The sequence below is a fragment of the Microcebus murinus genome, chromosome 13, assembly GCF_040939455.1.
Source record: "Microcebus murinus isolate Inina chromosome 13, M.murinus_Inina_mat1.0, whole genome shotgun sequence".
Classification (NCBI taxonomy): Eukaryota; Metazoa; Chordata; class Mammalia; order Primates; family Cheirogaleidae; genus Microcebus; species Microcebus murinus.
In genome coordinates, this window is record NC_134116.1 from 76,300,182 (window position 1) to 76,444,360 (window position 144,179).

Sequence of the window (144,179 nt, forward strand, 5' to 3'; positions counted from 1 at the left end):
CAGGCGTGAGCCACCGCGCCCGGCTTCAATCTATATCTTTTAAGTGGAGCATTTAATCCATTTACATCAGGTTAACATTGATATGTGAGTCTTTGTTCTTGTCATATTGTTAATTGATTTGTAGTTGTTTTATAAAGTCTTTGTTTCTTTCTTTTTCTCTTTTTGTCTTTGTGGTATGTTCAACTTCTGTCATGTTGCCATTTATCTCCTTTCTTTTTTTTTTTTTTTGAGACAGAGTCTCACTCTGTCACTCTAGCTAGAGTACAGTGGTATCATCACAGCTCACTACAACCTCAAACTCCCGGGTTCAAGGGATCCTCCTGTCTCAGCCTCCCAAGTAACTGGCGCTACAGGCATGTGCCACCATGCCCAGCTAATTTTTCTATTTTTTGTAAAGACAGGGTCTTCCTCTTGCTCAGGCTGCTCTTGAATTCCTGAGCTCAAGCAATCCTCCTGCCTCAGGCTCCCAGAGTGCTAGGATTACGGGAGTGAGTCACTGCACCTGGTCTTTAATTCCTTTCTTTTCCACCTTCATGTGATTGTTTTATTAAATCATTGAGTTCTATTCCCATGTATCTTTGTGATGATAAATGTTGATCTTTCATTTCCATGTTTAAGACACTTTTGAGTATTTCCTCTTAAATTCTCTCAGCATTTGCTTGTCTGGTGCTTTATTTCTCCTTCATTTATGAAACTTTTTCTGGCAAGATATAAAATTCTTGACTGATAGCTTTTTCTTTCAGCACTTTGAAAATGCCATCCCGTTCTCTTCTGGCCCAGTTTCTGCTGAGAAGTTTGCTGTTAGTCATATGGGGTTTCCTTTATAGGTGGCTAATCATTTTTCTGTTGCTAATTTTTTTTATTTTTATTTTTTTTTAGTTTTTTAAGGCTGGTCAAGTGGAGCAGTGGGAGTGGAGAAGGAACAAAGGAATCTGTAACTGGTTGTGATCAATTAGTTGTAAACACCACTGCACTGGGACCAGCCTTTCTCTTGCTAATTTTAAAATTCTGGGCGCTGTGGCTCATGCCTGTAATCCTAGCTCTTGGGAGGTGAGGCGGGCGGATTGCTCAAGGTCAGGAGTTCAAAACCAGCCTGAGCAAGAGCGAGACCCCGTCTCTACTATAAATAGAAAGAAATTAATTGGCCAACTGATATATATATAAAAAATTAGCTGGGCATGGTGGCGCATGCCTGTAGTCCCAGCTACCCGGGAGGCTGAGGCAGAAGGATCACTCGAGCCCAGGAGTTTGAGGTTGCTGTGAGCTAGGCTGACGCCACGGCACTCACTCTAGCCTGGGCAACAAAGCGAGACTCTGTCTCAAAAAAAATAAATAAAATAAAAAAATAAATAAATAAAAAATAAATAAATAAAATTCTCTCTTTCACTTCACTTCAGTCATTCTGATTACATATGCTGTGGTGAAGTTCTTTGTGCAATGTTTTTGCCTGGGGATCATTGAACCTTTTATATCTGAATGTCTAACTCTATTGCTAGTCCTGGGAAGTTTTCATCAACTATTCCCTTAAATAGGTTTTCCAAACTTTTTGATCTCTCTTCCCCCTCTGTTATTTGCTTGCAAATAGTGTGTGTCTTGGTGACCAATTCTTGGGACTTCAGGTGGCTTGGTCAAAAGCTGGTAGTTGGAGCAGAGGGCCAGGTCTGTGGGTGGGTTCCCAGGCCCCTGAGCAACTGGTGTGATGTGAGAGGTGGTAGCAGCAGTGGTGGAGACCCACTAGGAACCAAGTGTGGTCCGTGTTGGTGTTACTAGTTGTTGCAAGGGATTTGGCGGACTAGTCCCTGATCCCACAGCTGCCTATAACATGTTGGTGGGTATTGTCCTAAGTATGTTTAGGAGAGCTTGATCTCCTTTGCTCCTTCTTGGTCAGGTGGCTGCTGCAGCACCAGGATTTTAAAAAATATATATAACTTTTATTTTTTTATTAGAAAATTTTTCATGCAGATAACATCCAAGAGGAGCACCCATCAGCCAGTAGCTGGGTGATGACTTACTTTGCTTTAGTTTTTTCCCTGATAACATTTTTATAATGGTGTATTCAGGTATAATTGTTAAATAATAAATTTCATAGATTTTAAATATATATATATTTGTGTATATATAATATGTACATATATATACCCATGTATACACCTGTGAAATCATGACCACAACCAAGATAATCAACATGTTCATCACCTCTAGCATTTCCTCATTTCCTGTTGTTCATGTCTGCCTGTCCCTGACTTCAACCCCTACTATAGGCAACCATGGATCTGCTATCACTATAGGTTTTTTTTGTTTGTATGTTTGTTTTTTTTGAGACAGAGCCTTGCTTTGTTGCCCAGGCTAGAGTGAGTGCCATGGCGTCAGCCTAGCTCACAGCAACCTCAAACTCCTGGGCTCAAGCAATCCTACTGCCTCAGCCACCTGAGTAGCTGGGACTACAGGCATGCGCCACCATGCCCGGCTAATTTTTTCTATATATATTAGTTGGCCAATTAATTTCTTTCCATTTATAGTGGAGTCGGGGTCTCGATCTTGCTCAGGCTGGTTTCGAACTCCTGACCTTGAGCAATCCGCCCGCCTCAGCCTCCCAGAGTGCTAGGCTTACAGGCGTGAGCCACCTCGCCCGGCTACTATAGGTTTTTATTTTCTAGAATTTTATATAAATGAAAGCAAGAACTATATATTCTCTTTGTCTAACTTCTTTCTCTCAGCATAATTACTTTGAAATTTATCCACATTCATCTGTGTGATTCATGTTATTACATAAATCAATACTAAATTATTTTTATTGATGAGTAGTATTCCATTGGATAAACACACCACAATTTGATCATCTATTCCCTTCTTGATGGGCATTTGAGTTATTTCCAGTTTTTGAGTATTACAATAGAACAGCTAGGAATGTTTATGAACAAGTCTTTGTATGGACATAGGATTTCCTTTCTCTTGGGTAAAATACCTAAGAGTGGAATAGCTGGATCATATAATAAGTACATGTTTATCTTGTTAACAATATGCCAAACTGTTTTACATAGTAATTATACAATTTTATATTTCTATCATCAGTGTATGAGAGCTGCAGTGGTCACTGTCTCTAATTTTAGACATTCTAATTGGTGTGAACAGGTATCTTATTTGAATTTGCAAATAAATCCTTTTTCTCTCTCCTCTACTTCTGATACTCCCATAAAATGTATATTGGTGTGCTTAATGACATCCTACATTTCTCTGAGGCTCTGTTCATTTTTCTTCATTCATTTTTCTGTGTTCTTTGGATTGTATAATCTCTATCAATCTACCTTCAAGTTTGTTAATTCTTTCTTCTACAAGAAGTTGAGCTCTTCTAGTGAATTTTTCATTTTAATTATCATACATTTCAACTCCAGAATTTCTACTTCTTTTTAGTAATTTGTATCTTTTTATTAGCACTGTCTATTTGACAGTCCAGTCCAGAAGTATTCTATGCCTATGCAAGGATGTTCCATTTTATTTTCTTACACAAATGGTAATGTGTTACATATACTATTCTGTATCTTGCTGTTTTTCTTAAAATATCTAGGAGCTTCCTTTTTTTCCCCTTTAATCCCTGCATAGTTATAGTAGCTAAGGTTCTTTGGCTACAAACAGTAGAAATGTACATAATGAATTTAACCACAAAGCGAATTATTGGAAGGATGCTGGTGAACAGCTTCACAACCAAGCTTTGGGCAGGACAGGAGCAGGATTCTCTGGGGAGCTTAGCAGAAGGAACACAAGATCATCTCTTTCAGACACTTATATCTGATGACTTCAGCTTCAACTGTCTCCTCTCTCTGTAGGTTCAGGTTCCAAACTCCTGAGAGAGTCTATCGGCCTAATCTCCATTCCTGTATGAAACATTTTTGGCTTCAGGGGTGAAGCAGTCTGTGTGATTGGCCTAGCCTTGTTCACGTGCCCACCCTTATGGCTGGGGCAGGCTCTGCTACAAAATGAAGGCTAGGAAGAAGTACTGGGCAGAGAAGGACACACACACGATTTCCCAAATATCTCAGTCTAACCCAAGTAACTGTCCTAATCTACATACACACGTCCTAATACATACACACTCACTTTTTCACCAATGGGAGAACCAGCCTCGCACCCAACTACTGCTTCTAGAAGTGACATGATGGGACCACTAGGCTCCAGCAGATTCACTTTACTTCTAGCTCTATCTCAATGTCTACTCACTTCTGCAGACCAAAGGACAAGCCAAACCACAGCCAACACATTGAATATTCAGTAGTAAGGAAAAGGAGGAAGAAAGGGCAGGAAAAATCATTTAAATTATGAAAAGTTATAGTCCTTGTTTATTCAACTGGTCACAATAGTACAACTGGTATTTCTGAAATCCCTCCTCCACTGCTCATTCCACTATCCAGTTGCCTTCAGCACCTTACCTAGTCAGGGCTTTTTGTCTAGTGAGGTAACCTAAACCTTCGCTCATGAAGCCCATGGCAGGGCTCCTGCTTAGAACCCTAAGTGATGTAACCTGCACAAGGGCCCCCAGAGGTGGCTAAGTTTGGAGGCAAAAATCCAGCTTGCACTTGGCTTGCCAACACATGAAGCCACCAGACTTCAGCTACCCAAAGAGAGCACCTTGCTTTCATTCACATAATGGTGTGGTATGGGCAAGGCATGCCCGTGGTCACGTGGCAGGGCTATTGCACGCTTTGGTCTTCTACTAACCTTTACCCCAAACATGATCACTCATGGAGCTGTACCAGGATTCATCTTAAACTTCCTCCAGTTCCCAAGATGGAGTGCCAACCCTATTTTCTTTTAATATTCAGGGTCAATTCCCCATTCAACAGTGTGTTCCTAAAGAGGAAGCAGAAGTTGCCACGTGGTAGTCTTAACTTCCAATTCAGTGGCACTGCTATTAGGATCCCCAGTAGGACCGTGTCAACACTGGGTCCTAAAATAGGCCTGCAGAGCTCGGAGATTTAGGGATTTACTTTTGAGAGTAAGTCATTAATTTTAATTTTGAGCTTTGCCACATCCTCCTCTTGGTTTCTAGACTAGTTGTACCCTGACTTTGGGAGGAAACAATTTATTGGTTACTAATTCAGAGCATATACTGCATTCTGTAAAAGAGCATCCTAACCTCATAATGTGTTGGGATATGGGGAAATGAACATAGCTAACATGAAAGAGACTTGTGATTTAGATTTTTACATTGATATTATTATTGCTATGTTTGCTCATTTAGTTCTAAAGCAGAATAATTAAAACAAGAACAGAAAGCTAAGTAATCACATAAGAAACAGTTTTAGCAAGCATCTAGATAAAGATACTGTTTATGTATTTATTGTCTGTGTGGGCTGCCATAACAAAGTAGCACAGCCTGAGTGGCTTAAATAACAGGAACTTATTTTGACACCGATCTGCACGCTGGAAGTCCAAGATCAAGGTGTTTTCAGGGTTGGTTTCTCCTGAGGCCTCCCACCTGGGCTCGCAGATGGCAGCCTTGTCTTTGTGTCCTCACACGGCCTTTCCTCTGTGTGCATGAGGCCCTGGTGTCTCTCTGTGCATCCTCACCTCTTTTTTTAAAAGGACACCATTCACATTGGATCAAGGCCCACCCTAACAGTCTCATTTTACCTTAATCACCTCTTTACAGACCCAGTCTCCAAATACAGTCCTATTCTGAGGTACGGGAGGTTAGGGCACAGTTCAGCCCATACCAGATACATACTGAAACCAAACACGAAACCGAACCGTGAAACTCTTGGATGCAGGATTACTTTGTTGACAAAAGAGAACATTTTAAAGATTCCCGGAAATATCGGACCATTTTACCATCTCACAGATTGTTTTTTGAGAGTACCTGGATTACCATACCCTTGTCAGCAGAATTACTTAATATGAAAACAACAAAACCCTCAAGACCTTTGCTAATTTGAAAGGTGAAAAAAAAATCATTTTAATTTGCATTTTTTGTTCACTGTTGACTCAAACATTTTTTTCATGTTTACTTGATGTTTGTGTTTCCTCTTCCATGAAAATTTCATCTTTACCAATTTTTCATTGTGTTCCCAGTATATTTCTAGTAGTTTTACATGAGCTGGTTATATAAGTTGTCTACTGTGTCTATTAATATTTTTTGAGATTTGCATACATATTTTTAGGATTCATCAGATATATATTTTTAGAATTCATCAAAATCAAAATTTTTACTCTTTAACAAAATAAAAGACTCTGTACTGCTTTTGTGCTGATGAACAACCACCAACTGCTTCACCAGTATAGAAGATTGGGCCAAAAAAGAAATTATAGGAAGCAAATATTGTGCTGAACAAATACTCCATACCTTCCAATATGGAAGACACAAACATGGCCAAGAAGATTCTGCGGACAGGGCTTAAATCGTCCAGGTCTGGGCCCAGCACGTGCTTGTCTCTAAGTGTTCACTGAATGAGAGAGTGAGAGAATGAATGGGTGTACGAATGGTTTCTTCTTCATGCAGGATATAGGATTAAAAACGAGTCTTGTGACTTTTCCTTTGTAAACTGGCATTGAGCGTTGAAAGACTACCCAGCAGACTGATAGGTCTGTAGTTCAGAGTAAACAGAGGCTTGTAATTGGACAGTATACATTGGTTCATCTCCAGAGAGCTACCCCTGAGGAATTAATGAGAAAAAACAATTTATGAAGGACAGGAGACCACCACTGAGGGCAAGCTATACATTTATCTGGAGGAGAAATATCTCCCTCAGACATTTCATAAGATGTGTTATATCTGGAATTTGTTTCATGTAGGGAGATTTTATGTTATTAAAACCAAAGGTGAAAATTAGAGAGCTATATAGATGGGAGAAATAGTTCATCTTATCAATTATTAATGATGCTCCCAAATCTATGTTTTTTATTGGTCTTTTCATGCTCATGTTCATTAAGATTTATAATATGGCAAGCTAAATAAATGTATTTATAAACTGCCTTTGAATTCTGCTTACAATGTTAACTTGCCAGTTTAATGGAGATTAATTAATTTACTTACTTCTTTTGGGAGGGCGAGCTTCCTGACAATCTTTTCCTAATTTAGAACAAGGGTTTCCCTCAGACAAAATACCCTTCTCAGTAATCAGACTCAGAGGAGCTAAGGGGTGGGGCTTGACCTATGATCTGGCTACTTCTGAAAAGGTAGAGGTAGTTTCTCTAATTCCTTGGATCACAGAATGTTTTTTACGGTACCAGAAAGTGCCTCTGAGACCTCTTCACTCCTAAGTCTCACTATTCTTATGGATGAAAAGTCAGATGAAGCAAATGATTCCTCTTGTGTGTATGAATGTGTGTGGTTAGAGTCACAGGATGAGTCCCTGGGGTGGGAGAAGGAGGGGTGGATGGGTGAGAAGTTTTGGGTTTGTCACTCCTGAGCAGACTGAGGGAGTGGCACGGCAGCTTGGTGGTGGTGGTGGTGGGGAGTGGTCTATTCTAGTTTCTAATACCCCAAAGCTGATTTTCTGATGTATTTCCTTCTAACATGTAGAAAGGGCTCCTCTTGGCTGCCAGGGAGCAGGGAGCAGGGAGCAGGGAGCAGGGAGCAGGGCTGTGGCATAGTGGTTATCTAGGGGCAGCCAGGCACCCACTGGGATGCTTTGGAAAACTGGGGAGTGGGGAGCTTGGTGACATTCTGAGTATGAAGCAGGAATACAGGTTTGAAGGGTTTGTAATATGTTAAAACAGATACTGAAAACTCATACTGGGGTGGGCATTGGGGGGAAAGCATTGTAAAATGCTTTTATTTAAAATGAAAATTTCTGGAACAACTATATTAATTATGGTATCATAAGTTTTTAGTTAAATAAGATCTAGCACTAAAATAATTATGTTTATTTTAACTTGTCAGGGTTCTTTTTAAAGCACCACTTAAAACCTATATATTCCAAAAATATTAAATATAGAAAAATCATTCTATCTAAGGAATGAGTCAGAATTCACAGAAACAACCAGGCCGATTTTTTAACCTCTGGTGGTTGATTCGGAGCACTAAATTCAAAGCCATTTGGAGAATTCCCTTCATTGTTCACTTAAAGGAAAACAAAGGCAGAGCCATCAAAGAGTTTCTTGGTAAATTCCCAGCCCTCAGGGGGCTACAAATTTTTATAATTATGGTCACTGATCAGATGATTTCTAAATTTTAAAATTGAAATCCCAAAAAAGTAAAGTATAAGATTTAGAAGTATTTTATTTTTTGAGAAATTTTGAGAAATGACACACAAAAAAATTGGAACTAGTTTTAACAATCTCTGAACATTTTAAATTCTAGATTTGCTTATTTTGAAACTCGCTTCCAAACAAGATGGAATAAAAATAATACACATGTATTCTAACACTGCTGAAGTAGCTTAAACTTGCCAAGACATCTTCTTTTGTACTGGTTTCCTTGAAGAGTCGCCAGGTCATTTTTTTTTTTTTTTTTTTGCCTGTTGCCAGCAGCCTCTTTAAAAACAAAAACAAAGGACCTACTGCAGAAATGGCTCTCAGGTGTGCCCTGCCAGCCAACGCCTGTCCCCGCCGCTGGCGCCCGGGCCTCACCGCCGGCTGGGCCGCGGCTCGCGCTTGTCCCGGGCGCTGCGCTTCCGCGGCGGCGAGTAGCTGACCGCGCCCCGGGCACGGAAGCTGTGCTTGTAAGGGTGGCTTCGGTGCTGCTTCGGGTGCTCTTCTTTCTGGGCCTGGCTCTTCGCAGGTTCCTTACTGCCCTCTTTTTGTTCATGCTCTTGCTCTTTGTGGGAGGGCAATGTGTTCTTAATTGTGTTAATTAGAAATCTTTTATTTGTACCAGCGAGGGGACACTTCATCCTGGGGGCAGGGGAGAAAAGAAAAGCCATCACAAACACAGCAGCGAACCAGAGCCGAACCCACGATCACGGTGAGTACCAAAGAACCCAGCTTGCACAGAATCGCGTTTCTGACTGTGTTCAGCTTTCCTTGCATGCCACCTAGTGTAAACTCTGAGTACCAGGGGGGAAATCAAGACAATGCCTGAGATAGGCTGACTGCCTGGACACTGTAAGCCTTTCTTCCTTCCCAGGACTAAATTTCCTGCCCTGTGTGTACAGCTATCGCCCACAATGTGAATTAATAGATTCATTAAATATTTTCTTCTGAAATAATACAAGTCTGATTTGACTGTAGTCTATTTTGAGTTAAATATATTGTGCCATGCTTTTTATTGTTGAAGAATGAAAATAAGTCTCTTTCAGAGGAAGAAAAAAAAGTATATCCTCTATATCTTGAACATGAAAGCTAAATGATCTACTCTAGAAATAGATTGTGTAAAAGAATCCATAAATATGCAAAAATCTCCTTTGGCTTTTAAGAACATTCCCACCCTTTGTATTTCAGGCTTCTGGTCTGTGCCCTGTTGGGGACACATTACTCAGGCTGAGCCTCGGTGAACGCTGTGCAGTGTATATTGAAGTTGCTTCATGATTCATGTTCACCCAGGAGAGGCTGTAGCTAATTAAATTGCTAATGTACATGCTTAGTTATATACTACAGTGTTTATTTTATTTTTCAGGTGTAGTAAATCTTTCATTTTGGAAAAGAAAACCCTACACAAATGAAAACTGTGTATTTCTTTTGGCCTTGAGCCATCTGCCATACAATGGGCTATCTTAGGAATATGTTGATTCCCAAAATCATGTTACTCAGGGTGGCTGGCATTAAACAAAAATGAATGTAAAATATCCATCTTTCTATAAAATTCTGATTTACAGTGAACCCTACAAAGTACTTCAACATCAACCCAGCAGTACTCTACTGTGGTAACTGTGTAGTCTAGTATGGTATAAATGAAATACAAGCACTTATATTGAGACCAGACTACCTCTGGCAACCAGAATGGCATTGTATCTGGCAGTAAAAAAGGAAGGAAAAAAGGAAAAAAGAAAAGAAAAGACCTCCCGCTGCAGGAAAGTAGCTCTTGAGCTTACAAGGACAGAGAAAATATCTGAGAAGAATCAAAGGTTACTCCCAGTGTGCTGTGCCTGGTTAATGCTCAGGTCAGGAAAAGTGACAAGGGAATGAGCTAGAACTAGGAGAAAAGAAACTTAGAGAGCAAAGGACAGTGGAGTGCAGTAGAAGCAGTGGGAACACTCAGAGGTGGTGACAGCACTGGAGTTTCGCAGCAGGGAACGAGATGAGGAGCGAGGAAGACAGGCAAGAATGAGGAACAGTTCTGCAAGCGGCGGGGGTGCAAATAGCTGCACTCTGTAGCCTCATAGGGCTTCCCTGAGCCTCCAGAAAAGGACACCGGCATTCTGCTACCTCAGTAGTTTCCAGTAAAGCCATTTATACCCCCTGGGGAAACGTCCACATAGGACAGTCCTGTGCTTCAGGAGGGCACATGACGAGGGGTAAGCCGAGTTCTTCCTGAGGTGGCCTGACAGGGTATTACTGAATGCAGCCACTGCTTTGGCGGTGACACTCGAGCCACTGCAGCTGCACACTCAGCAATGATTCACTGGCATGTTCCAGAACAGCACAACCCTGAGAGCCTACAGGAAAAACTACCCATCATCAAGGAAAGTGAAAAGCTTAGAGTGCCCCTTCTTTGTCAACAGTGCTGGTGTTTTATTGCAGGAGCAAAATCATTTTCACAAGAAAATGGACCACATGTACCTCTTGACTATATGAGGCTAGGGACAGTTAGTGAAAAATGGCCAGCTAGAATAATTCTGGGGTATCTTCACTGGAGTGGGCCATCCTAGTGCTGGTAAATCTGGATTAAACAATAAGGAAAGGGGACTATTCCCAGATGGGACAATAATCTAGGATCTGAACAAAACCTTTGGTAATTGATGGTGAATTCTACTCTATTTTGCTATCTTCAGTGTCAGGTCATCTTTAAAAAAACCATATGCTTCCCTGGAGTGAGCAAAGCTCTGCTACAGAACTGCAGCATTTTGCTGAGGGAGGCAGAAGAGGCCTCTCCCACCTCCCACTTGCTAGTGTAACCCACCGGCTCAATATAGTGACCCAAAGAGTTACTCAAAGAATGAGATGGTTTTCTAGAATAATTCCACAAGAAAATTGGCATTCACATCTCTTTTAACATCAAAGATGAAATTTTTCATGTTGATTGTGCCTGGGATTCTATTCAAGGGGAAAGCCCAGGATGGCTTGGTGAGACCTTGGTCTACTGGGGTGGGGTGGGGATGGGGTGTGAAAATCAGACCTCCCTCAAACGTGCCCGTACACATTACAGAAGTGATGACATGTACTCATTCATACTCTATGAATAAATAAGGCAGGGCGATGAGACAGGGGAATAGTTGCAAGCAGATGTAAAGGTACACATAGAAAATTATTTCATGTAAGGAAATTATAAAATCTGCACTGAATAGATCCAAGTATAAGGGCAACAACATCGAAATGAGTATCTGAGGAAATCAGTGGGGAGAGCTGCCCTATCCTTTAATGTAGTAATTAATTTTGCTCAATCTCACAGCCAGTTGTTTCATTGTTAAGAAATCATACTACATGGCACAGTAGCTGAGCACACATACTCTGGAATCATACTAGCTATCAGACTGAACCTTGGGCACATATTATAATCTCCTATTGCCTCTTAGCTATTAAGTGGGGATAGTAATAGTGACTATCTTGGAGGTTGCATGCAGATCAAATGAGTCAGAACATGTATCGCTTGGGACGATGCCTGCCTTACACAAGCCCTTAGTAAATCTGAGCTTTGGCTCATAGCCTAGCTCTACTATGTAATTAGCTGTGTGACCAGGGGCAAGTTACTTTACTCCTCTTTGTATTGATTTCCCCCACTTGTAAAATGGGACTAACAGAAGCATCTACCTTCTAATGCTATTGTGAAGATTTAATGCGATAATGCATAAAGCATTTAGCATGGTGTCTGTCTGGCATGTCAGTGTTACCTATGGATCCATAATTTCTTATCCCCAATTCCACAATTTAAAAAACGATTAAAACTAAGTTCTTTTTATAACACCAAAATTTGTCTGGCAGGAAAACTTGACCTGACCTTATATTGGGCTATTTATATATAGTCTTTATCCTATTTAGTGTAAACATTCACATGTTTTGCTGAAGAAAAGACACTATGTTGAATGAGTATCCCAGGGGAGGGGGAGTTATAGCACATGCTCTATGTGCTACAGTAGTGCTTTCCTGAAATGTGAAAACATCTCAACTTAGAAACTTGTCTGGATCCAAGGGTTTTAAACAAGGGAGTGTGGAGCTTTATTATTATAATTCACTCTCTTCATGAGAAAGAGTAGTATAGCACTCAAATAAGTTACTACATCAGGGATTTTTCTAAGATGGCAACTCAAGATATCATCCCATAGTCTCAAATCACCTGTAATAATAAGTTTATCAAGAATAGAACACAGCAAGACCCCATCTAAAAAAAGAGAAAAGAATGTATTTCCAAATGTTCTGTAAACTCTCTAGGACTTGGTGTCCTCAGATGTGAAACTACAGGTTGAAGGAGGTAGGTGATCTCTGAAGGCCCTTCCAGTGTTAGGATTCCCTGCTCACGTTCTGAGCAGTAACCTTCTAGCAGGAGTCCCCAACCTGTGGTGAGTTCTATAATTACTTCATCATACATTATAATGTAATAACAATAGAAATAAAGTATACAATAAATGTAATGCACTTGAATCATCCAGAAACTATTCCCCTCCCCCTCCGGTCTGTGGAAAAATTATCTTCCATGACAACAGTCCCTGGTGCCAAAAAGGTTGGGGACCACTGCTTTAGAAAAGTACTCTCCTTTCATTCACCACATTAGGAATAAATTCATTTCCTTATTTGTCTTATTTCTCAGCTCTTCCTTACTGCCATTTTTTCCCGTGTTTGAGATGGCATGATAAATTGGTATTAGATTCTCAACCATTCCACAGCCTTTGTTCCTGTCAGCTTTGAAGTGACGAGGGGAGCCCTGCAGCAGAGGGCAGGCCCTGGGTGCCTGCTGTGTTTGCACGTCTGTCACTGTGGCCAAAGGTGTGCTGAGGGGAGGGCCTGGAGGAGGCCGCAGGACAGGGCAGCTGCTTTCCTGTCTGTGCCCTGACCTACAGAATGTCAACTTTTCCACCCTGGCTAGTTATTTTAATTTTTGGTTTATTTTTGGCTCTGGAAAGTTATGCTAGCTCACATGAAAAGGGCCAGACTTAAGGTGCTATCAGCATAAATGGATATAAACCCTAAATATCCCAAGACTGGTAAAAACTGCTTCAGAAAGTACCCGTGACACAACTGTCAGATTTAAGATCAGGCATTCTAGCTATCCATGTTAAACTTTAAAAGGGAAGTGATTCCTTTCAATTTCAAATCTGTGAGCCCAGAAGCTGTGATGAAGGGGCCCAGCTGCCACGGGAGAGGCCGAGTGCTAGAGAATCTGCCATTAGACACGCTAAGGTTGACTGGAGCTAGGATTGTAAGCTTCTTGTCTTTTCTTTTTTGAGTAGGCACACTACATAAGGTAATTTGCAAAAACAAGGTATCTTGTCTCATACTTGACTTATGAAAAACAGTAAAGTATAAAACAAACCTAGAAAACAGAGGAAGATAAATGTAATGAGGTTTTTCTGATTTTAATATTTTTGTCTCCCTTGTTAAAGGACAGAGGCAGTAGTATCTAACTTTGCACAGATTTACACCTGCCACTTTTGTCTTCTTATTGAAAGAGTTTCATGAATAGGACCCATCAAAGAGTGAGATAATAAGCTCACTAGCCACTAGGGTACAGTTGTGAAGCTATGCCACTACGTTTCTAGTGTTCCCTCATTTCATCTCTACAACCATCACCCATTTTATGGATGAACGAAAGAAGAGGTAAAGCAGCTTATCCACAACCCCAAGCTGGTTAAGACATGGAGTGGATGAGAACCAGGGAGCGGGACTCCAGAACCCGCTCTCGCACACGATCTTGAATGGCGCAGAGGGAGCAGAACAGAGAGAGACTCCTGCATGCTAGCCAGATGGCCAATTAACAGAGCAGTCAGGGAAGAAACTGCAGGCAAAAAAACAACTCCTCAGCACTCTTGGAGCTGAGGCTTCTCCATCCAGATCAGGGACGAGGCAGCAGATCTATACAGTGACAGGTCTGCTAAGAATAGCCGGCCACTCGGAGCCCAGGACAGTCACCCACATGGACGAGGACAAAGGTAGGGAATCACTCAAACACACTTGAATTTGTGATGTGTGGCATGTAACAGTCATTGGGAAATTGTGATTCATAAAAATTATTTTTATGGTTAGGGACACAGACACCTTGGAGACATGAAAGCAAGTTTCCATGCAATGCACTTCAATTCATTCCTTTATCCTGTGGCCAAATCCATTCCCATGCTGGAAAACAGCATTGTATCTTCCACACACATTTCTTTGCACTATCATGGATGCAAATCTAATGCCTCTAGAAAGACAGAAGCAGAAGCATAACTACATTCCCAACTCTCCATGAAATAGGGGTAATATTTTTTATTTTGATGCTATGGTTGATTACAACTCATTTTGCTGTTTAATTCTACCACAAACTACCGTAACCACCCATGGTGCCACAGTTTATAATTTGGCAATCAAATGCCTCAGTGTGTGGCCACCTGAAAATTGCTTTTTATAGTGTTATAATCCCCATTACTAAACTGTTAACCCTTAATTACTCTGCATACAATAGTCCTAAGATTCACAGTGGGTGTTCAATGACTGTCTCCAACATTGTACCTAAAAGTAAAGAAAAATAGTTAGCAAGTGTGTGTGTGTGTGTGTATTTTAAAGATCTGAGAATCTTTCATATGCAAGCATTATGCTAGGCCTTGTAGCAAAAATACAGAGCAGGCTGGCCATGTATCTCTGCTCTTTAGGCTACTGAGAGGAGCAGAAGGTAGGGGAAGTGGAAGTCCAGAGGCAGCTATGTAAATAGCAGTATCCTGGGACAGACCACAAGGCTCTAATCCCTGGCCTCCTCCCTCAGCAACACACATCATTTACATAGATATGTGATCTAACAGTGACACATTCAGGGCCCTCTGAACTTTCATAACTGGATATGAAAGGAATGCAGGAAGCAGGGGGAGTGAGCACTGGCATTTCAGCAAGTTGTCAGACAATAATCCACTTAAGAGAGGTGATGTATTTGTAGCACAAGGAGTGTTAAGCTATAGACAGGAAAGCAAAGTTACAGTCCCATTAGCAATTAGCTAGCTGGGGGCCTTCGGAAACCTCTTTGGGCCTCATATTCTTTTATTTTCTTTTGAGACAGAGTCTCATTTTGTTGCCCAGGCTAGAGTGAGTGCCGTGGCATCAGCCTAGCTCACAGCAACCTCAATCTCCTGAGCTCAAGCGATCCTCCTGCTTCAGCCTCATGAATACCTGGGACTACGGGCATGCACCACCATGCCCGGCTAATTTTTTGTATATATATTTTTAGTTGGTCAATTAATTTCTTTCTATTTATAGTAGAGACGGGGTCTCACTCTTGCTCAGGCTGGTTTCGAACTCCTGACCTCAAGCGATCTGCCTGCCTTGGCCTCCCAGAGTGCTAGGATTACAGGCATGAGCCACCACGCCCGGCGGGCTTCACGTTCTTTATGTAGAAAGGCTTTGGATCTCCGTGGCCCTCAAACACTGCCAAGAGTGTCATCCCTGAATCATCTGAGATGCCAGCCCTTCCCGCCACCCCTGTGGGTTCTGACACAGTAAGCATGGCGCACTGCACATGGTCACCTGCTCATGTGTCTGTACTCACCAGTGGATTCAAAACTTTAAGGCCAGGAAAGTGTCTCGTCTCTACTGCTGCTCAAGACTGGCCTCTAAGCATATCTCCTGGTGCTCAGTAGATATTTATTTATTTATTTATTTTTTTCTTATTTCAAAAGGTTGCACAGTTCTAGATAGATATTTAAATAAATAAACAAACACATGTCTGGATAAAGATTGGAGAAATTATTTGTTTTCCAATATAAAAAATTGATGACACAAAAAACAATGTAGGTGATTTTCCTCCTCGTCTCCAGACTGACTCCAAACCCAAACAGAACAGCATCCAAAAATGTCATTCCCCTTAAAACAACTGGGCTAAGAGAACTGAAGAATTATATCACCCAATTCAACCTTTGGAACATTTTGTGCCAAAATATAAGCTTTCCTCAGTACGAGGCTGTGGAAACAGACACTCGACTCAGGAGTTACATTGGGCTAGAGATAAGCTGAAGTGAATGTGACCAGAATAAAAACAGCTTTGTAGACAATGAAGCTGGTCAAATTTCTCAAATTTATGCTTATAAATTCCTTTATGTTGACTAAAAGGAAGTCATATGAGCCAATATTTCAGCTTCCCCAAGGCCTCTGACAACAACAGCTTCCAAAGAGATTCTTTTGCTGAAATCTAGCCAAGAAAGTATATAGCACCAAATGGTCTCTTTCTTATAAAATAAAAAATGGCATACCATTTGTATTTTCTTTGGTTCAGCAATCTCTTTCTGGCACCTGCTCAACTATCTCACTAAGATATTTCTTATGGAATATCCATAATGAGAAAACAATGTCACTTGCTCTAGTTCTGTTTTAAATTTTAACGCAAATATAAAGGTCTTCTAGATGTTTAGAAAAACATACCATAGCTCACTGGTAAGCAACAGACTGTCTACTCCTTTAAGATCTGTCCAAGAAGGTCCACTCCACAGGGATGGGTCTTGGGACTCTGGTAGCTGGGACATCTTACCAGGCTACCTAAGTGCTACCTCGGTGCAGAGGAGCTGTCTGTCCCTGGCTGAGGTGTGGGATGGTTGTAGATTCTGCAGAGCAGGTTGGCATCATTCTTTTTAATAAGCAGGGAATAGTAAAGTGTTTTCCAAACATGTATGCACTTTAGCTCTCCAGGTGATTCCAAATGTGCAGATAAATTTGAGAACCAATGACTAGTGGTTAAAAGTTTCTATCTGCACACACACACTTATTTAAACAGAGAATGAGTAAGATATAGGGCAGATGCTTCTTTGTCCCAGCACCAGGGAGCAGAAGTAAGCCATGCTGTCCTGGGTCCAGACCTCCTTTCACAGCCCGTGTCTGTCTGGGTGTGCTGGACCAACAGCTGGCTAGGCAAAAGTCAGGAGACCCTGAAGTTCCCAAGTACCCAGAGATCCCTGCTTCCAGATCAACACAGACGAAAAGTAATGTAAAAACTTGAGAGAGAGAGAGAGAAAGAGAGAGAGAGAGAGAGAGAGAGAGAGAGAGAGAGAGAGAAAAGCAGATAGATTCCATTTTTATTTTTAATGCAGTAGTCTTCCACATGATTGATTTGCCCAAGTGTTCAGAGCAGTGCTTCCCAAACTTGGTTGATAAGCAATTTTGGGAAGCTTTAAAAAAAATATGTAGGACCCATCTTAGACTTCTCTACCAGAATATCCTAGGGTGAAGTAGGGAAGGAGATCTGCATTTTTAAAAACCTCTCCAGATTTTTCTCTCATTTAAAAATCTCTATTAAAAAGTTACAAATAGCATATATATTTGTTGCATATCCTCAGGAGAGGAGCACAGGTGAAAGCACCCCTGCCTCGTGCTCTCCTCAGAGCTCCCTGTTGGGAGGACTGTCTTCCCTCGCACCCTTATGCCGTATGAGGTCCCAGACGCTCCCCAACCCAGCCCAGGGAGGATCGTGCACATGGGTCCACAACTCAGGTTTTCACATACTAGATGTTTTCCCACAAGGATTCATATAGCACTGACCGATTCTTAGCGAATGTGTAATACTCCACAATAGGATACACTACAGTTTATTTAACCATAACTATTATTATGGCATAGTCAAATCTACCAAGTTTTTCATTTATAGCTTCAAGGTTTTGTGCCTAGCTAAGGAAGGTTTTTACCCTATCCTGGCCAATATTATAAAATATTATCCTACATTTTCTTCTACAAGATTCATAGTTTGCTTTGTATGTTCAGCTTTTTAGTCTTCATGAAATTAACTTTTAGTATTATAGATGAATAGTCAATTGTATTATCACCACTTACTGAATAATCCATCCTTTCTCCACTAATATGAATCATGACCTTTTACCATACAGCAAGTTCCTATGCATATGTGGGTCTCTATTCTCAATTCTCTATTCTTTCTCACTAATTGTTTACTCTTACACTAACCTCATACTAATTTAATTACTATAAATGTACAGACTGTTATTAAATCTGAGCATGCAATACCTTCATCTCATTCCCACGCCCCTAAAATATCTCAGCTGAAAAAGAGGTACCTTTATAATGGAGAGATCTGGTGGTCACCTAAACTTAAGTAAGAGCAACCTGACATTAAGTCCTCCTGACCTGGTGTAATTAGATGTGGATGGTAATTATTGCTAGGACTTTTCCGTGAACAGAACTAGAAAAAGCTTTTTTCTCTCTTCTTTTTTTTTAAAAGAGAAAATCTAACAGAACTTCATACCAATATTTCCAATTCAAATTTAGGACTATAAGTAGGTTTTACGTCTTTGATTTTATATTTCTATCTCTTTTACACTAAAAATCTTGGTATTTATATACAGAGAATATTTACTTATTTGTTTTATCCTACTATATAATATTTTTGGAATAGCAATACCAATATTATTACTAATAATATGATGACTGTCTTTTGGAAATATAGTCAAATTTCAGATCACTTGAAATAGTTCCTTTCTATGTGGCTGAGAGTTTGAAGTTTGAAGTAGCTGAGACTACAGGCATGTGCCACCATGCCTGGCTACTTTTTTCTATTTTTTAGTAGAGATGGGAGTCTTGCTCTTGCTCAGGCTGGTCTCGAACTCCTGAGCTCAAACGATCTACCCACCTTGGCCTCCCAGAGTGCTAGGATTACAGGCGTGAGCCACTGCGCCTGGCCAATGAGCTCTATCTTGTATAGAAACCACAAAGGTAAACTTTAGTTCTACATGGCTAAATTGTCACATAATCAAAATATTTATAGTTATTTTCATTTTCTAAAATTAATTTACTAAGGACTATAATGAAAACAGAATTCTTTTTTTTTGGAGACAGGGTCTTGCTCTGTCACCCCAACTAGAGTGCAGTGGTGTCATCATAGCTCACGGCAACCTCAAATTCTTGGGTTCGACAGATCCTTCTGCCTTAGCCTCCCAAGTAGCTGGGACTTCAGGCACGCTGCCACATCCAGCTAATTTTTATGTTTTTTGTACAGATGGGGGTCTTGTTATTGCCCAAGCTGACCTTGAATTCCTGGTCTTCCTACTACGACCTCCCAAAGTGCTAGGATTACAAGCAGGAGTCACCTCGCCAGACCCCAAACAGAAATTCTTAACTGATGAACACTGAGATAATATTACTCTAGCATAGGTGCCTTTGGACACTGTAGTATCTGTATATCTCTTGGGGACTTGTGAACCAAAGGGATGATAAAACCATAATGATATCCTCCATATACACCCCACAGCCCACTTCTTCATGTTATTAGAGTCCCCCGGCATTTGGCTCTCAGTGGTTTTCTTACTCTACACTTGCCTCTGGGTGATTTTCTTTACATCTATGGCTTAACATTTCCTCTATATGCTAAAGATTTACCTATTTCTATCTCAGCCCAAACTTTTCTCTTTAATATATTTTTAAGTTTTAATGAAGATTACTCAAGAACTTACCAACCCATAGGTCCCATTGTTTCTGCTCTTGTCTTCCCACGTTTTGCCTCCTTAAGCAGTTCTTCTATTGCTTTCCTGGTGAGAAAACAGAAATTTGAGAAGTAGTCACCCCACTAAGTTGTGAAAATCAAGTCATTCTAGGCATATCATCTTGGGAAAGGAAGGGACTTTTAAAGCATGGTCTCTGTGGCAAACATTTTTTTAAATGGTTGACAGTTTTGAATACAAAAATTAAAAAGAAACTTTTTATATAAAGGGAAGAAACACTGAAAAGAAAATGAAAGAGAAAAAATATTTGCAATATGAGACAGTTAAATCATATATCCCTTAATATAAAAATTCCATTTATTTCTTACTAAATTTTGAATAATAACCAAAAGACATGATTGGCTGAATATGTGTATCTATATTTTAAATGTTCAAACTCACTATTATTCAAAGAAATACCAATTAACCCAACAAGGATAAATGTTTCTGCCCACATGGAAACTCTCCATAGTGAAATGGATATTCTCTTCTCTACTAACGGGGACTCTAGCTGACAAAATATGTCTGGAGGGCAATGTGGCAACATGATAAAGATCTTTAAGAACAGTATGGCCTAGGTGACCTAAAAATCCTGCTTTATCCTAAGAAAATATTTGAGTAAGTTTGCAAAATTATATGTACAAGGATCCTCATTAAATATCTTGTTAGCAATTAAAGAAAAAGAATGAAACTTAAATATTTGGTAATAAAGGATTGATTAAATAAATCACGGCATATCCATGGACTTGAAAGATTAGCAGTCATTAAAACTGAACACCTGACACAGAAAGACATTCATAACACATTTGGTATATAAAGCTGGTTATATGTGTGTATAGGATAATCTTAAATGTATTTATATGTACATACTGCATAGAAAAACATTTGTAATAATATTATAAAAATGGTAAAATGAGTTTTGAGGTGATTTTTTTTATTTGCTTCTCTGCATTTTCTATTTTTTCTACAGTGAACATGTATTACTTGTGCCATTTTTTAAAAAAGGTAAAAAAACCCAGAAAACTTATCTATCCACCATATATTTTCAGAGTTCACTATGTGTAAGATACTGTGCAAGGTGTTCTGGATAGCAACATAGGACAATGATCATCCTTGGCTTGAATATTACTTATGCTACACCAATAAAGTTAAGAAAAAGAGGTATAAAGCTGGAAACAAATATAACCCAAAGACAGAACTATAAATCTAATCACAAAATTTTAAAACTGGATAATTATATAGATTCTATATTAAAACAATTAATTACACTATTATGGTAGTACTGTATACTATTTACATAATTTTCAAATGATATTAACATTGTTAGTTTATAAGAATATTTTATTTTATATTGATTTTTATTTTATAAAAGTAAAACATGTACATAGCTTAAAAAGACAAATATTTAAAAGACTTACAATAAAAGATAGCAGTCTTCTCCATCATCATTCCCTACCCACTAAAGAAAAATAATTTCAATTCTTTTTTTAAAAATCTGTTTCTCCTGGTATTTACCTCCATATTCCTAATACTATACTTTCAAAGTATTTTACCACCCTTTTAACCTTCAACAAATGCATCTGCTTATTTTTGTATAATACTTAGTTTCATAAACTCTTATTAATACTGAGATCTTCAAAAAATGTCTTTTCAGTTAACTCAGCAGCTTAGCACTTTCTGATCCTGGGAGGGACCACTTCATTGACTAGGTCAATGAAGTGAAGCACTTGCCGGTCACTGACGTGTGCACCTTCTTAGCCCCTGGACTCGCTCAATCAGATAATGTTTCACAGCCCACCCTTATGGTACCACAGAGTTATGATAAGTCCATCTGATGACCACAGATCCTCCTCCTTCCAGCTCTTTAAAATAATAATACACCTATTGAAATGATCTGGGGACTCTGTCTCATACAGTAGTTCATGAAAAATTTATCTTATCTAGCTCTGAAACAGAGATCCTTTTTCACCCTTATTGATGTAAGTAAAAAAATGAAAGGGTGCAAATATTCCAGATACAATTCTCACCCTCCTATAAATTAGTGTGGTAGTTTCTAAATAAAAACATAATCATGCTTAGATCCACCTAGGTGATCACCTACTGACAAAAGAAACAGTTAAAAATCATCAGGGAGAAAACTTGTTTGGGTAGTTCTCTAATTATGAGCAAAATATATACAGTTACAAATAAACAAGAATGCATTTTCCCTTACATGTGTTAAAATGTTTGCCTAGCTTTCTAGACCAGACAACAAAAACCTATTTGAGTAAGAATATGGTTGAAAAGCTGTACATCTGCAGAGAACAATCCTCAGTGAGGATTCTTGCAGAGACCCTGAAGGCATTATTCTTGGTACTTTCAAGAACTATGAAGTTTGATACTGATTCTTCTTTAGTTTCAATTTCACTCAAAACTATCTCCAGCACTGTTATTAATTTTACTTGGCACGAATGAGGATGCCTTCTGGTTTACAAGAATAACTAAAGAGAAAAGAAGGTATTAATATATATATGAAGACTACCTGAGGTGAAATGATTTCACCAGAGATGAAAGATCACAAAAGGAGGAGCAGAGCCTGGGTGGGGCAGGCACTTTCCCGCTGGGCTGAGCTGCTGTCTACAGCAAACATGGTGTGTAGTGTCCCATTCCTATGGTTGAGATGTCCAACTTAGGGATATGTAATTGGTTTAACAACTAATGCTGGTATAGAGCTATAAGTTTACTAAGTATTATCCTATCTGAACATGATAACATAATTATTATCACCAGTTTGCAGAGGAAGAAAGTGAGATTCAGAGACCTTGACTAAGCTACCAAGGTAACACTGCTAACCATCAAGAAGGGAAAGGAAAAAAGCAAACAAAACTCAATGTTGCCCTGTCCACACACGTGTGTACAGCAAATCCTGAAGAAATCATTTTATCTTTATCATTAACAGGTAAAAAAAAAAAAAAAAAAAAAAGGCCTAACTAGGAGCACCACTGCTTCTGCATTAGTTCACAGATAACTAGGGCATAGGCTGACACTGGAGAGGCAGAAGGAATGGAGGAGGACTGATGACTATTTTGTCCTAAGAATGTTAAGAATTCGCTACTTCTCACCCCAAATTCTCCTGCATAAGCTCCTTCTGCGTGGCTTTACTTAATTCCTAGCAATCATGCATGCTAACCTTGAAGCAGTATCGCCACCTTCAAAATTAAGGGGAAAAAGTCAGGCAGTTTTCCCACTACTGTAGCCTCTGCTGTTTCCTCTCAAACTCTTGCTAATGACTTCCTGGGTAAGAAAATAATAAATCTAGTTTCTATTGCACATTATCACAGAAGCTAAATACCTAAATTATCAAAGATTATGAAACATCAGTGTGTATGAAATAAGATACTTTTTTAATGAGATGATTAAAGAGAAGCATAAACTGCAAACAGAAGTGTAAACTGCAAAGAAAAGCAAACAGTAGGAGAATATACAAGAACATATAGAACTTGAACAATTAAGAAATTATTCAGATATAAATTTAGTTCTTGGTAGACTAATTTTTATACTTGGTTCCTTTAAATATCTTAATAGTTTCTTTATAAAACAAACTCATTATATTAGAATATAAAGTTCCATGGAAAGAAGAACAAGAGAGCTGGGTCATTGAGCAGTTTTCTGGGCACAGGAACAAACCACAATCAATTTCAATGGTCCATGTGTGTATTATCTACAGCCAGTTTTCCATTCTAGCTCATCTTCCTTCGACCTGCCTATTCATTCCATTAGCCAGCTGGTACATGCTTAAGAAGTGTCAACTGATCATAATAGCAGCTCAAATAAAACCCAAGTGGGAATGCAAACCTGGTACAAAATCATCTTAAAATCCAAAGTCAAACAAATTAGTTTTGAGTTATCTGGGTCTGTGTTTCTTTTCATTCACATAAATCAACAGAGAGTTATAACTATGCTAATAGATATTATAGAAGAGGTAGCAAGAAATGTAAGCAACTGAAAAGATGCACCAGAAATTTAAAGGCAAATTAAATAGCATAGAACACAGGAAAATGGGAATTTTACTGGAATACAATTAGAAAGCTAAATCTCAAGTAACTGCTCAAAAATGACAGAGAGAGAGAGAGATGGAGCTACACACACCTTGAGACAGTGAAGGCAAGCTAGGGACAGAGGCTGAACTCATTTGTGCCTCCCTCAGTCTTTAAAAAATCACCTTTGATCAACTAACTGTAAAGTACAGTATCTGTCACAAGATAGATGGAAGAATAGGTTAAAAAAAAGCAGTAAGTTGTTTAAAACTACTTTCTTCTTGATGTGCTCAAACAAGCATGCCTTGGGGACACAGAAAACTGGCAGAAGAAATGAGTGCAGCACCGTTTGCTGCTGTTGACCAGGAAGCCGCTGAAAAGTCCCAGCGCGGTATCAGCGGTGCAGACAACCAGCTTACAACCGAGTCTCCCGCATATGTGTACGCGAGGCTTTACTGTAGCAATCTAAACTTCTTCCTATGAGGGAGTGATAAGGAGAGAAAAATGGAACGATCTACTTGATCTTGATGTAACATTCTGATTTTATGAACACACACACACACACACACACACACAAAGGACAGATGATTGCATCACTGCTGGACTGTCCACAAACAGCTGCCTATTGGCTCATAACCAGCCAGTAGTAACTAGTGGTTTAGTAATCATGTAGATCTGTAGAAACCACAGGACAAAGTTTGGGTTCTGGTATGACTCAGTATTTTGATTACAGACATAAAGAAATTTAAGATATCCTTATTGAATTTCAGTAAAATATCAAATTGTCTGGGCTCATCTATCAGCTGCAAAGAAAAGTAAGAAAATTCAAATTGTCAGAAGGAATTTTGAATACAAGGTAAAATTCAACAGAACACTGAGGTCATTTAGGAAATTAAAAGAATTATTCATAGACATAAGATGGAGGCACAAGAAATTAATTCTGTAAATTATATTAAATTTAGCTAATCTATAATCAAGCACTTGTTTGATATAATGTATTACGAGTCCCTTCCCTGAAGAGGCTTACAATTAGGGGCTGTATACCAAATAAAGACCCACATATACTTTAAAACAAATATTGGATTACCTAGGAGAATGGGGGAAAGAAGCTCCAGTATTTCTTTATTTATATTATAACACATACAGAGAGTTATGAGAAAAGGTGTTTAAGTTTTAAAAATAACATGCCAGTAAAAGATTGGAGGGTGATGGAGGAACACGAGTCTGAGAACACGATTAATGAGACCTCTTGATTTCATGCCAACATGGACCAAGGAGCAAGGGGGAAGTGGTATTTTGAGCAATGGTGGGAAAATCAGACAAAGACATTGCAGGTTGCTTTTTATAATGATGGTAATAATTATCCTAGCTACTACACTGGGTTGTCACGAGGACTGATTATCTTATTCCGATCCAAGTGTTCTGTGTTTTATAAGCAGCACAAGAAATATGAAGGCTGTTTTTCACTTGACTACATTCCCAGAAGTCTGGGAACTTGTCTTTTTCATCTTAGTTTTCCGTGTGCCTGGCCCATGATAGGTACAAAGTTAAGATTTAGGGAATAAATGGGTTCTGGGTGTGTGTAGGACATGCTAAAAATGCAAGGATTTAAAGATAAAAATACTGCATCTGTAGCCAGAATAGGAGATGATGGGTGAGGTAGAAGAGGAAGAAAGACAAAGAAGGTGAGAAGAAGACAAGAGGGGAAAAGTACAATAACGTGTCCCTGGGTGAATGAGTGTAATGGGAGGAATGGATGCTTCGGGCTCCTGAGTGAGCAACCTCCTGCCGTGGCCACAGGCACAAGAGCACAACAGCGCCGCATGTCCTTAGTGCCAACAAACATCATGTTGTCCTCTAAACTCCATTTCTTAGTGGAGATGCCAACTGGTCTTTGAAATGAAAGCGCTTAGTGTTGGAGTGGGAGGGGACTAACACGGAGATGGGAGATGTCAGAGTAGGGCTCTGCATGGCCTCGCCATGTGGGATGCTTCCCGGGATCACCACTTTCTAGGGCCTTGGCTCCGACAGTTCAGAAGCTTATCATGTCCCAGATACCCGACCAACTGCAGCAGCACATCTGCCGTCCCACACATGGTGGAGCTAAGCTTAGGCCATGCCCTGTGTCCAAATCAGTCTCCACTCAACCTAGCATCAGACGCTTAGTCCAATGTTACCTTCTCTGACAAACCTTTCCAGATCTCCCTGTTTCTTCCAATGTCAATAGATGTAACCACTCCTTTCTTTCAAGCCTACAGAGGGCCAAATGAAGTCCTATACACCATATTTCTAAATATTTAAAAGCTATATAAAATAAGCTAAAAATAGTAAATAAAATGTATTCCTTCCTCATATCTTAACAAAAATTCCTTGATTACAACAAAACTAAAAGCATGTAAGGCTATTTTTTTATCAGCTGAAAGTCAGCTAAATACCAAAGATGACAGAATTAACTTATTGCATACATTGATTATTCTGTTAATGAGTAATATTTGGATGAATACAGAAAGGCACACACAACTCATATATATTTACTCCATAAAATTTATTTCTGTGTATTGATTTTAGCAAAATACCCAATTATATTGTTAAAATCAAGATTTCACATAAATTGAAAAATTTTTTTTTCCTTGCAAATTACAGTAAAGAGATTTAGGGCTTATCTGGAAACAAAGGGTATGTAGCAATTAATATAAAAGTTTAATATAGGGCCAAATTTCTATCAAGAAAATGCTAAGAGAATTATGAATTTATGGGTCCAATATTTCAGATGAGTTGTGAAAGTATGGTCCCAAGCATTTGTATAGAAAATGCAGGGCCCCTTTTTTTGTAAGTATATCAGTGTACAGTCAGCATTCTCTACCTGTGAATTCAACTAACCATGGATCAAAAATATTTTTAAAAAATAAAAAAGCCCAATAAATAATACAAATAAAAAACAATACAGTATAACAACTATTTACATAGCATTTAAATTGTATTAGGTTTTATAAGTAACCTAGAGATGATTTAAAGTATACGGGAGGATGTGTGTAGGTTATATGCAAATACTATATCATTTTATATGAGGGACTTAATATTTTCTTATAGTAGAATCTTGGCACTCATGCCAAGAGGGTTTGACAAGTTAACATGTCTTTTCTCTTCTAAACATTTCTGTGGTTCAAATCCTTCCTGTACTTTAAAGCAGTGTCCACATGAAAGTCAACAGTGGTACAATCTTCATGTATTCAAACAGTCTCCCTTCATTCAAGGATGCAGGTCAAACATGAGGAGGTGTGTCCTGGGCTATGAATTGCACTGACAGAGGCATCTACACATTTGTGATATATGGGGCTGCATTCCTTGCCAGGGTTCCAGGCAATTCTCCTTCGAATACCAATATAATAAGCATTTAATATGCACCACTGGGGATATGATAAAAGGCATTATGATAACAGGACCCATATGCCACATACCTTAACAGCTAATCCTCACAATTCCTCTATGTAACTATCATCTCATGGATAATGAGATGAGGAGAAAAAAAAAAAGTCACGAAACTTACCAAGGCCACAATAGCCAGTAAGTGATGGGGCTGGGGTGTGAACCCAGGTGGTCTGACTCTAGGGCCCGGGATCTTAACACTCACACTACAACTCTATGGCAAGGCATGATCCCACTCTCGAGAAGCTCAGGCTAGTGGGAGAGGCAAAAGAAGGGATGGCAGCAATACTTTGTTGTACTTATCACGACGAGACCTGCTTTAGCAAAGATAAAACTCTAGTCCCTTCGCCTGGACTTCAACATTCTCAAATCTCTGCAGCTACCCATTTATAGGTAAGCCTCTGAGGCGAGGTTATTCTTACAGAGCGATGACTTCTTCAATTAATAGTTAATATGTGTGGGTTTCTTCTTAATACTTTAGCTCCTAGAGGGAAAACTTATTTCCAAGTTCCTAAGACATCTACCTCACTGTAGGTATATTGACTACATTTTCAAAGCAACAAGTATTTTTACAAATATTTATTCTTAAATCCTGATACAGAAAATATAGATTCATTTTCAGTTCATTAGTATATGACCTGAATAAATGTGCCATGCTAAATTTTATATAAATTATGAAGAAAAGCATCTCTTACTATTAATAAAAATAAATTTGTGGGGGTAGTGGTGGGGATAGGGTTATACAGGAAATGTTAAACTCAGAATAGGAAAGCCCATGCATTATACGTTACCAGGAATAGCAGATCTGTTTGATAGGTCAACTGTTAGGTTTAAAAATATTATAGTGTTTGTTCTTCTGAAATATTAGTTGGGGGGAATAAATCCAGACAGAAAATATAAGGTCAAATAATACTTGAGCTCTTTTACTTAATGAAAAGCATTTTGTTCTCTTTTTAACAGAACAGATGCTTTGGAGAACAAAACTGATGAAAAGAAAACTGCAAAAGAAAAAGGGGTTTAAAGTCCAGAAAGATGGGTGTGGACGGGAGCCAATATCCAAGCACAGAAAAGCTAATATGGCAGCTGCTTGAATTTAGTAAGCAATAGGAAAAATGGCAGATGACCAAAAAGCAGAAATATAAAATAAAATTCAAACTCTCCCCAAACAGCTGTTCAAAATACAAACATAAAAAAAAAAAAGACTCACAAAAATTGTACAAAAGAAAACATTACAATATAAAGCCTCTGAAGTTTGCCTCTACAGCTTTCTTTAATGAGGGTAGCAGTTTGGCATACTGTACTTTGATAAACACACCACATACCAGAAAAACCACCTCACCAAAAGCTTGGTCTGTAAATCACTCTCTTAATCCTAAAAGAGCTTTATTTCACACAAATCATCTGCAGTTCTCTGTGGACTGTCCTAAACAATACTTCAGAGTTCTTGGACCTCAGCCCTGAGGATGGCCTATTCAGCAGGAAGTCTGGTCAGCCTGCTGAAGCTGTTTGCCTCAGTTGTGTCAGGCCTGCAGTAATCTGCTAGAAAACAAGCTGTCCACCCCTTGTAGATCTCAGTGTCTGATCCATCAAATGATTATGGATTATACTCAGAGCTAAGAGCCAAGGAATAGGGAAAAAAATGAAGATAAAAGAAAATTCCAGGATGCGTAGGATTTTGGCATCTCATCATGCTATGCTCTTTAAAAAGTGTTTTCATTTTAAAACATGTAGAAAGTAGAAACTAGTTTCTTGAAGGTGCTATTTCAAGATAATTTGTTGCCATCTGAATTAAGTAGTCTTTAACCCAGGAAAAAGACATATTTATGCTTTTAATTCTTAGAGGTCCAGCAATACACAACAGATGGGAAGAAGAGACCACCCACACTCCACAGCTCCCAGCTCAGGTTCAGTGTCTGCCCTGGGTGTTCTCAGTGGAGGAAGAAAGAGTTTGGCCTTAGGAAGCAACAGATGAGGAAGAGCCAGCGAAACAGGGCATGTAGAGAAAGTGTGCTTCCTTCCGGCCCTGAGGACCGCCAGACCAGGCCTCATCTTGACCACCAGGCATTTTCTGTCTCGCATACTCCAGGCAGCAGCTTTGAGGGATGTGATAATTTCCTCTACAAAACTGGTGGGATGAGATTTTGAAAAAATAGTACGCATACACATAGACATTCTACATCAATAATTAAGTATAAAAATATACTGTATAAAAATAATTTATGCCAGCATGTGGCATGCACCTGTATTTCCAGCTACCCAGGAGGCTGAGGCGGGAGGATTGCTTGATCCTAGGAGTTCAAGGCCAGTCTAGGTAAGATAGTGAGACCTAGTCTCTAAAAAATAACTTTAAAAAATTAATTTAGGCCGAGCGCGGTGGCTTACACCTGTAATCCTAGCTCTCTGGGAGGCTGAGGTGGGCGGACTGCTCAAGGTCAGGAGTTCAAAACCAGCCTGAGCAAGAGCAAGACCCCATCTCTACTATAAATAGAAAGAAATTAATTGGCCAACTAATATATATAGAAAAAATTAGCCGGGCATGGTGGCGCATGCCTGTAGTCCCAGCTACTTGGGAGGCTGAGGCAGCAGGATTGCTTGAGCCCACAGCACTCACTCTAGCCTGGGCAACAAAGTGAGACTCTGTCTCAAAAAAAAAAAAAAAGAAAAAAAAATTAATTTAAACCAATCAGTAAATTCTTGATGTTTTAAACCCTGCAATGTCAAATTTTAAGTTGTTTTTCAGGTGCTAATTTATATAGCAATGAAATTAAGTAGGACGAGCAATTTTAAATCGAATTTTACAATTAAAAAAAAATCTTAGTTAATATACCCACAAGTGTTTTGGAAAAAAACTATACATTTCTACAATGTAGTAGTTAATAAAATTAAACAGTTAAACACACACACCCCTAACTTTGGGAGCAGTGTCTCTTTGAGGAAAATGTTTATAAAAGTTCAAAGTACTGAACTTAAATGACCCTCTGAACACATTAGCCAAAACTGCAAAACTGTGCACGTAAGGTTTTGCATTTACTTTCAAAGACCCCAGAAATGGTTCATTCTTAGCTGAAGTTATAGAGTTCTGGTGCAATGCAAACACATTCTTATAGATGCTAAATTCAACAGCACAGGAGGAATCACTGGAGAGGCTGGAGAGATAACTGACAGAAGGAATAAGCTCATGGTGACTAACCTCTAAAGAAGAAAAGCATGGAAAATTCCATTACTGATTAATCCAGCCTTTACATTTACATCATACTGTATATCATACCAACAAACACATCAGCTGCTAAAAGAAACCACAGAATGTAATACAACTGGTGATTTTGGCATCAGAAACCAGCCGTGAGACAACCAAGAAGTACCAAACTCTAACACACAACTTTATCATTCAGAGACTTATGAATTACTTACATGTGATAATATAACCAAGAAGGGAAATATGAAATCGTGGTCTAGAGCCAACGTTTAACTGTGCATTGTTTCACAAAATACTGAAAAACTTAAACATAGCCGTCTCCTGTTCCTCTGTTAATGCTATGCTTTAAGTAGCTGTACATATTAGAGTCACCTCATTTACTGCTGAAACACAAACCACCCTTAGAGATGAACAGCAGCTGCAGTTTAACCAGATGAAGCAATTCTGACAAAGAGTTTAGAACTAAGTTAAAAATAGAATAGGTGCCCAATTGAGACTGCAGGGGAAAATTCTGAGAGACAGATCATGCTGATTATCCAAATAGCATAATTTGGCTTCCTCCCAAAGTCTAATATACTCTTATGCTTACAAAAAAGAGGGCACTGCATTTTTCAATACAAATGCTTGGGACCATACTTTCACTTCTCATCTGAAATATCAGACCCCTACATTCACAATTCTCTTTTAGCATTTACTTAACAGAAATTGGGCCATCTACTAAACTTCTGTATTAATTCTTACACACTCACTGTTTGTAGAGAGGCTCCAAACCAAGTGATTACAAGGCCCTTTTTACTATAATTTGCAAGGAAAAAAAGCCAAAAAGAATTAAAATGCTCGGGTAAAGAGCCATTAAATACAAATACTATGTTATAAAAAAATTTAAGGTAAAAAGTTTCTCAAATGGTAGGGATTATCTAATTTAACTCTGTCATATATAGCCAAGGAAATTATGGTTTAGAGAAGTTAACAACACTAAATAGTTATCTGTTTTTGGGGGGAAATTTAACTCAAAATTATCAGTATTTCTTCCTCACCCCTCCCCGAACCTAGAGCCATGTATGATCACCCTAGGGTGAAATTATGAGGGGACAAACTATAACATTTTAGCCTAAGGTCATTACCTTTAGAGGACACTATAAGCACCAACACTAACACTGTACCAGTGCTATGCGATGTGTCCATGACAATTATGTTTTGAAACACAAGCTGCAGAGCAGAATTTCCTACCTGAAAAATCCAAACTGAATAGAATTACTCAATAATTGTTCTATCTTTATATAGTCCCTAACATATCTCTAGATGGTTTTAGTAGAGAAGATTATGCAGTTCCCAGTTTATAGTTTTGGAACCAGGACATAATCAAGTCACATTTTGAAAATGAGAAAGAAGCCACGATATAGTGGCAAGAAAATGAGTCCCAGTTCTGCTACTTACTAGCTCTGCGATCTTGTGATAGTCAAGATCATAATATTTCTATTACCCTTTCAGAGTTTTTATGGAGATTAAATACAATTATAGTTACTTTGTAACTATAATATAAAGCACCAAACAAATTTAAGTTATTATTTCAAGAATTTTAAAAAAATAACCATTTTTATACTTACAGTTTTGGTAGTTATAGTACAGTATTGATACTTTTGTATCTGTGCAAACTAAAACACAAATATATAATATCCATCATGTGCATAGCGATTTATAGCATAATAATATACACTACCTTATTGACTCTCAGAACCCTTGAAGTTTCTGTTCCCCTTATGTTGGTTAGGCAACTAAGACTTAGAAAGGCTGACTTATCCAAGATCAACCAGTAAAAGGAACAGTGGACTCTAACCAGAGCTTGTTTTTCTTTTTTTTTGAGACAGACTCCCTCTGTGGCCCTGGGTAGAGTGCAGTGGCATCATCGTAGCTCACTGCAACCTCAAACTCCTGGGCGTAAGCAATTCTCCTGTCTCAGCTTCCTGAATTGCTGGAACTACAGGCACTCACCATGACACCCCGGCTAATTTTTTCCATTTTTAGTAGAGAAAGGGGCTTGCCCTTGCTCAGGCTGGTCTTGAACTCCTGAGCTAAAGCGATCCTCCCATCTTGGCCTCCCAGAGTGTTAGGATTACAGGCGTGAGCCACCACGCCCAGCCTAACCCAGAGCTTCCTGACTTCATATCCAGAGTCCTCTCAAGTAATACATAGCCTTACTTTAGTCAATCCACAAAGATATTTTCTGTATTTTGAGGATAATCAAGTACTGCTTTGGTACAATATAGATGAAAAAATTAAAATGAACATGCTTAAAGATAATGTTAGTGAAGATTAATAATGTGGGAAATGATAGTTTTACGAACCAAATATTATCAGTAAACCTATCTGGCCTTCCAAATCTAGAGCCCTACATTCTTATGTGTGTATAAACAATATACTCAACTCTTCTTGCCTCAGGTGGCCCCTCTGGACTGATCTACCTGGCAATATCTGTAAGATCTGCCTGGTTTCTACTTTGTAGGCTACTCCTCTAGGTTCTTCACCAGATACTCTCTCTTTTCGTGGTTAAGATTTACAAAAAGCAGCCCCATTTCCAACATGTTGCAGGTTGGTCAACAATTTTGTCTCAAACTGAACGCTTTGGAGCATGTGCTCTGGCAAAGCCTCATCATCTTTGTATGTGTCTGAGGCAGGTAACATAGGCCATATCACGTCCCAAGGAGTTGGGCAGTCCTGGGTCCATATTCACCTACTAGTCATATACCTTAGGCCAGTTACTTAACTTCCCCAGGCCTCGGTTTCCTTTTCTATAAATGGCAAAAAACACCATCTACCTTGGAGGAGTAAACTGGTTTTCCCACCTGGCAAGACAAATCAGTCTCCTTACTCTACAGTCACAGTTACGTGTCTGTTAGGCCGTCTGTTTTTGACTAGGAATAAACCTAGTTGGTTTCCTCATGTCCTGGCTTGTTCTGATACTTCATTGCTTTCAGATGGGGACCAACTTATTAAAGCAAACAAATAGTAAGGGAACCCTCTGCTTGCGTGCTACAAGTCTGGGCAGCAGACAGTGACACACCTATAAGGTGACACTTCTAAAGACAGATATTTTCAGCAGAACAGTTTCTATTCATAAGCTCCTAGAATCCCTAATTTTTTCCCATCCATTTAAGGACAAAGTGCAATGTAAACAAATAAACAAAAAGCAGATGTCAAACTGTAGAACCATGCCTGGAAGGCTTAGATTACAAGGTCTGATGCAGAACATAAATCCAGCTCATTTAGTTTAACTGACAAAGAACATGATGACTGTACTCTTTATTTTTCATTTTCAGGGAATGAGGTGATAATTGAAGCTTATGTCCCCAATTTTATATTAATCACTTTTGAAGAAAAACCCTGTTAAGTACTCCATGCATCAGGATTTAGGTTTAAGTACGCAGAACAGAGTAAGCAAGCAAACTAGGCTCTAGAATAACTGTAGATGAGGTATCTCAATGATGTGTAATCCTTGACATCTGAGTTCCAACTAAAATTTATTCTGGGATTCCATGTGATTTACCAAATTTGGGGGTGAGAAATTAATAGCTGTGAGCAAATGCTCATTAGGATCCAAAGGAAAACTGCAAGAGTCTGTTCATCTTACTGTAGAGCTAACATGATAAAAATGGCACAACAGACATCAAATCATAGAATGCTCCATTTAGTGCTTTGTTTTTTCCTTCATGTGCTTCAGAGGACCACAGAAAGACTAGGATTTCCAGTAGTTTCCCACCAAAGTAAGCAAAAAGCCATTTCACAAAGCGATGGCAAAATAAAACTTAAGCAACTCTACATAGGTTCATCCCATTAGATCTTATTTTTTGAAATATTATTGGTCTATGAATTCTCCAAATCTGAGCCCATATAGTAGATATACAAAGTAGAGCAGGTACTCACAAAACTAATGCTGCCTCCCTTGGGGGTCAGTTCTCACTAATGTGAGATGCATTTATTTGCAGCCAAATTTGGCAACCAAATCTGAAGCCCTGCCTTCTTATGTGTGCGTAAACAACATACCCAATTCTTAGCTCAGGTGACCCCTCTGGACATACCTACCTGGCAGTATCTCTAAGATCTGCTTGGTTCCTACTGTGTACACTGCTCCTCTGACACTCTATCTTTGCTGCTCTGGTCATGACCACCTTTTGCCCAAATGAACTCCTAGGTCTGACTCCTCCAGGACAGGACCAGTTTCTTGTCATCTACATGTGACAGACTATGGAGCTAATGACACACAATCATAAATTTGTGGTTTTCAACTCAAAAGATTATAGCATAGTTATTCCAGTGTTTCAAATTCAAGTTCATTGATTGGGGTATTTAATGAAAAAATACAGAGTTGATCTTCTAATCATCTATTTGATAAATATTTTTTGAGCATGTATTATGGGCCAGACTTTATTCCAGGGGGTATGGTTACATTAGTGAACATCTAGACAAAAATCTCTGCCCTTGGGGAGCTTACATTATAGTGTGTGTTGGGGGTGGGTGGGATAGACAATATATGATAAATACAAGAAAGAGGTTAATTATATATGTATGCCAGAAGATAAGTGCTAAATGATAAGGGGCTGCAATTTTAATGAGGTGGAAGAGTTGGAGAAAATGACACCTATATCCTTCAGGAATTTAATACTACACAGTTCTCTGGTCCAACCAGATTGCAAACTCTGGACGCAGGAGGCAAATGAGAATCATCTTTGCCTCCCTAGTACCTGGAACATAGCAGAACCTTAAATAGCTGCTAAAAAGAAAAAAAAAAGGGCATGCATTCTAAATTTTTCCAAAGCAATGCTATCTGTAATAAATGGCACAGATTTACGACACAGCTGGTTATGGAACAGATGTAGTATCTGGCATTGAAAAAACAGCATACCTTGAAATCAATCCATTGAATTCCACTTCATAGTACCTAAAATAATAATCCTACAACTTTTGCTCCACTAAGTTCTGTGGGGACAAGATCCCAAGGAAAATCCATGTCTCTTTCCTACATTGCTGCTACAAAATAAAAAAGTCCTTTGATCAAGTGGGAGATACTCACCTTTTATTTTATACCAATAGGAGAAAAGATAACACATGAAGCATGGGATAAAGGTCAAAGGCTCTTGGAGACAGAGGAGACATAAACAAAACAGAATACAAAGTATGACCACCTTTATTGAGGCTCTCTATGATGCTTATCACCCCAGCTCTTCTCTCACGGAAGCCACAAGATAAGCATGGTTCCTTGCCTCACAATTTTTTATTTTCCTGAAGCTTTTTACTATGATGGCTCTTTGAATATTCAAGTGTCAGCTGATGAGTGTGCAAAATAAAGTCATTACCAATCATCAGTCCTTCTGTGCAGTTTTTCCTCCTGGTTGTGGCAGTCATATTCAAACAATGATACCTGATCATGCATAATTCATTCATTCACTGAATATACATTAATGAAAGCCTACTGTGTCCTCACTCGGTTTTAAGTGCTAGGGATAAAGAGGCAAACAAGGACAAAGCCTTGCCCTCAGGGGGCTTCTATTCAAGTGGAGTTAGACAATAAACAGATAAATATGTAATGCTATGCCAGCTGACAATGAGTGCTATGAAGGAACATAGCGAGGTAAGGGGATAGAAAGGGATGGAGGTTTGTATGTGGGTGCACATGCTATTCTAGAGAAGGCGGTTGTGGTATGCAACCTCTAAGATGGTGCCAAGGATCCCCACCTCCTGGTATTCAGACCCCTATTACTCCCCTCCCCTCAAGTGTGGGCTATACTTGCTGACTCATGTCTAATAAATAGAACAGGGCAGAAGTGATGGAGTGTTACTCCCAAGAGGAGGCTACAAAAGACTGGCATATCAATAGTGATAACTAACGTTTACGTATTTAAGTGTGCTAGGAATTGTACTAAGTGCTTTATTTCATTTATTCTTCACAACAGCCTTATGCAGTAGGTGCTATTATTTATTTATTTATTTATTTTTTGAGACAGAGTCTCGCTTTGTTGCCTAGGCTAGAGTGAGTGCCGTGGCATCAGCCTAGCTCACAGCAACCTCAAACTCCTGGGCTCCAGCAATCCTTCTGCCTCAGCCTCCTGATTAGCTGGGATTACAGGCATGCACCACCATGCCCGGCTAATTTTTTCTATATATATATTAGTTGGCCAATTAATTTCTTTCTATTTATAGTAGAGACAGGGTCTCGCTCTTGCTCAGGCTGGTTTCGAACTCCTGACCTCGAGCAATCCCCCCGCCTCGGCCTCCCAGAGAGCTAGGATTACAGGCGTGAGCCACAGCGCCTGGTAGGTGCTATTATTGGTCCAATTTTTTTAGGTAAGGAAACTGAGGCTCTGGAAGGTAAGTCACTTGCCCACAGTCACAAGGTAGGAAGTCTCTCCACCTTGGAAGAAAAATGTAACCCCAAACTGTTGTTTAAGCCACCTAGTTCAGTCTGCCTGATCAGATGCTCCAGGCTGTTTGATTTTCTCTCCGAGTCCTTGTAACAGAACTGATTTGGGCATTATCTACAACTTTTTTTGAGGTTTGACTCACGTCAGGAAAGTAAAACTTAGAAAAGCAGCCAAGTAGCTTTTCTTTTTGACATATGCTAAGTGCCCTGCATAACAAACAGGGAATGTACTGAGGTACAGTATTATATTAGATAAAATATCAATACAGTCTATTTTATGCAGTTTTATGATCAGCTGACCTAGATTGAGCCCTGGCTTCCTACCAACATTCTAGATACCTGGCACCAAACCAGGTACCATCTGCTGTAGAACTTGCTTTTCCTTCCTGCTTAACCTTTATTTCAAAGCTTGGGAAGATTATCAATGTTCCATCAGAATCTTAATTTCTCTTTGAAGAGAAACACAATTCATTTATCTTTGATTTTTATCCACATTCTATTAATAAAAATGCCATTTTAAAGCATTTTTCTTAAAAGCAATGGCTTCAACAGACTGATAACCTTTTATACATGGGTCCTCAAATTCATATAACAGCATTGTCTTGGGCTAAAGAAAACAAAAAGTAATAGACCTATTAAGGTCTTGTGTTTTGAAATTTTCACCTAGAAGAAATATGATCCAAACCAGCTGGTTCAACACCATCAATGATATTACAATAACATTAATAATTGATTGAGAATAGCATCCTGTAAGGGCCAGGTACTGTCCTAAGTGCTCTGAATATATTATCTAAATTAACAGTTAAACAACTCAGGCACAAGGAAGTCAAACAGCTTGTCCAAAGTCATATGGCTAAACTACAGTCTACAGTCTACAGTCTATAGCTGGGATCAAAACCCAGGCAGTGAGATTCCAACAGTTCTTAACTCCTATGCCATACTGCATCAGTTTACGATGCCTATGCTTACTGAAGAGACATCTAGGATTCCCCTCCTAAGAAAGGTATGCTTCTCAAAAACAAAAAAACTCCCCTCAATACACACACAGATATAAGCCAATCTTAAAACACCTATAATTTCCTATCTCTCTTCCTGTTCCACAGAATAACTCCATATTACTTACTATAATTATGGTTAAATACATATACAGATTAAAGATAGGTGATATAGGGCCAGGTGTGGTGGCTCATGTCTGCAATCGCAGCACTTTGGGAGGTCAAGGGGGGAGGACTGCTTAAGCCCAGGACTTCCAGGCTGCAGTAAGCTAAGATGGTCCCACTGCATTCCAGCCTGGGCGACAGAGCAAGACCCCACCTCCTAAAAAAAAAAATAGGTGATATAAATTTAGGAACTAATAAAAACCACACACACACACACACACAAGCTGAAATACAAAATGTATTCTTCTAGAAAAGTTCATAATTTCGCTTTTTCATTGCTGAATAACCTAAGCTCATCTTTTTAAAAAAATTCTGGGCTTATTCTCAGTTCTCCTTGGTCTCTCTCTTATATTTCTCTGCTCAAATATCATTTCCTCAAAAAAAGCCTTCCTTAACTACTCAGTTTCTCAGTGCCTTCTCATGGTCATCATTCTTTTACTTCTTATTTATATTACTATCTGAAAATTGATTTTATGTTTGCAATTGTTTATTTTCGATCTTTGCCATTAGAAAATAAACGACATGTGGGCCAACCTGTTCCCTGCTGTGCCCTTGGTCCTTAAACTGTGCCTGCATATGGTATGTGCTCAGTGATATTTATGGAACGAATGAATGAAACATTCCCTGTGAAAAGAGCAACTAGGTGAGAGCAGACAGCCACAAGAATCAGGTTGGCTCACTGTCCTTCCCTCCTCTCCCACTCCTAATTTTCACATCTTTAGCCTTGGAGTCACATCCTTGTAAAAGATGTGAATTCTGATATGGGTGGGGGAAGGAGGTTAAGGGTGGTTGCACCCACTGATTCCTATTAGTAAGGACAGGCTGGGGAGGAGAGGAGATGGTAAATCCTGCCTTACTGGTTTTTGGTTGAGGGAGTGGCAGGAAAACAAAAGGATAAATGAACATAGATTTGGGGAACTCAAAGAATTTTGGGGTCATTTTCAACTATTCTCTCACCTTTACTCCTATGTAGAATCTGTCCCCAAGTTACTGTCTTTTTTAGCCAATTTTTAAAATATCCATCCTTTTATTTCCATTCCTACAACCATGTTCTCTTTACATTATACCTGGTCTATTGTAATACAAATGTCCCCTAATTCACTGCTGTCTTCCAGTTTCCTCCACTCATCCATTCTGCACACAGGCTTGGGATGAAGAAACTAAGTCTATGGCATTTCTTAGCTCAAGAATATCTAATGGCTCCTTTAAACTGGGAAAGAGGAAACCATTTATCCTGGCTATTTTACAAGTCACCAACTTCAATACTCCTTGAGTTACCAGAAGGCAGATTATATCTGTCTTGTTTTTGATCTTCAGTGGCAGAGTGGGTGCTCATGAAACAACCAGTACTTCAGTAATGTCCCCTGCCTGTTCCATTCCGTGTGCAGCACATAACACTCCACACTGCACATTAGGGCACTTTGTTGTAAATACAATTTGTTTTCTTTTTCATGTGTATAACTCTTGTCTGCCTTCTCCAAAACCACATTTGGGTTTTTAGGACACACTCATTCTCTTATTTCTACCATTTCTCAGGACTGTGCTGCTAGTAGGAACACACTTGCTGTACAGAGTTAAACATGAGAGAGCTAAAAAATCCAGGTTTGAGAAAAATTTCATTATAAAAAAAAAAAATTACAGGACCACACGGTAACCGTACCGGGGCAGTTTTATAAAGTATCAAAATAAATAAATAAATAAAAACCCAAAGCCAACATTAACAATTTGAATAGAAAACGGCTGGATTTAGGGTCTTTATAGGTACTTGAAACAGATTGGTAGACTTGGGTAAACTTCCTATGAGCCAAGTTTGAAAGGTGCTACAAAGACTGTTTCTGACTCTAAATCATGCTAACAAAAGAGATGGCTGTTGTCTAGCGATCTGGAAATCATTCATAACCTCAACATGTTTAAGGGAACAAAAAGAAGGGTGGGGAATGGTGGGCCATGGAATGTGATATGCTTTCATATTTCTTGAAATGCAAGATACTTCGGGTCTATACTGAAGGGGCCACTTTTTATGTGAACACCTTTCCATCCCTACAGAGATTCCGTATGAACTTGTACATTATGCCAACTAATTAGAGCACTTAGATGTTATAGCTATATGTAATTTATAAATAATTAGTATGCAAAGTGCTTTGAAAATAAAAGTGCCAGGCAGGTACTCAGAATTACTATACATTAAAAGCTTTTGGTATGTAATCATATTATTTAATAACTAGCTGTTTAAAAGGCATAGTACTTTACACATGAACAGAATTTCTGATTTTGAATTAGCATGAGAGTAAAATGCTGTTAAAGAATAAATCAGAGATACTGATAGTTTTTTCACAGTAATATATAAATATGTATGGTTTATATTCATCTCCCTCACCCTTTTTTAGACCAGTTCAGCCTTCCCTCAGGTCTCTACATACTTTATGCAATGATTCCTTCCATGTATATAGGATTCTCAGTTAACTTGCCTGCCCTGCCCTCAGTTTCTTCCCTGCACCCATCTGCCTTCTGAAGGTGTTTTGTATGAACCTGTGAGTTTATGGCCACCCTAAAGAGATTCCGGACTGCAAGCCACATGTTCAATGACAATCAATCCTTTTAGGTGCAACAAAGTCATGAGATGTGGTGGGCAGTCACTACTGGGTGCCTTTCCCATGTGAAGTGTTATTAATCCTATTTACTATCCCCACGGTCTATCCATAGGTAAAACCTTGGAAGATGCAAGTAAGTTTTTGATCCTTTTCCACATCCCTTTTGGGCTCCTTTATATCTTCAGGGCTAATTCCCTTACATTGACAATGGCTTTCCAGAATCTCTATCACCCTGGGAAAATCTTTTCCACCTTTGCCCCATGACATCACTGCTCCCACCTGAACTCACCTCTCCAATGTCCTTCATACATTTCCTTTATTGGAAAACCAAACTAAGACCTCTATAGAAAGAGTGTTAATGTTTCTTCCTAGGCAATCAACTAATGCTGCCACTGCCCAGGGACCTTCATGTTAACTCCAGATGACATTTTTCTGTGCTCATCTGACTCATTCAACATCACTTTCAGGAAGCCAAGGCTACCTGAAAGCCTTGGCTTCAAATACTTTTTGCAGACTTTCCTATTATTCCACTGGTTGCCATTCTTCGACCCAACCTTTAAATGCTGAGGTTGTCTAGGGCCCACTTCTTTGTTCCTGTTTTTTGTTTTATGGATTTACACCTTTAAAGAAAGGACTAAAAGTTTATCTCTAGCTTAGATCTTTTCCATAACCTCTGACTCACATATCCACTGCTTACAATGTTCAAAATGGAACTTTTGACTCTTGTCATCTTTTCTACCTCCCAACTTATTTTCCCCCTTAAAATTCCCCATTTAAATTATCAGCCCAAGACCCAGGCAGTAATAATCTTTCTGTTACTTCACCTTCCATGTTCATTTCCTGAGGTGTACCAATTCTGTGCCACTTCAATTCTAAAATCTACCTTCTCAAATCTACCTTCTCTTCTCCATCATTAGCTTCCAAACCTTTCCAGGCCACTTCAACCCTTATTTATGGTTTATCTCTCTGCTTCTTCTCTGGACTCCCTCCCTATAATTCATTCCCCCAAACTGCAATCAAAGTAATCAAGATGTCATTCCCATTATACTTAAAATCCAAACTCCCTACCACCTCAGCTCTTTTTTCCATCAACTCCAAAGGAGAGGCCCTTCCCTCTCTTGTCTACTATGCTGCAAACATCCAAATCTTTCAATATCTTCAATTCCTCAAACCACCAATTTTCTGCTTCAGGACCTTTGCACATGCTATTCTCTCAGAATGCATTTTCTCTTCTCTTTGCACTGCCAGCTCCTCTTCTTATAACCTCAGGAAGATCTTCCCTGATTTCTGTGTGCATAAAGCAGATTCCTTTCTCATGTTTTCTACCCTGATCCTATATTTATTTCACAGAATTACAACTTAAAAAAAAAATGTTGCCCCTGTTATAACACATGCTCTATGAGAACAGGTATATACCAGGTGCTCAATAAATATAGAAATATCTTTAAAGAATTTGACTGAGTGTAGAAAATGCAGGCTCTATGGCAATATAGCAGGTCAGATTTGAGTGACTGCAGGGCTACATGCCACAACTACCTACATGAAATTTACTTTATGAATGTCCTGTCAGGTGTTGTGCTAGCTACCAAGATCATGTTGATCAGCAAGTTGGTATGGTAGATGGATAACATTAAGTACTAACAACAGTAGGGCCAAGACCAGGAAACACAGGGTGTAATGAAAGCACACAGAAGTACCCAAACTAGGCTAGGGAGTCTGACACATAAGTTTTGACTTAGAGTATGGCAGGAAAAAGACTGCACCAGGAAGGGGGAATAGCATAAATAAAGCCTCCAATGCACAGAACACTAGGGGGTGGGGTGCTTGGGTACAAGGATGAATTAAGAGTCAATTTGTGGTAGGAAATAAGTATGAGAGACAAGTTTGAAGAAGTAGATAGCATGGCTCTTAGATGTGATTCACTAATATTTTAAGTTTTCCAAAAAGTTATTTTCCCCACATGGAAATTTCCTTCTTGACATCACTTTCACTCAAATAGTGCTGCTTCTATGAAATCCTAGACTATACTTAAGATACTTACTTAAGGCCTGAAAAATGTTATCTAGTCATCCCAGTTTTCTCCTCCTACAATATAATCAAACTGTCTTGCCCTTCTTGGGTCACGACTAAATATTTTATTAGTATTCTGAAATCCAAGCAGTAAACTGGTATCTTTTATATAAATGTTACAAAGATGGACCCTGATACTACCTAAACTCTCACGAAAAAACAGAATTCTCACAAGTCTTTCAAATTATTCCCCATCCTTGACCAGTCAACCAATCATAGCAAATGATGCAATTAAAAATGTAGGAATAAGCCAAGTCCCCACCCCAACCTTCTTTTTGTAAACCAACCATTCTACCTGGGTCATGGTCTATTGCATCTACCCTTTCCTCCACCACCCTAAGCACACACACGAATGTATACTCTCTTTAATTCCCACGATAACATTTCTTGTCTAGGTCCCTTATTTTCTCACAGCATCTTCATTTTCAATGTTGGCTCAATAAAGGGAAAAAAAAGTCATCCTTAAGGACCATTTGGTTGCATGCAACAGAAACCACTCAAACTAGTTCAAATGAAAGAGGGAATTTATTAGAAGAACACAAAGTTTCTTGCGGGGATTCCAACAGCTATAATGGATCAGTAACTAAAACCACACCTTTCAAAGGACAGGGCATGCTGTAATCACAAACTTCTAATTCTGGGTCTGCATGATCACGAAGAGAACACCCTAGAGGACAGTCCTCCTTGTACACTGCGTAAAGAACTACAACGTAGATTCACTTCTGCTTGCTTTTTGATCCTTATAGTCCTTTATGCTGGCCTCAAACTTGTCAAGCACATGTTGGCAGACATTCATGAGCTCAGTCAGGCCCCTCTGAAATGGCTCGACAGCCGGAAGAGCACCTCGAGTCTGAATGCGTAAATTAATTTTGCTCTCTGAAGGATGGGTCGTAGTGTAACCACAAAATTCCACTTCTGGGTTCTTCATGATCATGTAACGCAGAGAATTTCCTAGGGTATGGTCCTCCTCGTGCAATACAAATGTCACACAGTGTCTATCTGTTCCAGCTGCCTGGACCATTTCCAGGGCTGTCTTCCTCTCGCCTTCGGCCATTGAGGTCTTCAATCCAGATATTTTTCTACACACATATATTTTATAAAAGTGAGATCATACTGAATATTGTTTTGTAACTACCTTTCTTTCATTTACCATATCACAATTACAACACATTATGACTCTAAGCTACTTCAGTTACATAGAACGATTGGCCTCTCTCACTTTTCCTGCAACCACAAATTCTATCAATAAATAATTTACTGCCTCCAGTTTTTCTCTGCTCCATTTGACCATCCACACTGGCCACAAGGGGAGTCTTCTTAGAATAACACAAACTTAAAATGTTTGCGAAAATATTCTTTTGGTAGAGTCACAAGAAAGAGATAGGATTAAAATAGGGTGGGTCCTCCTGGAGGATGAAAATAAGTTGAAAGGCTTAGAAAAGCAGATTGCTCTAGGACAAAAACAGAGGCTCTAGATTACCAATGTGCAGGCCCAGCGATGGCTTCCATTTGAAACTAGGAGAATGGAAGGTCCAAAAGACAAGCAAGAGGGAGAAGATGGGCTCAGCGAATGGAGAGGCGGCTGCACGAGCAGTATGTACAGGGAAGGAAAGTGAGTGGTAGTTACAGGGACGAAGACCTCACTGAACACACTAGTACGGGTCACTCCGGAAACTGTGGCGTGATTTCACACACTGCTGTTCTAATGGGGCTGGGCAGTTTGGGGACTTAACTCTGGTCTCTCAACTTGACTTCCCTCCTAGATAGCTCGTGGACCTCTGAGCGCCTCCATCCAAACACAACCATGTCTCCTCCCTCCTTTCCCAACTGGGCCCCCCCCTTCCCTACCTCCTCCCTTCTCTCAGCGCCCCGAGTCAGGCCCTTGCCGCTGGGCCAGGCCGCGGAGGCCCGGCCCGGCGGGGCCGCGTGCCCCTCGGCTACCCGCTCCCCTTGGGCGCGGCCCGCTCCGCCCGCCCGCCCGCCGCCTCCTCGGCCGTTACCTCTCCAGCTCCTGGTCCTCTTCCATCGCGGGGCGGTTTCGGGATCTCAGGAGGTGCTGGCCGGCCCGAGGCTCTGCCCCATCTCGCGAAGCGTGCAGGAGAAGCAGGAAGGAAGGAGCGACCGACGGAAGGAGCGGGGAACGGAAGGGAGGAGGAGGAGCCGCAGCGGCGCGGCGGGCCCGGTCGCCGGGCGGGGCGTGGAGGCTCCGCCCCCGAGGCCCCGCCCCCGGCGCGGGGCGGGCGGCGGCGCGAGGCCCGGCTGCTCACCTGGCGCTCCCCGCGCGAGCCGGCCCGCGGGGTGGGGGTGGGGGTGGGGGTGGGGGTGGGGGTGGGGGCGGGAGGAGGGAGGCAGGGCCGGCGCCCATTTCACCCCCAGGCCTAGACAGGTCTGCAGGCGCCCGAGTTCGGCCTTGGGTACCTTCCCCCAGGTGGTGGCGAAGGGGACGGGGTCTTACCTGCCGCCCCCAATTCACCTTCCTTCTAAGGGCCGAGTCGGGCCTTTCAGGTTTACAGCTAGACTGACGGGAGGACGGCGTCACTCCCAGGGTGGCCCTTCATGGGACGACAGGATTAGGCTATAGTTGGCCAATACACCTTTGAAAAGGAAAAGGGTAATGTGTGAAGAGGTGAATTTCACAACAGAATGCGAAGGCTTAACACGGTTTGTCTCACCGGGGAGCTTGCAGCTGCACTTCTCAACTGGGTCAAAGGACAAGAGTTTGTTTTTCTCTTTTGGGGCATGAGTGAGAGTTTGGGAGGAAACTGTCCCCCAGCCCGCCCTTTCTGTCCTGGGATCCTTTCCACCCGGGAGCAGTCCTCCCCTGCTATGCACTTCCTTATCCCTTTACCCTTTTGGATCCTTAAACGTCCTCACCTGCGGAACCTTTCTCTCACCTTTGTTCCCAGGTGCCCCGGCCCCCGCCTGGGCAAGCTTCAACCACGCGGACCCGCTCTCCGCCCTCCTCCCTGTGTACCGCCCCTCTCTCCGCTCCCCCAGGTGCTCTCGCTCGCCAGGCGCCCCTTCCTTCCTCCGGCCGGCCGGGGTGCCTGCCCTACCCGTGTCCTTTCGCCCAACACACCTACGTCGCTCTTCCCTGCGCCACCTGTTCTCCTTGATCCCCCCGCCCCGCAGTGCCCCTAGACGTGCACTCCCACTCCCGCTGTTCCGCTGTCCCCGCGGTGGCGGGGTGCGCGCAGACACTTCTGGAGCGCGTCTTCTGCAGGGGGATCAGGCGAGCAGCGGGGACAGCCCGGGGCGGGTGGGGGAGGGCGGGCGGCGAGGGGCGGAGCGGGCTCACTCTAACCCGGGAGTGACGGCCCATTCTGGCCCGCCCCCTGAGCTCTCGGATAGGCGGAGCTGCCCTCTGGCCCGCCCCTCTCCCGCCCTGTGCTGCCGCCGATTGGCCCGGCTGCGTGTCGGGTTGGGCCGCTCGGTCCTGGCGCTCGCCCCCGGGAAGGCAGCAGGGGCGGTTGAGAAGTGAAGTCTTGGCCAGAGTTTGCTTCTTGCCAGGAAATCCGCGGCGGCGGCGGAGATTCCCGGCGGAGCGGAGCCCGGCTGGCTCCCGGCTCCCTCAGCGGGCCGCGGAGAGCGGAAGCTGCCGCTGGGCTGCGGCGGCGCCGGGAGTCCGAGCGCGCCCCGGGCAGCCGCGCTTTCCCAGTGAGTAACTTTGCGGTGCCCGCCTCGCCCCGCGCCCTCTCGCCGGCTCCGGGCGGCCGCCTCAGGTGCGGGCGTCGGCGGGGTGTGGGGCGGCGCCGCGCCCCGGGAGCCGGCCAGAGAGGCGCCGCCGTCCTCCGCGGCTCTCCTCGCTCGCCTGGGCTACGGGGCCAGCGCGGACCCGGGTGTGGGGCTGGCCGCGCTCGTCCGGGGAGGAAGACGGCTGCCCTGCGCCCTGTGCCCGCCGCTGGGCAGGCGCAGGGAAGGCGGGCGGCCCCGGCTGGTCGCATTTGGTGGTTCCGGCCACCGTGGTGCAGATCCTGGCGTCGTTTGCTTTTTAAGGGAAGGGAGAGGTGGGGATGAGTTTTTAAATTTTCTGTGTGTGTGTGTGTTGTCGGCAATGAGAGTGGCACCAGCTGCCTCCACGTCGGATTTTGATCCCCTGGAAAGGGAATGGGGAGAGAGCATTCCCTCCGCCCCAGCCTGTTGCCTATCAATTCTCACCTTTCCTTTTAGGCTGGAGAGGGTGAGAGGGGTTTTTGTATCTTCCAGGGGGTAATTTCAAAATATGGATCTTGATTTGGACAGCAGTTGCACACAAAGCACCATTCAAGAAATACTTCATTCGCTTTTCAAAGCTTTATGCCACGTTTTAGACAAGGACTTTTGACTTATATATAGTATTTCTTCCAGTATTTCAGTTTACGTTTAAGGTTATGGCTCCAGACGTTCGTATCTGTCAGGAGCTAAAGTAAACTCATGCATGGGCTTCACTGTATAGATTTATCTTCTGAAATCACAGAAATCAGAACTGAAGTTGAGTGAGAAGCAGTGGCGGTGCAGGGGGAGAAAACAGTTGTGAGCTCCGGTTTATTGGACTGCCTTCACTTTACGAATTTCACATTCTTGCAGCAATAGTACTTACTTGGAAATTGGCCTTCTTCCCAGGACAGAATTTGATTTTTCTTTTGCAAGTACTGTGATGCAGCACCGATGAAGTTGGAGCTCAGTGGCTCAATGTTATTTACTTTGATAGATTTGATTACCACCCCCACACTCCTTTGGAAAATGGACTTTGGCAGGTAAAGAAGGAAGTAGCAATCTACTGTCTATCCTTTTTGGCCTGTCAAAGCATTGTTGAGCCATGAATAACAAAGTTTTGCCTTTTTAGCTTGTCCAAGTCCCACATGTGAGTTTTCCCATGGGATAAAATGTAGGCCAGATCAGAAACAAAGTAGAATAACACTAATTTTAATTTGGCCCACTTGTGTGTTAACATTCTTAATTTATATCTCGTTTCTCTCTCATCAACTTTGAAATTTTTCATTATTTATTATTAATTTAGCCACTGGTAAAGCGCCTGCTGCATGCCAGCCATTGATGGCAGGGGTTGGTTCTTGCCCAGAAATTGCTCATAGTCTCTTTTGGAAACTGATCTATACCTCTGTTCCACTAGTTACCAAAAGTAATTTGAACAGAGTGCTGTGGAATTTTAAAAGAGAGCATTTCTGCCTGGAGTTTGTTAGAGAAGGCCTAACATAGGCACTTTTCAAACTGATGTGAGATTTTGCCAGGTGCATTGTAGGCCACTTGCAAATACATGCATATGTGTTTAGGATATTGCTTTATGAGATGTGCATGTAGCCAGTCTGGCTGAAGGACACAGTGTCTGGTATTGAAGTAGTAGTCAGGGGCTGGTATATTACTCATTTCAGAGCACTTAGCACCTTGCCTTGCTTATAAGTGGGCACTCAAATATTTACTGAACTGACTTGAATAAGAAAATGAAGGATTTTGTATACCAAATTAAGAAATTTGGACTTTATCCAGTCAGTGATAAGGAGCTGCTAATTTTAAGCAGGAGAATGTCATGATAACATTTGCATTCCAGAGAGATAATCTGCAGCAGTCTGGAAGATGGTGGGGGTCCAGATGGAAGTTAGAGAGACAAAGTTGGAGGCTCTCACAATGTACAGGTTAAGTGTTCAGGGGTTCTCCATTAAGATTATCTGAGTTGGAATCAGGCTGTGTCACTCCCTGGGTAACCTTTGTTCCTTAGGTTCTTCATCTTATAGAATTTGGGGGATAAAACTTGAAAAAAAGTGTGTATTAGAATAGTGCTTGCTACATTAAGGACTTAGTAAATGCTAGTTTTTATTGTGTATGAAGGCAGTGGAAGGAGAGACGATGAGGCATTTAGGAGGTACGACTAGGAGGCAGGCCTGGGTAAGTGACTAGATAGTATTAATGAAACAAGGAAGATTCCTAGGTTTTTTGAGGCATTGGTGTGTGCTGATTAAGTTTGCTATGGAGTTAGACCAGGAGTTGAATTCTAATTCTATCACTTACCTTTAGAATTGCTATTTCTAGTGAGCTTTGATTTCCTAACATTTAGGAAATGATTGTCCTACCTGTTTAGTTGGGTTTGAGGATCAAGTGAAATTACGCATGTAATGCCCTTGGCAGAGTACGTAGCACATTCCAAGTGCTCAATAAATATTAGTTGTTCCTTTAGATGGTGACATTAATGAGCTAGTGGAATGTTGGAGGATATGAGAAGGAGCAGTTAAAAACAATTGATGGTACAGGTGGGGAAGGGAAGTTCAATTTGGAACCAACTCAATGAGGTGCTAAATGGATGGTTGAGTTATCTGTGATGCAGTTGTAGGATTGATGAGTCCCACAGGAGCTAGGAAAGAATAGAAAAGAGAGAGTGTTCACATAAAGCCTTTGTGGGTATTGTAAGCTTTATGGAAGTTTTGGGGAAACGGGAAGAGGAGGGATTTACAGTGTAGCAATGCCAGAAGCTTGACTTTGAATATTAGGCATCTGTATCTTAAAATGCATTTTGGCCACCATCAAAGAAAGGAGAACTCCAGGCTCATATAATCTGGTTGGCTGTATGCCCTTCTCCCCCTCCTCTTTCTGATGCCACTCTAAAATCTAAATACTTTTAAATTTTGTTATGCAGAACCATTTAACTTTTCCCCCCTGCTCACAGGGCCACAGTTTACTCCAGGCCCACCTTCCTGTATCCAAATGCAACAAGGTTTTGGAAAAAATCGGAAGTCTCATTTCATAGGTCCCACTCTATTTAGTTCCACTCTATTTAGTAGTGTTGGTTGAAAAGTTACGTGTACACACACACACACACACATATATATGTACTTACATATTTTGCATGTAGAATTGTAGTTGTAGGAGAAGATGGGGACTGGCCTAAATTGACCCTTGGGAGTTTTACAAAACAAATCCCCTTTAGCTTTCCTGTCATGTGTTTCTTTTCCTCAGAAAATACAAAAATAGTAGAAAAATCCGTAGTTATATAAGTTTTTTTGTTTGGTTGGTTTCAGAATAAAGTGGTTATTTTGTGTGTTAGCCTAACAAGAAGTTATTAAGAGGAATTTTTAAAAAAGCAAGTGCTCATGATGTACATTACAGTAATAAATTGTCCTCTAGTTAGTATGCTTTTAAAGAAGCAGGTGTTGTAGGTTCTATCTTTAGAATGTATGCTTCTTACAGCAGGGATCCTGTTTTGCTCACTGCAGAATCCCCAAGTACTTAGAACAATAAATATTAATATATGTATAAATGAATAAATTGGATCAATTGGCTTTGATCTGCCTTGGCCTGCAGACTTCTCCTAATCTTTAGAACAATCACCGGTCTGAGGGAAAACAAAAGAGAGAATTGATCCGTCGAGGAATCTTAAAGTGCTTCATGTACTCACTGGAAGATACTGGAACTATGACAGAATTGATGGCTATTATGATTCAACTGTTTTAGTGCCAGCTGCTGTAATATTTGCATAATTCCCTCTTTTCCTCCCCCCACATTTTACTGCCATACTTGTGCAGTGTGGTAAGGAGGAACAGACTGATACAGGGGTATAGCTTTGGTCAGAGGTAAACTGACAACAGCTGTGTCATAAATTTGTGCTCTCTTAGCAAAACTCCAGGGCAGAGTCTCTGAAGTCTTGATAAGGATAGCTAGAAGGCTAGGAGCAGAAGTGTTGTAGGCTATAGGATTTAAACATGGTTTATGCCTTTATCTTTCCAGCCTGGAGATTTAGGACTCTTACTTCTGGCAGTCCCTTTTCCTCAGTGGAGAAATTATGTGCGGGAAAAATTATTTTTTCTCAAAATTAGGCTGAGTAGGAGAAATGAGAAATAGAAGCAAATGCAGAAAATAAGCAATAGGCAAGAAACATACTATAAAACAATCATTGTATGTCCATTTTAAAAATACACCACCTTCATATGTAAAACAAGTAGGGTTTAATTTTTTACTTTATTAAGAGTAATCTTAAAGTTTTTTTTTTTTTTTTTTTTTTGAGACAGAGTCTCGCTTTGTTGCCCAGGCTAGAGTGAGTGCCGTGGCGTCAGCCTAGCTCACAGCAACCTCAAACTCCTGGGCTCAAGCGATCCTCCTGCCTCAGCCTCCCGAGTAGCTGGGACTACAGGCACGAGCCACCATGCCTGGCTGATTTTTATATTATATATATTAGTTGGCCAATTAATTTCTTTCTATTTTTATGGTAGAGACGGGGTCTCACTCAGGCTGGTTTTGAACTCCTGACCTTGAGCAATCCGCCCGCCTCTGCCTCCCAGAGTGCTAGGATTACAGGCGTGAGCCACCGCGCCTGGCCTATCTTAAAGTTTTTTAAAATAACTGTCAATGGAAAAAAGCCAAACTCCGTAAAATAATTTTAAAGAGATTTATTCTGAGCCATATTTGAGGACCATGACCCGAAGGCACTGCCAAGAGGCCTTGGGCAAGTGGACTCGATGTGACTGGGTTACAGTTTGATTTTTTTTTTTTTTTTTTTTTTGAGACAGAGTCTCACTTTGTTGCCCAGGCTAGAGTGAGTGCCGTGGCGTTAGCCTAGCTCACAGCAACCTCAAACTCCTGGGCTCGAGCGATCCTTCTGCCTCAGCCTCCCGAGTAGCTGGGACTACAGGCATGCGCCACCATGCCCGGCTAATTTTTTTTATATATATATATCAGTTGGCCAATTAATTTCTTTCTATTTATAGTAGAGACGGGGTCTTGCTCTTGCTCAGGCTGGTTTTGAACTCCTGACCTTGAGCAATCCGCCCGCCTCGGCCTCCCAAGAGCTAGGATTACAGGCGTGAGCCACCGCGCCCGGCCTACAGTTTGATTTTTATACATTTCAGGGCGACGGGGGTTACAGGTAAAGTCATCAATCAATATGTGGGAGGCATACATTGGTTTGGTCCAAAAAGGTAGGACATCTCGAAGGGGGGGCTTACAAGTTATAGGTGGTTTAAAGATTTTTTGGCTTGTAATTGGTTAAAGACATGAAGCTTTGTCTAAAGACTTGGAATGTTTTAACATGAGCTGTTACCAGAGATAAGTCACAGGACATAGATTCATTGTGTAAATTGAAGACCCGAAGGTTTGTTTTGCATACTCTTAGGCCTGTTAATGGGTTACAAAGGAAGTCCCCAAGAAGGGAGGGGAGCATGATGAGGGCTGCCTGACCTTCCTCCTCCTGGCAGACAATTTAGCCTCAGGATATTCCCTTGGCCTCAAGGGGGTCCGTTCAGTCAGCTAGTGTGTGTGGGGGGGTGAGCCTCAAAATTTTATTTTACTTCACATAACAAATTGCCCTACATTGTGTAATAGAGCCAACACAAAATGTGTTTACAACTAGGTTTTGAAGGCCTATATCTTATGTAAAATAAGATGTGCTCAGCTATAATAAAGTATATGTGATATTGTGAAAAATATATTAATATTTGCTCTTCATCCTTATTTTCCTGGCATACAACTCCTAAAATCCTTGGAATCTTCAAACTCCTAAGTGTCTTTTTGTATGCTAATGATTGACTCTTGGCTGGCAGGATGGTGCTGGTCTTCAAAAGACCAGCGGAGTTAGAGGGTGGGGATTTTTACCCCCCAGTCCAACCTCTAGAGAAAAGAGAGGGGCTGAAGGTTAAGTTGATCACTAATGGCCAGTGCTTTAATCAGTCATGCCTACTTAATCAAGCTTCCTTAAGACTCAAAAGGACAGAGTTTGTGTTGCAGAAACCACAAGAGGGTTTCATACTAGGTCCGGTTGCTCTTTGCGCAAAGATCCTATTATTGACATGAGAAGTATTGCCAAGGAAGAAGGGAATTTTTAATATTACTGACATCTTGTTGGGAGAACAGGAGAAGCTGCTTCAAATCTGCAGGGAGATCCTGTGCTTTTAAAGGAGGGGGCCACCTGCCTTGGTCGGGTCTTGGTGTATCTCACAGGGAGCCACAAGCATTGGGGGTAGGTTATGGGGGGCTGGGGGGTCGGGGTGGGGTGTGTGTGTGTGTGAATCTATACATTAGGAAGGCTGCCCAGGGCCTTCAGAATCTTACAGAAAATCCACAAAGTCTAGGAAGCAATTCAAAAGGTCAAGTAGTTAGTTAAGGGAAAAGATTATATTGGAGGATCATTGAAATTTTGGGAGGAGACAGTTACATTTGGAGAGCTTCCAAATGCTGAGTGTGTGGAGGTTCCTGGAAGGTGGCATGAAGGCATAGAAGCTCCTGCTCTCCCTTCGAATCTCTCCATCTGTATCCTTTTTAATATCCTTTACAATAAACTGGTAGAGAAGAGTGTTTCCTTGAGCTCTGTGAGCCGCTCTAGCACATTAACCAAACCCAAAGAGGGGGTCATGGGATCCCCACCTCATGGTCTGAACTCCCAACTCAAAGCTTCAGACCAAACTACTTGGTCTGAAGTAGTTCCAGAGGCCTAGACTTGTGACTGGTGTCCAGGGGTGGGGGAAGGCAATCTTGAGGACTGAGCCCTCACTTTTAAGATTTGAAGCTACCACCAGGTAAACAGTGTCAGAATTGAGTTGAATTGGAGTACACCCACCTTGTGTCACTGCTTGGTATGTGAGGAAAACCCCCTACACATTTAGTCACATAAACATTCTGTGTTGATGATTGCTGTATCAAGTGAGAGACTAGAAAAAACACTTTTAAGTGTGGTTTTTCCCCCTTTCAGAGCTTCTAAGGCTCTGTTGGCTCTTACTTTGTTTTATGGATAAAAGTAAAGTAAGTCTGGGAACTATTTACACCTGCCTCCCTTCCCCCCCAAAAGTAGGATTTGGGCTGCCAATCTTAATTTAAATTTTAGATTTAATTGTTTATCAGAACCCTTATCGGTTAAATCACATAATTATTGAACAAATAAATTGGAGCCATTGACTTAAAGCTTATTTCAATATTGTGACCATTGCCACTTTTCTTCTATATGATTTTAACATTTGAACTTTGACTTTTAATTTAATTGTATTCAGTAAGTACCTAAGCATATATCATGTGATCAAGACTAGGCTGTGTGGAGCACAAAACATTGTCCTGCCCTTGTAAAATTTACAATCTTAAGAGACATACATCTGGTCAAGGAGTTAACTTTTGCAGTAAGGTGGATGCCCTTGATTTCTAGTTCCTTGGATCCTCAACTCTTGTGACCTTTACTTCCACTGTATTTTAACATTCATTAGGCACCTTGTCATTTTCCCAGATTTTCTACATTGGAGATCTTAAACTTTTGTATCATGTTGTCTGACCCCAACTTCTGTCCTATCCTTCCAGGTGTCCCAGCACCCAGTCTTTTCATTAGAGTGCCCTTCCCCGCCACAGAGACAGTGTGCCTATCCCTCTTTCCCACCCCTCTCCCCTTCCCTGCTGCATGGACATCTGTTGACCTTACTGTCTTCCCTGTCCAGTTTAGAAGCCATGGTTAAACACCTGAACTATCCTTCCACTGGCACCTTTGCTTCTCTTGCACTTGTCTTTATGCTGAACCTGCCAGATAATGTCCATATTCAGGTTAAGCTTGCTTCTGTCTCTATATTGTTTTGGTAATACTATTATATGGCCAACCTCAGTGCAGGGAATTGTCTCTACCTTATCCCCTCCATTCCCTTCAATTTGTAAATCTTTATTTGGCACCTATTGAGTGCTCTGACACCAAGCTAAGAATACTGTGGTATTGCAGTATTCTTGCAGTTTACAATTTAGAGGAGATAGACATTCATCAAATGATAGATACATTACACAGTTACTTTGAAGAAATAGTATGATATGATAAGTCCTTTGAAGAAATAATACAGGGTTATGCTCTCTATTACTATAGTCACTAGCTCCTTGTGGCTATTGAGCTTTTAAAATGTGGCTAGTTAGAATTGAGATGTCTTGTTAAGTCTAATATACATTCCAGATTTGTAAGACTTAGTACCAAAAAACCCATAAAAGATCTCAATAATTTTATATATTGATTACATCTTGACATGTTAATATTCTGGATGTCTCCAGTTAAATAAAATATTTAATTCATTCATGTGTTTCTTTTTATTTTTTTAAAGTGGCTACTAGAACATTTAAAATGACACATGGGGCTCACATATTTCTGTTGGACTGTGCTGGTGAAGGGTGTTATCTGAGGATATGACAAGGGGAACTTCCCTGGGGGGGGGGGAGGATCACTGAAGTCTTCCCTGAGGACATTGTCCTTGAACGGGTATCTAGCCAAATAAACCTTCCTCAGAGGAAGGAATCTTAGGAGGATAGCACCTCCTGTGTTGGGGGTTGTGGGGGGAAGAAAGTGGATGAAGAGAGCTGGGACAGTGGCATGGGATGAGACCAGGAAGGTAGGCAGAAAAAACTGAAGCAACATAAAATAGCTTTCTGTTAAATATTCACTATTTTGGTACGATTTCTTTCACGTCAACCACTGAAAATCGAGCATCCAAATTGAGATGTGTTGTAAGTGCAAAATACTTCACCAGATTTCAAGTACTTCATATGGAAAAAAATGTCCAATCTCAAAATTTTTTGAAGGAAAAAGGGAAAAAAATTTATATTGATAACACATTAATACATTTTGAGCATATCATTTTAAATATTAAATTTTAAAAAAATGTTATGCTTCAAAAACAGTAACTAGAAGGGAATGCAGGGTCAGTGGAGCTGTGTTTGTTTTATAAAGTTAAGACTGGGGCATATTTATAGGATGGTATGAAAAAGAAAGCAGGGAGGAGATTAAATATAGAAAAGAGGGGAGTTGATGAAGCCTCTTCTGAAAGAGACTTTGAAGGATGGTATCGCAGGAACACATGGAAGTTAGCCTTCAAAAGATCTGACTTAGGAGGGTAAATTGGGAAGAGGACAGACAGAAAATGTAAGAAAACTCACTGCAGATCATTTGATTTTCTCCATGAAGTGACCAGATTATTTGCAGATTATAGAAGATGTAGGAGTTAGACAAAAGGGTTGGTAGTCTGGAATAATCCATGAGTGATGAAGAACAAAACCCTCATTAGGGCCAACCAGGCCTGCATGATAGTTCTATTTTTAATTTTTTGAGGACTCAACATACTGTTTTCCATTGCAATTTCACTGTTTTACAATCCCACCAACTGCAGAAGGATTCCAGTTTCTCCCCATTCTTGCCACTGCTTTTTTTTTTTTTATAGTAACCATCCCAGTGGGTGTGAGGTAATATCTCATTGTGGTTTTGATTTGCATTTCTCTGATGATTAGTGATGTTGAGCTGCTTATCATGTGCTTGTTGGTATCATCTTTGGAGAAATGTCTATTTTAGTCCTTGACTCATATTTTAATCTGATTATTTGTTTTGTTGAGTTATAGGAGTTCTTTGTGTATTCTGGATATTAACCTCTTACCAGGCATGATTTGTAAATATTTTCATCCATTCTTTTTACTCTGTTGATGTGTCCTTTGAAGTGCAGAAGTTTTTAAGTTTGATGTAGTCCCATTTGTCTATTTTTATGTGCTTTTGGTGTCATATCCGAGAAATCCTTGCCCAAACCAACGTCATGAAGCTTTTCCCCTATGTTTTCTCCTCAGAATTTTATAATTTCAGGTCTTACATTTAGGTTTTTAATTCATTTTGGGTCAATTTTACATGGTGTAGGAGTTCAAAGAAAATATATTGAATATATTTCTGAGACCTTGCTTATGGCAGAGAGAGGGAGGGAAAGGTCAGATATATCTGAAATAATTTTTTCATTTTTTATTATAGATACATAATATTAATAAAATGTCTTTATAGGGCATATGTGATGTTTTGATGCAGGGGTACAATGTGAATTGATCAAATCAGGCTAATTGGGTATCCATCATATCAGGCATTTAACATTCCTTTGTGTTAGGAACATTCCAATTCCATTCTTAGTTATTTTCAAGTATACCCTAACTTACTGTCGATTATAGTCACTTTGTTGTGCTATTAAATAGTGTTTATAACAATAACTGACTATATTTTTGTACCCATTAACCACCCCCACTTTATAAAAAATGTGGAACGCTTCACGAATTTGGATGTCATCCTTGCACAGGGGCCATGCTAATCTTCTCTGTTTCATTCCAGTTTTAGTATATGTGCTGTGAAGAGAGCACTGAAATAGTATTCATTTGTGGGTATTGATGTCAGTGATTGGGCTAGGACACAGTTCTCAACTGACTCTTCATAGTATATTCTAGTGTGAATTTCTCTGTCCTTTTTATTTCTTATAGTTGCGAGATACCAATATGGAAACAGTAGTCTAGGTTTAGCTGAAGCTAAAATATAAAGTCAGTGGGGAGAGGCCAGGTGTCAGCGTACATGTAGTTGCATCCTGTGCTTCTGCTACTAAATATGCCATGCATTTGATCAGTAGTAGCTGTGCATGCCTTTAGGATCATCTGTAAGGCTTTTTAATAGATTTCAAAGGTGTCCACAGCAATTCCCTTATGAAATATGTATTAACCTCATTAATTTCTCTAATTTTAGACTTCATGGTTTCATTATAGATGAGATACATTAATTGATACTTCAGTTGACTAATTTCAGATTTTGTTAAGAGTAGACATCATTCTTCTGGAACACTGACCTATTCTTTTTCCAGGTATATGGAATACATTTGGTAGCACATTCGAATGACCTTTCTACCTATGAAGGAGTAGAATAACATTGAGAAACCTTGTGAGTCTGGATTTTTTAATGGTATGGCACCTATTTATAGAAGGGATTAAAATTTTTTAAATTCATTTTGCAGAATGTAGAAGGATGGTAAAATCTGAGTACTCTTATTAAACATCAAAGTCCGATTTCAACTAAAATATGTTATATTAACTTTTTTCCTTATAAAATGATAACTGTTAAAAGTGCTCAGTATGAGCCTAGTCTTTCTAAATGTGTCTGAATTTTCTCTTTCTACAGTTTGGGTGCTAGCGGAAAGCAAAATTGACCATTAAGTAGTTCTTAAATTATTTATTCATAATATAACATTTTTTATGTCTCATAAAGAATTACTCTTTTGTTGCTTGAACCATTTGAAAATTGTTCTGTTAATATAAAATAAAGAAATTGCTCTCTAAGTGTATAGAATTTATGGAAAGATATCTTTCTGGAAGATAAAGCTTAATATTCTTAAAATTAACACTTTAAATTCAATTTGAAAATAGTAGTATCTCCGTTTTAAGGAATATTTTTCTGTTTGATAAATCCTGGGATGTAATACATCTGTTTGATTTGCCTCATTGCACATATTATGAACTATATGAGGGTACAAAGATAAGTGGTTTTCTTAATCACTGTACATTTCTTAGTTATAGAAGTAATACATGCTTAATACAGAAAACTTAGGATATCTTTATGCAAAGAAAATAAAAATTACTAATAATCCCACAGTTATAATTCTTTTAGAAGAATTCATTTATCAAACAAATATTTGAATGTCTACTCTGTGCTCTGTACCATTCTAGATATTTGGGATATAAAAATAAATTAAAGAAGTTCTTATTCTTAGAAATTGAGTCTAGTTAGATTAGTTTCAGTACAGTTACTCATTTTGATACAAGCATTTAGATGATAAAACTTAAGCCTAGAGGGTCTTGTGACAAGACATGATAAAAGTTAATTTTTATTATAAATTATGGGTGAAGAATAGACTCAAGTGATAACAAATTTTAGCTTTTTCATGATTGTGAAGGTCCTAAGATAACTGGCACATATATTATTATATGTCTTATATTCCCACTTGGTATTTACCGAGTTGGTATTTACACCTTTTATGTGCCATTCACTGTTCTAGATGGTGAGACTATAGCAATGAGCACGACAGGTGGGATCCCTGTTCTCATGGAATTCACATGCTGGGGTTGGAGGCAGGAGGAGAAACAAACAATAAACAGGCAAGCAGTTAATGAAAACAATAATGACCAGTGCTAGGAAGAAAATAAGATGATGTGGTTAGATCTCAGCAGTCTGTTATACTGGTTACTAAAATATACAGCTGGTCCCCAGATTTCCTTTCAGCTGTAAGTTTGTTGTCTTCACCAGGAAAACTTTTAAATAATGCTGCCCAAAAGAAATGAACATGGATTAATGAATAGTCATCTTTGCTTCCTGTCCTTTTGTACCCTCTCCTGGAGGTTTTCCACTCAGTGAGACTAAGTGGCAAAAGTAGGAAGGAATTATGAGGAGAAGCAAAGCATCTGGAAAATCATTTCTCAGATAATTTGGCTTTTTATGAAGCGGGGAGTTTGTTGAGTTTATATAGACTGGAGTTTGCTTTTGTCAATATTTCAATAGTACTGTGTGTATTCTGAATTAAGAAAAACAAAATCCTACCAGTTATTAGGAGAGGAAAAAAGGGAAAATAACTTTTATCAATCCTTGTGGAATTTGCAGTTTTATTTTAAAGTTTCTCACATCTCCAGAAAAAACTCATCAATGTCACCTTATAAAGAACTCATGATTTGTAACTTAGCTTATTAGACAATCTCTATAATTGATGTGTAAGCCTTTAGTGCCATGCTTTCTTTGGTAAATAAGAATTTGAAGTGTGACCTGTGACTCATCAGTTGACGTTGTAGTGCATTTTTAGAAACAAAGAATACCGTAGTAGATTCCCTTAAACAGCAGTAGTGGAAGTAGATCCAAGAAAACACAAATTTGTCTGTGTCTGTGGTGGTGTGATTACAGCTGTGTGTTAAATTGATTCTTAGAAATGCGTCACGACACTAGACATTTCAGTGAGTTTGAATAAAATATAAATTGGGTGTCTTGCAAAGAGATTCTTAAATGCAGCAATAACTGCATTTCTCCTATTTTTATGGTAGAAAGTAACTTTGCAGATAAATATATTTATTACTTAGGTTTGTGTTTTATTTATTTTTGAAACACAGCAATGAAGAAAAAGCATTGTCTTGGGCATATGACTTCCTTTTTAATGCTCCATAAAATTTGTTCTTATTTTTCCTGTGGATATCTTGTTTGTGAGCTTTGCTTTTTAGTTTTAATCATGTATGTAAGAACTGAGCTTGGCTGCTTTCTACTTCCTACTTTTATTTCCTATTGTGTATGTTCCTTTGTTCTGGCTCTAATATACTTCCATACACATACAAGCATATCTTGCAGCCGGGCACAGTGGCTCACGCCTGTAATCCTAGCACTCTGGGTGGTCGAGGCAGGTGGATTGCTCGAGGTAAGGAGTTCGAAACCAGCCTGAGCAAGAGCGAGACCCCCATCTCTACTATAAATAGAAAGAAATTAATTGGCCAACTAATATATATTAAAAAAAAAAATTAGCTGGGCATGGTGGCACATGCGTGTAGTCCCAGCTACTCGGGAGGCTGAGGCAGCAGGATTGCTTGAGCCCAGGAGTTTGAGGTTGCTGTGAGCTAGGCTGACGCCATGGCACTCACTCTAGCCTGGGCAACAAAGCGAGACTCTGTCTCAAAAAAAAATATGTATATATATATATATCTTGCAAATAGATAATTCATGAAAAACAAGTCTCCTGTGAACCCTTTACCCCAGCCACCGGTTCTCCTAGAGTTGACTACTATTAGTTTTTTGTAAATCCTTCTAGGCATATTTTGTGTATACGTTCATGTATGTATATCTATATAGAGAGTTACTTTTAAACTCATGCTGTTCTGTACCTTGATTAAAATTAGCACAAAATTTGTTTTGCTAGTCTTCTTGAAATTTAACTTGGTCACTTTTTTTTTTTTTTTTTTTGAGACAGAGTCTCACTTTGTTGTCCAGGCTAGAGTGAGTGCCGTGGCGTCAGCCTAGCTCACAGCAACCTCAATCTCCTGGGCTTGAGTGATCCTTCTGCCTCAGCCTCCCGAGTAGCTGGGACTACAGGCATGCGCCACCATGCCCAGCTAATTTTTTTTTATATATATATCAGTTGGCCAATTAATTTCTTTCTATTTATAGTAGAGACGGGGTCTCGCTCTTGCTCAGGCTGGTTTTGAACTCCTGACCTTGAGCAATCCGCCCGCCTCAGCCTCCCAAGAGCTAGGATTACAGGCGTGAGCCACAGCGCCCGGCCACTTGGTCACTTTTTAATTTGTTTAATTTTTTAATTTGTTTGCTGAATTATTTTACCTTAAAAAAAGTGAGTTTTTATCTCTTGAAGGACATGTAGACATTGCCATACAGATGTTCAGATGTTTTCTCTGCTGGATATGATTATGGACAAAACAATTATTTGAGCTTTTTTTAAAAAAAACTATAAATCATGACCTGCTTGCACTTTCCTTCTTAAAGGGAATGCTGAACACAATAAAAATTAATTTCGTCATCTTCATGATAACCTAAAAGAAAATGGGATATCTAGGATGTTTTGATCTAGCAAATATAGTGCAACCATGGAATAATGCCTATTTAGTACACTAATTTTGCTAAGAAGCTTGGTTATTAGGGAATGTTGTGGTACAAATTGTGCTAAATTAAAAATTACTTGTTTAACACATCTGCTTGCTAATTGGAAATGCCTTGGTGCATTGTACAGTGTTCATTAGTTCTGCAGATTGTACCTTTACAGTATTAATGTTTTTAGTGGCCACTTTTAAAATATCTTTCATTTTGAGAAGTGTTGAGTTCATCCATTTTGTTCTTCAACAAAGGAATGGGGGAAGGTGGTCTTTTCCTTGAATTTAATTAGAATATGATGTTAGATCTAGACAGGAAAAAAAGCAAATTGTTTTCAGTAATTTATGAGTATTGCCCTAGAAGGCTTTAATATTTTCAGTTTTATATTGCCTTCCGTTCAGTTGCAAAGTATAAGTGGACAGACAGAATTGTGCAACTGCCAGTATTAATCATTACAAAAACTACCATTTGCATGACTACTCTGTGGCTGTCTCTCAGCTCAGAGCTTTAAGTTTCATTCAGCAATTAATTGTCATACTAATCCTTTAATGTCAGTATTCTGCACTTCAGGACTGCAGTTCACAAAGTTACAGAGGTAATATACAATTTGGACAAGGTAAAGTGGTTACCTATGATTGGAAACCAGATCTATTTGATCTAGAAGTCATCTTACTCTTTACTAGGCTTATATGAAAAGTTAAAGTTTTGATAGAATCATAGTTGTTTTCTTTCTTCCTTGCTAAAAACGGCTTTAAAGATCATTTCAGTTTAAACCACGTAGCTGGCCAATGAAGAGATAAGTTCCAAGTATAAAAGGCCATGACCATGTTCTTGGACTCCTAATGAGGTGATTTTTCAAAAGAAACTTGATTGTTTTGTTAAAATTTGTAGTTGAGCCGGGCGCGGTGGCTCACGCCTGTAATCCTAGCACTCTGGGAGGCTGAGGCGGGTGGATTGCTCGAGGTCAGGAGTTCGAAACCAGCCTGAGCAAGACCCCGTCTCTACTATAAAGAGAAAGAAATTAATTGGCCAACTAATATATATATAAAAAAAAATTAGCCGGGCATGGTGGCGCATGCCTGTAGTCCCAGCTACTTGGGAGGCTGAGGCAGAAGGATTGCTTGAGCCCAGGAGTTTGAGGTTGCTGTGAGCTAGGCTGACGCCACGGCACTCACTCTAGCCTGGGCAACAAGCGAGACTCTGTCTCAAAAAAAAAAAAAAAATTTGTAGTTGAATGATTTTATAGAAACCATGGTTTCAAATGTAAAGTCCAAAAAGGAAAAGCTGGTTGTTTGCTATGTCTGTCTACCTGCCTGTCTGCCATCCATCTATCCATCCATCTCTCCATTAGATCTAGAGAAATGAGTAATGATATTCTTTATATTCATCAACTTCTTAGATGTTTAATTTTGGTTAGTGGTCTCAGAGCTCAAGTGGTAGAATGTTTGGAAGTGAAGGGAGTTGAAGAGTAATTGGTACAGTAAAGTTTATGGTGAGTGAAATTTATTATTCTCTTTATGGTGTCAAAAGACTTCCACTATTCCCTCCTTAGCTTCTTGCTTCTTGTTCTTTACCTTCTCTTTCCTCGAAGCTGCCTGAGCCTGTACAGTAAAGCTTTCACTTAAAGGGATACTTATCATTCCTTTTCAGCACTATTACGTGTACATCTTTTGTAGTCATTATGAGTCAAAACCATTACCTTGAGCATGAAATAAAAGACAGAGGAACCAAAGTTGAGAAAACAGTTCGTTTTATAGAATGTCAATGTTTAGTTTAGGATGGCCCCACAGCGTGCTTGTCAGCGGAGGAGCATTTGCACTGTGTGCACTGCTGGCTCTGCCCAGTGTGCGGATCTACTGGCCATGCCTGCCCTCCTCCTCTGAGAGTGTACTGTATGCAGATAGTATGTGTTCACTGTGTACTATGATATTTTTAAACATATATATATATATAATTTTTTTAGTAAGGAAAACATTTCAGAAAACAAAAACAAATTGGTGTTTTGCAGAGTGGTACTAAGAAGATATATGTATGTTAAAATTGCAGTTGGACATTTATTTTTTGGTGGGGGAATACATTAATTGTAGTCATTTTTCACCAAATTAAAGTTTATTTGTCATTGTGAGGTATAATGACATTAAGCTAGTCAGGAAGCATTTCTTAAAAATTTGTGCCCCATTGTTGGCATTTGTGTAGAAGAAAAATCAACAATAGCTATGTAGGCACTGGCTGCCTCTTGGCAGGTAGGGGACAGTGAAGAAAGAGGAATCTGGCCATGAAACTGTTTACCTATTCAAGCACTGCTAGTGGGTTCTGTAAGCTGCTATTGTTAGTATTTCTTTGTCATCAGCAGATGGCAGTTTACTAATTTGGACAATCACCTGCTGAGTTCTATAATGGCATCGATTACATAAGCATAGCCTATTGAAAATGGTTATAATATATCCAAGAGTGATTTAGTCTTGTTTCTGGGACAGTCGTGCTGCTTTTTAAAAGCTGGTTCAGAATATGCAATTGTGCCAAGGTATATTTGTGTTTTTAGCTTTTATTTTTTTTTTTTTTTAGAAACAAGGTCATCCTCTGTCTTCCAGGCTAGTGAGATCATAGCTCACTGCAGCCTTGAACTCCTAGGCTCAAGGGATCCTCCTGGCTTAGCCTCCCAAGTAGCTAGGATTACAGGCACACCTCATCATGCCTCGCTAATTTATTTATTTTTTATAGAGATGGGGTCTTACTATGTTGCCTAGACTGGTCTCAATTCCTGGCTTCAAGCAGTCCTGCCTCTACTTCCTAAAGCACTGGGGTTACAAGCGTGAGCCACCACACCTGGCTGTTTTTATTTTAAGGAGTGGGATCAGGTGCTATTCTTGTTCCCCTAGAACTCAATTAAAAGACATTAACTACAATCCTAAGACTAAATTATGTTGGGAAAGATCACAAAATTCTTTTAGTGTAGAAAACAGATAGTAGATTTTAAAGAAAGACTTTGACAGTGCTCTGTTTAACAAATATTTATATTATTGATCTAAATTAAGAATTAAGTGAGCCATAAATTATTGATTTTAATAAGAGATGAACAGAAAGAATAATATTTTGATACTAGTTTCCTAAGCAGCATTGCTAGTATTTGACGCATAATTGTTTCATGAGACACTGAAAGTTTAGTTTCAATCATGTGACTTCTAAAAAGTGGAAAAATATTTAAATAAAAGAATATATAAAATCTATATTGTAATTTCTCTTAATATTGCCCTATATTTTATGTATGTCTCAGTTATTCTTGTTCCCTGTAATCCTCTTACAAATAGATTCAATTCAGAAGTAATTAAAATGTTGATTCATCACATATAACAAAATGGCTAAAATTAAAAAAGACTAGCAGCATCAAATGTTGGCAAAGGATATGTAGCAACTAGAGCTTAGACGTTCTTGATGGGGATGTCAGATGGTACAACCACTTCGGAAAAGGTCTGGCTGTTGCTTATGAAACTAAATATGTACCTACCCTGTGGCCCAACCCTTCCACTCTTAGGTATTTATTCAAGAGAAATGAAAACATACGTTCATAGGAGCTCTTGTTCATAGTCACTAAAGACCAGAAACAGCCCAGTTGTCCATTAATAAGAGTATGATACAGTAGGATATTACTGAACAATAGAAAGAAACAGACTACTAATATACGCCACACCGTGGGATGAATCTCAGAAGCATGCTGAGTAAAAGAAGCCTTACTCAAAAGAGTACATATTCTTAACGTTCCATTGAGATGGTACTTCAGAACAGGCAAAACTAATTTGTGATAGAAAAAATATCAGACCAGTGGTTGCCTCTAGAGGTAATGGGGGTGGGGATTGACTGGGAAGGGCGTGAGGGACCATCTGGGGTGATGATTCTCTTCTATATCTTAATAGTGATTTGTGTCATGTAGGTGTATGCATTTGTCAAAAACTCAGTGTACGCTTAAGATTTGCATTTTTTTTGTATTTAAATTTTACCTCAAAAGAAAAATGTAAATAAATATGGAACTTTAGTTAATATGCATCCTGTAATATTTAGAAGTATACTGATTTCTCCAATTTACTTTGAGGTGTGTGAAAAGATAAAACAGGGAAGGATGGGGAAATAAGTGATAAAGTACAGTAGAATGTTAATGGTAGACTCATAAGATACAGATGTTTACAAATGCTGAACTTTGCTATGTGTTTGAAAGTTTTTATAATTATTGGCAAAATATTAATTGATAATGGAACTCTTAATGGTCTGTTCATGCATGATTTATTATTTTATGAACTTTGTTTCTCTTTGCTTCAGTGATATTCTGAATTTATATATAAACATGTGGCTGAGAATTTTTGAGAATTTATCTGTATTATTATACTAAATCATAGTCTCATTTGAGATACAGCATAGAGAGGTATCATTCTACCTTATTAGTACAGTTGTCTTTCTTTGGGGCTGTCACCACAGGTCTCTTCTGCTGTGTCTTCAGATAGAGTGTTATAAATCAGGTGACTTCTCTGGGATTTTATCACATATTGTTTATATAATACCTTTTTTGTTTTTTCTTTAATAGGGAAGAGGGACGGAACAGTAAAAATTTCCCAATTTCAGGTCTCACTGAATATGTATGGACTTTGGAATTAGATGGACCAGAGTTTGAATCCCATCTTAGTCACTTACAGCTTAGTTGTTTTAACTACTTTGAACCTCATTTTCCTCATCTTTAAAATTGTGATGGTAACTATTTCATAGAGTTTGCTGTAAATATTAAATGAAATACTGCTTGTAAAGTACTTTGTGTAGTAATAGTGAATAAACAGAGCTATGAGAGAATACTTAAATTGTTGGAAACAGACTTTATAAGACTATTCCAGGTTGTTTGAATAGGAAGTAAAGCAATAAGGTAATATGCTTAAATTAAAATAAGCCAAATGTATGACTGACTCTGAATGGATACTTATAACCCAGGAACATTACCTGGGAAATCTCTGGATTCCTAAAGACTTTAGGTCAATGGGCTGCTATAGAAATAACTAATTGTGATGGTGCTTAACATTTTAGAGCACTGCTTGGGATTGAGAAGTTAAAGTAATAGAATTTTTTGTTTGTGGTGCCCAGCATCCATTACCTTACTTCCAGCCACAGCCTGACTTGCTTTTTTGGGGCACATCCTTTCTTTAGTGTGTGTGCTTCTGGGGAAGTTGACTCAATGCCCTGTTTCAGAGGTAAGCCAGGTCTGGCCTAGTAAAGCATTACATGACTCTGGCTACAGTGATTGACGCAAGATAGGTACATGACCCAAGCCAAGCCATCAGAGATAGGAAGACATAATTCTGGGGCTTTTGTTGACAATGGTGTAGAAGCTGAACAAGGCCTATGACTCTGTGCCCCTAAAACTGCTGGGGACTGGCTGTCACATGAAGCCTGAGAATGAACCCAATCCAGAAGAAGCAGAGTTGGGAGAAAGCCCGAGTCAGTCATGCTTGTTTTGTTTTTTACTTATTCCAGTTTCAGTTAGGTTTTTTTTTTTTTTTTTTTTTTTTTTTTGAGACAGAGTCTCGCTTTGTTGTCCAGGCTAGAGTGAGTGCCGTGGCGTCAGCCTAGCTCACAGCAACCTCAAACTCCTGGGCTCGAGTGATCCTTCTGCCTCAGCCTCCCGAGTAGCTGGGACTACAGGCATGTGCCACCATGCCCGGCTAATTTTTTATATATATATCAGTTGGCCAATTAATTTCTTTCTATTTATAGTAGAGACGGGGTCTCGCTCTTGCTCAGGCTGGTTTTGAACTCCTGACCTTGAGCAATCCGCCCGCCTCGGCCTCCCAAGAGCTAGGATTACAGGCGTGAGCCACAGCGCCCGGCCTCAGTTAGGTTTTCTATCACTTGCATCTGCAACAATCCTGCACTTAGTTGCTCACTCAGTATATTATCTATTAGTAGTATTGCTTCAGGGCTTCTTTACGTACTAATTCCATAGTTATGCTTTTATGTTTCTACACCCACATATACTTTACTTGTATAGTGGTTAATCTACTGGTTAGATTTTAAGTTCTTTGATGGAAGGAATTAGTTTATTCCTGTTATACATGCTTTTCATCCTCATTACAATATCTATATGCTGTCCAGTAGACACTGGCCTTATGTTGTTGTTGAACGTCTGAAATATGACTAGTCCCAAGTAAGATATGATGTGAGTATAAAATATACACTGAATTTCAAAGACCTAGTATGAGAAAAGAACGTCAAGATATCTCAATAATGTTGATTCATGTTGAGATGATTTTGGATACATAGGATTAAATAAATATTCGTTAATGTGTCTTTTTTCTTTTCTTAATGTAGCTACTGCAAAAGGTAAATTATATATGCCTCACATAATATTTCTATTTGTGTCATTTGCTAATTAATGTCTTTGTACTTGACTAAGCTCTATGAGCTCTCCAAAGTAACCCTATCTCCTAGCACAGTGTCTGGCATGCAGCATATAATCAACAAATATTTGTAGAATGAGTTGTGAATTCTCTGGTGCTTACTTTTTGTACCTGGTAGTTACCAGCCGTGCTAGTTAACTGATAGGGAAAAACAAGATAAGGTGTTTTTAAAAAACACATTATGTTTTACTCTTAGATTTTCTTCATCTAGACTGTTTCCATAGAAACAGCAACCAAAAGATTGTCAGGGTTGCTGAATGTTGTTTGGGGTGATATTCACTGCCTTTGTTAACCAAGACCCACAAGCTTAAACATTTAGATACATGTTTCTTGAGTTTTAGATCCAAAGTGTAAAAATTTAATTTGAGGTAAAGTTGCTAAATATTCACTTTTTTCTAGTACTCTTTTGAAGTTCTTTTTTCCATTAAAATAGTTTGCAGAAATGCAAGAGTTGCCAAAGCATGGGTGCTATTCTGTTTCTATCAGAAACCTTTGTTGTTGTTTTGGTTTATATTATCTGTTACTAACTTATTTTTCTTAATGATTGCTTTGTAAATATGGATTACTAATTGACTTTTACCTTGTTAGAACATAAATTATATTGTCTGTAACATAAATGAACTTCTCTTACTAGAATCATAAGTTTAGATTGCTTTGAGGATGCTAGTAGGTAGGGACAGAGGCAGTTATATCCAACATTGTTTGTATTAACCCAAAGCCAATGATAAGAAAAAACATATAGGATTCCAGATCTTGAGGCCTTAATTTATGAGGTAGTAGTCAGTGCCCTTACATGACAGTGTTGTTCTAATGAGGAAACAGAAAGGCTCCTTGTAATACCTGTTCTTTAAAGCCCTAGAAGGAAAGCTTTAAACCTGGTTAAAACATTTCATTATAGACCCTTTTATATATGAAGGTTGCATTCGGAGCTTTGTAAAAATTTTGTGCCCCATCACAAATACAAGTGAATGTTTTTAAAAAAGCTTTGAGAGAGACTGATGGGCAGCTCAAAATTTGAGATACTATTCGGTTTTATGTTCATTCAAATTGATTTTGATATCTTAACACAGAAGCACAAAATTATTTGAATTTTGTAGATATAGAAAGGAATGCCAATTTTGAAGGCTCACATTTTATTACAGTAACAGTAAAAAATGAAAATACAAAATTGTGAGGAATTTTTGTGAGACTAAGAAATGAGGTCCATCTAGCATTTTGGCCTTATTAACTAGCAGTATGTGTTTTCTTCTGGAAATTAGCCTCCCTGATGCTGACAACAGAAAATCAATAATTTCCTTATGGTTCTATCATTCATTTATTTATGTAAACATATGTATACATATATACATGTAGATATGAATATATAACTGTATATGTGTATATGAATATACATATTTTTTGGTTTGTGCAGCCCATACTTATTACTATCTACTTTAAGTGCAATATGTACTTTAAAAATTACAGCTGCGGAATCAGACTGCCTGATTAGGATTGTGTTTCTATCAGTTACTAGCTTTGGATCTTGAGCAAGTTACTTAATCACTCTCAGTTTTCTCATCTGAAAAATAGGGAGGAAAGTGAGAATACTGCCCAACTCAGGGTTATTATGAGGATTAAATCTGTTATTTCTCCATCTCAGTTGATGCCATGCATATATAGTAAGCACTCAATAAATGTTAGTTATTATAATCTGCCCAAATCCATTCCTTTTAGATGTCAAAATTGACCCCCTGTTTAATTTAGACTGCATATGACTTTATGAAATCAGTCTTATTCCCTTTTGTCTAACAACAAATATCCTATTATTCTGTCCTTATTCCATGTTCTTGTCTTTTCACCCCTATTAGTGGCCTACCTCTCAACCTTTTTCTGACTATACTATATTTTTCTTTAGGTAATTAATTGGGCATTGATATTTCTGCCAGGTGTGAGCCATAGCTGTTCACTATGATGGTGGTTTGTCCTTTTCTTTTTATTAAGCAGTGGTGAGACACTGCCAGCCCCCCAAGTGATGTGCTGGAATGTGTGAGCTGGAAGAAGCTTTGCAGAGTATCTAGCCTAGTGCATTTATAGCGTAAAATGTTAAATGGACTATTAAGTTTTGACTTTTTGAAACTAAACTATCAGGAAATTCTTATTTTTATGAGAAACTGCTTATATTTACTGAGAAACTACCATTGGATTGTAGGGAATATAGGTATATTTTGATGGGAAATACGAGAAAAATCTGCCTTATAGTTCTTTTTTCTTTGATATGTCTGTGCTGGTTTGGGTATGCTATCACCTTCTCTGACCCTCTTGTTTCTCTCTCTCTAAAATTTTTATATCCTAAAGTGTGCAAATCCATTCCTCCTCAGATTATTCCTAATCATTACCTTAGTTCAGATTTCTCATTGTCATTCACCTTGGCCATTGCAATAACTTCCTGTTTTGTTTCATTTCATTATTGCCATACCCTCCTTACCTATACCACACCCTGCTGCCAGTTACCCACCCTGACACGTAGATCTAGTCAAATGATTTCTCTGCTTGGAAGTCTTGCCTTTGCTCTCTGTACACAGTCCAGCCCTCAGACCCTCTCTCTGTCCATCTACCCCCTCACATGCCAACACCCACATGTGGTGCTCTGATTATTGCCAAAATACTTTACATATTTAAAGCTGTTGTCCCTTATCCTCCATAACTGCCCATTAAGTGTCTCCCTGTTGTTTCTGAACCATTGCACTCCTCCAAGAAACTTTTCTAAATTACCACAGTAGAAATTACTTTATGTGTCCATATGGGGGTCAGGAAGAAGGCAAAAGCAGTCTTGAATAATTGGAACCCTCTGCCAGGTTGTCTGATGTCAATTTGTTTTCTGGCACTGATGCTTCTATGTCGTCTTCCTCCCCTCTGGCACTGGTTCAGAAGCACTCATCTACATCAAGTCATCTGTTAATTCCTCTGGTGTGGTTTCTATTAGCTCTTAAATTTCTCCAAGGATCCATCTCTTGAAACCAACCCTTCACCCCCTACCTTTGTTTGCCATATTCACAATCTTTCATGATTTCCTTGATTGACTCTGTCGTAAATCCTGCAACGTCAGGCACAACATCTGGACACAGTTTTCTCCAGCAGGAATTTATTGTTTCAGACTTGATGGCTTTCATGGCTTTTTCTGTAACAACTAAGGCATCTTCAGTGGTGTAATCCTTCCAGACTTTCACATTTTCTCTATTGGAATTCTCTTCCATAGCCTTGACGATCCTTTCCATAGAGTATCATGTATAATGAGCTTTAAAGATCTTTATGACCCCCCCTGGTCTAGAGGCTGAACTAGAAACTTGTTTGAGGGCAGGTAGATCACTTTGACACCTTCTTGAGTTTTGAACTCATGGGATTCTGGGTGGCCAGGGGCATTGTCCAATATCAAAAGAACTTTAAAAGGCAGTCCTTTACTGGCTGGGTACTTCCTGATTTCAGGGATGAAACATCAATGGAACTAATCCAGAAAAAGGGTTCTCCTTGTCAAGGCCTTCTTGTTATATAACCCAGGGACTGACAGCTGATGTTTATCTTTTCCCTTCAAGGTTTGGGGATTAGTAGTTTTATAGATAAGGGGGCAGTCCTGGTCATAAACACGACTGCATTTGCACAGAACAGTAGAGTTAGCCTATCCGTTCCTGCTTTAAATCCTGGTGCTTGCTTCTCTTCCTTACTTATAAATGTCCTTTGTGACATATAAAAACCTGTTCAGGCAGATATTCTTTCTCCTCAGCGATTTCCTTAATGGCATCCAGGAACTCGTCTCCTGCCTCTTGGCAGAAGCTGCTTCTGTTATCTTGACATATTTAAAGCCACACCTCTTTCTAACATTATCAAGCCATCCTTTGCTGGCATTAAATTCTCCAGCTTTAGAGCCTTCACCTTCCTTTTTTTTTAAGTGGTCATATAATGACTGCTCTTTCTCGAGTCATATTAGTCTATAGGTATGCCTTTCTTATAGCAATCCTGCACCCACATAAAAGCTGCATTTTCAATATGAGAGAAGTTATTTCAAAGTAAAGTACAAAGTTTTCATGTTTGCTGATGTAGCTGCAGCGACAGCTTCACGAATTTCCTTTCCATTTTTTACAGTGGTCCTTGTGCTGGGCTGGATTTATTTATCTTGAAATCATGGACAATTACAGCTGCAGACCTCAATCTACAGTACATATCCATAAATCAACTTTTTCTTGTAATGTTATGACTTTGCTTCTTGGGAGCACTTTCAGCATCATTAGTGGTGCATCATATGGGTCCCATGGTGTTATTCAGGGTTTACAGTACTGCAAAAAACACTGTGAAAAACACCTGAGCACGGTGAGAGATCACTTTTTACTGCGCCATATGTGAACTGTTGATATGGAGATGATTAGCATCACATGACATTTTAAGCAGATACTCGCAACAGTGGAGCTCACCATAGTAGCAACAGGAGGTGGCTGCGAAGTTTCTGCAGCAGTACAGTATGTACGACAGTTAACTCCATGCAATTATGATTTAATACTGAATCTTTATGTGTTTACATTTCTCTCCACTGTGAATGAGGCCATGGGCAGTCTGTGTTTGTGTAAGTTTTCATAAATTTTAACTTTTTATAGTAGATCTTTGTATATTATATGGTAGTAAATGATAAAATAGAGTAGTATCTTCATATATATTAGCTGGATGTGGTGGCATGTGCCTATAGTCCCTATGTGGGAGACTGAGGTGGGAGGATCACATGAGCCCAGGAGTTTAGGTTGCAGAAAGCTATGATTGCACACTGTACTTTAGCTGGGGTGACAGAGCAAGACTCTGTCTCCCAAAAAAGGGGGGGGGGTGTGCGTAATAGAAAAGAGGCCTAGAAAAAGTGGTGGGAAGAGTAAGGGAATGTGGTGTGTTGGGGGGGGGGTAGGATGCAGGGGCAGAGTAGGCAGGAAGAGGAGGGAGTAAGGGAAAGAAAGGAAGGAGAGATATCGAGAAGATATCCAGGTAAGAGAGACCAACTAACAGTCATTGGGAACAGAGGGGTTTGAATGGTTTGTAGTGACATCTGGCTAGAGCACAGGGTTGGGGGGTTGGGAGTAAGCATACTAACAGAGATAGATATGTCTTGTTAAGATGCCTGGCCTTTCTCCTGTAAATAGGATTTGGGTTTTTTTTGAGGGCGGTTATTTGCTAAGAGATCACCTTTTGTGATGAGGAGCTGAAAGTAGAGGCAATTAGGAGATAGGAAGTAACAGAAATAAACCTAAATTAGAGGAGAGGTAGTGGGAATAAAAATTCTAGAGACAAAATCAGTGGGATTTGTCGAGGCAGGTAAAAGTTGAAGACTCATTTGTTCCTCTTTCATTCCTCAGATTTCTTATTAACCATATCCTCGTGTCAGGCATAGTACAAGACGCTAGGGTTATAGAGATGCGTAACATAAGACTTGGTCTCTTTCTTTTAAGGGCCATTCAGGCTATCACACAAACAAGTGATTGCTAGCCACAGCAGTGAGGTGCATAATAAGTGTAATAATAAAGTGGCAGTGGAAGGGACTCATAATAAGTGGTTATATTTGAGTGGATCAGGAAGAGCTTTGCAGCAGAGGGTTCACTTGAGCTGGACATTAAATGGATGGGAGTTTTGCAGATCACCAAGGTAGGGAAAGGACATTCCAGGTAGAAGGAATAGCATGCTGAGGTCAGAAGTTGTAAGTACTTTGGTGTAGCCAAAGCATGAAATGTATAGAATTGTGTCAGGAAATGAAACTAGAGGAGACAGATCTGGAAGGTTTGAGTGCCTGGTTGAAGAATTTGGCTTTAATTTTGTAGAAGCAATTGAGGACTACAAAAGAGTATTTAGCGGGGAAAATGCTATCATTGGTTTTTAGATACTAATATTGTGAAAGACAGAAGAGGGAAAAAGACTGGAAAACCTTTTGAGTTTGCTAAAAGAGCAAGTGCAACAAGTAACCCAGGCCTAAACTGGGAGGAGTGGTGGGGATAGAGGGAAGGGTTATGATAAGGAACACATTCTGGAGGTAGAATCACTAGGAACTTGGAAACTGGCTGTGGAAAATGAAGCAAGGAGTAAGCAAAAAACAGATGGATTCTCTGGTTCTAGTTAAGGGATACTGGGAGTATAAAGGTGCTTATTTAGAGGGAAGTAAAGACATGATTTTTGAACACACATGTGAGTCAGATATACTTTATCTACTGGGAGAAAAATAAAATTGGATCTGTTCTCATTGTGCATACCAATCAGAATAGAGTGACAATCAAATTTCTTTTTTCAGTGGATAAGAAGTAGGGTTTATTGGAGGGCGCGAATGAGGGGGCAGCACAACAGAGGCCCTTATGAGTACAGGGCCTGCCACTTGTATAGGGGGCCACAATTGGGGATGTATTTGACGACGGCCATCTAAGATGAGCCACTTCTTAGCCCTCATGTCTTCAAATTCATCACATTAAACTTGATAAAGCTTCACTTTGAGATGTGGATCTTCTGGTGGCCAGGGAACTTGAACTTGGCCTTGTGTAGCGCCTCAACTACAGAGCAGTATCACAACCAGAATATTGACATTGATACAGTCAAAATATAGAACATTACCACAAGCACCTCTCATGTCACCCATTATCCACCCCCAACCCTTCCTAGACCCTTGGCAACCACTAATCCATTTCTACAATTTTGTCACTTCAAGAATGTTATATAAATGAATCAATACAGTATACAACCTTTTAGCATTGGCTTATTTTGCTCACAAAATTTTCTGGAGATGCATTGAGGTTGTTGTGTATATCGATAATTCATTCATTCATTCCTTTTTTTGTTTTTGACCTGGGTAGAGTGTAGTGTCATCATTGTACCTCACTGTAACCGCAAACTCCTGAGCTCAAGCAATCCTCCTGCCTCAGCCTCCTAAGTAGCTGGGACTACATGTGCATACCATGACGCCCGGCTAATTTTTCTACTCTTACTAGACACGGGGTCTCAGTCTTGCTCAGGCTGGTCTTGAACTCCTGACCTCAAGCAAATTCTCCCACCTCGGTGTCCCAGAGTGCTAGGATTATAGGCGTGAGCCACCGCGCCCGGCCAGTACATTCCTTTTTATTGCTGAGTAGTATTTTGTGATATGAATGTACCACAGTTTGTTTAACCATTCACCTGTTCAAGGACAGCTGGTTGTTTCTAGTTTCTGGCTGTTAAAAGTTGCTGTAAACACGCACAGGTTTTTGTGTGAACATAAGTTTTTGCTTCTCTAGGGTAAATGCCCAGGAGTGCAGTTGCTGGGTCATGTGATAGTTGGATGTTGATTTTTTTACGAAACTGCCAAACTTGTCCAGAGTGGATAAAGGGATTCTGAAGTCAAAAAAGTTTGGCAACCACTGCTTCATACAAAGGCATTTATCAAAACTGATATGTGACATATACAATAAGAAAATTGTGTTGACATCGTTAAATAAGGAAATTTTTCCTCAGCCTTCTGAAGATTTAAGGGAGTGATACCTTATTCTTTGCTCATTCATAAATCACAGGCTGTGTCATGTTGATTGCTTTGCAGTGCTACACATAAACACACAAGATTTTCTTGTATATATTTGTATAGTGACACATTTCAGGACTCTTAGATTTCAGGCTTATGTATGAACCTGAGAACTTTTTTTTCCTTAAGTACATAGTGTGTCCTAAGATGTGGGAATACAAAAGATAAAAAAGATACTGTCTTTACCCTCAAAGAGGAGTGGAGACAGATAAGCAAACATGCAATATAGTAATTGCTGAAATGAAGGTTTGTGTGAAGAGCAGCAGGAGCAGAAGGGAAGGGAGGCACACCCAAAAGTAGGAGGCCAATGTGACTTGACAGAGGAAGCAGAGTTTGACCTGAGACGAAGGAGTGAGGAGTGGGCCAGGAGGAAATGACAGGGGAGGGTATTCTTAGACCCTCGGCATCAGTGAGTCAAAGGAACCACAGATGTTTCCTGTCTAACTATACTTTGGTGGTAACCATGGCTCATTATCTTTTTCCCTGGGCTGGATCTCTTAGGTTAGGGCTAGTGAGGACTCTTTAAATGTGAGTCAAAAGTAACGTCAAGAGAAATTATCTAAATAATGTATAGTTTTGGAGTATGCAGAATAACAGTGAAAAGCCATAGTTCTGAGAGTCTTTGTGATGTACTAGGATATTCTTATCCCATAAACCAGGAAGAGCAATCATGTTAATTATAACAGGAATTAGGTGGTAAACAATGTCTTATAACTCCCTTCCCATTGCATTGGCTGTTTTTCAAGATACTATTAGAAATGTGTTGTAATATCTTGGCCAATTTAATACCTTCTATCTCTTTACTATTCCTGGAATATTGTTGCACAGATTGTGCAGTTTATAAAGATGTACATTATGCTACATTTTATCTTTATATTTTGGGAAATGTTTGAGACATTTATTTAAAAACTTGTATTTTCATATTTCAAACTGTGCTCAAAGATATTACAGATAATATCTGAAATCAAAATTATGTGTAAACATGAGCATATCTTATATGTAGATGTAGTTCTAATCGCCTAAACTTGCCAGGGGACCCCAGCGTGAGAAGTGGTGTAAGGCAGTACAGCAGACTTGCACTCAAAGCCGAAAGAAAAAGATCTGCCTGGGCTGGGAGTAGAGTGGTGGGATTAGGGATTGGAGAAGTGGAGTCAGGCTGCCTTTCTCCTTTACAAAGCTCTCACTCTGAAGCTTTTCTGAAACAACTTTGCTCTTTCCTGTAATCACTTAATTTACTACTGGGTTATTTTGAAGCAAGAAAAAACAGGGTTTATCTTCCTCCTTTCTTACTAAGTAATTACTCATTATATGGCTTTGGGCAGATCATAAAATCTGTCTGAGCTTTGGTTTCTTTGTCTTTAATGATAGCTAACACTTAGATTGCACCTGTGATTTGCCAGGTACTGTTTTAAGTGCTATGTATCTATCCACACTTATTTATTCTTCATTTTGACCCTTTGAGGTAGGCACTCTTACTACTCCCATTTTCCATTTGAGAAGGAAACAGACACAGAGGAATTGGTAAGGTAACAAGGCTTTTTTTGTAAGTGACCAAACAAGGATTTGACCTCTCACACCAGATCCAGGATCTGCACTCTTAGCTATTTATGCTGTATGACTTTACAGTTCTTCAATCAATGTTTATAAACACATGTTAGTGATCCATCCATGATAATTTTCATTTCATGTTTGTTTTATGGTAATATAGAGGTATTTTGGGGGAGTGGAGCTAATGCATTTGTTATGTGGCATTTTGAATGGGAACATGTTCATTTTCCTTATGAAAAGATGTGATAAAATGAAAATAATCAAAGAACTAAAATTATTTAGAGATTTAGAAAATAGCTAAAATATAATAGTCTTAGGATAAAATAGCTAAAATATAATAGTCTTAAGATAAAAGCTTTCTTAGTCATTATGTGGGAGGCCAGAATTGCAGTATATTTTCTTGAGGAAAAGAAAAATTAAAGTGCTATCACAAACAAAAAGAGCAAAAGATGCATGAATTGTCCTGCTGAGTAGAAACAAGCGTCTGCGGAAATTCTGTATTAAAATACCTAGCTTGAACCAGTCTGTCTGCCTGAGATATGTGATGTATTTCTTTCCTTCCTCTCACAAACCTTGCCCTGACATTTAAAAAGTTACGATGCTCAAAGGGTAAAGAACAAGTTCCATGAGTTATAAAATACAAGGAGTGTTTCTTCTCTTGATGTGTTGGTACTGATAGGAGTTTAGAATACAGGCTGGTGTTATTGTTATTTTATAATATTAGGTAGTTTAAAAAACATGAGTTAATGTGAGGCCTGCTGTCCCACCTGAATTTTCTCCAACCCCCTTCTAATTCAGGGCAATGCTTGTTAAATCTTTGAAACACTAATGATTTTCTAATAAATACTCCACGTAAATAAGCTCGCAAATACATAGGTCATTGAAGGAGAATTTTGTTATTGAAATACAAATGCTAGTAGCCTCAACATGGTGTCTTACTCTTGACTATTCTTGTGGCTAGTACACTAAATTCTAGAATCCTCCTGCCCAAGTGTGCTTTCTGTGCTCCAGATCTTTTACCCACTTCATATTCCCTGAATTTGCTGTGAACCTTCAAGTTCCTGTGACTTAACTAATAATGCTCTTGTCTTGCCTGAGATGCTCTTGTCCATTTTTTCTCTCTGCCTCTTGCTTCCTGTCACAGCTCAGCAGGCCGTGTTTTTTCCCCTTTTGAAAGTATTTCTGGCCACAAAGCCATCTTTCTCCATATTCACATAACATCCTGTGCATAACTTTCTTGGAGTACTTGTTACATTGAAATTTTAACAATGGGTTTTCTTAACTGCCCTCTCCCTGCTTCTTCTTTATCCATGTTCAATGTTTGGTACGTACTAGAGGCTCTGTACATATTTGCAGAAGAAAGAATCCAGAGAGCTGCTGCTCTTGGCGTTGGTTTTTTATCTCCTGGTGCTTCAGCAGGGGGAAGATGGAAACCCTTCAATGGGGGGAGCATTCCTTGCTAGGCTTGCACTGCACTGCATGAGGCTGCTGTGAGAGTTTTGTGTTGGAGAGGACAAACACACTCATACAAATTGCTGCTCTGAGTAAGCAGGACCAAATGGAAGTGTGGAATAATTTGAGGTGGAATTTATAACACTGCTTATCTGTTTACTTGAATTACAGCAGATTTTTTCCTTTAACTGGAATAAAATAGTAATGTAAAACTTTATTGAGTTTGCACAGAGGTTATTTATGTGTTATGCCGATGTGTCTTTCTATAATCTGTATTATATAGAGAGAATATTCAAATCATACATATTTTGAAATCCATTTTTCTTACAGTGCTTAACAAAGGTCATTTTTATTATCAGACTCTGAATTATCCTTGAGACTACATTTCAAAGACACAATCTGTGGTATAGTACTATAAATGCATAAAATCAATCAGAAGCAAAGAACCATGACTGGGATGACAAATATAAATACAATAAACCTCGAATTGTATTACTATTAGCACATAATTAGATTAATTTTCTTTAAAACTACCACCAAGAAGTGAAGTATTTAGAGATTTGGAGTCAGTAAAACAAACCTATTGTTTTTTATGTTATACTATATAATATATGGTATATCTTTGCTTTTAATCATAAATTCTTTTTTCATCAAGAACTTGGCAGTGTAAGTCATTCTTCTTAGCCAACTAGCAAATTAGTTAATTTAATTTTTATGACTAATTTATTACCTGATCTGAACTTTTAGGTTTTTACTAAAACATGTTAGTAATATTATATTGATACTTTTAACCTATCTTGATTGATATTAATTACTTTGTTTATTTTGCTTATCCAGAAAAAACAGACCTTGGATTTAGTCAGAGACATCACTGTCTATCAAAGGAAACCAACCTTTAAGTGGAAGCCCAACATATAAGGAGACAGAAACTGCTTCAACTGATTCAAAATGGGAACGACAAGTGATGAGATGGTGTCTGTGGAACAGACCTCCTCCTCCTCCCTAAACCCCCTGTGTTTTGAATGTGGCCAGCAGCATTGGACGAGAGAAAACCACTTGTACAATTACCAGAATGAAGTGGATGATGACCTAGTCTGCCACATTTGCCTTCAGCCTCTGCTGCAGCCACTAGATACCCCCTGTGGACACACATTCTGCTACAAGTGCCTCAGAAACTTCTTACAGGAGAAAGATTTCTGTCCATTGGACCGGAAAAGACTTCATTTTAAGCTGTGTAAGAAATCTAGTATTCTAGTTCATAAACTTCTAGACAAATTGTTAGTTTTGTGTCCATTTTCTTCAGTGTGCCAAGATGTAATGCAACGCTGTGATCTGGAGGCACATCTTAAAAACAGGTAAGCAAAAAGTATGAAAGAAAGAGAAGTAATTCAAGGTTTTATAAAATGGTGGTTCAAACAAACAAATAACTTGGTAAAAAACACCAATAAGTAAGTAGGCAAATCGAACACAGAAGAGACACAATAAATAAGTTGTATAGCACAGTATTTAACATCATTATTTATCAAAAACATAAATACAAAAACTACAATGAGGAAGTATCATTTTATACCGATTAATAGTTTTGCTGCTATAATATGAAACTTACATTCAACTGGGTGACAGGATATTATGATAGACTCTTTTTAAAGGCAGTTAGGCAGTTTGTTTTTAAAACTGTAAATGTACATATCCTTTCATCTAGCGTACTATCCTAAGGAAATATCCAGAAGAAGGAAAAATTACATATAAATAATGTTCACTGCAACATTATACATCATTTGATAAATTGGAGTCAATCTAATTACCAAAAGTAAGGAAGGGTTAAAAATACAATAGTGCATAAACTCAATGGGATATTCAGCTAATAAAAATGATAATTTTGTTGCAACATGGAAATAAATATACATGATTTTATTTGCTAAGATCTTATAAAGATTATGTATTCAGGGACTAAACTGAACAAAAACTTGGGGTTAGAAAACTTTAAATATTTAGTGGAGATCTTTGTTCCAATAAGAGCTTTTTAAAAGGTTAATTTATTTAGTTGATTGGTAAGTTTTATAATCTAGTTTTGGTAAAAGACTTGATCTTTAAAATTATGCACTTAGGAAGGGTCAAAATACATATCATGTCTGTAGAATCACATAAAATGGCAGAAATGTATAGAATTCTAAACTTCAAGGTAAACAATTTGTATAGTTTGAATCTGCAGTAATCTTCCTGTGAAAAACAATGCATAATGCATCATATTGGATTTAGATATAATAATATAAGTCTGGTATAAAACAGCTTGCTGTTATACTTACACATAAAATCATAGAATTGAAGGAGACCATCTAATTTAATCAACCCTCGTTTTATAATTAAGGAAATCGACTCACATTAGAGCTACTTTATGGTATAGTTAGACTTAAGCTTTAATTTTCTTGTTTACTATTCTAAGAAACCATGCTGACTCTACACAGGACAAATCATGTCCTCTACTACTGTGTAGTAAAGTTTCATGTACACATGAGTACACACATTCATCCCGTTCCTAAGTATCAGTGTTATAAAGGGGTTCTACTGTACTCATTAGAAATAATAAAAATGTAGGAGGAAGACCAAAAAAGAGTGAGCTATTATTAACATGTTAGAAACATTTAGATTTATATAGAAAGTTTTTAAATCTAAACTATTGCCTAAAAATAGGAGTTAAGAAAGAGTAGATGAGACAGACTTTTGAAAATGTGTGTTAACATATCCCTGTGTTTTTGTATATCTTCTGTCACCAGCAGGCATAGAATTGGAACATGATGGCAAAGGCCTTCCCAGAAATTGACACCAGACTTTTGAATAATAAACTAGTTTGGGTCAGGCCTAGTTACACTGAAGAATATTTTAGGCTTCTTAACTTCTCTGAATAGAACTATTCTTTTTAGGCTATAGTATTCTTTTTTGACTCTTTTATGAATATTAGTTAAGGGATATTAGAGGAACTGAACAAAGTTTCATTTCAGTTACTTATTCTGAGAGCAGTGACATAAAAATTTCACAGATTTTTTAGAAATATTCTTTTAACTTGCATTTAGAAATTTAATATGTAGTGGAAATATTACTAATGTTTTCTATGAAGCCATTTATGATGATCATGTAAAATCTTGGGGATTGCAAACTATCCTTTACATCATTGACAGGTTGATAAAGGCTAAGCAGTTATATCCAATCGAAAGATTCATTTTCCAGGTGTGCTTATTAATATTTGAATTACCAATTTAATAATTTCCAAAGTGTCTTGGCCTATAATAGGAAAGATACAATGAAAAGGTTGTTGATTGGAAAAGGTGGTGATTCACCTGATAATAAACAGCTAAGTGTAATTATTGAGTATATAAATATGAAAACTTTAATATTTTTATATCCCATTTGAACAGATATGTGATGAACAGTCTAATCTTCATTCTCTCAAATAAAAACACTGACATTCAGGTAGAAATGTATGTTATCCAGTGCTCAACCCTAAATAATATAGTATCGGGGGGTTTGTGACCTCCCTGATAAAGATAGGGTCCCCTGGCAAACTGTGTTGCAAGAGATGAGAGACACAATGACATAGACACAGACACAATATTTAAGAAAGCGGGGAAGTCAGGGGTCCACCAGTGCTCCGGTGCCAAGGTGGCAGTACTGAAACCCAGCACTTTATTCTCTTTGCCATGTTGCAAAACACAATGATCTCATGTGAAAAAATCACGGGATACAGTGATCAAAGGTTTTGGGGCTCCCCCCAAAATCACAAGGTTTCCTAGCTTATTTCCTTCTTTTTTCTAGAAGTGAAAAACACATAATTCTTCAGTAGGTACAACCCTTTTGATCAAGGTAAACTGATTTTATCCCAAGCTCAAGCTGTGTACATGGATATCAATTTTTAACTTCAGTAGCTACGACCCATTTGATCAAGGAACAAAGAGGCTACATGCTTTCCACTGGGAGACTGGTTTTATATTAACTGAAGCATTGTTGAAAGAAAGGGAGAGAAGGAACTTGGCCCAGTGTTCAAACACTATGGAAACCTTGAGACCCTTCTCTCGGGCTGACATATTGCAATCTACCTCTACAGCCATGAGAAATTTTCATGTCAGGCCACCCACGGCTTTTCATGCATGAGAGCCCTTAGGCTCTGAGGTTGGAGCATCCTTTGCTGTACTCCCAGATCGCTGACACATGTCCCCCAACTAGGCAGTTAGCATCTGCACTTATTTCAGGCTTCTGCTCAGGCAATTCCTTCACCTCCTATCCTCTCATGACTCAGACATAGCATCCCTAAGTCCCAGTGGTCTTAATCCCATCATCATAGTTCATTTGTCTATTTATTCAGCAAATTTAATTCGCATTTCTGGCACCTGGATGGGTATGACTAGATGCATGGGCTTAGCTAGGACTTGTCAGCAGGAGAGGCTACAGGGGGCCTTTCCAGCATGGTGGCCTCAGGGTATTTAAAGTTCTTCTGTGGTGGCTCAGTGTTCCAGTGAACAAGGCAGAAGAAACTGCATGGTGTCTAGTATGATCTAGCCTTGAAGTCACATAGCATCCCTTCTGTTACTGTGTTGGAAACAGTCACAAGCCCACTCGGATCCAAGGGGAGGGGACGGATGTAGATTTCACCTTGTGATGAGAAGTAAAAAAATTTCCAGCCATGTTCTAAAACCAACAAAAACTAGTAAGAAGAATGATGTTATGAGGCGCAGAATATGATTATTATGACTGGCATCTCTGTACACAGTCTTGTTTGTTAGAAATTGATAAGTTTCGTCTATAAATTTCATTGAAATTCTTAGAATTTCAGCATCAGCAACAGTGAGTCATTTTATAAAAGTTAAGTGGCTGTCACATGCCTTTGTTCTTGAATTTTTAGGCTTTGGAAATCTCTTAATTATTGGTAGAAATTAGCAGTAGTTTGCATGAATTTTCTAATTTCAAGTTTAAGATCTTCTTCCCTATTTAAATGAAATTCTACTCTTAAGAAATCTGTTTGGGTTTGAGAAGAGCTGACATTTTCCTCCTATAGGTAAAAGTAAAATATTTATGAAAGATGAATCTGTTTTTAAATGAAATTACTGTTATTAACTGATTATATATTAGTAAAACAATGAAAATTTTAAGAGATATGAGCAGTGTCCATCTTTGAAAGGAGATATAAAGCCTTTAAGAAATATTCTATATGCTGTACTAAATATGTAACATTTTAATAATTGCTGTGGGAAATTCTGCCAAGCAAGATCAGCTATAAAGCATTCCTCCCACCTTTCTCTACCCCTCTCTCCAACCCACTCTCAATTTAACATTTAAAGCTTATGGTAATTGTAAATATGTTTTGTTGTTAAAATGTGTCTTTGTGTTCTAGTTTATGGCAAGGTTCAGAACCCTTTTCCTTTTAAAAATTATAGTTTAATGCTGTTGTAAAAACTTTGTACAATAGAGAGAAAACCTTTAAAGAAGTATCTTTCCATACTGAGACCTTTTCTAGTTCATCAGATAGTTTTGAAACCTTTAAGGGTCAGGGTAGACTAAGTCAAGATTTCACTTTTAAACTTATACTTTAACTTGGAGGAAGTTTGTATTTAGCACATTCTTACCAACATTCCTTTCTCATGTATAGTGTAAAAAAGCAGATATATATGTGCAGATATATTTGCAAATTAAGTATAAGGATCTAGTATTAAGAATATATAAAGAACTCTTACAAATAAAAAGACAAATAATCCATTCTTACATGGGCAAAGGATTTGAGTAGATATTTTTCCAAAGAAGATATTCAAATCAACGGTAAACATGTGACAGAGGCTCAACATCATTATTTCATTTTTATATTGGATTATTTGTCTTTTTACTAAATTGTAAGAATTCTGGATACTAGACTCCTATCAGATATATGATGTACAAATATTTTCTCCCATTCTATCCGTTGTCTTTTGCAACTTTAATTTTTATGAAGTCCAGTTTATCTATATTTGTCTGTTTGCTTTGTGGTTTTGGTGTCATATCAAAGAAACTATTGCCTAATCCGAGGGCACAAAGATTTACACGTATGTTTTCTTCCAAGACCTTACTAGTTTTAGTTTTTACATTTCAGTCTTTGGTCCATTTTGAATTAGTCATGATGGGAGAACACAGTGTGTATTTTTGAATCCTTTAAATTTTCTTGAGGCTTTTTTTTTATGGCCTAGCACATGTTTTATCTTGGAAAATGTTCAGTGTGTACTTGAGATGAATGTATATTCTGCTATTTCTGGATGGAGTGTTCTATATACATTTATTAGTTCTAGTTGGTTTATAGTATTGATGAAGTCTGTACTTCCTCTTCAGTGTCTACTTCTTTTATCCATTATTGAAAGTAAAGTATCAAAGTCTGTATCATTATTAAATTGTCTATTTCTCTCTTTATTAAGTCTGTTTTTTTTTTTTTTTTTGAGACAGAGTCTCACTTTGTTGCCCAGGCTAGAGTGAGTGCCTTGGCATCAGCCTAGCTCACAGCAACCTCAAACTCCTGGGCTCAAGCAATTCACCTGCCTCAGCCTCCCAAGTAGCTGGGACTATAGGCATGCGCCACCATGCCCGGCTAATTTTTTGTATATATTTTTAGTTGGCCAATTAATTTCTTTCTATTTTTGGTAGAGACGGGGTCTTGCTCAGGCTGATTTTGAACTCCTGACCTCGAGCAATCTGCCCACCTTGGCCTTCCAGAGTGCTAGGATTATAGGCGTGAGCCACCGCGCCTGGCCAATAAGTCATTTTTTACTTATGTATTTTGGGGCTCTGTTTGGTACATTTATTTTTATAATTATTACATCTAGATAAATCAAGCCTTTCTTTATATCATTATGAATGTACTTCTTTGTCACAGAAACAATTTTTGTCTTGAGTCTTATTTTGTCTGAAATTAGTATGCTCACCCAGCTCTCTTTTGGTTACTGTTTGCAAGGTATATGTTTTTCCATCTTTACTTTAGGTCTATTTATGTCTTTGAATCTGTAGGTTGTCTCTTGTAGACAGCATGTTGATTATGTTTTTTTTAAATTGATTCTGCCAATCACTGACTTTGATTAGAGTGTTTAATCCATGTAATTTAGAGTGTAATTACTGATTAGGTAGGCTTTGTATCTGCCATTTTGCAATTTGTTTCCATATGCCTTCCATTTCTTCCTCCTTTTGTGTAAAATAGATATATATATATATATTTTTTTTTTTGAGACAGAGTCTCGCTTTGTTGCCCAGGCTAGAGTGAGTGCCATGGTGTCAGCCTGGCTCACAGCAACCTCAAACTCCTGGGCTCAAGTGATCCTCCTACCTCAGCCTCCCGAGTAGCTGGGACTACAAGCATGCGCCACCATGCCCAGCTAAAATTTCTTTCTATTTATGGTAGAGATGGGGTCTCGCTCTTGCTCAGGCTGGTTTCGAACTCCTGACCTCGAGCAATCCACCCGTCTTGGCCTCCCAGAGTGCTAGGATTACAGGCGTGAGCCACCGCACCCGGCAAAAAATAGATATTTTTAATATGCCATTTTAATTCCCTTGTCATTTCTTCTAATTAAAACTGTTTTCTTAGTGGTTACCATGGAGGTTACAATTAACATCTTAGTTTATAACAGTCTAGTTCAAATGAATACCAACTTAATTTCACCAGTGAATTAATCAGGGTTCTCCAGAGAAACAGAACCAGTAGGAATTATTTTGAGGAATTGGCTCATGTGATTATAGAGGCTGAAAAGCCCCACAATCTGCTGCCTTGCAAGCTGGAGACCCAGGGAAGTCAGTCGTGTAATTCAGTCTACGTCTGAAGGTCCGAGAGCCAGGGGAGCCAGTGATGTAAATCCCTGTCTGAGGGCAGCAGAAAATGAGTAAAGATGTCTCAGCTCAAGCAGGTGAAAAAGGGACATGTTCCTTCTTCCTTCATGTTTTGTTCTATTTGAGTGCTCAGTGGATTGAATGATTCCCAGCCACACTGGGGGGGGGGGCAGTCTACTTTTATACTTTACTGAGTCCACTGATTTTCATGCTAATCTCATCTGAAGACACAGAGAAACAATGTTTAATCTGGGCACTCCATGGCCCACTCATGTTGACACATAAAATTACCTATTATTAATTCACAAAAACTTTGCATATATATCAATACATACTTTCATTCCCTCCCCTCCTGTGTGCTATTATTGTTATATAAATTACATCTTTATACATTATGTACTCATCAACACAATTATTATTGCTTTATGTATTTGTCTTGTAAAAGTTACAAATAAAAATAAATAAAATACTTTTATGCTTTCTTTTTATATTTACCTTTATCAGTGCTCTTTATTTCTTCATATGGATTCAAATTACTGTCTAGTGCTCTTTCACATCGGCTAAAGGACTTTTAGTTTTTTGTAGGTTAGGTCAGCTACCAACAAATCTCGTTTTTGTTTATGTAGGAATGTCTTAATTTCTTCTTTATTTTTGAAGGATAGTTCTAGTGGATGTAGACTTATTGGTTGGAAATCTCTCATATTCTCTCTTTTCTTTCTTTTTTTTTTTTTTTTAAGAACTTTGAGTATGTTATCTGCTGCCTTTCGGCCCCCATGCTTTCTGAAGAGAAATAAGCAGGATCTTGTTGAGGATCATTTCTATGTGATGAGTTGTTCCTCTCTGACTTTTTTCAAGATTCTTTATTTTTTTTGGCTTTCAGCAGATTGATTATGATGTGTGTAAGTATGGATCTCTTCTAGCTTTCCTACTTGGATTTTTTTTTATCTTCTTAGATATATAGATAAATGTTTTTCATCAAATCTGGGAAGTTTCTGGCCATTGTTTTTTCAAATATTCTTTCTGACCTTTTCTACTTTTGGGACTCCCATTATGCATATGTTGATACTTTTGATGATGTCCCAAAGGACCCTGAGGCCCTATACTTTTAATTTTTTTTCTACTCTTTGTTCTTCAGACTGGATAATGTCAGCCTATTTTCAAGTTTGCTGATTCTTTCTTCTTGTTCAAATCTGCTGTGAAACTTCTCTAGTGAATTCTTTATTATACTTCTTAATTCCAGAATTTCTATTTAGCTCTCTATTGTAACTTACATATCTTTATTGATATTTTCTTTTTTGGTTAAGGCATCGTTCTTATATTTTCCTTTAGTTCTTTAGATATGGTTTACTTTAGTTCTTTGAACATATGACTTTTATGGCAGCTAATGATTTGACAGAGAATTCCTTGAATGCCTGAAATCAGTAAATCACCTTTCCTAGGGATTCCATGTGCATAGTGGGGCATGCCATGCCTTAGAACAGGCACTTGACAGCTCTGCCTTAGCCTTCATTTCTTGCCTTCACAGAGCCTTGGTGTCAGCCAGAAAGTGACAGCTTAGTTCTTCTCAGGTCTTTCCTGTGCATGCACATAGCCCTGAAACCTCTATAGATGTTTCATTCCTTGGCTTTTCCTTTTAAACATTTTGGTTAGCCTTTTGTTTGTCCACCTCAGGCAACCACAATCATAAACATTACCTTGGGTTTTTGTGTTTTTTCCCCCAACAAGTTCCCCCAGTGAAAAGGCTGTTTGCACTTGGTAAGCTCTGCATTGGGTCAAGTAAAGGCAGCAATGCAAGTGGGGAACCAACAGACGGGTCAATGAATGACAGTTCTCTTGGGATGGGTCTTGGTGGCTCCCCAGTCTGCTCCTCCAGTGTCTGCCAGACTCTTGGTTTCCACTGTGATGTGGGCTATTGCTGTTCCAGTCTACTGTGGAGCTGGGGAGGTGGGGATAGGATTAGGGCAAGCACAAATGCTACAAAGCTGTCTGTTCTTCCTGAGAGTCCGCCATTTTTCTTGAGTAAATGCTCTCTAGACTGCTGCAATCCTTTGGCTAATTTCCAGATTCAGAAATAGTTGGTTCTGACAATTTCTTCCAGTATTCACATTGCTTTTATGGAAGAGAGGCTTTTCAGATATCCTTAATCCTCCAATTTTGCTGGCGTCGCTTGCGTTGGATTTTTGTATGTTTTACTCTATAACTATTTGTATTGTTTTTCCTGATTCTGGGGTGTTCACATTCTTTCAGTTTCATTAAGTGCTTGACATTATGTGGCACTTGGCATACATTGTTTTATTTTACTTCTACATTGCCACCACCACCACTACTAATACTGCTGATAATATAGTGTGTTCTGTTAACACCCTATGTTTCCTAATGTGAATTAGCTCTTACGCAATTGTTATCAGGGAATGATGTCACTATGGTATAAATCAAATTAGTTCTTATATATAAGAACTTATATTTTCCTTCATACGAAGAGCCAGAATAGTGGGAATAGAAGAAATAACCTTCAGCAGAAAAGGGGAAAAATCCCTCAGTTTGAGTCTTGACTGCTGCAAGAGCCCTTTGGTTTTATTTTAAGAAAATTAAAAAACACACCAGCATCGAGAGATTCCCTCCCTAGGGAGGTGCAGCCCTCAGCCTGTGGCAGGTTGCATTGCCTCAGCAACCCACTGCCTCAGAGCTCCGCTTCCACCTGCATGGTCTCAGCACGTTCCTACCCCAATCTAATTAAATGTTGCATGTGTTTCTGTTCTATTGCTTTAATTCATTTTTTATATCCTCTATACTGCTAGTCTCCTGCTACACTGAGTTACCTGCTTGAATAAAACAAGTTACCTCCCCCGATGCAATTGTATTATTATTAAATATATCATTTCCAAAGAAGCATAGGTTTTTGTGATTTTTGTTTGTTTTAGTGCTAACATTCTATGAGTGTTTCTAGGTGTGAGTTTTTAGGAAAAATTCAATTTATGTTTCATAAGGCCTAGAAAAAGACCTCCATATGAATAAATTTAGTATGATACAGTAGAAAGCAATAGGAGGCTTTGAAATCAGATGTGAGTGTGTTTGGATTTTGGCTCTGCAATTTAATAGCTACGTGACGTTGGCTTAGTTAAGTCTCAGGTTTCCTATTTGTTAAGTGGGGATAACAGAGTGGTTGTGAGGCTATCATGAAATTGTGTGTGTGTGTGTGTGTATGTGTATAAATAAAGGTCCTTACACAGGTGCTCCACAAATGTTGGATTTTTTCTTTTTCAGTTCCTAGTGTTTACAAACTTGAAGGATGATGGCTCTGAGCTGTCTGTGGTTGTGAGCTATTCTCTGTCCAAGCCTGCTCTGATCTACTCATTCCCTAATAGTATTTTTTAAAAATAGCTTTATTGAGATGTATTTCACATATCATAAAATTCACCTATTTAAAGTATACAATTCAGTGGTTTTTAGTGTGTTCACAGAATTGTGCAACCATCCTCACAACCTAATTTTTAGAACATTTTCAACACACCAGAAAGAAACCCCATACCTATTAGCAGCCGTTTCACATTCCCCAAGGCACAGGTTTTGAGTTTTCTATCCCAACCCTTTTTCCCTAAAGCCCTGTAATTTTTAGTGTGCAGCTTTTGTAGAATGCACATGTTATGTTAAGATAAATGCTTGTATTACATAACTAGGCTTTTGCCCCCATCACTGATAGTGTTCTTTCTGAGGTCACCATGACTTTCTAATTGCCAAATTAAACTAACACTTTTTGGTTCTTATTTGCTCCTTTTGTGACATTTGCACTAATGGCTGTTGTTTCTTCGTTGACACTCTTTTTTCCCTTGGTTAAAAGTCTTTCTCTCATAGCCTCTTTCTCTACTTGTTTGACCTCAGTCTACTCAACTGGTCCATCTTCTTTAAATGTGGGTGTTCCCAAAGGTTCTATCTATAGCCTTCCTCTTCTAGTGCAGGATGAGATCATTTTTCCATATTTTTACATGATACCATTTTAAATATCTTTGTTCAGTTCCTGTTAGCAATTTGCTGTCCCTTTGGGAATTAAATAAAGTATACCTATTTCTTTACCTCTAACAACTTTAGGTTTTCCTTTTTAAACTTATTTTTATAATAAGTGGTATTTGTGTGTCTTAATAACTATAAGTTATTACAGTTTGTGGGGTTTAGAGTTTTTAGCTAGGCTAATTGCCAGGTGATCATGTTGTGTTTATACTTCCTCTATTCCTGTTTCCTGATTCATTTTTTTCCATTGAACACTAGCTGTTCCCATGTGGATGTTTGTATGTGATATATATTTTGGAAATTAAAACTTTACCTATCTTTTCAGTCACAATTTTTTATGGGCCACTTTTTGCCTCAACTTTTTTTTTTTAATAAATTATTTCAAAAAACATATTTCTAATGAAATCTGCTTACTTGACAAAAGTAATATTTGTCATGATCTATTTTTCAAAAATATTTGTCAGGCCCTTGCAAGAACGTCTCCTGGATTGCTGCACAACACAAAAAGGAAAATATTTTGTTTCCCATTTCTAACAGGGTGTAGAGAAAACAGGAAATGAGAGAAAGGTGAATAAAGAAATTTTATAGTGATCCTTTTCAAGAACTTGAAATCCAGGATTTAAAGTAAATCTTTTTTATTAGGGAAATTTATTACTTTTGTAGTTAAGGGATGGCTTTTAGTTTTAATTGAATTTAATTCTGTACTTTATTTTATCATAAATTTTGGATTTTTAAAGATAATGAAGGTCTGCAACCCTGGGCATAAGGTCTATGATCACTCATCCCACCCAACATTACTATCGCTACTTTACCCTAACAATAAAAGTAGATGGGGTCTCAGAATTGTGGTAGGCCTTAAATCAGGGATCCTCAAACTTTTTAAACGGGGCCAGGTCACTGTCCCTCAGACCGTTGGAGTGCCATTGGAGAGTGTGGGTGCACATTCCACACATGCGCACTGTGGGCCCAAGACGAGTCGGCTGCTAAGCAGGACAGGCAGTGGCAGCAAAAACACCCGGCGGGCCACAGTTTGAGGACCCCTGCCTTAGGTTTATGTGTCCGACTTTCCTCACTAATCTTTTCCTTCTCCCACTCTTCATACTGAGTATTTTTAGTCACTTTGTCTAATCAAGGTGTCCAATGGAAAGGAATTGGCACCTTGACAACATTTCTATACTTGTTGTATAAAGCCTTTATTTAAATGTTTAATTGGTTATGAGTTTAAACAAACATTCTTTTCTTTTTGTTTGCATAGACAAGTACAAATAAGCAAGTTAACCGTGCTCATTTCTTGGTGCTTATGTATGCTTTCCAAGTACTTGGAGTATATTCTTCAGGTTGTATGGCATATCTGTAATTCCACTGTTGTAACTCTAACTTCACAAACTAGGAGGTATATTTTTCTCTCCTTTCACGTCTGTCATGTCGAAGTAAATTATTTTGGCCCTTGCTGTGCCTTCCTGCAAGTTGTAAAGCTTCAAATGTATTACCACCCACTAATCAACGAGTGTGTACTGTGGCCATGAAGAGTGTGGAAGCGTAGTGGCACACTCTCAAGTCAGAACACAGTCACTCATCCAGGGAGAGGACTGCTGATTTCCATTGCTGTCGTTAAGCGGTTTAACCTGTAAAAAGGGGCTATGAAATCAGAATTTCAGAGTAATTATCTCAGCACAGAGACAGCTGTTGAGGTATTTTCTGGTCACTAGTGTATACCTGAATATACTTTTTACTGAAGTATTCTTTGAGATATATTCCAAGGCATTGTTCATGCGGATGCCTTTTGTTTTTAGTTTATCTGCCATGTGGAGTGGTAAGAACTTAATTTGAGTGGAGGTTAGGATCCCAACTATGTACTGCTTGTGGGCACTTCTAGGTTCTTTTTGCCCAGAAGCCATTACCATTATTTTGTTGTGGTGCAAGATGTTAACCTCCCCCCCCCCCAGCCCCTTTTTTTCTTTTCAAATCATCTGTAAACCAGCTGATATTCTCTTTCTAGATGTCCTGGAGCTTCTCATCGGAGGGTTGCCCTGGAGAGAAGGAAAACTAGTAAAACTCAGACAGAGATTGAGAATGAAAATGGACCCACTATACTGGATCCTCCCGGTACTTTGTCAACAGAAACAGACTGTGCGGGCACAGGCACAGTGCCTCCCGAGCGCCACTTGACATCAGCCTCTCTTCCCTCATGGACTGAGGAGCCTGGCCTTGACAACCCTGCCTTCGAGGAGAATGCTGGAGCCGACAGTAAGTGCAGTGAAACTTCTTATATAGTTCCTCTGTTTCCTTCCTTCCCACTACTCTCCCAGCATGCACTTTTTTCCTCTTTAAAAAAAATTTCAGTGACATATAATTTATATACCCCATCATTCACCCTTTTCCATGTACAATGCTAATAGTTTGCATTTTAGAAACAAAACTGAAACTTACCCTGGAGAGAGCAGTCCTTCCCCATCCCTTTTCTGTTGCAGTCTGTGAGCTCAACTAGTCATTCACATGGTTCTTATTGTCTGTGCATGTTCAGAAACTTGTTTGCTTCATGACATAAGAAATCAACATCAAGAACAACAAGAACAAAAATAATAGCTCAAATTAAGTGTAATAATAACTCTGTGTCAGGCACTGTATTAAACACTTTACCTGTATTACTAATTAGATTCTTCGTAACAGCATTATGAAAGAGATATGTATTTTTAACAAGAAAACTGAGACTTGAGAGGTCAAGCTTGAGACTTAATTGGTCAAGCTTATGTAGCCAGTAAATGGCTGGTTATATATTTGACTCCAAGACCTTTCTTCTAACCATGTCATACCTCTGGTACCAGCCACTGCTATAACTGTACAACCCACTGGGAAATGAACAGGAGGCCTGTAGTCATGGATCTTGGGCATATGTTGGTAGCTGACCCTTCATATTTACTTTTTAAAATGTTTTTTTCCCCAAACTACTACAAATGCAAATTTTCATTCCCACAGCTATAAGCCTTTTTCATTTCCTAAGGCTCCATTCAAGACCTACCTCTTCTTAGAAGCTTGATACTTTCTCAACACCTGTGGTGTTTACATGCCACAGAGCTAGTGTTTCCTTTATACTGCCTTGCATTATTTACACTGTTTCATGATCCAGACTTTCATCAGTTGGGACTAGATAACTTTCTTTTAATATTTCTTAATCATATCGCTATGTCATCTCTAGCTATCTGATATGTAGTAGGCTATTATTTACTAATCACTTTTGGAAGAAGGAATTTTTAGATAATCTTAACGTATAGATTTTTTTGTCATTGCTTAGTATTTGTATTACTTAGTTATTATCTGTTAAGATGATGTATTTACCTAAAGATAATCAGAATATATAAATCGATGTTTTTCTTTTTATCTATTTTTCTCTCTCTCATTTTTAACTTGACAGCTACACAACAACCACTTAGTTTACCAGAAGGAGAAATCACCACTATTGAAATTCATCGGTCCAATCCTTACATTCAGTTAGGAATCAGCATTGTGGGTGGCAATGAGACGCCACTGATTAACATTGTTATCCAGGAAGTCTATCGGGATGGGGTCATCGCCAGAGATGGGAGGCTCCTCGCTGGAGACCAGATTCTTCAGGTATCAGTTTTAATGATTTTGTTAGCTTATACCTTTTTGTTCTTATTCATACATTTAGAACTTAGAAAATTGTGCTATTATGGAACCTGAATTATATGTAGGTTAGTTTTGCTGTTTTTATATACAAAACAGATGAGAATATATCTGTAGTTTGTCCTATTTTTCCCATATACATGGAATATATTCTCTCTACCTAAATTTTCAATCCTACATGTGGCTTGGCACATGATACTCAGGCTCCCTGGACTAGCTAGACTCTTCCTGGCTTGGAGCCCTGGCCATTCCAGGGCTGCTTTTATCCATGCTGAAATTCTCTTATCCCATTGGCTTTGTTTCATGGCCCGTTTTCCCATCCATTACCTTCATTGTCTGGTTTATCCTTCTCTACACTGATTACTAAAACCTAGAAAAGAACCATGCAGCACTAGTTATTTATCATTTATGCCACAGAATTTAAGGCAGAGTTCAGAAATGTTACAGTCATCTCTTATTGACTCCCTAACGCACTGTCCTCAGCAAACATTTTAACTCTGTGTCTTCAGTAAAACCTGATGCTGTTCCTTGCTGTCTTCCCTTTCAAATGATCTTGAAGAAGAAATAGATATTCTCAAAAGAGAACTAGCGTGGGACAAGATATTGTATTAGAGGGCATGTTGAGGCACTGAGGGCAGGGGGACAGTAAGAATTTTGTGTAAGAACGGAGTTTATGTGACATTTGAATCATACAAGGGTGATAATAATTGAAGTTTTAAAAAATGGATAACTTTTAGAAGGAGAGAGAAGTATTCGTGAATAGGAACAAATGTCTTCTAGGAACCCAGAAACAAAGACTATTTCCTTTTTGGATTCGTTCAGTCTTTTACCATGATCTGTTGATATCCACCCCTTACTTCCATTTTCCCTGCCACCTCTTGAGTATAGGCCTTAACTACTTTTATCTAATTTAGCAGAATACCCCATCAAATATCCTTGCCTCCAGCTCTCCTCCCTTAAATCTGATATAATCACTAAGAGGTTAACATATCTGTCACCTCACTTTCCTTGAAAAGATTGGACTAGATGGTTGAGCCCAGACTAATTAATCCAGTAGACAGGGCCCTTTGTGGTCTCTTATACAACCTGTCTTCTTAACTCTTTCTTTTATTTCAAATGAATCAGTTTGTTCATTTATTATGATGTTCTATGTACTGTACTAGTTGCTTGGGTTACATTTAAGAGCAAAATACTGTCCTGTCCTCATGGAATGTACAATCTAGTAGAAGAGCCAGACATAGCAATCTTCTTGCTTCCCTGAAAATAACTATTTCTACATTCTAACCTGTTCTTATCTTGTGTTTCACCTTTTATCCTTAAAGCTTTGTTCAACCATTCTCACCCATACTGATCCCTCCTACTTCAATTACTGTTAGCATTCGTTGCTTTTCTCTTCGTCACCTGGCACACGATCACTTATAATAAATTGTTTGACATTTGGATATAACATGCTGTTGGGAATAGCCATCTTCTTTATTAATACAGAATTTGGAACCTTTAGGATTTTTAGCTCTTGAAAGGCATTCCCAATCTCCCGATGTCGAGGTTGGCGGGAGGCCACAAGGGCAGCCAGGATGACCTTTCCTTTGGGTTTTCTTGGCTTCGGTTTCCACTGCCACTTGCATGCTGTCTCTCATGGTGTCTTATTCCCACTTTAACACCCAGGCCCCAAACCCTTCCTTCATTGTCTCTAGTGTGGCTGAGACAGACTGAACTTTCAGTGTTTTTTTTTACTAAATACTGAGAAAAAATATTGAAAAAATACTGAGAAACATAACTAATACAACTTACATAAAACCAGGTTTCTGATCCTGTCAAGCTAGCTGTTGACTCTGTCCTAGCTGTCATTTTATGATATTAGTACTCTAGCTGCACAGGCTGGCACAACTTTGAGGACACCTTACCTGTATTCCTTACTTCCTAGCTCCTGACCTGATTCTTCATGGAGGAACCCTACAGCTGGTTTCCTAGGTGCATCCTCCCAGACATCTTGACACCTTGGCGGTCAAGACCAGGAGAGCCAGATTGCCCTTTCTGCAGCCCACCTAGTGTTCTTTCTCTCTCCCACTTCTGGCCTTTCTGGCTGTAAATTAAGGGTACACTTATTTTTATCTTTGTTCTTTGCTAGTAGCAATGCACCAGTATTGGGTATTACCATTTTTATACATTTCTCATTCTTTTTCTAAATTTTAAAGGTAAAAACAAATACTTTGTTTTTATTTGTTTCATGTATTTTTTTTTTTTTTTTTTTGAGACAGAATCTCACTTTGTTGCTCAGTCTAGAGTGAGTGCCGTGATGTCAGCCTAGCTCACAGCAACCTCAAACTCCTGGGCTCAAGCAGTCCTTCTGCCTCAGCCTCCTGAATAGCTGGGACTACAGGCATGCGCCTGCCCGGCTAATTTTTTCTATATCTATTAGTTAGCCAATTAATTTCTTTCTATTTATAGTAGAGACGGGGTCTTGCTCTTGCTCAGGCTGGTTTCGAACTCCTGACCTCAAGCAATCTGCCCACCTTAGCCTCCCAGAGTGCTAGGATTACAGGCGTGAGCCGCTGCACCTGGCCTATTTGTATTTCTTTGAATATAACTGAGTTTAGTTTTTCAAGTTTTGTTTACTAATATATTTTATCTCTGGGCTTTCTTCTGTTTTGGAGAAGTCACGTAACTGAATCTTTATACCTCAAATAAAATTTTAATTATCTAAAGTTATTGACCATGTTTTGGGGTTAATGCCCCAAAGTTATAACCTAAAGTTATAAAATCTATCATGTAGAAATCCCAGTGCATTATTATTGTTTATGGAGACATATATACTAATACTCTAATAATAGCAATCTTAAATCTAGTTTAATGATTCAAACTGATAAGAAATGTCTGAGCATATAACCTGATTGATAAATTCACGAAGGGTCCCTCCTATTGTAGGCCCTGACTTCTGGTTGGCTTTTAACTGGTATGTTGGAGCCAGTAAGGAATGCCACACTCCTTTCCCAAACGTGGGGACGAACTTATGGTCATCCGAAAGTAAACACTTGCAAAGAGGCCTGTTTGGTATTTTTACTACCTGGTTACTTCTAACTTTATATAAGCTGGATGAGTAGTACAGTGAACCAACTTGAAAATTCCTAAGAGACAGTAAGAGTTCATTTGCATACCAGAAAGCTAGCCTGTGCTTTTATGTTAGCAAACCATATGCAATAACAGCGTGTGGCTTTGGTTTTCCCACGTTAAAAAAAAATACATATATTTATACACACACATATTATTCTATTAAACAGCCTGTTTGAAAAGGAGAACCATATGCTCTCAGGGCCTTTTGCTACTCTTCAGAGATTCATATGCAGCCTTTTGACCAGTTTTGAAGAAAAAATACTGCTGTTGTAAGTTACATTGGTGTCATTATTAAAAGTAATAAAAGGTTTAGAACATTATTAAGAATAGGTATTTTCAGTTTGATCAGTCATCAATAATTTAGGCATTTTCAGTTTTGAAGGAAAATAATTACAGCCATTTGTTGATTGCATTGATAAAAAACACATTTAGCTCAAGAAATGTGGTAGAGTTGACTTGTGCTGATGCTATTTTTACAAAATCTAGCAACAGTATTTTATTCGATCTCTACGTTCTCCAAATTTCACTGGCGACCATGCATTCGTGGAGGAAAATTCTTTTTCCATTTGTAGGATAATCCCCCACCTACTTCACAAAGGTGATGGGAGGCTAGTTGCTTGCACGTGGCTGGAAAGTGTAGCTGCATTTCAGCCAGACATTTCATAAAGTCATTTGTGATGCATGTGGTATGTCTGAATATAAGATGGAAAAATGTGATCCTAGAGGTAGGTAGCTTTTTAGACAAATAGCCAGAAATGATGATTTTGACTAATGAACCTATGTCAGCCTGGTTTTTTAGAAGCTGCCTTCTAAACCAAACTTTAGAAGTTTTTTTTCTTGACCCTATATTCAACAGTTTTATCAAGGATTTGGGTGACTACCAAATGCATAGATATTTCAAACTTGGGAGAAGTACAAGTTTGTGTGTGACATCTATGAATTTGACTGAATTTTAAAAGATATAAATAGACCCAAATCAACAAAATGCAAATTAGTGGTATTCAAAACTGTCAATCCTAGATAAATAAGAAGAGGGAGGCCTTGTTTAACATGGATTTGTATGAAAAAGATTTAAGGATTTAGGTGATCACAAACACCTAATCCAGAGCCTGTCACATAACAGATGTTCAGAGAATGTTGGTTTCATCTCAGACTGATTCAGAGAGGAACTTTAATTGTGATAAATGCTAAGAATTATGCTCATCTCTTCTTGTACTAAATGAGTAATTGAAGCTGGGTATATTTTCTAAGTGATGTTACACGTCCAAGGATTAGTCGCTATACTTATTTCAAGATTATAAAGTTTAATTAGTAAATGTTATATGAGTATTGAATTATGCTTAATGTATTAGATATATATTATATACTAATATACCATTATATACTACTTATATACTTAAGAATTAGAATGAAATTATAATTATCTGCTTTTCTTTAAAGGTCACTTATCTGAAGTAAGGTTGTGGACCTGGAATATGCCACTTTCCTTAAAATAAAACTCAATTTATTTTCTCTAGCTTTTCATTTGGAAAAGCAAATTTGTAATCCAGTAGAACTTTGGTATCTATGGTACTAGAACTAGTATTTCATTAGCACTTGCCATATGTTGATGTTGTCTATTCACTTTCATACTGATCCCATGAAGTTGATAATAAACACATTTTACAGATGAGGAAACACATTCAAATGAATCCTGTAATTTGCCTGAGGTTACCAGTTAGTAAGTGGCAGAACCAATGACTGTTAACTCAAGACTGTTATTAAAGCCTGTGATCCTAACTAGTATTCTCCCCTTGATGCTAATCATTGTAAGTTAATTATACAAACTCTATATTTTAAAATGTCTTTAGCATGGTTTTCTTTGTAAATAATGATTGTATAGCCTTTTCATAATTTTAATGTCCTTTGGGAATGTTATGTAAACATTTCTACAAATTGGGAAAATAAAGGATTGTCACACTTTGGTCATAATTCTTTTCTTCTAGGTCAACAACTATGATATCAGCAATGTGTCCCATAACTATGCCAGAGCTGTCCTTTCCCAGCCCTGCAACACACTGCATCTCACTGTGCTTCGAGAGCGGCGCTTTGGCAACCGGGCATACAACCATTGTGATGGTAGCTCTCCGCGAGAAGAGATCTTCCACGTGGTTCTTCATAAACGGGATTCTGGTGAACAGCTTGGCATTAAATTAGTCCGAAGGACAGATGAGCCAGGTGTTTTTATTCTTGACCTGTTGGAAGGAGGGCTGGCTGCCCAGGACGGGAGGCTCAACAGCAATGACCGAGTGCTGGCTATCAACGGGCATGACCTGAAGCATGGAACGCCGGAGCTGGCTGCCCAGATTATCCAGGTGAACGCCTCTTGGCCTTCCTTCCAAAGACTTAGCCTTAATTACCGTATAGCATTGTTTGTTTTCATTGGCACATAACATCAGAATTCAGGAGACATTTTACATTTCATCAGAAAAATCAGGCATGGCTAACTAAATTCTTCAAAATCCATACTAGTATACTTAGTTATCGATAAAGTCTTTTGTAAAACCTGTATCCCCATGAACTTTTGGGCTGGCTATTTATAGAGCGTAGGCTCTACCGTTTCATATTTGTTTCTCTTGATCTTCGGGTTCCACCTATTAAGCCAGGTGGTGGTGTCTACCTTTAACAAGTGAGGCTCGGAGGAGCTGTGATTTCCAAATTTGTGACTTAACCTGGTCTCTTAACTCACCATCAGGATCCATATAAGTAGGAGAAAAATAATTTTTTATTAAGAATAATTCTTTTCTCTATAGTGCTTTTTTTTAAAAGGAATCAAAGTATTTAAAACACATCATAAAATTTATCCTTACAGTATCCTTGTGAAGTTAAGGGTAGTCATTATTAGAGGAAAAAACATGTTTTCATTACAAGCATGAAGACAGATAAATTGGAAAAATCATTCAGAGAAGATATACAAGTTCTGCAACATGCCACGGCATTTAATAATACAGGCAATCTTCTACAGTGATAAGGTTGAAGCAGAAAGGTGTTTTTCTTAAAGGAAACACAACAAAACACTATGAAGGAAACCAATCATATTTAATTGAACATGAGGAATTAAGGTAGGTTGATAGGCACTGAAAAATGTGTTTACAACACAATTAAATAATAAAGAAAATTTAAGACTATAAGAAAAGCCAAGCCTCCACCCCCTTTATTAGATGTAGGTATTGGTCTCATTTCATAGGCTTGAGGTCTAAAAAAATTAGATGCTTTAAAATTTCCTCAGGTCAGAGACAACCTTCGAACCTATACCTGTGGATGTCAGCCAGCTGCACTGCTGACAACTAGTTCATCTTGTAAGAGCGGAGATTGGTTGGAGGATGGGAGAGAAAAGGAGGAGGAAGAAGAAAGCTGATAGAGTTACAGGATTTGTTTCAGGAAATAAGAGTCAAGTGGACTTTATGAAATGAGAGATCAAGTCAATAAAATAGAAAGAAATAAACTGACTATATATATTTCAGGTAATGTTTAAGTACACTAATTCCTAAATAGTTGGTCCTCACTAAATTTCTAACCAAAATGTAGAAAATATAGATACACAGGTAGAAAATATATTTAAAATTTTCCATGATAATATTTGGATTTTTATAAATAGTTGCATCATATTTTGTGCTTTAATTTTCCGCAGACTATGGAAAAAACTAAAGTTTCTCAATTTGTTTCTTTTTGGAAAGAAAAGTGTCATTATTTTGGGGTTATTAAAAATAACATGTACTCTATGTCTAAAAATGAAAATAATAAAGAAAAAATATGGAATATAAAGAAGGAAATTACAATCACATTCAGTCTAAATACCCCAAGATATCAACATTAATGTTTTAGAGAATAGCATTCCAAACATTTTTTACCTATGTGTTCACAGATGTATAATTACATATTAACACAAATGGTTATACATCCACTCGTAAATTCTGAGTTTGTAGCTTTTTCTTTACACCTGCAATGTGTTGTGGCCATCTTACCATGAAAATAAGCATAGACTCACATTTTAAGTTTTAATAGCTGTTTAGTAGACATGTACCATTACTTATTTAATCATTCCCCCATCAGCAGACTTTTATGTTTTGTTTTCAAGTTTCAAATGTTTTGTTAACTTCCCTCCAAAAAGATCATGCCCATTTATACTCCAATAATAGGGCATACCACTCACTCACAAATTATGAGTGCTATCATTTGGGCCTTCTGCATTTTTTAAACATTGATTTTAACAAAACTCTTTTTGCTAAGTTTAAAACCCTGAATGAAGTGTTGCATGCACAGTCTAAAACTCATCTAAACCCAAACGTTGGTCCATCATTTGAATTCTAATGCCCATTTCCCTCACATTCACAGAATTTTGTCTTTCAAGCAACCTTGAAAGATTAAGAATTTGGTTCCATTAATAGGTTTGTGTAAGCCAGGGTTATTACAGTAATGTTAAAATACTAATTATGGAGTTTTAGGGGTTATAAGGTGTTGAACAGTAGTGAAAATGATTCTGTACATTGAAATAAAATCCCAAAGAGAGCTTCTCACCCCTTCACACAGTGTAATCTAATAATCTGAAGTGTCAGAATTTTAAATATTGGGATTCTAAACATTCTACCTTGGTATTTACCCTTTAGGTCTAGTCTCCAGACTCTGTTTTGAGAGTTCAGCTGAATGTTAAGGGTTGTTGCTTAAGAAAGAGAGTGTGTGAGTGTGCGAGTGTGTGTGTTTGTCAGCCACAGACATTTTAAAACGTTAGCTAATGAAATGAACTCATTCCTCCCCACCACCAGGTGCTTGCAGTCACTGCCCAGATGAGGCCCTGGTGCAATGATTGAGAAATGCATTGAAGATTACACTGCCTGTAATCTTTAAAATGACAAACATCATTAATGACTGGTGGTGATGTATGTGTGTTTACTCCAGGCCAGTGGAGAAAGGGTGAATTTAGCAATTGCCAGACCAGGGAAACCCCAGCCTACTAATACCATTCGAGAAGGGGGAACTCACAGCAGCAGCCAGCACCATGCACAGCCGCTGTACCACAGCAGACCGAGCTCACACAAGGTGAGGATCTTTTTCTTTTTTATATTGATGCCACTCACAAACGATCATTGTTATAAGCTGATAAGATCTAAATGAAGGTGCTTTTTTTCCCCCTTTTTTGACAGAGTCTCGCTCAGTCGCCCCAGGTAGAGTACAGTGGTGTGATCACAGCTAACTGCAACCTCCAACTCCTGGGCTTATGTGATCCTCCTGCCTCAGCCTCCTGAATAGCTGGGACTACAGGCACACACCATGGCGCCTGGCTAATTTTTCTATTTTTAGTAGAGACAGGGTCTCACTCTTGCTCAGGCTGGTCTCCAACCTCTAAGCTCAAACAGTCCTCCTGCCTCATCTTCCTAGAGTGCTAAGATTATAGGCATGAGCCACCTCGCCCAGCCTAAATGAAGGCTTTTTTAAAAAATATACCTCAGTAAAACAGTTTATAAAAAAAGATTTAAATGAAGGCTGATGTTTTGTTCGAAAAGGTGAACATAATTGCTTGGGATGTGAAATGTATATGTTTTGCTATCTTTGAGAGTGACTGCATGTCTCAGTTCCTCAGCCATTAGAGAGAGTTTCTTGGCAGGGAAGGTTCCTCTGCCAGATGATTGATGAGAAGTGTGTGATCTTCCAGAAAAATCTCCTATTTGATTAATCCTACTTGAAAGTGGAATTTTTCTTGGGTTGCTTATTTAACTGTTAAGAGTTGGTTATACTGAAAGGAGTTGGTTATATTGAAAAAGCGTAATATAGATCAACAAGTCTATACTTAGAAATTGGGCATGTTGCCTACAAAAACACAATTAGATATGTGATTATTAAACATGTGAATCATGAATTTTGGTAGGTTTCATGTATAGCTTATTTCTTTTTATGTTATATCTTAGAGGAACATTGCCCTAAATCATTTTAAAATAAATCATTTTAAATTACCATATGTTGAGCTTTGGTGCTGTTTCTTCAGAATCAGTATTTTACTGGTTTTATAATATATTCCAAGTTCGTTTATCTGTGCTGAGAATGTTGATGCTATCTCGCTTTCATTCCTAAAATCAGAAAAGATTGTACTTTAGCATTCTGGATATTATTTGCTTAATTTGATTCCTCATTTGAACTCAACTTCCAGTAGGCCAAGAATTTTAAAATGATGACATGATGTTTACCCAATTATGTGAAAATTTGGGCTACACGTAGTAAGCTTTCAAAGTAATTTTCCTTAAGTAAAAATTAAATTGCTTTACTAAAGAAAAACTTGTTTATTGGTCAACTGAAAAATCATAGGACTTTTCCTCTTTGCTCAAGTAACCTTTTAATGTAAGTACAACATTTAAGAAAGTGATTACCTTTGGGCTCTGTCCCTGGTACCCTAAGAAAGCGTAGCTTAAAGACACAGTATTTTTGGCCCATCAGACCATCAGGTATGTCTGGTTTTCTGAGTTTAAAATACTGTACAGACTTGTCAATGGTCTTTGGTTTAGTTAATACTTAAAAGAAATTATAATCACAGACTTTGTTCTCATTCCTGGACAAAAACCAAAATGTATGAAGAAAACCTATAATTTGGCCTTTATATTGATAACTATGAAAAAGGAGTAATTGTTTTGAATAGGAGTTGTTTAATATAGAGCTAATCCTTACTTTATAAGATATATATATGTATACATATATATACAAAGAATTCTAATATAAAGCAAAGGTTAATCATTGAATCTTTCACGTTATTGAATTTTATAATTATTTGAGATATGGGTGTCTGTGACAACATTTATAGTTTTAAGGGTGTTTTTAAAACTGTACTTAATCATTCCAGTATTTATATAGAGACATCTGCTTATTTACTGATTTGTTTTGGGCACCTGTATTTTTTTGTCAAAAGTCTGCTAACTCTCATTCTCTTTAATTTTAAGTGATAGTGTTTAAAATAGCAATGCTGAATTTATTCCTATTCCAGGTACTGTGCAAACCTGGCTGGATAGAACAACCACATGGAATGTAGTGTTTTAATTTGGCTATTTACTACTAACATGCTTCATTTCTTATGTCAAATCTTGATTTAGAAAAGTAAAGTTCTCCTAGGGGAGGCAAAAACACTTGAATTCACCAAAACAGCCTGTTCAGATGATTAATGATTGTGAAAAATTAAAGTATACATTAGTCTTCTACCAAGCTTCTTAGTAGCTGCTTGGATAAACATTGATATGATATTAGAAAGTTTATTGAAGCATACTGAGTATAATCTTTGAAGTTTGGTTTGGTGCCTGAGGAAAAGTTGCATACATTTTAGCCATCTAGTGTAATAAAACAACCACTCTTAATTGGTTAAATACCTAAGGGCTGAAACTGCTTAAATAAATATACTCAAGGCTAAGTTTACCTGAGCTGTCTTCATAATAAAGTCATTTTTGCCCAGTTTTGAAGGATACTAACATAAATTTCATACCTTTATATAGAAGACTGCCTTAAGATATTTGCAGGTTTTTCTAATCGGTCATAACATTTTCTAGGAATGCTTTGCTGCTATTACAGATAGTTCTTTGACAAAATTTCAAGAGTACATGGATTCCAGGTCTAGAGAGGGGTAGGTAGGCCTGGAATTCCAGGGACTGATTTAGAGATTTGGCAAATACCATCATAAACAGTTAAGTACATATCAATTCTTTAAAATAATGTCATTTAAGGAAATGTTATAATTCTATAAATATAATTCATATATTTTTGATAATGTTAATTATCTTATTATCTACAGCATTCTCTTAACAGCTGATAAATGTTAGAACCTTTGGAGACATTAACTTCCACTGTTACACTTAATGGGATGGTTCCTGTGTGGGTGCATATATAAACTATGTACATATAGTGTACCACACTGTATGTGCAGATATACATAGTATTGTATTACTATATAACATGTGTACTCTTAACACACAAAAGTTCAAATCTAGGAGGGGCGCAGTGGCTCACGCCTGTAATCCTAGCACTCTGGGAGGCTGAGGTGGGCGGATTGCTCGAGATCAGGAGTTCAAAAAAACCAACCTGAGCAAGACCCCATCTCTACTATAAATAGAAAGAAATTAATTGGCCAAATAATATATATAGGAAAAAAATTAGCCGGGCATGGTGGCACACGCCTGTAGTCCCAGCTACTCGGGAGGCTGAGGCAGCAGGATTGCTTGAGCCCAGGAATCTGAGGTTGCTGTGAGCGAGGCTGATGCCACGGCACTCACTCTAGCCTGGGCAACAAAGCGAGACTCTGTCTCAAAAAAAAAAAAAAGTTCAAATCCCAGTACAGTAACCTATCATTACATGATTTGGGGCAAGTTACGTGACCTCCCTAAGCTTGTTTCCTCATCTGAAAATGGGGTCAATAATATTAATAGCATTTACTTTTAGAACTATTGTGAAGATTAAATGAAGTAATGCTTGTGAAGCCATTAGCTTTGCATACACTAAGCGTTAATAAGTGTTAATCATTATTATTATTTTAATAATATTGTATATGTGTACCTTGCTTTTTTACTGAGTTCCAATTCAAATTAGAAGTAATGTTTTAAATGCTTTGTCTTACTTCCAAGAGTGTCTCAATAATAAATAGCAGAAACAAATGTCAGTAAAAATAGCTTTTTCCTGAGAATAATAGTTTATTAGAATTTACTTCCATGTCATTAACTTTTTTATAAATTCAGTTATTTCATGTCCTTCTAGGTTTTCCTGAAGGTTTGGCAGGTAGGTTTGTACCTGTTTCATGAGCACTTATAATCCTAGTCAATAGGAGTCAGAAGATAGGTCTATAGCTTTTTTTTGACCACGCTTTATTTTTATACTACTCTGTCGACTTTTCTTTCAAAGAATTGGGGAGAAAGATGGAAGTAAAATTAAAAAGTAAAATTAATTAACTTTTCTTTAGAATCTTAAAACTCAACAGCATTATTTACTTTTATACAATTAGTCATATCTTAGAGCTCAAGATAATTGTATAAATTATGTGCTTATGTTAACCTTAACTGCTATATGTCAGCAGTCCTGAGTTTTTTTCAGTTACATAATCATATGAAAATAATGTCCAGAATTGGACATCGATCCACAGTATGCTCATTAAGAACTGTGTATTACTTTTAGTTGTTAGAGATTAAAAAATCACTTTGTAAGTGCCACGTGAGTTATTACCTTAGTTTAAGCTATCTCTACTTTAGCTATCTATCATTCATTATCTAATAAGTTTTTTCCTTTTATGTTCTAGGATCTTACTCAGTGTGTTACATGCCAAGAAAAACACATTACTGTAAAGAAAGAACCACACGAGTCCCTTGGAATGACGGTTGCTGGGGGTAGAGGCAGTAAGAGTGGGGAACTGCCCATCTTTGTGACCAGCGTGCCACCCCATGGCTGCCTCGCCCGGGATGGCAGAATCAAGAGAGGTAAGACGGGATCATGAACAACTTCACCACATCTCCTTTCTGAATTAAACTCACATTTTTAAAAATAAAGAGTATTGACAAAGTATCTATTGAATATGAGTATTTTTAGTCCTTTAAACTGTCCCTTGCATATGAAAGCATAAAGTCTTTCTATAATGTTAGAAAAATGCCCAATATAAAGGAAAACTTTTGAACCTTGGGAATGTTTCCAGAATTTGCTAACAGTTACTCAGACTGTTAGATTATTTTATCTTGGGAAACACCCTCTAAAAGATGTATGCTTTTAGCATTATGATAGACTTAGATACTCTGAAGGGCCATCTTACTAAACTATAAATGTTGCTTGTAATGAAGTGTCTATGTAGAAAGGGGCTCAGAGAGGAGGTGGAGCAGAAGACAAACTTAATTTTAGGGATAAAGTCATTCACCATTTCACATTCCATATCAATACTATATGATGTGCATAGGTTGGGGAACAATTAGCTGCTATTACCATGGTAAAAATAGCAGTCTCTATTGACTTAGTTTGTTCATAAGGAAAGAAAAGTGAGTCTTAAAAGTTATTTTTCCAAGAATGAAGTTGAACCCCTACCTCACACCATATATACAAATTAAGTCATAATGGATTCAAAACCTAAATGTAAGAGCTAAAACTCTTAGGAAAAAAAAAACCACAGGCATAAATCCTCATGACCTTGAATTAGGCAGTGGTTTCTTAGATATGACACTAAAAATACAAGCAACAAAAGAAAAAAATACATAAACTGGACTTAAAACGTACAACCTTTTGTGCTGCAAATGATACCACTAAAAAAGTAAAAAGATAACCTACAGAACGGGAGAAAATATTTGCAAATTATATATATGACAGATGACTTGTATCTAGAATATATTAAGAATTCTTACGACTCAATAATAAAAAAGACAGATAATCCAACTTAAAGATGGGGGAAGAGTCTGAATAGACATTTCTCCAAAGAAGATAAGCAAATGGCCAGAGCCCCTGCCCCGCGCCTGTGCACTGGTGACCTTTGCAGGTCACTGGCTGTGAGGCTCTGGTGCAGTCTGAGCAGTTGGTCCAATTGCCAAGATGCTTCAGAGCATTATTAAAAATATCTGGATCCTCATGAAGCCCTACTGCACTCAAGTTTGCCAGATTTGGATAGGAATGGGGTTGATGAGCATCATCATTTACAACACCAGGAGTGCTGATGAAAGAAGTAAAGCTTTGAAAGCTCCTGCGCCTACTCATGGTCATCGCTGACCAGCTTCACTTGGAGTATGCATGAGATGAAATGTCAGTTGCCTGTAAGTGTAAGCAGGCTGTGCTAGGTAGGAGCATAGAGCATGGAACATCACTGTGTACTTGTATAAGTATGGTTTACTCTGTGGCATGAACAAATGTATCTGTGAGATGCACCACCTACCCGAGACTGCTTTCACTGTGTCCCCCTCTCCGCTCCCTCCGTTGTGCTGGGTGTACTCTGAGTAGATAATCTGTAATACAGCAGATGCGATCAGAATCTCACTGAGCCGTCCATCTTTATGAAACCCTAGGAGCTGAAGAGTATCTCTGTTGTCATAGCAGTTGGTGATCATGATCTAGAAACACTCACTCAGATTCTACTGCTCAATAGATGTTTGTTAAACATGAAAAAAAAAAAAAAAAGGCCAGTAACTACATGAAAAGATGTTTAATGTCATTGGTTATTAGGGAAGTACAAATCAAAACACAGTGAGATACTACTTCACACCCATCGGGATAACCACAGATAATAACAAACATCAGCGAGTATGTTGAGAAATTGAAACCCTCATACATTGCTAGTAGAAATATAAAATGATAAAACTATTTAAGAAAACAGTTTGGCGGTTTCTCAGAGTTAAACTGAGTTATCATATGACCCAGCAATTCTGCTCCTAGAGAAATGAAAATGTCTGTCCACACAAAAACTTGAGTGCCAATACTTAGAGCAGCATTATTCACAAAAGCCAGAAAATGGAAACAACTCAAATGTCCATCAACTAATGAATGGGTGAACAGACTGTGGTCCGTCCATAAAACGAAATGTTATCTGGCCATAAAAAGGAATGTAGTACTGACACAAGCTACAATATGGATGAAGCTTGAAAACATTATACCAAGTGAAAGAAGCCAGACGCAGAAAACATCTTATTCCATTTATATGAAATGTCTAGAATAGGCAAATCTATAGAGACAGAAAATGGATTAGTGGCTGCTTAGGGTTGGGGGAAGGGTAGTGACTCCTAATGGGTACAGGGCTTTGGGGTGGGGATGTGATAGAAATGTTCTAAAAATTATTGTGATGTTCATGCAACTCTGAATATACTAAAAACTATAAAATTGTATGCTTTAAATGGGCGAATTACATGGCATGTGAATTATATCTCAGTAAAGCTGCTATTAAGAAAAGGTTATTTTTCCAATTGTTGTATTTGGGGTCATTTTGTCTCCTTGTTATTATGTTTTCTAAGTTTTCTACAATGACACTATTCTGTTTTAATAATCTGAAAAGTAGGTGATAAACTGGGAGGGGGGATTTTCTGTAAAGTTTGTCACACAAATGTCTGCTTCCTACAAAACTAATGGTTTCCTTCCTAACCTTCTATATAATCCTCATTGCACTTCTTTGTTATATCAGTTGGCAGAGCAGCACTCCTTTTCTTGTTCAAGCAAGGAAGATGTCCAAATCACAAGCTTCATTTCTTTGTGTGGACATAAGGTGTCCTCTCTGTACATAATCTGATGTGTTTGCCCTGAGTGAACTATGCGGGGCTGTCTGTATGTCATAGAACTGTGTCGATATAAAATAGAATATATTAAAAATTCATTTCTAAGAGCAAAGGAGCAAATAATTTTTGAATTGCAAAGAACTGCAGAAATCTCTGAAGCTCAAAGAAGAGAAATGAACCTGCCCAGGGCTGTACACAGCTAAACTGGGACTAATGATTTGCACTTCCAGTTGTATCAAGATGCCGCAAGCCACATTTTTTTTTATATATATTATGACATTATTTAAAATTTGTGAATTATTTGGGAATGTTTTCTAACTACTGGATTTTTCCTTAGTGTTATAAAAATTACAAAGAAGTAAAAAATGCTCTTTCACCTTATCTGAGTTACTGAAACTAACCTTTGTTGATTAGTTTACAAATAGCAGGATTTGCAGGGAAATGATCACTTGGCAGCTCAGCTCGTTTTTCTTGACTCTTCGTTTGAGCAGGTGATGTGCTGCTGAATATCAATGGCATTGATCTGACCAATTTAAGCCACAGCGAGGCTGTGGCCGTGCTGAAAGCCAGCGCTGCCTCCCCTGCTGTTGCCCTTAAAGCACTCGAGGTCCAGATTGTGGAGGAGGTGACTCAGACCACAGAAGAGCAGCCAAGTACTTTCAGCGAAAACGAGTATGATGCTAGCTGGTCCCCATCGTGGGTCATGTGGCTTGGGCTCCCAAGGTACTGATAGCTTTTTTGTTGTTTTATGGAATAATCATATGTGCAGCCTTTATCAGTATGTAACAGTAAATTTCCCACTAGGAGAAGGCTTTAATGAAATAAAAGCAACATCAAATCAAATGACAAAAGAAAGTGGTAATTTTTCTTAAAGCATTACTTTATTTATTTATTTATTTAAGATAGAGTCTCACTCTGTTGCCCGGGCTAGAGTGCCGTGGCATCAGCCTAGCTCACAGCAACCTCAGATTCCTGGGCTCAAGCAATCCTCCTGCCTCAGCCTCCCGAGTAGCTGGGACTACAGGCGTGCGCCACCATGCCTGGCTAATTTTTTTCTATATATATTTTTAGTTGGCCAATTAATTTCTTTCTAGTAGAGTTGGGGTCCCGCTCTTGCTCAGACTGGTTTCAAGCTCCTGACCTTGAGCGATCCGCCCGCCTCGGCCTCCCAGAGTGCTAGGATTACAGGCGTGAGCCACTGCACCCGGCCAAAGCATTACATTTTAAAAGGTAGAGTTAACGTAAAAAACTAAGCTATAAAGACTTATGTCTGTTTATGCCGTGTTCCCTAGTCCCCAGGCCATGGCCTAGTACCCGTCCGTGGCCTGTTAGGAACTGGGCTGTGCAGAAGGAGGTGAGCAGCCAGCAAAGCTTCATCAGTATTTGTGGCCACCCCCATAGCTTGCATCACTGCCTGAGCTCCGCTCCTGTCAGATCAACAAAGCTTCATCTGTATTTACAGCTGCTCCCCTTGGTTCCATCGCCACATAGGCTCCGCCTTCTGTCAGATCAGCAGTGGCATTAGATTCTTATAAGAGCACGAACCCTACTGTAAACTGCGCATGCGGGGGATCTAGGTTGCGTGCTCCTTATGAGAATCCAGTCCCCGATGATTGATCTAAAATGGAGCTGATATCTTCCACTGCTCACAAAGAAAAGAAAAAAAAAAAAAAAGAAAAAGAAAAAGAATAAAATGGAGCTGAGGGGTGATGCTAGCGCTGGGGAGCAGCTGTGAATACAGATTATCGTTAGCAGAGAGGTTTAACTGCACAGAGACCATAATAAATCAGTTGCTTGCAGACTCACACCAAAACCGTATTGTGAGTGGCAAGTGACAGGCTGCATCTGGTGGCAAGTGAGCATCTGACCTGCCCCTCCCCTGGCGTCCATGGAAAAATTGTCTTCCTTGAAACCAGTCCCTGATGCAGAAAGGTTGGGGGCTGCTGTGTTTATAAAAACAAAGAAAGCAAATCCGTCCATTCCTACTAAGGATTGATCATATAAGTGGCCCAGCCACGAGATTGGATATTCCAGTCTCTTAACTCAGAACAGCTGTCATTTACCAACATTGATTCTGATGGATGCTTAGACTTCACATGCATTTTTCACAGAAAACCCAAGCTAATCCTGGGGCCCTGCCCCATCCCAGAAGCCTCTATAAAAGCCTGCCTTATCTTTTTAACTCTCCCTAAAAAGACAGAATTTTAAACTCAGCTTTTATTGGACACAAGAGTCTTTAAGCCAAACCACTGGTGTTCAAGAGCAGCTGCTCTACCGTTACAAAGAGTTTGTTGCTTCCCACCTGACTGTGCGACTAGCCAAGACATTCTGTGGTTGTTCGGTGTCAGGGTCCCAGAAGCACGTGGACCTCCGGTGGCATCCCAGGGTGCATTCCTTCTTCTAGTCGGGTGGTTGTTGTGTTGTTTGGTATTGAGATAGGAAAAATGTGTATTACTGTCATTATTTGTTCCCAAATCAGTTTAGATTCTTACTATATATAAGAATCCTAAAATTGAACTATGATGAAGCATTTTGACTCTTGACCAAGGATGAAAATTACTGATTCTTTAAAATAAAAATAAACAATATGAATGTGCCAACTTCTGAGCCATCTGACTCATGTGGAATAAATTTATAATAACACCCAGCATTATGTAAAGTGATTTGTGGTTTATAAAGTTCTTTCACATAAGCAATAACAGAAAAAAAGCAAGGATATCATTGGATTTCATTTGTTAATAACCTAATGTGGTGACTGGTTCTCTTGGTTAAAAAAAAATTAAAAGGCCTAAAACTATTATAGAATTCTTGTCTCTCAGACCTATAGGTGCTTTGTCGAGAGACAGATTATTTTTAAGATAAAGATGATTTAGCTGCTTGAAATATGTTTATTTCATACACCAAGCCAGATTAATTTTTCCCATTGAAAAGTTGCCCCATCCAAGAGGTCTTTCTAAAAGCCCTTTCTTATCAGTGAGCTAAGAAACTAGATGAGATTAGAAGTTCTGGCATACTGTATGTTGCTTTACGGATTGGCTTTATTAAGAAATCTTTTTTTATGGATTAAAAATGGGAAAGCTTGATGCCTGTAGATCCAGTTTTACCTAAAAATGAGAGCTACTTCTTTATTAAAGAGATATTTTTTTTTATTTCTTTATTAAGAGATATTTTTGCTATATATCATTTAGGGGTTTTTTGTTTGTTTGTTTTATTTTTTTTTTAAGTTTTTACTCACTGCTTGTTCCCAAGTCCATAGAGCTATGAAAATGTAAGTAGATTTTTTTTCTCCCTCCCTGGACAACATCCTCCAAACTGGCTAATTTTAATTGTAGCTTCACAATGTCCATGATATAGAAAGGAAAAGAAAAAATATTTTTTGTTAGTGTTTTCCAGATTGATTTTTCTGTTTTGGCAATTAGAGTCTCTCTTAAAATGAAAGCATTCTAAGTGAATGAGGAAGAGCAACAAATAACCACTCATGTAGGTTAAAAGTAGGACCCCTGGGGTATGCCTTCAAGAAAGGGAGTAATTATCTGCTTTCTTTTTGAAAGCTACACTCCTGGTCATTTTCTTCTGTCATTTGAGTCCTGAGTTCAGCAGTACTAAACCTCTTGCATTCTACTTTGTAATTACTCTTGAAGATACAGATGATTATTAGAATTGAGGTCTTTGTTGACAATGCATTGAGCAGATATAGATGCATAACCTTTTCGTGCAGATTCCTGAGGTGTGACTTGTAACCAAGTTTGTGTAAGTTCTGTACATGTGTGTATGTATATGTCTTCACTTGGGAAGAGAGGACTAAAAAAAAGTTGGATAAATTCAAGTCTACCTAGGACTGTATCTGTGCTAGAAAAATGGGTTGTCAAAATAATCTATTCAGAAGCAAATAAAATAGCCTTTTTCCTTTTTATTGTGAGAGTGATAAAAGTATAATATGGTATGGGGTTATAGCAAAGATGAAGCAGGCTATGAAAGCCTACAGGTTAATTTTTTTCTTTATTTTTGTGTTTGTTTATAGTGCCCTTCATAGCTGCCATGATATAGTTTTACGAAGAAGCTACTTGGGAAGTTGGGGCTTTAGTATTGTTGGTGGCTATGAAGAGAACCACACCAATCAGCCTTTCTTCATTAAAACTATTGTCTTAGGAACTCCTGCTTATTATGATGGAAGATTAAAGTGAGTCTTGTTCTAATTAATGATGTGATTCATGTTGATTATGCTGGACATGATTTAGATCAGAGGTCGGCACCAAATCCAGTCCTCTGTTTTTGTAAATAAAGTTTTATTGCAACACAGCCAAGCTCATTTATTTATGTACCATCTATGGCTACTTCCACTCTATAGTGGCAGTATTGGGTCATCGTGATAGAGACTGTGGTTCTTAAAGCCTAAAATATTTACCATCCATCTGACCCTTTATAGAAAAAGTCTGCTGACCCCTAATCTAGACTAAAGCATTACATTTACTATCTTGTCACTTATATTTTATTAATCTAATGATAGGTACTGAATCAGCATCATTTGATTGGACATACTGTGATGTGACAATGAGCTCTGAGCAAGTTTCCCACACAACCTATGCAGGTCCAGTCCTGTCATTAGATGACTATGCTTAATTTTTCTGCACGGCACTCATTTCTCCCTGATGTTGTATTTATGCAGGCTCCATGTCTTGTTGCATTTATTGTTATACCCCTAGCAGTCATAACAGCACCTCACATATAGTAAGATCTCAATAAATATTTGATAAATGAATGTATGAGAGCTTAACAGTGTGCCAGGTGCACTGGTAAGTGCTGTGCCTGCATTATTTAATCTTCTTAACCTTAGGAGGTAAGTGTCATTATTATTCCTGTTTTACAAACAAGATAGTTGAGGCTTGGGAAAGTTAAGAAACTTGCCCAAGATGAAATAGCTGATAGTGGTTGACTGGCATTTAAACCCAGGACTGCCTGGCTCCAGGGCCCTGGCCTTTTAACCCCTTGCAGACTGCCACCACTGGGCAGAAAGTACTCGCTCAACCAGTGTGCAGCCTCTTTTTCAAAGCTTAGGCACTAAGAGAAGAAAGAAAAGGTGTCATGTCAAGAGATTATTATCAGAAAAGAAGACAGTTGATTCCAAGTTCTTAGTGGTTAGTTTATGATGAAAGAACCAGTTCTTAAAAAGTAAATGTTGACATACTAGACAGAATGCTGCATAAATGGAGAATTTGCACTGTTCGCAAAGAGAAAGTGGCATCTAAATAGTATTGTGAAAAGGTGATCAGGATTAGTATGCTCCAGGTCAGTCTATATTGATAAAGGTGGAAAACAATTATTTTAGGAGGAAAAGAGTAGGAGAAAATGAGTTAATTGTTCTCTTAGCCGAGTTACTCAACCAGTCTAGGCCTCAGTTAATTAGTTTGTAATTTGTATTCCACCTTCTTCCAAAAAGAAATTGAAATCATTAGCAATAAAATTGCATATCATTTATGGTATAAACTGAAGGCCAAAAATCATAATGATAATTATAAAGATGGAAAGGGCCTCAGATACATCATCCATTTGTGATGATTGTGCTAAGAGGACGGTGGGTGTCTGAGTAGCTGAAAGAAGAGGAAAGGTCTTATTCCCAATTTAATTCAACCCTCAGATATATGAGCTCTAAGAATGGATAGAGAAATAACAGTCAAAATAATAACCTCCTCCAAACGCATTTGGTTTTCATTTTTAAGACAGAGCAGATTTGCTTTCCATATTATATTTTGCTTAAACTAATATGAAAATGATTTTGCTTGTCCTTGAAATTCATCTACCAGGTATTGGGGGGATGGACAAGGGTTTCCTTGGCATGCTTAAAAAAACTATCCCAGGTGTTTCTCAGAGTGGATCATAACCCTAATCATTGACAAGCGATTTTCGTGCTAAGCAAATCTTATCTGGGGTAATGTACTTCATAGTATGAAAATAGTAATGTTCTGTTTCTGTCCCTGTCTGTCCAGGTGTGGAGACATGATCGTGGCTGTAAATGGCCTGTCAACTGTGGGCATGAGCCATTCCGCATTAGTTCCCATGTTGAAGGAGCAGAGGAACAAAGTCACCCTGACAGTTATTTGTTGGCCTGGCAGCCTTGTGTAGATTTTTGGAATTGGTTTTGAGTCTTGCGTCTTCCTTTTTTTTTAGGTTTGTGAAAGAAACCCCTTTTATTTCATTGTGTTTCTGGTTGTTAGGAGCTGCTGACACAGCTGGTATACATGGGCCAAAAACCACTAAGATTATCCGTGTATGTTTATTTAAATGTTTTCCTAAATTTAGTTAACATTTCTTTTAGCTTGGAAATAGTCTTCCACTAACCCTTATGAGTTTATATTTTCAGAATTCAGACTCACAGTTGTCAAACTATTGCATGTAGTAATGAGCGAAGTCCACCCAAACTGTGACCCAGCCAGCTGGAGTAGGGAACTTCTGGTGGATCTTTGTTTCAATGCCTGAATCGTAGAATGAGTTATGTATCTCCCAAGACTGGTGTCAGTGAAGCCAGCAACAGCAGCCTGTACCGCCATTGTTGTAACCAATGCCGTGAGTGGATACATTTTAAATTCAGGTGATAAACGTTCCATTTTTCATCGGTGCCAACATTTCAACACTTCATCCTGTTTATAAAGTGATTTTCTGGTTTGTTTTATTTATACTCTAATCTCTCAATACTAATAGAAGATGAAGAAGTAAGTCTGACACCACTACAGAAATGCTTTTTAAAATAATGTACTATTATTAGAATAGTAGAGAATAAAAGATACTGTTATCTAGTGACAGAGGAATTTGGACAGTAATTACAGTTTAGTGCTGGAGATGGTAAAAGCTGCATTTACTTGAACAGTTCAAAAGCATTAAAGATCCATTTCCAAAGGAATGTTTTGCTATATAGGAAAATTTTGAAGTAATTTTTGCTAAAAATCATTTCTAGAGTTTGTATTATACTTATCAGCAATCTTGGCTGGAAATGTTTTTGTGATTTATGCAATTAAACTAGATGATAAAGATAAAACCATATTGCTATTAAATACACAAATATATATCACAGCTAAGTAGGACAGGGGAGATCTTTTTATTTTATTCAGATAGGAGTCTTTCTTGAATGTTTTAGGAACCCTCATATTTCCCATTATTTCTTAGGAACATAATTGTTTCAAGTTAGAGACTGAAAAGTTCTGTTTTTATCTAAAATAGTAGGTTTTAGATGTTAGTATCTTTTAATCAGCTCTTGGTCACTAGACTATTTCATATTTTTTTGAAATGTTTTTGAAAACTATGACTAGCCCATTTTGTTTGTCCTCAATTCAACATGGTTATCTTTTGGAAAACACATAAGTGAATAAGAGAAAAATATCTTTACCGTATTAATATTATGCATACTTGAAAAAAGTTTCATTTAGAAACCTAGTTCAGAATCTGAGCTAATTTACAAGTGACCTCTGTAATAAATGGTATTGATAATCAGAGAATGTATTTCAAAATACTACAGTACAGTATATTATGAAGCATGACCACTTTCAAGCTTAGCAATTGCATTGCTGGAGTTTATTGTATCTGTAGCATGTCACTGATTACTTCAGTTCCTTTTGTAATGAGTTTTTAAAACATATCTCTTTAGAATAAGTAAGATATGGCAACAATAATTGCTATTGACTTGTTCAGCCCCTTAGCTACACTGTATGTTCAACATATAACCAAGATACAGTGGAATGCCCCATACAGTACATTACTGTTATGTGACGGTCGGCTTTGGAAGCAATTTGATATTTAAATGCTTTGATATTCTAATTGACATGGAACAAGTTGTTTTCTGCTCCCCAAATAGAATTTTGTAACCAACTTTGCTATTTTTTTAAAGTTTGTAAGGATGTGTCATTTCTTGGGGGGGGGTAGCCATCCATCAGCAAATATCCTAACTGCTACTTTGTTGCATGTAAAATACTTACATTGAACCCAGTGGCATAGTGAGTATTTTGAAAGAAGAAAATTTTTTCAATATTATTTTTATCATGAAAATCTTGGAATCAGCTTCAGCTGTAGCCTTTATGACAAAAGACTGTCATTTCTGGTCAGAATGATATTTGGTGATGGAAACTTGTTCATAATTTATTGTTACTGTAGAACTATTTGGATTTTCTCATTTTAAGCTCTGATAGTTAAATATCTTGATTTGTCCTGTGCCTTCAGTTTAAATTATTTCAGGATTTTCCAGACGTGTTTAAATAATGGTGTCATAATAATTCAGGATGGAAATAAAAGTCCTCCTTTCCATTACAGCAACATGTCTCCTTCCTTGAACAGCATACGTTGTTGGCTCAGTCTGTTCCTTATTTTTGTTGGTGGCACCACTGTACTTACAGTAAGCCAAGCTCAAAACCTCAGGATCACAAGTCCACCTTCTCATTCTCATTCCTGTAGGCAGAACATAGAAATCTATACTTTTGGGATTTTTACCTGCAGAGTACCTCTAGACCTGTGTTGTCTAGTATGCGTGGCAGTTGAGTACCTGGAATGTGGCTGAAATGATAATATCTTGGATACATTGGGTTATATAACATATATTATTAAAATTCACTTCCGTTTCTACTGAATTATAGATCTTTCTGTTCACTTAGTTACCCTTGAATTTCTCTTTCTGCATATTTAACATAAATCTCAACTTACTCAATAACTCCATCCTCCCCCTGCACAGTGTGAGAGCCTCGGGTGCGAGACCTCCATCCACCCCGTAGTCCAACTTGGTGGCCAATATTGTAGCTGTTCCTTGTTCTCCTCTCCAGGTAGCCACTATTATAATTGTTATATACTGTTCAGGTTTGGTTAGATTTTGTTTCTGAACTACAAAATACTGACAGGCACTGGCAGACACAAGCACAGTTCATGATGGTCCTTAACATTACAGCAACATCCCACAAAGGACATGTGGGAAACAGAAGGCCAGAGTGGGATTAACGGCAACTCAGACAATCTAGAGGTTGAAGTTGCGGTCCAGGTGGAAGGAAAGAGTTCATAAAAGCTTGGGCTGCGGCAGCATCGTCACCGTCACATTGCCAGTTTCCAAGCAGTCTGGGAGTCACTAAGCCAATTTGCCATTTTCTGGGAGAGCAGCTCGGCAAAGATCACTGTCACCAACTTTTCTAAAATAAGTACAACTTGCATTATAAATCCAGAGACATGGTTTTGTAGGAAAAACTGGAAGGCAGATTTAGAGTGTTCAGTTTTCTCAGGATGCAATAGCCAACTCCTCCTCCTCCATCCTAGCTGTTGCTCTTTTCTCACTCAAGACCCCGAGGTCTGCTAATTCTATTGCCACAACCGCAGAACTTGATATCCATTTTTTTTTTTTGTATATTAAAGTGGGCTGTAGCTTTATGACTCTTCAGATGCTTGAAGCTTTAATAAGATAAATGGATGGTTAAAACTAAATTTGAAATTAACCTGAATTTCAGCTTCTAAGGGTACTTCGCCCAATTCATCATGCCCCCCACCCATGTTAGAGTATAGTAACGCCTCATTAAGTCAGACTTTACTAATTTGGAATTTGAAAAGCTTAAACAGAATTGAGGTTCACTTGGCATTTTATGTAAGCAATAAGTATCCTAAATCAACATGAAAAAAAGGAGGGTGGGGTGTTTTAAGCTGCAGGCTAACGTTTATTATTTTCAAGTTTCCTTAAGCACTTGAAAATGCTCATGTCCATTCAAGTGATTGATACATTTCTTTCCCGTGTAGTTGTTTAAACAAGAATTGACCACCATTTGCACAACATACAGTGAGAGGCTCTAGATTCCTTCTTCACAACACCTAATTTCATCTTTCTTAATTCAGATTTTCTTCCATCTGTCCACATTTGGTGATAAAACCATATAGATTACACCAACATAGCGAACTGCTGTCCTAGCCACAGACTAGGAATTCATGAATTGAGCTCTTTCTCTCAAGTCTCTCCTCTTTGCCTGCTGAAGGAAACATTTCAGCTCCTCGGGGTCCTTATTAGAAAGCTCTTTTGCCATTTGATGGTGTAAATCTATTCCATTTAACTGTACTACCAATTAATTTCTATGGCAACACAAAAGCTCTTAGAAGTAAAGTTGTACGTGTAAGCGCAGTGCTAATAGCTATAAAGTGCCTAAGTTAGAGATGCTAAAACTTTAATCACATGCAGGAATAAAAGACTAGCGCTTGGAGATCTAACACCATCCCTCAGATGGCAGAGAACCTGCCTCCCACCAGGGGAAGGTGGCACAGCCCCAGTGGCTGAGTGGGGAAGCACTTAAAGATTTCCATTTGAGCTCTGTTAAATGGCTCACCTGCAAATAATGCTTTGAAGGTGGGCTATATTCACAGGCTTGGATCCGTACTCCCTTGTTTCTTCTAAGGTTCTCGGTTAAAGGTGAATCCCTCAACAACCTCCTTCCTTGGATTGCCTGAAGACTGGCCACCAGTGCTTAAGTGAGAAAACATCTGTGGCTGAGACTGTTGGAAAAGGAGCAACAGTGAATTGTCCAACGTCAAGGTTGTGAGAGTGGAGGCAGCTATTAAAGTTCTTTTTTATTTTGCCTCCATTTTATTGAAAGATCTTCTCTCACCCATCTACTCTAGAAATAATGGGAGACTGTCTCAGGCCATGGATGTGTTTAGTCACATACCCGCGACTGCCAGCCTCTCCCACGAGCACACCCTGCCAGGAAGCGACACACCAGAATGGTTTGTAGATTTGCCCTCTGCGCCTCTCCAGGCCTCAGAGCTGGAGTCCGGGATCCCCGCCGGGCCTCTTGAAGGCTGTGGGGCCCCAGCCTGTGCTGAGGTAGGTGGGCACCTGTGAAGGGTGGTGGGTGCTCCCAGCTGCAAAACTCACTCTGTGGACAATCACGAACATCTAAGGAAAAGTTCTTGATTCTCATGGAACTGTGACCAATGGGTGACAGCCCCGACCAACGCTTCTACTCATGAGCACTCGGGAAGAAGGTAGCAGTGGGGTAGCGGGTTAGTTCCCTGCTGACTAGAGCCGGGCATCGGACCCCTGGGAGCTGGGGTGACCCCTGCTCGGCCTCGCCGGGGGACCCTTTGGTTAACTGGGCCGCGCTCTAGCGCCCTCTGGTGGCCGGATGGGGGCCACCCTCCCTGACGTCTCCCCACGGTTTGCAGCTGGTGGCTCCCAGGGGAGGTCACGCATATGAGGGGAGTGGGTCTGTGCCACTCCTGTGTGGTATGGTATGAAAAGCTGCCACGTTGGAATAAAATCGAAAAGCAAAGTGTGCAAACACTGCCAACCTTCCCCGTGGCCATTTCTCTGTCCCTGAGTAACTAAGACGGCAATTTGCCTTGTTCCTTACATGTGAGTTGAGCTTCTATGGTATAGGGCTCTTTGAATGTCAATGTTATTGAGGTTTTGGTAATTATGCACCCTCAAAAGATGTTCAATGTAATTCTGATCATAGTCCTCTAAAAAAGCCTCAGATTAAAAGCTTTTGCTGGCTCTTTAGACTGTGGGCCTGCAATTATAGAAAATGAACTGCATTTTAGCTTTCCATTGAAATTAATAACAGCGGTCCCCCAGTTGACTCTGTGAATAGTTAATGGAACAAACAGGATACTTCAGTACAATATGGGTTGGAAAGCCATTTGAGTGGGATTCTGGGTTTCAAATGGGAAAATAATTCATACAATGCAAACCTTTTTCATATGTACTTCGTGCAGTAGGCATTTCTTCGGGATAAAAACTGAACTATTTAACAAATGATTAACCGTACCTCAGTCAGCGTGTACTCTGATGGTACATAATCTGGCACATGGTATCAGAGCTGCGAAGCACCTTAGAGGACAAGGTGGATTGGACAGTGAAGAAACGCATGTTCAGTGAGGCTGAGCTTTCACCCCAGACACTAAGCTGGCAAAGGACAGAGACAGACGTGGAACCCCGTCTGCTGACCCAGAGCCAAGAGAACCCTGGCGCAGGGCCCTGTGGAGCAGACCGGCAGCACTGACAAGCGAGCCGCTCCTAGAACTGGACCTTTAGCCTCCTGGCAGCACAAAGATGCCTTGTGAGTTGGGAAATCTTTGGATTCTCAGGACATTGGGGTTGGGAGGTAGGGGGACAAAAGAATGTATGGCCCAGTGTGCTCTCTGGGGTTCCCACTTCAGTTTATAAGAATAAAGTCTAAAAAGCAATTAAATAATATATTTCAGAATTCAGCAAAGTTGCAGGACACAAAATCAGCACACTAAAGTAATTGCATTTCTAGACGCTAACCATGAACAACCCAAAAAGCCAATTAAGGGAAATAATTTCATTTGCAACGGCTCTAAAAAGAATAAAATACCTAGGAATAAAGTTGACCAAGGAGGCAAAAGATGTATATGCTGAAAACTACAAAATATTGCTGAAAGAAATTCAAGAAGACATTAGTAACCAGAAAGACATCCCTGTTCATAGGTTGGAAGGTTAGTATTGTTAAGATGTTAATACTACCCAAAGCAATCTGCAGACTCAATGCAGTCTGTGTCACAGTCCTCATGACATGTCTGCAGAAATAGAAAAATCCATCCAAATATGGAGTCTGAAGGGACTCGGAATAGCCAAACCTATCTTGTAAAAGAAGAATAAAATCTCATACTTCCTGATTTCAAACTTACTGCAAAGTTACAGTAATCGAAATAATGTTGCAGATTGAATAGACGTGCTGACCAAAAAATAAACTCCAATATGGTAATGTAATAACATAAAGACAGACCTATAGACCAATGAAAGAGAATAAAGAGCCCAGAAATAAACCCTTGAGTATATGGTCAAATGATTTTTAATAAGGGTGCCAAGACCACTCAATGGGGAAAGGACAGTCTTTTCAACAAGTGGTGTGGGAAACTGGATATCCACATGCAAAAGAATAAAGCTAGACTGTTACCTTGTGCCATATAGAAAAGTTAACTCCAAAATCTACATATAACAGCTAAACTATAAAACTCTTAGTACAAGCAGGAGAAAAGCTTCCTGGCAATGATTTCTTGCATATGACACCAAATGATAGGCATCAAAAGAAAAAAAAAGATGATTTGGTCTTCATTGAAATTAAAAACTTGTTCATCAACAAACATTAACAAAGGCCAGGCGAGGTGGCTCATGCCTGTAATCCTAGCACTCTGGGAGGCTGAGGCAGGCAGATCACTCAAGCTCAGGAGTTCGAAACCAGCCTGAGCAAGACCGAGACCCCCATCTCTACTAAAAATAGAAATTAATTGGCCAACTAAAATATATAGAAAAAATCAGCTGGGCATGGTGGCGCATGCCTGTAGTCCCAGCTACTCAGAAGACTGAGGCAGAAGGATCGCTTGAGCCCAGGAGTTTGAGGTTGCTGTGAGCTAGGCTGATCCCATGGCACTCTAGCTGGGGCAACAGAGTGAGAGACTGTCTCAAAAAAAAAAAAAAAAAAAATTAACAAGAGTGAACAAACAAGTCACATAATGGGAGAAAATATTTGCAAATCATATATCTGATAAGCAATTAACATCCAGAGTGTATAAAGAAGTTCTATAATTCAACAGCAATGACAACAAATAGTGAATGAAGAAATAAGTAAAGGATTTGAATAGATATTTCTCTAAAGAGAATATACAGATGGCCAATAAGCACATGAGAAGATGCTCTATCACTAATCATTAGGGAAATATAGATAAAAACTATGAAATACCACTTAACACGTGTGCTACTATTGGAAAAAAAACAGAAAATAGCAAGTGTTGGAGAGACTATGGATAAAATGAAACCCTCGTGCATTGTTGGTGGGAACGTAAAATTGTGCAGCCACTATGGAAAACAGTATTGTTTCTCAAAAAATTGAAAATAGAGTTACCATATGAACCAGCAATTTCACTTCTGAGTATATACCCGAGACATTTGAATGCAGGGACTTAAAAAGATATTTTCACACCCGTGACAGATAAAGAGGAAAAGAGTTTAAGTGACAAGTCAGAATCGTAAGAGGAGAACACCCTTCCCGCCACTCCTCGCTCAGGACCTCAGCTGTGCAGGGCGCCTTCCTTGCACACCCCAGGCTGCATCTTTCCACAAGCATTTGTCCCTTAGTGTCACTCACCATGTCACATGGGGGAGGGGGAGTGACGTAGAGGCATCACACCCAGAGCACAAGGGGCTTATGGACTTCTCAAAGGTCTGTGCACTGGGGCACTTGGCACGTGCCAGCACGTCAGTGTGAATGACGGGCCTGCCTGTCTGAGCTGGGGGTGAAGTGGCCCGAGATCCCATCTCCCCACCCCACAGTGGAACTGATTTTTTTTAAAAAGTTTTCTGAGATGTGGAATAGATGTTATCACACTCCAAGCCATTAAGTTACGGTTGAGAAATAACAACTAATTTCAAATGCCCCAGAATTTCTAAGAAGAGGCTGTGTAATGTCGCGGGTCAGAGCTCCGCTCGGTCCTATGTGACTTTTTACCTCAAAACGGCACAAAGCTAGCCAGGAAGCTAAAAGGTTAGATGACCAAATATCAGGATTCAAAAGGATCTTAATAAACTGAGACCAAAAGGACAAATTTTTAAAAGGTAAAGTATTTCATTTAGGTTCACATAATCACATATGCACAAGATGGGGAAGAGGTTTAGCAAGTCTACATAGCCACGAATTCAGCACGGACTGTTGTGGAACTCGGCTGCTGGTGCAGTCTTCAGCCACATGAACGCGAGTGGAGCACTCACCGTCTACAGAAGAGAGGGAGGGGTCGTCCCCTTTGTCCTTTGTTCTTGGCACATCACTTCCAGTTCTCGTGGACACTCGTCAAGGTGGACGTGGGAATCTGGGTTGTGTCCAGAAGGGAGCTCTGGAAACCTTGTCACCTGAGGTATAGCTGAGGACACTGTAGACGTTTGCCCGGCAGTGACCCAGGGCATACACCGGCTGTCTGCACAAGTTTCAAGGCCATCATTGTACAAGAGAGTTGACATGTTCTACGTCACTACAGAGGGCTGAGCTGGTGCTCATGTTAGGATCTACAGGGAGGCAGGTTGGTGCTCAGAATGAAGAGGGAGTTCTTCACAATCCCAGGCACTCTGGCCAGCAGCCATTGTCTCTGGAAGGTTCCATGGAGTGGCCAGGTGGGCATGAGGAGGACACCCCTCTCATGGGAGAAAAGTGGGATGAGGTAGCTTTTGGAATGCCCTCCAACTGTGAGATTCTGGCTGGTGCCATTGGGACTGGTGGGGAGGTGTCGGGGCCCCTTCATGTTCTCTGGTCACCTTTGGGTTGGTGGAGAGGTGTGTAGTGGGGAATATTTGGGGAAAAGCATGTTGGAGGGTGGTTAGTGCTTGAGTTCATGCAAAACAAGAGTGAAGGCTTCCTTGCCCTCCTCCCATTCCTCAGAGAAGGAGGGGAAGAGGAAGAAAGCATTTACAGGACAGAGCTGTCTGCTGCAGGGCACTTCTGGCAGCCAGCTCAGGGCACAGTTGCTGGGGACCGTTTTAGAGACACGAAGATAGCTCTGCTCTACAGAGCACTTTGTTGTGCCGTAATTCCTTGGAACAGGTGTCTCTGCGCTGTCTGGGCTGGCCTTGTCTTGTGAACTGACCTTGGCTCACAGTGACGGTGCCTTGTGTCAGAGTGTCCGAACCCCCACGAGGGTGGCAGAGGCAAGAGGAGAGAGTTGGAGACATGGAGCTATCGGAGTCCCAGAATACTGCAGGCAAAACTGTGTCAGCTGGTCGGTTGATCCGACCAGCCCCTAGTGACAGGTGAGGAAACTGGGGCTCAGAGAACTCAAATGACGTCCCCAGAGCTAGGCAGAGCCAGGACCTGGATCCAGTGTCCTAACTCTGCATCTCACGCTAGCTCCACCTCGCCATACTCATCCACCACACAGGGGCTGATGGGTGACAAAAACGACAGGCGGTGAGGCCAAGAGGGAAGAAAATACACTTAAGATGACAAAAAATAAAGGCGGGACACCGAACGTGCCATCTCCTCAGGCCTGGAGCCCCAGCGCCTGGTTCCCGTGGGAGCTGTACCTCCTGGCACCCTTGGCCTATAGCCTGGAGAGTGGGATTCCAGGGCCAGACACACGGGCTCGAATCCCGGCCCTGCCCCATGCTACCTGCGTGAGCTTGGACAGGTCATGTAACCTCTCCGAGCCTGTTGGTCATCAGCTCCCGCCTGGCACATGTGGCGTCCTTAGAGCATTGGTGTGTGCTCGCTGAGTGGCGGCCACCACCGCTCTCACTACCCTTCCCAGGTGGGCTGGCACCTCCACCCCCTCCTGCCCTGGGGTGGCCGTGTCGTAAGTATCATCGCTGCTCGGGAGGAAGCTCGAGAAGAACATATGGATGGACCAAGCGCAGGGCAGAGCTGAGAGAAGAGCATTTGGATGCAGACCCAACCCTGAATAGCCTGTTGCCTGCTGTCTCCGTGGGTGTTGTGTCACTGTAACAACGCCTGAGACTGGGTAATTCATAGAGCAAGGAGGTGTGTTTAGTTAAGGCTTCGCAGGCAGGGGTGCTCCTGAAGCGCAGCGCCAGCGCCTGCTCGGCTTCTGTGCTGTGCCACACAGGGCAGAAAGTCAAGGGGGAAACGGACACGTGTGGAGGCAAAACCGAGGGGCGTCCTGGCTTTATGACAGCCCACTCTGGTGGGAACTAATTGACTCCCATTAAAACCAATCCGGTCTCACCAAACTGAGGACTCACTACCGTGAGCACAGCACCAAGACATTCATGAGGGATCCGCCCCATGACCCAGACACCCCACACAAGGTCCCACCTCCTAACACTGCTACACTGGGGAGCAAATTTCAACATGAGTTTTTGTGGGGACAACCCATATGCAAACCGTGAGCTTCACTCTGAGCCTCAGTTTCCTTACCTGTGAATGGTACCTGTTTGACAAGTCTCCATGAGCCAATGATTGGGGAAAGCTTTGTGAGCCAAAGGTGTGTCTTAATCCAGTTTTGCTGCTATAACAGAATACCATAGACTGGGTAGTTTGTAAAGAACAGCAATTTATCGGCCCACAGTTCTGGAGGCTGGGAAGTCCAAGCCCAAGGCATTAGCAGGTCTGGTGATTCTGGTTCCAAGATGGTGCCCTGTATGCTGTCTTCTCCAGAGGGGAGGACGGCTTAGTTCTCTGTGGATGAGGACAGAAGGACAAAGGGGGGTGAACTCACCATTTAAAAAAAATTTTTTTTAAACTCATGAAGTGAAACAGCATTAATCCCACTCGTGAGAGCAGACCCCTCATAGCCTAATCACCTCTTATAAGTCCCAGCCCTCAATACTGTTACAACAACAATTAGATTTCCACCTGAGTTTTAGAAGGGATAGACATTCAAACCATAGCCAGGCTTAACAGGATTTCCTGTGGGCGGAGTCAGCTGCTTGGCCTCCTGGCGAACGTCAACAAATGACACCCTCAAGCACTCAGGGGCCGCCAGGTAGTCTTGGGGAGTCTGCTGTGAGTCCTGCCCCAGCTGTCTCACTGCTGGCAGGTCCCCCTCCCTAGCCTCGGGCTCTGGGTGGCCACACCAACTATGCAACCACAACTGAACAAAGAGTCTCTTGTGGCGGCCTGCAAACCACCCTCCACTTCTAAGCCAGCTTGTCTTCTGTTACTCAGCTGAAAGGAGCACGCAGGGAACTCCGCCTTCCAGACTCGTTATGTGCACCTTGTCTGCACGCCTCCATGTAGAAAGTTTCCTCGGCCACACCTTATTGTAAAACAAACCAAGATGTAGCTTCATGGCCCCATTCAGTTGATCACGACAGTGACATTCCACTAATTTATTTCTTATTCATGGATTGAACTTCACTTCCCAGTAGGGAGGTGGTAAACCACCTCTGTGGGGGCCAGGAGAGGGACAGCCCTGATGGGTGAAGTTTGCCAATTCCCGTGGTGTAAATATTCCCAACCCTGGGTGATTCCAGGTTGCCAGCATGGTGTCACTGAGTGCAGAGTTGGGAAGGGACGCGCACAGTTGGCTTTTTGGGAGCTGGTAGGACCCGGTTTCAGCTCACCACTGCCTAAGACATTCGTGGGGCACCAACATGGCCAGGCCCCCCAAGGTCATGTGAAGTTCAAGCCACCTCCCAAGGGAAGCCCCTGAGATTTTCCCCAACACGAAGGCTCGGGTGGATCTGCGGAGGTAATCTGGGAACCGTGGGAGGGGACTCCCGGAGGAAAGAGGCGCCTGAGGGGGAGTCTGCCCCTGGGACACCGCTGAACCCTTGCTGGCCTGGGCTTTCCTTCAGGGGCGCAGCAATGCCTGGAACGTCTGCTGTCTCCGAGGACAAGGCAAAGGGCTCAAACACCAAGGGAGGCACTGATCTGACCCAAGGGAATTCAGGTTTCGTTTGCCTTTGCCCCAGCAGGAGAGGAGGGAGAGCATCGGAACTGGAGCCAGAAGGCCTCGCTCCAGTCTGGGTTTGCTGTTACCGGCTGTGGGGCCTGAGCAGAGCTTCTCGCCTTCCTGGACCTCGCTGTCTGCCTCTGCAGCCTGCGACAATGACAGCAAGCAGCCTTTCCAACCTCACAAAGTCAAAGAGGAAACACAGACTAAAAAGAGATAAGGAGTGTGAACATACTCTTCCGGCAATGGTAAGAATTTCAGTTCCAGTGTCCTTGAGTTAGTCCAGTTGGGGGTCGTTCGGAAGACAGAAACCACAGGAATAAAGATGGAAGGCACACTGGTGGCACCCAGGGGTGGAGGTGTTTTGGCACAAAGCTTTGAGGAGGGGACTGGGCCCAGAAGGAGATTAACCCGACCTGCTCACGACCCCCTGTGTGTTCAGGGTGAGGATGCCGCCTGCGTTGGGGAAATGGCCCCCTGCACTGCGCTCACCCCTGGACACTCTCCCGAGCCAGACAGAGCCTGGAGCTCCCGCCATAACATCGAGAGAGCAGCGAGCGTTCGCATGGGAGACTAGCGACAGGGAAAATGCCCCTATAACCCACACCAGCCACACAGCAGGATGGATTTATGAGGATCTTGCTGAAAGGAGATTCTGAAAAGTTTACAGCAGATAATCCCTGACCCATATGGGATTCTTAACCACACTCTTAATCAGGCCACAATCTCTTCTGTGACTTCATGCTGCTTGGAGTCCCTAAAAGACACTTTAACAGACCCCTAACAATGGAAGAAGAACACGGAAGAGATCAATACATAATCAAGTATATTAAAACTTGGAGTTTTCGCTCATAGGCATTGCTGATTTACTTTCAGGGGGGAAAGTCTTGAAACAAGTGCACAAGTAGCCTCGTGATCATTAGTACTGATCTCCTTAATAGTTTCCGCATTTTGGAAAACGAGGGGGTTGGACCAGAGCGTCCAAAGCAGCACGGGGCTCTGGCGCTAACGCTCGGGTTAGCGCCTCCTACACTGCGCTTCCTCTGGGTCGTGTGGGGTGAAGTGGCCCCAAAGGGCGGAGGAACCTCCGAGATAATTTGTGTCCTGGCGGCACCTGGGTGCACGAACGCACAGGTGGCACCGATGCACGGACCTCCTTACTCATTTGTTTGCAACAAACCTTTCCTAAAACTGTAAAGACCAGCTACTAGGAGGGGATATAGGAGGCAGGGCTTCTGGGGCTCTGTTGAGATGCGCTTCTCGGCCCAGGCGAGCGGCGGCCGCATGGCTGTGTTCACTTTGTGAGGCACGTTCCAGTCTGGGAGCCTTTATTTATGCGCATTGTGCTTTAATGAACGTCTGCGTTTTTAATGTCATGAAAACATCTTATCCAATTATCCATTTCCTTTCCCACTTTCAGGTTCGAAAACTTAAAGAACATCTAAGAAGGTGGGTGTGGGGGGATCTGCCCCTGCCCGCTCCCTGCCGCTCGGCATTGCCCGGGAGCGGGGACACTCCTTGGCCAGTGGCACTCAGGAAAGAAGCCTGGTGTTGCTCTGTCACTTCTCACCCTCCCCGCCTGCAGCCAGAGCTGCCGAGCTCTGGGCAGTGGTGACTGCCCCCTGTTCTCATCAGCTGGTGTGTCGCCCCCTCTGAACCCAGGCTCCCTGTGCACGTCCCTGTTTCTGCCAGAGGCTCTGGCGGTCCATTTGGAGACCGAGCTGTTTCCGGCAGGAGTCTCCCAGGGTTTCTAGTCATCGCGCGCTCTTGCAGCACCCTCTTTCAAAAAAGCTTTTTTTTTTAATTGTGCAAACTAATTTCATATGACAGTTAAGGAAAATACAAATAAAAGTAATGCACTTGGGGAAGAAGGTGTCCGCTCAAGGAGACAGGTAGGGTGTCTGGGGTGTCAGCAGGGACGCCAGTCAGCAGAGGCCGCGTCTGTGAGCACCAGCATGGGGCTGCCTGACCTCCCCCTGGGCCTCAGGGATGGGGCTGCTTCTTAATCTCCATCTCACGGGGACAAAGGCCACGCCCCGAGGTAGAGCCACAGCTGAGCCTTCTCTTAGCTTTGCGGATTCTGAGCTAAATTGAGTCTGTCCATTTTCCACACACATATGCCCTGGCCACCCAGGTTTCTAAACCGTGTGGCTTTTGTCCCCTGGGCTTGGCACTGCAGGTATGGAGGGCCTGTCTGGGGTAGGGGTTGGGGTTGGAGTGGTCGGGCACTGTGATTTGAACACAAGGTCGTGAATAGCCCTCTGGGTTGATGCAGAGCTTCATCCACACTGGAAGGTGGCTTTGGGCATGTCCCAGTGCTAGAACCAAGAAAAGACAGAGCATGCCCCCCAGCCTCGTGGAGAGGGGACGGGCAAGCTAGCACTGGGCAGAGGAAGAACTTATTCTACCCAGCACCACAGCTGTGACCACAGGGAGACATAGCCCACTGCTGAGGACAATCCCATGTACAGGCAAAGTCCACGGTGATGCAGTGGTGATGCCCATACAGACATGGCCTGGCACCATGCCACTTCCTGCTCCAGTCCTCTACCTCTTCCCTCCAAATACAAGTTAGCTCTTCCTCCTCTAGAGCTTGCGTAGAACTCTTATGACTTCTATGCAATTAAGCCAGCGGATATCGATTAGGCCCCAGGCTGTGCTGGGGTTACCATGGGGCTGACGGGGGTGGGGTGCTACAGATGTGTGCGGCCAGGGGCGCTGTTCTAGCCCAGGGCTCACGGAGTGCTTCTTGAGAAGGGGATGGAATAAGTCAGTAGGACTGAGCCACGGCCGGGCAGATGGTGAGAGATATTCCGGATGGAGGGAGCGGAGTGTGCGAAAGTCCAGTGAGAGAGAGATGTTCCAGGAACCCGAAGAACCTTCAGTATGAGGGTCGCGTGGAGAACTGAGGGACAGTGGCTCAAGGCACTGAGGGCTGTAGAGGTGTCAGGACCAGACAAAGGAGGCCCTTGCACATGACACAGTTGCTTTTTATCCCAGGTCCAAGAGGAAGTCCTTGAAGGCAGGTAAGCAAAGGGCATGTTGTGATCTGATTGAGTCCTGAAAAGACCATTTTTGTCTCCCATGAATATATTCTTAGTATGACAATGTCCACTACAACTTAATAAGCTCCATGCAAATGTCAACTCATCTTGGGCCCTTCCAGAGCCCCCACCATTCTCAGGGAGGGTTTGTTGAGTGGCTAAAAAGCATTTTCATACTTCTCCACCTGCCATGCCCTCCAGATAAATTGACAAAGATCAGCAGCCTGGGATTCCTGGCAGACCTTCCAGCTGAGAAGGCAGGTGGATGCTTCCATTGTCTCTGGAAAATGTCACAAGATTCCATTTTCCTCTAGACACCCTAGAGTTTAAAGAACAATCCTCTCTGCCCCTTGCTTATGTTTTGAAAACTATCTTTAAATTTGTAAGAAATTCTGTAATATTTAATATGTGCACAGTAATGCATATGGTAATATGAGGCATGATAAAATGAACACTATGAACCACCACCCAGCCTGAGAACAAGAATGTGACCAAGGGCACTGAAGCCCGTTGCGTGTCCCTCCCTGCACTCACTCTCCGGCCTCATCCCCAACCCAGGGGTTACCACTATCCTAAATTTTCTGTTTATCATTCCTTGCTTTTAAAAAATTTATAGTTGTATAATATTAGGTATACTTTTGCTTGATTTTGAGTTTTACAAAATATTATACTATTTGCTGGCTCTTCTGAGACTTCTCTTTGGTCTAGCATTATTTTTAAGATTCATTCTTACTTTTGCATATTACTGACTGCCATCCATTTTCACTACTGTATAATATTCTGTCGTGTGATCACACTATGATTTACTTATCAATTCTCCTGTTAATGGGCATTTCAGTTGTTCCTATTAAATTGTTTGTTTATTTTTAGAGACAGAGTCTCGCTCTGTTGCCCAGGGTAGAATGGCTAGAGTGCAGTGGCTGCATCACAGCTCACTGCAACCTCAAACTCCTGAGCTCAAGCAATCCTTCTGCCTCTGCCTCCAGAGTAGCTGGGACTATGGGAGCTCACCACCACACCCAGCTAATTTAAAAAAAATTTTTTTTGTAGAGACAGGCTAGTTGCCCAGGCTAGTCTTGAACTCCTAGCCTCAAGGGATCCTCTTGCCTCGGCTTCCCAAAGTGCTGGGATTACAGATATGAGCCACTTCACCCAGCCCAATCATTTCTAGTTTTTGTGCATTACAAGAAGTATTGCTTCAAACATTCTTTCAGATGCATATTCGGCAAAAGCAAGAGCAACTCTAAGGCATGAGCCTAGGAAGGGAATTGCTGGGACTCCAGATTGTTTCCTATGTGTCTGTGTCATTTTATATTCCTCCCAGCAGTTAATAAGAGGATTGCTTGAGATAGGATAGCGTGGAGGTATTAATTTACAGTTACTGCTTACTGATGAGATTGTCATCTTGTCATAAATTTATTCTTCATTTACTTCTTCTGAAATATATCTGTCCATGACTTTTGCCCATTTTATTGCTGGGTAGTATGAATTTTTATGATTTTTAGTAGCTCTTTACAATGAATCCTTTATTTGTTACATATATTGCAAAAATCAGTCCCCGGATTGTCAATAAACTTTTTATTTTGGCATAATTTTAGATTTGCAGAAGAGTTGCAAAGAAAGTACAGAGAATTAGTCACTAGGTTTTCCCTAATTTTATCATTTTAAATTACTGTGATGCATTTTTCAAAACTATGAAACCCACATTGGTATACTAATGTATACTATTGACTAAACCAATAGTTTAACTAAACAAAACTATTAGCTAAACTAAACTAGACTTGATTCAGATTTCACCAGTTTGTCTAGCAGTGTTATTTTCCTGTTTCAGGGCCCAATCCAGATACTACAGTGCAAATTCACAGTGTGAATTGTCTTTTAATTCCCTTTCTGTTGTCTTTTGATGAATGGGATTATTGATTTTAATGTAGTCATATTTATCAATCGTTTCATTTATATAACTAGTGCTTTGGAGAACTGGTTTGAGAAATTCTTCCTTATGCCTCTGTCTTTATGATATTCTCCTATATTTAAGTCTTTAATCCGTCAGAATAGATCTTTATGCATTGTGTCAATTTAATTTTCCCCCTATAATAATAGCCGTATAGTAAGTCTTTGTGTTTGATGTGAAAGTCCTTCTCCTTTTTTTCTTCTTCAGGAATTCTTTGGCTATTCTTGGTTCTTTAAATATAATTTTAGGCTCAGCTTGTTACATTCCGTGAAAAATTCTGTTGGGATTTTGATTGGAATTGCATTGAGATCATTCAGAGAGAATTGACATCTTTATAATATTACATTTACGATATTGATATTTTCTATCCATGAACTTCATGTTTCTCTCCATTGGTCTTTTAAGATGTGTTTCAATACCTTTTAAATTTTTCTCTAAAGGTGGTTGTACATCTTTTGTTAGATTTATGCCTACATATTTTATGTTTCTGCTGGTATTGTAAACAACATACTTTTGTATGCTATTTTCAGTTTATTGATGATGTATAGAAATTCAATTCTTTTTTACTTTTTAAATTGAGATGATTCACAGATCTAGAAATGTACAACTCAGTGATTTTTCAGTATATTCAAAAACTTATGTAGCCATCATCACTATCTAACTCCATAACATTTTCATCACCCCAGAAGAATCCCTGTACCCATCAGCAGTGAATCCAATCCACAATTCCCCTTTCTCCTGGCAACATTATCGTGGAGAAAACTGAGGCTTAAAGGTTTCAGGGACCTGCTGGAGGTTACCCACCTAATAAGAGGCCAAGCCAGGGTTTTGTACCCACACCTTGAATAAAACCTTTCCTTCCAGCAGCAGTTTCAGAAGAGAGCTAGAGCCTATTGAATAAAAACAGGCAGCTGAATGTTGGTGCAGGTTTTACTGAACACGAGTGTGTTTAGACCAGTTGGGGCCCTTCGTGTGGACTGAGGGCTCCTTCCTCGTGCTGCTCTTCCCTGGGAATCGTCCTCTATTCCAGCATGATGTCTCCCGGATATACACAAACCTCCCCGAGGCAGGATCCTTGTGTTTTCCCAGCGCTTAGCACACCCTGGCACACTGTAGCTGCTCAATAAAAAACTGCTACGTAAAGAAATTTTGTCTAGGTTCTTTAAAATGCCCCAAAGATTTTATTTTCTTCTCCTAAAGAATCTGCACAAAGCTACAGCCATTTCTTCTTCTGACCTGTCTGCCAAGCGTGGGATTACTCTCATTTGTGATTTGTCTCCTCTTGCTTCTCATTGAATTCAATAAAGGCTGCAGTAGTTTGTTTGTTTCTGAGTCAGATATTGTTGAGCAACTCTCATGTGCCAGGCACCGTGCTAGGTGTTGGGGGTGTGGCCCTGGAAGGGTGGCTGAGCACAGTTGTGCAGACTGTACACTGCACAATCCCAGGGCACACCATTCACAGTGCAGTCTGTGTGCTCCAAGCCTGGACACAGAGGAGCAGGGGGAGCACCCCCTCCCCAGCCGAGAAATGCTCCTGAGCCACCCAACGTTGGCCTTTGAGGACCAGAGTGCCTCTCTGGGGATAGCCCTCCCCCTCGGTTCCCTGCCTGGCACTAACTTTCAGCCTCAGCCAAATTTTTCTAGATGGATTTCTAACCATTGAAATGGAGGTTTCTAATGGAAATCTGTGCAGCCCTTTACTTAGAGCGGCTTTGGTGGGCACCACTGTAATTATTCAATTGCTTAATTCCATTTATCTTTCATGATCCATTATGCACCACTGACAGGCTGCATCTTCCTTAGCAGATACATAACCTGGTCTAATGGACTCTGGGTGAAGCCAACTACATTGACTAAGGGATTTAGCTGATACCTAATTCCCCTAAACTATTATTTTATAAATGAGCAAGGCAGACAGACACATTTTCTGCTTTAAGATAAATATTTTATGAATTGCCCCTCTGATACATTACATTATTAGCACATTATCCTTCATCCCTCCCCGAGGTTTGAAGAGCCCAGGCACACACTCAAGAGTACATTTGGGTGATTTTATTGAACAGGCTGCTTTTAAAATATGTTTGTATCAGTGGAAAAAAGACATAATTTTATCTCATGAAAAGGAAAAGTTCTTTAAATGTTGATTTGCTATTTCGGTGTGAAAGTTGTCATTCAGGGACTCTGGTTTGACAGAAGTGTCTAGGGTCCACTTTTAAAAAAAATATATCAGTGAATGTCCCTTCTTGGGACGCCCCAGTGGGACCACGCAATACTGGGAAGAGTCTTGCACAATTCGGGAGGGGAACATCTTCCTTATCTAGAGAATAAAGCATCCTAAGAAAGTCGATTTTGTTGTTGTTGTTGTTAAGTTCATGTTTTTTAAAAGGTGCAGTTTATAATATGAAAGCCTATTTCTTACCGAATATGCTTATGTTTTCACTATATCGCAGATGGGCATTTTAACCTGGGGTGGGGCAGGTTGTGTCACTCAAAGAATTTGTGTCTATAAACGCTGAGTTTTCAATGTCATTCTGCCCAAATTGTGAAAAGAAACTGGCTTCGAGTTGTGATGTGCATCCCCTTGTACAGGACAAATATTACATACATTTTTTTGTAAGCCAAAACATGTACATTAGTAAAACAATACACAGCTCAAGTCAGCCTCCTTATTATTTACTAACCTTTGTGTCACAGCACGAGAGAAAGTAGGGGAGAAAGAGAAAGTAGCTGCACATAGAAACCGCGGAAGGACCGAAGCAACTGATTTTGGGGTCCCTCCTAGCCCAGGATGAAATAAAAGACAAAGATTTGGAACTGAAAGTAAGTATACTGGATTCTAGGCGTTTTTCTAGTGATACATACCCCTCACTTTTGTTCCAGATATTATGCCGACATATCTGCTTACAGAAATAAAATTAGCCATAACATTTCTCAGGGATTAATTAGAATCAAATTCATAGAGAACGCAGAATAATCCCCTTTGCTGAAATGCCACGCGGAGTTGGAACAGGAGTGACAGGAAAAGGGAGGAATGGATGTTATTAATGCATTTACACCTTCTTAGATTCTCCCTCGAGTGTGTTTTACCTTTGCCATAAAATGAAAACATTTAAATTTCTTTAAAATTACATTTGACTTAATTATACCCAGGCCCTGATACCGGGAGGACCCCATTCCGCCCGCTCTTCTGCCAGACGGAGCGGGCGGGCTGCTCATTTCACTAAGAGTTGTTTCTCTCCGGGATGTTCGCTATGTGCAGAATGTTAATGGCCGGCTGAGTACGGACAGGCTCTGCGGCTCCACTTGAAATATAGAAAAATGGCCCAGACATTAAAAAAGATAAAAGGGAAAAGGGCAGTAATGAATTTAGAGGAAAATGAACATTAATGGTACTAGCATTACTCATGTTCCACATAACAAATTATTGGAAATCTGTCAAGCACACCAAATTATCTACTCGTCGGCTGCCGCGGGGCCCTCTGCAGCCATCCAAAACCAGCAAAAGCAAGACAATTTAAGCTAATTTTACTATTTATAACAATAGAACAGGCCATTAAGATAAATTAATGTCATTATCAAGTTTCTATGAAAATGACAAATACCACTATTTCGAGCAGCTTAGAGGCTGTTGACTATAATGAAATCTGCTGCACAGGTACTAAAGAGAAACACTCCAAGTAATTATTTTCTAGTAGCCTGTTTGTTTCCTGACCATTCATTTGCTTTCACCACAATTAGTTCTGTACACAATATGGTGGTAACTAAACAGTCAACACTACGCGGCATTAGGACTAATTGAGCCATTAGGACACAGTTTCCAGCCTTTTCTCCCTAAATAGAGTTGGGAGTAAACAGACCAGGGCCAACAATGAGGGCTCCACGCTGGCATGGATTGTCTTAATTTAAAGGAGCTTCAAGCAGGATAATCAACCACATGGGGGGAAAGCAAGACAGAAAACCCGACCGAATGGGCCGGGTGATCACAAACTGGACAGTGCTGGACTGTGTCCCCCCACCCCCGGGGCTGCCACGCTGGGAAGACTCCTGCAGCAGCAGCTTTGTGCTTGGGGTGGAGGCACCCGGAGGTGTGAGGAGCTCCTTAGTGGTCTGAACTTGGGGGTTCTTCTTCCATCGCTTGGGTCAATGATTTCTGAGTTGCTCAAACCCACACCACGATGGCCCCATCTCCCTAACATGGCTGTGCCGTTGATTGCCTCTGGCTTACTGTTTGGGGACCTAATTACTCAGAGGCCATCCACTTATTTCCCAGAATAAGACATCAATGGGAAAGAGTTGTCCCTGACAATCCAGTGCATGATTTATTAAGAAGAAATAGCCACACCATCACAGGCTCTGGAGCTCCTCATTGTGTAAAGTGAGTTGTAAACATTGTGTCCGGCAGCAGCCTGGCCGGGAGGGACACACGGCATTCCCAGGGACACTTTGCCTTCCGTTACAGGTTGTGTGAGCAGACGGCTCTGTGGACACCACTCACAAACTGCCTATTGTCCACACCTGCCCGACTCCCCGCCCTGCAGCTGAGACGAGGGCTGGTGTCTGGTCCTGCCTCAGGAAGCCCGTGATTCTCGGTAGATGTAAAACACAAACACGTGTGTTAGAGTTCCAGCGAACTCCGAGCATGGAAGGAGTTCGGGCAGCAGCAGAACTCCCGGGAAGTAGTGGGGCGAGCCAGTCACTTCGAACATTAAGGTACGTTAGTCCACGTTGCAGAGCCAGCACGGAGCCGCTTTGACCTGGTCTGGTTGGTTTCAGGGCTCGCGGTGCTGCCCAAGCTGATTACCGGCTGCAACAACCTCATTCTGCAAAAATCCCAGCGGCTTTTACAGGTCTTTACGGGAAGGAAATAGGCTAATGCACTGCTCCCCGTGTGTGACAGCCGCCCAGTCTCTCCCTAATGGGCTCAAATTGCAGTTTTACTGTGAACTTAAACTCTCCTACAGACACGCACCCGCCTCCTATGCGTCCAGTGAAAATCAAGACAGAGGAAGACATTCGGGCCTGCCTTCCTCCGCATAGCCGGGCTGAAAAGCAGGTGCGGCAGGTGAATGTGACCTCAATTGAGCTCATTCTGCCTGCAGGTGAGTGAGAGGGGCTATGTAGGCAAACCTCCTGACTTCAGAACTTACAGTGGTGTCGGACACAGGTCTGTCTCCCTGCGACACCCCAGCCCTCCCCCTCCCCTGCAGTCCCAATCTCGATGCCTCAGGAAATGCAAACCCGAGCTCTGGGTCCGCCCAAGCGCTGGGGGCCACATCTCGGTTGGCTGCGGCCCATCGAGCTGCTGCCTCAAGTTCCTGCCTGAGCCGGGCCTCCCTATCTGAAGTCGGCTGCTATATTCCTGTGACAGGTTCCCAGGTCCCCTGTGCTGCTTAGACTAGAGTGATTGTCAATCGAGGGCCTTGCCTTTGACAAACTAAAGTTCTGGCCAGGGACTCTTGGTAAGCCAGACCCTGTGCACAGGCACCAGCTTGACACTACACCCAATTTTGCAACTGAGAAGACAGATCTGGACATGCTCACTTACTTGCCCAAGGTCACAAAACTGGAGAGTGACAGGGACAAGGAAGTAACCAAGGCAGTCTGACTCCAGAAGTCACACTCGTAATGACTCTCCTGTCTAGAGCCTCCAGCTAACTGGGTTCTGGTCCTGGCCTCAGCCAGGCTGACCTACTCATTAGCACCCCAGCCCGCCCCCCCCACAACAAAGCACTGGGGGTATTGGCCAGACAATGCAAAGGGGACGCTTGTCACCAAACCCATCTGCTGCGGAGATTATTGTTTTACTTGCTCTCACACTGGACAGTATGTTCCTTGGGGACAAGAACTGCATGTGCTTTCCTCCTTATTTTATCCTTAGCCCCAGTGCCTGGCACAAAGACGGTAGTCAGTCACAGGTTTGTGCAATAAATGAATTACCAAAGAGGTGAGAATGGCCAATTGGGCACACCCACGGAGTCATGGGCATTTGTCCCAGTAGTTTCAAACAATATTCCAGGAGTGGATTAATAAATAGTCCTCCTCTCCATGCTCATGTGGCCAGTGGACTTTTCCAAATAGACCACGTGGCCCTGACTGTCAGTGGTCCTTGCGTTCTCATAACCGTGAAGAAGGGGCACGCCCAGCTCCAGCCAGAGCCCCGAGCAGGGTCCGGCTAGGGCGACGAGCCGTTCCCACTTTAGTTCTTCTAACTCTTAGCAAGAATTTTCTAAACATTTTTTTTTTTTAAATTGTCCAACTCTCAGAACCGGTTTCATAGAATGGACTCAGGCAGCATTTCTCCTCTCAGCCGAGAGTATGAGATGAGACGCGGTTCTCTGTCTCCTGTCCCGGGACCCCTGGGTTGGGAGGGTGTCGCCAGCGGACACGTGGGTCTGTGTCTTCACGTGGCAGTGCTGGTTTCCCCACTCTGCTGAGCCTGCTCCACTTGTCTAAATTTAGCAGCCTGCTCTCCCCGAAGCCCAGACTCCAGCCGAGCCGGGGGCGGTGGTGCCAGTGCGTTCAGGTCCCGGCAGTGCCCACGCCGGGCACGGGCAGGAGAAGAGCGGGCAGGCAGGTCTCCGCCCCGGCCGCTCGGGCCCTGCAGACCCGGTGTTTCCCGTCGAGGGCTGTGGGCGCGGTCTGGGCTCCATTCTGTGGCATCCCCTGGCTTCGGGCAAGTCCCAACTCTTCTAGGCCTGGGATTTCTCATGTGGACGATGAACACTCGGTAATCGCAAATTCCATTCTGCCTCTTTAAAAAAAAATCTGTGATTTCAGGACCACACGGGGGTCTGTGGTTGTGCTGGATTTTTTGTGCTGGATTCAGAATCTATTTATCAGACTACCACATCTGATTCACTTGGTTTTCTAGCCAGCGTGGGCCAGGGGGGAAAGGTTCTTCCACGTACATGAAAGAATCCCTGGAGTGCGATGGGTGACCTCCCTCGAGGGAAGTCACGCAAAGATGGGTCCCACGGTCCTCAGAGTGCATCCCGAGCCGCACACAGACTTGTGAGGTGCGTGCTGGTGACCCAGAGCGTCTGGCGAGTGTGCCAGACACCTGTGAGCAGGGAGTTTGAACCAGGTGCCAACGGGCAACCTTGCCCTTCATCCCTGTCCCCTGAAGCCACGGCAGCAGCTCTGGGACGCTTCTCCATTTTCAGCCTGGAAACGTTGAGCCGCAGGCTAAGGCATTTCCATCTAACTGGATTTTCCCATTAGTTTGGGTCCAGCTAATAGACGATTTGTTAAATTATGATTTTATTGTCCAGACGATGGCTGTAATGGATTTGAACTTTTGTGATTTCTAAAGTTTACTGAGCCAGAGCAGCGCAACCGTGTTGCAGCGTGACTTCCCCATTGCCGTGCACAAGGCAGGTGCTGAACACACCCCGAGCAGCGATTGCATGGGGAAGGCCTGGGAACGCGTCTTCCGAGTGGAGCCGGGTTCCCACTTCGTCCTTTGTCTGCCCCGACCGTGAAACAGGAAGATAAAGCTCACCCAGAGGGTGAGTTACAAGAAGGGAAGATTCCTCTTAGCTCCCTGCCATTGCCAGTCTTTCTAAATGTCTGTAACCAGGTACTAGCAAATTATTCCTTAAAGAGACAATGACCTTGGGGTGTTCCATTTCCCAGAAGGCATTTTCTTTTAAACGGCGTCATTGATTTTGCCCGGATCACATTCTGTCCCTTTCTGGCCACTCAGAGAGATGGGAGATAAAGGCTCCGGCTTGCCCTGGGATGAGAAGCCGGGAGAGAGAGCCCACGGCAGGGGGAGGTCCCTGTCCGCCCTCCAGCAGGGAGAGATGGTCTCATTTCAGGACAGTAGGAGACACAAGGAACGTCAGGACACGGTGGAGGTGGGGAAGGATGTTAGGGTTCTCGGACTGTGGGGAGACGAATGGTACATTGGAAAGCAAACATAAGCATTATTTCTCTTCTAATCAGGATCATGAAGCATTTTACAAATTAACCACTTTCCTCCGACACTTACCATATTGAGTGGCTCTAGGTAGAGCCATCAGGGCAGGCTCTGCCATCTGCATTTAGAAAATTGCCTATACATTTATTGAAGTGAAATTCACCCATTAATTAATGCTGTTCTCCCTGAAGACTCTCATTAGCACATTGAGCTAATTACTGAAAACACAGGCCCAAGGGTTGGTTCTTTTTTTTTTTTTTTTCTATCTCTGTTACGGGAAAATTCGCTCCAGCTTTGCCTTTGTAGGATTTAAAAGGAGAAATGGCAGTGTCAGAATAACCTTTGGATGCCGGAATTCAGCAAAGTTTCAGACCACTTTTCATGCTGGTCATCTTTTCCTTCTCTGCGGGAGGCGTATGCAGCTGCTATTTCAGCAAGAAATATTTCCAGTGTAAGAAAGGACCAAGCATCCAGCCGGCACTGGAGTCTTCTGATAGCTCAGCCACTGGGCTCGGATAAGTTAGGAAATGAACTCGGGATGAATGAGACAGAAGGCTGGTGTCCATGTGGTGTGTTTTCGAATATATTTCTTTTCTCTCCTTATCCTCCCCACCATCCGTGTGGCTCCTACGTGGTCTTCACCTAGCAGAGAACAAGGGGTCCCAACTGATAAATTCTAGGGTTTTCCATTGAAAGCCTCTTACACTGTCCTGGGAGCGAGGCCCAATGTCGGGGAGCAGTCATGGCCAGGAAACGGGGCGCGGCCTTGGGGGTGCTGCTAACCTCAGTGGGTCCCTGGCGTTTCAAAGAAGTCTCTTACCCTCCTCTCTTCTATGTTAAAGAATAATTTAAAACAAGTTCTCAGTCGCAATTATGAATAGTTTAAAATACATGTTCTACCCAGTGGAGAAAGCGGAACAGCAAATTGAATTAACCTCATCACTGCAATTATATAAAATGACGTCTGCATTTAGCCGAGGACAGGAGGGAAAACAGGAAAAATAAAAGTAGTTGATTGATTCAAGTAGCAGTGGGGTGATTTTTATCTTCTATCCTTTCACAAGGGGAACTTTGAAGTTTCCACTCCCGAGTGCATCGTGTCCCTGGCTTGCCGTCCCCGCTCCACGGCCCCCACACACCGATCCGCAAGGAGAGGCCGAGTGTGGTCGACTGAACAGTAACCCCCCAGGTTGTCCACCGCCTAATGCTGGGACTTGGAGTGTCACCTCGAGTAGCAAAAGCGACTTTGCAGATGTGACTGAGGATCTTGAGACGGGGAGATTCTCCTGAATTATCAGAGGAAGAAGGGGAGCTCAGGCAACAGAGACGGGAGAGAGTGCGGGAAGCAAGAGGCCGGTGGGGTGTGGGGAAGGGGCCAGGACGTCTGCTGCCCTAAAGAACAAGCACCCCATGCTGTATCTCTCCGTCTCAGCCACAAGCAGTAAACCCAGAGCAGAAATAGAGTGTGGGCTTGAGGGAACCCAGAGCGCTCAGGGCAAACAGGGGCTGGGCCTATGCACGGAGAAGGTTTTGAAGGTTTGGAATCACTAAACCAGATCTCCACGCTGATCCAAAAATACGCAGCTTTGTGGTTTTGGCCAGTGCTGGGGTGTCTTGTCACCCTGTCACAGCTACTCACAGGATGCAAAAAGAAGTCCTTATTTTTGGTGGAGAAACTACAATTTGAAGTGTCAACTCCCACTTCCTGGGAAGTACCAGAATAAAAGTGTCACACTATGTTAAAAAACATTTTAAGAATGCTCTATTTATGAGGAGTTTTGCAATCAAAGTTTAGAATATGAATTTGATTAAAACCAGATTTCCTCTTGTGGCTCGGAGTTTTCATTCTGCAAGGATATTGAAGATACGGCCCCCAAGTCAGTGCACATGCTGGGGGCCTTGTTCTGTCCTACAACCTTCTTCCTGGCCTGTATTGCTCTGGGCAGAGCTTTCCAATCATCGTCTGCAAATGGGGCACAGAAGGGGGAACTGAGAAATTGCTCCCTTCCATACTTGAGGCAGCAGGTGGGACTTGGGCCAGCCATTGCCCCTGGGCCAGTTGGTCCAGCTGTGAGTAGCATCAACCAGGTACCCTATATGCCTCACAAACATCATCATTTTCTATGTGTAACATGGCATGGACATGTTTGGGAGGCCCTGCTAGAAAGGCTGCAACTGCTACAGTAATCGATGCCAGCCTTCCGACTGCTTTGCAGCTGGGGTAGTCCTATGCCACAGCCCTGGCCAACGAGCCTTAGGTTGAAGGAACTGACTCTGGCCCTTTCTTCCTCCTCTTCGAGCATGGATTCAGAGTGGGGATCGGCAGACTGTGGCCTGTGGGCCAAGTTCCACCTGCCGCCCCTGATTTTGAAATGAAGTTTTTCTGGAACGCACACTTGTGCCCGTTTGCATACACATGTCTGTGGCCGGTTCTGTGCTGTGGTGGTAGGGTTGAGTGGCTGTGTTAGAGTAGGAGGCAGAGCTGGGACCAGACGAAAGTAAACAGCCCTCAGGCAAGAGCTAACTACAGGGGCTGATAACTGCAGGCAGGAACCGGCTTCAACCAGCTTGTCAGGTGTCTCTGTCACCTTACGTGAACTTTGGCTAATTACGATATCATTTACATTGAGGTTTTAAAATTTTTCCACCCTTGAAATCACCATGACAGTTCAAGACAACCACATAAATTATGAAAATGGGAGGGAACCTGATTCTAGGAATTAATTACTACCCAAATTCTAGTAAAAGCTAACCCCTTAGCCTTGAATATTCCTCCCCTCAATTAGCGAGACTTTAAAAGACCAAAACACACTTCCTCCCAGTGCAGCTGCTCCTTTCACCTGCCTGTGCTCTCTCTCTCTCTTAAGAGTGTACTTTTGTTTTCAAAAAATAAATAAATAAATAAAGATGCTTGCTTGGCTTACATGGTGCACCTTGAAATTCTTTTCTCCCAGCGATCACCAAGAACCTGGAGAAACCTCCACTTGGTGGCTGCTAACAGCTGTGACAAGACCTGCGGCCCACACGCCACTCTCTGGAACCTTCAGGTAGTTTGCGGACCCCCGAGGCAGAAGATGCAGAAGGCAACTCATGGCCTTGAGGACAAAAGCTACACAACAAGGACAGCAGAGCAGGGTGAGAAAGGAGCCTGGGTCCTTTGCAAAACCGTTGTGCCCACCTGGCCTGCCCAAGTCGAGGCTGCCTGGAGCATGACGAACTTTTTTGATGGCGAAGTCACTATAGTCAAGTTTTCTGCAACTCTGTCATCTACAGAAAGTGACTGCATTGATTGGGGCGGTTAGTTGCAAATAGCAGTAGTGTTTAAACAGAAAAGGCATTTATCAAAGTATGCTAGGTAACTCAAGGATCTCTGGCAGGGCTAGAAACCCAAGCTCTGGGGCTACACAACTAGGAACAATGCCCACGACGCCATGGGGGCTATTTCAGAAAAAACGCCACTGCCACTTGTTCAATGACGAGTTTCATGACCAGATACCAACCCTTCACCACCATCCTCTCCCAAAGAAATAGCTGCCTCTGCAGGCATGTGGCGCAGGCAGTGTGGCTTAAACAACAGAAATTTATTTCTCACAGTTCTGGAAGTTGGATGTCTAAGATCCAGGTGCTGGCAAATTTGGTAGGTGTTTCGGTCCCTTAGTGTTGCTATAACAACATATCACAGACTGGGTAATTTTAAACAATGGAAACTTATTTCTCACAGTTCTGGAGGCTGAGAAGTTCAAGATCAAGGCACCAAAAGGGCTGGGGTTTGGCGAGGGTCTGGTCTCTCTACTTCTGAGATGGTGTCTTGTTGCTGCATCCTCCAGAAATAGTCTAAATATTTGGGCTTACGTTATTAATTTTTACATTAGGCCTCTTCTATTTTAAGAATATTTAAAAGTGTACTAAATTTAACAACCATGTTATCAATAATTACTTATACTTGACCACAGGTTTTATTGTTTATCACTGTTTCGTGTCTTCTTTTCTGAATTATTTACTTTGATGAATTTTTAACTACTTCCTTGAGTTTTAAGTGTCATGTTTTTTAGTAGAGGAGAGATGTGGGTAGGACACTGACTGTGCCTTCCTCCCACATGATGGATAAGTTGCGTAGACATGGAATGCCCCTCACAATTCTTTCCTCTTGGGGCCCTGGGAACATTGCTTCACAATCTTCTAGTATTTGATGTGTAGGTAAAAAGCGTGATTCTCTTTTCTATGAAG

The 144,179-nt window shown here is 40.2% G+C and overlaps 2 protein-coding genes and 1 non-coding gene across 4 annotated transcripts; 1 reads left to right on the top strand and 2 right to left on the bottom strand.

Annotated features, from left to right (window-relative positions):
- Nucleotides 1-8,197: 8,197 nt before the first annotated feature.
- On the bottom strand, nucleotides 8,198-44,784 carry POLR1D (RNA polymerase I and III subunit D). The gene is made up of 3 exons (XM_012744057.3): nucleotides 44,557-44,784; nucleotides 19,656-19,730; nucleotides 8,198-8,829 (listed from the first exon to the last, which is right to left on the bottom strand). The coding sequence occupies exons 1-3, from the start codon at nucleotides 44,580-44,582 to the stop codon at nucleotides 8,562-8,564; spliced, it is 369 nt and encodes a 122-aa protein (XP_012599511.1). The 5' UTR covers nucleotides 44,583-44,784; the 3' UTR covers nucleotides 8,198-8,561.
- Nucleotides 44,785-45,994: 1,210 nt separating this feature from the next.
- On the top strand, nucleotides 45,995-116,967 carry LNX2 (ligand of numb-protein X 2). Of its 2 annotated transcripts, none has more exons than XM_012744045.3 (10): nucleotides 45,995-46,213; nucleotides 78,702-79,219; nucleotides 91,693-91,940; nucleotides 93,106-93,305; nucleotides 98,435-98,803; nucleotides 101,385-101,525; nucleotides 105,742-105,919; nucleotides 109,165-109,396; nucleotides 112,695-112,853; nucleotides 114,658-116,967. In XM_012744045.3, the coding sequence occupies exons 2-10, from the start codon at nucleotides 78,813-78,815 to the stop codon at nucleotides 114,791-114,793; spliced, it is 2,070 nt and encodes a 689-aa protein (XP_012599499.2). In that variant the 5' UTR covers nucleotides 45,995-46,213; nucleotides 78,702-78,812; the 3' UTR covers nucleotides 114,794-116,967. The 2 variants fall into 2 exon arrangements, with proteins under 2 accessions (XP_012599499.2, XP_012599502.2); XM_012744048.3 differs by lacking the exon at nucleotides 45,995-46,213 and adding an exon at nucleotides 52,538-57,230.
- Nucleotides 56,539-56,644, bottom strand: LOC142875273 (U6 spliceosomal RNA). The gene has a single exon (XR_012922670.1). It is a non-coding gene; the product is annotated as a U6 spliceosomal RNA (small nuclear RNA).
- Nucleotides 116,968-144,179: the final 27,212 nt, after the last annotated feature.

Excerpts from the sequence above, each read along its gene's own strand:
- POLR1D (XM_012744057.3), bottom strand. The coding sequence starts at position 44,582 with ATGGAAGAGGACCAGGAGCTGGAGAG. Across the intron at positions 19,731-44,556 it reads GAGGACCAGGAGCTGGAGAG|GAAAGCAATAGAAGAACTGC; the intron begins GTAACGGCCGAG and ends TTTTCTCACCAG. Across the intron at positions 8,830-19,655 it reads ACAATGGGACCTATGGGTTG|GATGAAGTGTCCCCTCGCTG; the intron begins GTAAGTTCTTGA and ends CCCTGCCCCCAG.
- LNX2 (XM_012744045.3), top strand. The coding sequence starts at position 78,813 with ATGGGAACGACAAGTGATGAGATGGTGTCTGTGGAACAGACCTCCTCC. Across the intron at positions 79,220-91,692 it reads GAGGCACATCTTAAAAACAG|ATGTCCTGGAGCTTCTCATC; the intron begins GTAAGCAAAAAG and ends TTCTCTTTCTAG. Across the intron at positions 112,854-114,657 it reads TATTATGATGGAAGATTAAA|GTGTGGAGACATGATCGTGG; the intron begins GTGAGTCTTGTT and ends CTGTCTGTCCAG.